General features: G+C 38.6%; 1 protein-coding gene across 1 annotated transcript; it reads left to right on the forward strand.

Annotated features, from left to right (window-relative positions):
• Positions 1-1812: 1812 nt before the first annotated feature.
• rtn4r (reticulon 4 receptor) lies at positions 1813-64453 on the forward strand. Its single transcript, XM_088434469.1, has 2 exons — positions 1813-2272; positions 62421-64453. Exons 1-2 carry the CDS (start codon positions 2251-2253, stop codon positions 63797-63799), a joined length of 1401 nt encoding a protein of 466 aa, XP_088290595.1. The 5' UTR covers positions 1813-2250; the 3' UTR covers positions 63800-64453.
• Positions 64454-144179: the final 79726 nt, after the last annotated feature.

The raw sequence follows: 144179 nt of genomic DNA on the forward strand, positions 1-144179 counted from the left end.
GGTAATGCATTAATTGTATCAAAAAAAAAAAAAAACATCAACAGAGCTGCCAACCTATAAATATTCACTGACTGAATTTGAAATAGAAATTGTCGGGTTATTATTCATTTTTCTACTTTTAAAATTCCGTCAGGACAGAAGCGGCTATGCGGAGGTGGCCCACCCCCGAACTCTCTCCGGTTGGTCAAGCCCAATCACAATCAAACAGACAAATTGCCCATCTCTGTTCATAACACAATTTTTTTTCTTTTACCATTACCTTATCAGCTCACGAGGGTTGTGAAAACGCTGGAGCGTATCCAAGCTGTCTTAGGGCAGTGGATACAGATGAGCTGGTTGCAGGCCAATTCCAAGGTACACAAAGCCAAACAAACATTCATGCACACAAACAGATCTAGGGAAAATTTAGTGTCCAATACATGTACCATGCCCGTTTTTTTCTGCCATGTGGGAAGAAACCTGAGTACCCAAAGAAAAACCATTCAGGGACAGGGAGAGCATGCAAAGTCCACACAGGAAGTTTGCCTTCCAAGAAGGCAGAAGCCAGAAGTGAACCCATGACCTTTACATGTGAGTCGGACATGCAAACTACTCTTTCACTGTGCCACCCCTTTCTTTTACATGATTCCTATTAATACTAAGTCTAATTAGTCTTTATTCGAGGCCATTATTTTGCTACAATATACATTCCTGATTAAAATTGAGCATTAATATCTTTGTGTTGGACGTTGGTAAATTGTATCATAACTCTATACTCATTTTTTTCTTTTTTTTGCACTCAATACTTACCCATGAAATTATTTGAAGATGTACCTTTTTACTAAGTAACAGTACTGTTTAGCAGAATGTTGGCTCAACTCAGCTCACCTCTGATTAAAACAGAGAACGGCGATGTTTACGTGTAGGTACAAACACGGTGTCTCTGTCCCAGGTGCTGAAATGTGTTTTTCTGTGCCAGTAGGGGGAAGTGTAGAGCCAAAGATTGTGCCGTGTGTTGCGAGCGATTCAAACTCCTCACAGCATCAGATCAGGGCCACCCATGTACAGTATGGTAATCTCTACAAATATATCATTCATACAGAGTGGGTCTGCAAGTGAACCTACAAAAAAAAAATGGATCCATGTGTAAAAGTAACCCATAAGAAAGCTCCGAATTTACAATCACTGTTGGCACGTTTTGAAAACAGCCAAGCCTTGCAGCACGGCATGATCCATGTGAGGAGGCTCCAGGTCCCACAATGCAGACCTGGCCGGCCGCCCGTCTCTTTTTTGGTCTCCTTTCGCATGCAGGTGCGTGTCTGCCTTGTGTCCGATCCACATCAATTCGCCTCACGTCACCTTCCTATGCAAGGCAGCCACCCACAGGCAAGCAAAGCCAGCCAGCCAGCCAAACTCACCCACCCACCCGCTGCACATAAAACATTCATCAGAGAGCAGGCAGCATTGCGCAGCAAGACATGTCTGTGTGAATAAGCAATTAAGTGTCACATTCACTCTTAAAATGGTCTCTACATGAAAAACAATGTCTGTGCTTCCGTTAGGGATTATGAGTCTAAAAATAACTTAAGGGCGGGTGTGAAACCAGGCAGAAAACGCAGTTAAGAAAGCAACTTTTTTCTCCCCCTCTTCACATAGAAATTGTTTTGAGATTATCGGATGGACATTTTACTAGCGTGATACGGACACATTAAACATTTATCTCTGAATTCTCTCCGTCTTCCTCCCTCTCTTTTTCTCCTCCTACCTCCCCCACGCAGCCCCGCCCCCCCCCCCCCCCCCTTTCCCCTCCCTCACCACCGCGCACACTAGCGCGCACCATCCATGCGCATCCACACACTTTTCCCTCTTTCGACTTGGGAACTACAGGATTGGACGAGACGATGTGTGCTATTAAAAACATGGATTCAATCTTGTTTTTGCGCCTTCGCTGATTCGACTTTTTCCCTTTCATTTTGTGTCTGTGTGTGCGGACCTTTAGCTCTTCGTCGGAGCTGTTCTTGCGCCGGCTGCTTGTCTCGAGTGCGCCGATCCAAAAGTGGATGTTTATCCCTGACTCCTTCCCTTCAAGTCGCCCTCATGACTGAGCTGAGGTGCAGGCACGGACCGGGCTGCCCACTCGGGAAGAGCCGCGGCTAAAGTTTGCAAGGCTTGCAGACTGGCCGTCCGGATTCCAAATTACCTCCTCATTGGGTGGATATCTGCTGGGATTTACGCAGCTTCCATAACATTAATACAACCTCGGCCCAAATCATGAAGACCATTATTGCTGATGGTGAGTATATAGAAGCAGGGCTGTGTATAAAGTTTGCACATAAATCGGACATGATGGATTACTGCGCATTGAGCAAACCACTGTGCTATACTCGGATTTATGGAGGATGATTAGAAACCTCCATGTTTTTTTCTATCTGTAATGCATGCAGTGTGTGTGCGTGTGTGTATTTGATAACCAGGGCGCGCACCTGGAAGCTGTCGCCCCTTCCCCCGTCTCCCCCTATGATGAAGTTTGCAGACAGTCCACTTGGCGGCTCAGTAGCACCACGCACTGCATGATCCCCCCAGCACCCCACCACTCTTAATAATTGCCGATTTTTGTGGCGTGGTCTCAGTGTAGAGTGGACCCAATAAAGTGACAGGAAATTGGGTCTGGCGAGCTTTTGCCGGGGCTGGACTTTTGAGCAATTCTAATGAGCACATGGCTTGCTCTTCAGTCCACTCCCGATGGAAATGGCTAAAAATCTCTTGGCAGCCAGACGCACGGGTCAGTGAAGAATGTTGCATGCTAGGAGGAGGATGCACCTTATCATGCTGTAAACAATGAGAAGATAACGTACAATAGTTTTCAGCATCAAAATCCATTTTTGTTTTGAGGGAATACAATTACGTTTTTTGAGATTGTCAAACTAAAACTGTAAAAGCCATAACATTTTGAATTTACCCAAACCACGTTAGCCTCAATAAAGGTCTTTAGCTTTTTGCTAACATACACTGCAAATGCAACATATTGGTTAGCGAAGAGCAGTGTTTTAACAAATGGTGGAGCAACACACGTAGGCCAACAATGTTTTCTTTATCTACTTGACTATGCTTTATACTAAGTGTCTATGATCAAATATATCCGTGTCTGGATTATATTGCTGCCAGGTGTCCAAAGAGAACAGCAAAAGCTACAGCACAATGTTTATTGAACTGAAGCAAATATAATAATAATAATAATAATAATAATAATAATAATAATAATAATAATAATAATAATAATAATAATAATAATGTTTAGATTTTATTCAATTCTCAATAATTCTACTGTATGCATTTTTAAAATAAAAATTAGCAGTGCTTGTTTCCAACTACATATATATATATATATATATATATATATATATATATATATATATACACACAATACAATATTTAGAGTTACAAGTGTGGTCCCCAAACATTATAATTAGAACTTCACCAATGTATATACGAATATCTACACTGCTCCACCCTGATTCACAAACACACACACACACACACACACACACGCACACACACACGCCACACACAAACACACACAGACATGGCTTATGCAACATGCTCACACTCCTCCTCAGCTGCTCATTATGTGGCTAAAACTGCAGGATTACGGGAAGAAAGCTGCAGATTATGGCAGGTCCATCTTTGCATTTCCCATCCAGATAAATCAAAGCGGCACACCTACTTGTGCATTCTCTTTGATAAGTCACACCATGTCATACATATGCATGTGCAGACCCCTTTGCTGGCGCCGAATCCCACAGACCCCTTTTTTAATCACTTTGCAGGTGAGATGTACAGTAGAGCATGGACAGGGTAGTGGGGCTCACGTGAACAAGGTGATACATGAGAATGAGTTTGTAAGTGAAAAAATTAATAAGATAAAGGAAAAAAATATCTTGATGAGAAATAAGAAATTTGAGCTGGGTAGTTCAGTGTAAGTTGCGGTCTGCAGCAGCACCTATCTGTGGGTCCCATGCAATAAAGTACATCATTACTGATTAACCTTAACCACACGCTGAGGGTATTACAGTCTTGTTCTCTCTCTCTCTCTCTCTCTCTCTCTCTCTCTCGCACTCTCTCTCTCTCTCACACTCTCTCTCTCTCCTTCTCACTCTCTCTCTCTCTCTTTCTCTCTCTCTCTCTCTCTCTCTCTCTCTCTCTCTGTGTGTGAGTGTGTGTGCACTTGTACCTAAAAACTTGATGAGGCGGCAGCTGACAGTTCATTACTTGAAAATTTGGGAATATGGGGCATAAGTTATGAGATCGTATTATAGCACTAATGAAAAACTATTGGGGGAAAAAAGTTCAGTTCATGAGAAAGTCTTGTTTATACATACATATATACAGTCTATACACACACATACATTTTTTATATACACCGTACAACATTAAGTATGGGATATTGTGAGAGACATTGGATATCATGCATACATCATTTGTTTCACTTCAGAGCTTTGGGGATAGGGAGGTAATTGTAATCGAGTGATAGACACTGCTCATTTTGTGTTTTCCATGAAATGATCTCATTATCTCACTGTGTGCAAAAATCAATTGCCCTAATTTATCGTGAACTCTGTATACAGTATACAGCATGCACGTGTGAAAAAAAAGAACTTGTTTTCCATGTTTTCCTCTTATTTTTGTCAGAGTCAGATTGTGGTAAGACTTAAATTCCATTTTTTCCCCAACCTAATAAGAATCTTATCAATGCCTGAGTGGCAAAGCTCTCGCTCTTGGCTAGTTTTATTCACTGGCAAACAAAAAACCTTCAAAGCCCAAATGCATGGCTAAAACTATTATGGTGGAACAAAATGCTTCAGTTTCAGCAGTTATAAAGCTATGCAAAAGTCAGACTTATTGTTTTTCTTTAATGAGTTAACTGTTTTTTTTTGTGGCAGTGCCAAAAACACTGGCCTATTTTTAGGAAATAGGCCACAGGATGCAGCATCTGAGGTGGAGAGATAATTGTCAGGGACTTATCATGCCGCAAAGAAAACGAGGACACGCGCAGAAAGAATAACAATGGCTGATTTGCATAGTAGCATTAGGTGGGATCAAACATGGTGCCTTAAACTGACAATGAAAGGCGACATCTTCTGCAACCCTGAGCGGAAATGTGAAATTGATCCATCTTTGTGTTTGGGTGGGCGTGCATATAAAGAGCAGAAAAGGAGGTTTGTTTACGCGTTTGTGTTTGTTCATTCAAACGGTAGACTGAAAGATGGAATGCTTGAAGGTTGTGGGATTTGGTCTTATGGTTCACACCGTTCATGCATGCCAAAAAGCTCCCGCTAAGTGAGGGAATGCAAAATATTTTATGTTTTCCTTTCACGTCAATGAGGAGTGATTGCTTTTACTTCAAGTTGAGGTCCAATTCTTCTCTCACGTCACATTGGAGACTTAGAACAAAATAATTGAACAGACAAGGCATTCACTGCAGCATTTAGCTGGAGATGTATAGAATTTCTATATTGGAGCCAGATGACTGTTATATGTCTGTAGCTGGGTGTGTAGTCAATCAATGCCACTGACTTATTGATCGCGATGCCAAGTGCTGAGATTTCTAGTTTTAATGTCAGGCTTTTTGGACTGAATCTATATTCAGTCCATGTCCCAGGTGCTGAAGTCTGATTTACTCGGCTTCGTCCAGGCCTCTTCAGGTTTCCTGACAACTAATTATGCTTTAGCAATGCATCGAGGTCACGGCTAACGTCTGCTTTCTAGTCCGATAGGGCACGGGGGGATCGGATTCGTACATGTCCATCTGCTGCCACCGTTTTTATTTGTGTGTGCGGAGAGCATGGGTCAGTTTTATTTGAGCCTGTCACTATTTGTGTTAACAGTACTGTATATGAGTTCTTGACATCGGCAAATATGGTCAAATATAGTCACGTATGATGACATTTTACTTCCTTCTCTCAAATATACAAGATCCTTTTATTGGAACAAAAATGTTTGATGGTTCAATGGGTTCCACGATATTTCTAGTCATCATTTATTGGCTCATAAAACTAGATAAATAAATGCAAAATATATTTAAGTTTTGATTTGTCCCCAAAAAACTTTGGAACTTATTTACGAATGTTTCTATGTGAAAAAGAACAAAGGCTAAACCTAGATTGCATCTACCACATAATCCTGGACAGTCCATTTTGCGTGTTGTAGGAGGACTACATTATATGAAAATAGTGGAATGTAACTGGCGTAGCGCAGGCGAAAGGCGAGAGGGCAAGTAGAATTTCCTCACTAATGTATATTAGGGCCTGGTCAAGATGGATTTTTTTTCGGTATTTGCTAGTTCTGATGATCATTTAATAAATATGCATAGTTACCAATGACTGAAATACTAGGGTTGTGCCAGAAAAATTGATTCACGTAAGAATCGAGATTCCGATTTACTACAATTAAAATCGATTTAAAACATCACAATATCGATATTGAAAATAAAAAGAAACTGATACGCTTCCTCTCCACTTCCGTAGTTTCATTTTATTTATTTTTTGTTGTCCGCTTCCGTACTACATTGGAGGTATGCTGTGCAATGACGTCACCACACAGGCCATTCTGGAAAGTCAAGGCTACTCTTACGACGCACAAAATCAAACAGCGAAGGACGGATACCTTCTCCCTCCCAAGTCTGAGCGACTCGATCCCGTTTGCTTTTTCCTTGTGTCCGTAATTGGAGACCAAACAGGTTGGCTGGCTTTGTGGCACATTTGTCACGTGTGTGCCAAGCTGAGTGCGAGAGGGGAAAAAAACTGAGCACGCAGAGTCGCAAGTTGAGCGGGAGAGGGACTGCTATTAAGAGTGAGCAATGAGAGATTTTTTTTTTTATGTTCTCAAAATCTTTCATTGCTTGCTCAAAATATTATTGCTCACTCAATTCATTTTTCTGTGCTCAAAATCCAATATTGTTTGCTCATAGTGTCTCAAATATAATTGAATACAGCAACACCATGACTATCCTGGCTCTCTCAAGCGCGCACCTGAAATAAATAACCTACCCAAGAGCAAATATTCATACGGCATAGAAAGCAAATGATCTATAATCAACACAACATAAATCTTCAGCATGTTCACAAAATAAAACAAAACAAGATAAAATACAAGACAATGTTTGCAAACACATAAACATACATTTTAAATGAATGAAAATACTGTCTATACTGCATTTATGTTACGATTGTGATGGATAACTCTTCTGATTTGCTCAGAGATGAACTGGCACATGTTTCATGCTTTGCCCCTTCTCTTAATTTAGCTTAGCTGCTCACTTGAAAAAGTTTATGTTCAAATCTTGTTTGCAAACAAAAATACTGAGATATATTAATATGTGTCATTTGAGCAACAGTTTTTCATATATTATTTTGATACCACACCTTTCTGTGAAATGGCAATGCATCAAGTTCTACTTTTTTCAATTATTATTTTAGTTCAATCGTATTTTATACTATAAAAGCTATACGATTTATAGCTAGCTTCAAATAAGAGCAGTTGTCCACATGTTCCTTGCAAAAAAAAAAAAAAGCAATGTTTCCTTTTGTTATTTGTTCTTGCAAAGTAAACCGAAGATAAATGGTGATTCTTTGCTCAGCTATAGATTTAAATTTGAATAGAATCGTGACACGGTCAAAGATTTAAATTCCTAGAAAACACACAGTCTCTTTTTTTGGTCACTTACCTCAAAAAGATATAATATACAGGCAGAATATTTGACTGTTTTACATGAATTCGGCGTTTAGTATTTAACTTAACATAGTAGAAACAAACATCAGCAACATTTTTAGCCTATTTTTTATGGTGGGAGAGGATGTATGAATATCGTTGTAATCTGTTAAACCCAGTAAAAAAATTGCCTAAAAACGCTCATTATTGCTGATTTTAAAAAAGCTAAACTTTGCCAATGAAATCTTGATGTCCATCAAAAACCAAAATGTATTAAAGGGAGTGTGGATCCCGGGCGCGGCTGACCTTCCCTCACGAATCTAAACCTATTTGTGAACTAAGGTATTTCAGGACATACGAGAAAGAATGGATTAAAAATCAAAAGCCTAAATCAGGAAAGTTATGGCAAATGACATACAAATGATTTGGTGTGCACTAATATCGTGCTTTCTATACCATATGGTGTTCTCGCAAGTAGGACCATGTTGTTGTTCAGCAATGGCATTTTGAAGCTTCTGAATGATTGATGAGCTGACTTAGAGGCAGTCACAAGAAGGAGTCATGTCATAATTCTGGATGAGAAAGAAACAAATAATCAATGCTCTCTATCAATGCTCTTAATTGTTTTATGCCTGTTGAAACTTCTGTTCAGAGTGAATGCTTAAATTAGCACCCACATGTTGAGGTCCTAATAAATCAAGCCCTAGATTCATTTTTGCTCAGCCTATCACAAGTTTTCTTTGCTTGGTATTTTGTAGCAAGGGTAAAATTAACATTTAAGATGAACTTTAAATGCTGAAAGGTCCTTTATGAGTATCTCTAAAACACTTTTTCTTCATCCATTAGACTGTTGAATTAACCAGAAATATCTGCTTCTTAAACTTTTAAACTAAAAAATTGTGTTCCTTGGCAACACCTAACCAACATTTCTGAGAAAGATAAATAAATGACTGCAAGCCAACAAAATCTGATTACACCTACAAATTCCGGAATCTTTGAAACTGGTGGAGTTGAATTTGACCTTGCTTGCACAACTTTGTAACATTCTGAACAAGCAAAGTAAAATTGCATCCATGAGAATCAATGTGATGTGAATTCAAACCAAATAAAACTAAATGAACATAATGACCGCTGTAAAAGACTTCAAAATCTTGTTTGATGTTCAATTACAACATTTTAATGATATGCTAACACAAGACCTCATTGATTTAGTCCATTGTAGATTCCTTCCACGTCTAAAAGGTATTGTTCTCATAATGAAACGAAAAAAAATCGAGGATGAAGATGTCAGTGCTTTGTGCAACAGAGGCTTGGCGCTATTAACGTCTCAGTCACATTGATGGACTGCGGCAGGCGGAGGTGGAGCTGAGATGTTCACTGCATCCGGATGAGCATAGTCCATCGGGGAATTCTGTTAATTGGCTGCACCTTTTATGTAGTGCTGGTGCACTACACACGTGTACACGCCGAGCGAGGGTGTCAAAGTCATTTTTATTCCGAGCCACATCAGCATTATGGCCGTCCTCAGTGGGCCAGTTCAATATCTGAAACTGGGTAAATGTCCTCACACACAGTATCTTTCATTTATTCTTGCGTTCGATTAAGGCTGTCTTTACAAACAAACTGATGAATATTGTGACTAGATTTGACAAAATAAAAATGAAAAACAATATGAAGACTGCTGTTGGATAAGAAATTCCTGTGATCTTCAAGAGAAGAAGCGAGAAAAAGAAATGGGTGGACAATCAGAATTTCAGTCATTTATCACAATGAAAGAGACTGAAATATTGCACACTAACATGCAAATGTCTGGTGACATTTTTTTGGCAGATGCATTTTTCAAAAATTGCTACACTGCAGTAAGCTAAAAATTATTGTAATGAGATTGCAATCTTGGACTTTCATGCTTTTCAATGTGGCTAATTTAATTTTCTTTGGATTGTGCTTTTCTTTGGTCTTAAAAGTGTAGCTGTAGATATTCAATAGTGCTTCAAACTAGATATATATATATATTTGAATGATCCCCAAGTACATATTAGCCAAGTAAGACAGTGATCCATGCTTAGTTTTTCTTGTGGAAACTATTTCTCCCTGCATATTTTTATTTATCATATATTGTTGTTGGTCTGAAAAAATGTTTTAATCCACAAGATCTGCTGAAATGCTATTGTACTGTAGTTGCCTAGCAGACGATGCCCCTTTCCATCTCCTTTGTGTTCATCTGAAATTCATAGAGACATCGCAACATCCGTTTTCAGACATATTGTTTTGGCTTTGATTACTTTCCGTCTGAAAACCAACGACGCATTTTTCTGCATTTTCAGCGGTGAGAAATTCAATACGTCCCATATTTACACCTGCTGAAAGCACTCTACTTCTAAGTTGCAGTACAGGTACTCTGACACGATTTTGTCGACCTGCAATTGGCCCCCTGTCCAGGTACTGTGAGAATTGGCTTTTGGGATTGGAAAAGCTTCAAAAACAAAAATCATCGCTGAGACAAGCAGGGCATGTGCAAGGGTGTCATTTGGGCTCATACATACCAGAAATCACAAATTCCTCATTTCTTTTTTCACACAAGTGTACGAATTAGTATATCCATATTTGCTTTGTTCCAGGGAAAGCAAAGCTAATCCTTCCTGAGTTGATGAACTGTTTGTGGGAAAAAAAGGCAGTCTTTCTTCTGGCTCTTGACTGACTTGAGGTTGGCGCTCTCCGTGATTTAATGTGATGCATCTTCACCGTGGAAGGGCGGAAGGAGGATTTTTTAGCTTCTATATACAAAAATCTACTGTGACACTGTATCATAATCCATTTAAAGGTGCTTGCGCATGACAGAGCGGGTCAAGCCTCTCAGTGTGCCTCGGTGCAGCCTTTCAAAGTGCAAGCGGAAAATGTGCAGCCGCGACAGAGATGAGGTACGCATTACTCTCTGAGCCTGCACGCAACACCCAAGCAAAGCACCCTCTGCTGTGAGAACAGGCTTCCTCCCGTATTGCCAGCATGGTGGCGGTTTTTAACACGTGAAAACAAATCACCCATTTGTCATGTCATTCTGTTGTGTTGCTTCACTTTCAGTCCACTTTCTCCTTCTGTTGCGTGCTTATTGGGAGTCCAGCTGCAAATGTGCACCGTGCAGCCTCTGCGCTGATGACACTGATTACACCACCATGGAGAAGGCTGACTGATGGCCTGGTAAATTGTTAATCAGACAGAAGCACAAGCGACTCTTAAATTAGACGCGTGAATGGAGCCCTTGTCAAAGGAGGCCCGAGCAGATTTTAGCTAGCAACGGTGCCACGTTGATAGATATATAAATGGACTGATGGAGAGAAAGCAGGCAAAGCAAAAGATGAATGAAATTGCTTTTTTTTCTGGTCATTGGGCAGGATTGGCAGATGCTAAAGCCGTTGCGGACTCTAGGGGGCGCTAAAAAGGCTGGAGTTTGACTACTGATGTATAGTAAAAATTCCTCTACGACAAAAAAAAATGATTTAGTTGTCGAAGAGCTTTACTGTAATTCTATTATTACTGATAACGTCATAAGAGGCTGGTGGATGCATGGATGATCCAAATGTTAAGTAAAAAAGAAAGAGAAGTAAGTTGAGTCCAATACAAACAATTACACACAACGGAAATAATTCAAAATCGAGCACTCACAACCAGGCAGCGCGACGACTAACACACTGTGCGTCACTTGCATTGAATCAGTTCTTGAGAGCCACCCAAGTTGCTGTATGTTTCGAGATGTGTGATGATAAGAGCTGCTCTCTAAATTGTATATGAAAATAAAATGACCCCATGATGAAAAACATTTAAAAGAACTTTTTTTTTGCAAGACTATCTCATTAAAGGGAATGTAACATCATACGTTGTTAAACTAACACGTTATTTTGAAAAAGTTTGACATCCTTGTTTGTTGTGAAGAAATATGAAACAAACGCATTTGAGTCATATAAATAAAAACATCTGTATTATGTCTCTTCTATTTATTTACAACAAATTTGCTTATTTTGATTTTCTCAACAATTTTTCAACATTTTCATGTAATTCAAATGCAAAGAAATATAATGCTCCTCATTTCCTGTGACTAATGCAACATGTGAAACTTAATGAACTGCAATACGACTGAATAGTGAAATAAAGTGACAAAAGAAAAAAAAAACATTGTTTGATTACTGAGTAAAAGACAGATCAAATCTTTTGTGGATGAATGACTCTTTCACATGTGGAAGATGCAACTATTTACAATGACTGGACTACTTACCTTGAACATGCCCCAGTTCACATAGATTTAACATTATAGCAGTGCCTGTTATTACAAAAAAATGATAAAATGCTGAAAAAATGAACATGTTGGATTTACATAAACATTTATGTAAAGTGACGAGTGTCATTAAAATATATTCTGTTGATTAGGTCGAAATATTTAGATGTCATCACAGCTAGTCCCTTGCCTTATGTTTGACAGTAACAAAAGACATTATGAACATATCCCATTTTATATTAAAAACTGTGTGATTTTTTGCAAGTCATCAATGAAGGGAGGCAGGATGTAACATCTTGGCTAGAGCGCCAAAATGCTAGGCCACTGCATGGTTGCTAGAATTCAGTAATATACTTCCATTAGCTCTCCAATGCCCAATGAAACCCTGCTAGTCATGCTCATCTTTTGCTTTTCTGGGAGGATGGCTTTACTGCCCCACAAATCAAACCGGAGGAAGGACAATGGCAGAAGGACGGCATTCATGTCGAATGGGCGCAAAGATGATTGGAGAAATGATTGACAGATTAATGAATTGATTTACACAAAGGCAGATACAGTAGATAATACGTGGCTCGATGGGTAGATGGACAGATGAGGGATTCATGACTAGATGACAGCTACACAACAGTAGAAGAAAAAATATTCATTTAACTCAGTGTAACACATGAACAAATATTACAAACAAATAACAGACCAACATATATGTTTTACAAAGCTGATATAGAAACTTATATACAGTACATTCATTACAAAAAGTGGGGAAAATTATTAAAAATAAAAAGCCCTGAGAGCCCTTTGTACTGAGGGCAGGGGGCCACAGTATATGGTTGTTGGGCTCTTTCAAATCCTTTCTTTTCATAATGCATATTTTACTGATGCATTGAGATACTGTATGTATTATGAATAATGTATTGTAAAATTGTATTAAGAACACAATTTCCTTTTATAAGGTCCATCTTGTTTGGTCCAACTGTTCTCTCAGAAGCACTAATGAAAATGATGATCCCCTACATCATTGAAGTTTTCAATCCCCATATTAGACCCTTCTTCTTGTTCTTGATTTCATTATCAAGGGCCATTTTTATGGTAATGGAATGCCTTTAATGTGAAGGGCAAACATTACAAATGTGATTCCCGAGGTTGCATAATTTAGAGTGATTTTTAAAGATTATTCGATAGTGTTGAGGGCCTTGGAAGCACTTTGAGTGGAAGGAAGGAAACAATAGTTTGAAAAGAAAACAAATCATTTTGGCTCCAAGTTGTTGAATTTACCCAATACGGTATCACATTCTGTTGATGTCACCAATGTGGCGTCAGTTACATTTTGCAAACTGTGTGACCTCGTGTTAATATCTGGTGAAGACAAGTTAGGAAAATGTATTTTCACTAATCCTCGGTGGCTATGGCTAATTAGTCTATGCAGATTGGATGCCGGGCGGAGCAGTGGTTAGCACATCCGCTCATAGTTCAGGGAGTTCAGATCCATTTCGCACCGGCCTACCTGTGAGGTGTCTTCATGTTGTCCCCAAACCTGTCTGGGTTCCTCCCAGGCACTCGGGCTTCCTCTCACTCTCCAAAAACATGCATGACAGGTGTATTGGACATACTAAATATTTCTTAGGTGTTGCTGATGTTTGATTCTACTATGTAAAGTTCTTAGGTGTGTTGACAACAAGTCAAGGGTGTCCCCTGCCTACTGCTCGAAGTCAGCTGGGATAGGCACCAGCAAGCCTGCGACCCTAGTGATGATAAGCGGCTCTTTATAATGGATGGATGGATGAAAGGTTGAAGACATTTCCGGTCCATCCATTTCCTTTCTTCCTGGCCACTGCTATTGCATCATTCCAATTTGATGTGGAATGAGAAACTGACTTGACCTGGAACATTTCTCTCAGCTCAGCTGAGAACTCCCTCAAAGTAAAATAAATAAAAGCAAAAGTCAAGACAGTGAGTGTGCCAAAAAGGGGAAAAAAAAAACACTTCCTTACAGCAAGGTGAGTGTAATTGGTAACTTGTGTCCCTGGAGAGATGAATCGCTTAAAAACAAACAAGGGGTCATTCACGGGAAATAGCTTGTCACTTCCTGGCTCAGGAGGAATTGATCTGTTGATCTTTTAACAGGAGTTCAGCCAATTTCTGCCGGTACATGTAACTTTCTTTCAAACACAAATCGATACCAGGTTGTTGCAAATGCATGATACGTCCCTGCGAGAATGCGGCGACCGGACTGGCCTCCTCGGGACCTCGACGTAGTGGAATCCGTCACACCTAGGAGCTTTGACGTGAATCGAGTTCCGCTTTCCGTAATCTCTGTTTTTATTAAGATGCAAATCTGACACCGCTCTTCTTATGTAGACTTCTTATGTAGCGACTCATCTTGGCAAGTACATTCCTGGCGACATTTCAGTCGTCGGTTCTTCCTCTCACCTGTGAGATCTCTCACTGGCTAAATCTGTCATTTCCTACATGACACACAGGCCTGTCACTCATCTTCTTGTCGACATCGGTAAGCGTAAACGCCGATTCCCTTGTGTAGATAGCAGGCCATGGCAAATCAAGTGTACCCGTACCTTGCCTACCATGACGTCCATTTAATAGTTTCTGTAATCGGTTAGACTTGAGGAAAGAGAGGATAGGAGGAAGAAGGAAAAGAGTTTAGTATGGATAAGGTGGCAGACAGAAGAGGGATGGAAATGGGTTTTAGTTTATGGTATCAGGATCAAGGCTGAATACCATGAAAGGGAGCTGATCAACCAAACAACAACTTTAGCAGATACTTGACTGTTTTGAACACTTGACTGTTTTGAACTTATTTAATAGGTTTGTATGTCAATCAATCAATCAATCAAATTTTATTTATATAGCCCTAAATCACCGAAGTCTCAAAGGGCTTCACAGAATGAAAAGAGGTCGTACAGAGACATCTTTTCAGTATAGGGTATACAACAGCATCCCCTGTCAAAGCTCCCAGAAGGGGAAGGAAAAACTCAAAAACCCCAAATTAGGGGAAAATCAGAAACCTCCAGAAGGGACCACAGGTGGGAGGAGCCCCCTTCCAGGCCCACAGGTTGAAGTGGATGCTGCATGTACCAGACACAGAAACAACATAAATTACAGTAAAAAAGGAGGTTTACACTACTTTTTCCTCACAGTACACATTTTTGGATATCCCTTGGAGGTAAATTTGGGGTGAAAATTCAGTGAATTGAAACCTAATTCACAAGAAAATGCAAACAATTAGGCTTCGAAAAGCCTCTCTGAGTGCATTGTGTTTGCATGGCTTAGTAAAACAGATCACGCATGACAGAAATATAAAGCCTGCTCATGTTTTTTTATACTTTTGCTAATTTGCCATGGAGTGGATAGTCAGGATATTTGGAATTAATTGGGTTGAATTAGGCAGTAGTAGAAAGGTCCACATACAATTTCGGGACAGATTGAACTTGGGTTTTTGACACTATTAACAACAACGTACAACGACTTTTTTGAATGGACAACATTTTGTCTGGTACCTTTCCACACTTCATGGGGAAAAGCAGGAAGGCTTTTTGCCATGTTCACTTGTAGGTGGCCTTTTTAAATTCATTAGTTATTTACTGATTTCTCCACAACAAATAGATGAAATTGAAATTGCAAGCTAATATCATATTCCTAATTGAAAAATATATCAATTGAGCTTGTTTGTGAAAAACGGACCATCCTAGCTGGAGTTGCCCTTTGAAGTCTTTTTTTGGTTGTTTAATTGTTTTGTTTCATCTGTATTTGTATCATAACAACTGACATGCCCAAGGCCAAACCCTTATGGACTGAGTAACGGCTGCTTAATTTTTCCATATTTGTCTCCATCTGTCCAAAATATGTTTTGTTTGTGAGCCAGAAATAGACACGGCATATTTATCCCTTTGTTTCCTTCCCAAATTGGTTGTTATTTGTCTGAATTGTTTCCATCATTTAACTGTTCGGCACAGACCCAACAAATTTGTCTACATTTTTAATGTGATGAACAAATCATATTCACTTCCTTGAATGTCTCTCAAACTTTGTATGATTCTTTTATTTGGTTGATTGTCTGGATGAAATCTTAAAGTTATTCTGAGGTTTTCTGAGGAGTTCTTTATCATTTGTTAACATACTAAGCTGGACCATACCTAACAAGGTGTCACATAGTACTGGGGGTGAAACCAGATAAACTCATTCAATGGCAGTGACATCCATTTTAACTGGACATTTATCTAAGTCAAAAATCATTTTAACATCTTACAGTGATTGGGTTAAATTTATGTAACCCTGCTGAAAAGAGAAGTGAATGCAGTATTCACAGCAGGATATCTCATTTATGAGTGTTCATCTTAAACCGGTGGTTCCCAAACTATGGCCCGCCGGCTGGATACGGCCCACTTTTGCATTTTGCCTGGCCCCTTGAACAATAATAGTAGAGACAAATTAGATTTTTGTTTCTTTTCTGACCATGCAATATTTTTCCATGTCATGATCACAGAAAGGGGTATTAATATTTGGTGATTAGGAGCAATAATGTTCCTTTTTTTTTATTTTTCTTCTTGTTAAGTTGACAGAAAGGGGTATTAATATTTGTGTGACATTGTTATTGTTATTTCTTTTCACATTTTTCCCTGTCAAGAACCCAGAAAGGGGTATTAATAATTGGCTTTGTGTGGCATTGATATTGTAATTCATTTTCATTTTTTTTACAATCAAGATCCTTGAAAGGGGTACTAATATTTGGTTATGTGTGGAATTCTGGAAAAAAAATAAACATTCACATTCAGACATCTCTGCGATTGTCACACATTTTGTTACAAACTGGCCCTGCCTCCCATCTGACAAGAAAAATAGTAACATGGCCTTTGGATAAAACAAAGGCTTGGGGACCCCTGTAACCATAAGGTCAAATGGTGCATGGAATCCCAAAGTCATTTTTATTCATTTTCCTACTGCTCAGATGTGCCAAGTACAGACGTTGGTAGGAAAAGGAAAGTTGTAGGCTAGGACAGCTCCCATATATATCACCATAGTTCAAACAGTACTGTGCTAATTTAGAGAAATATTCTACATCTTTGGGGGTTTCAGCGCCCCCTGCAGAGCAGTCAAGAATGATTTCTTCCCAAGCATATCTGTCACTGGATTTATAAAATGTATTCATGTAAAAGTGTGGAAATACTGAGATTCTTTCGACTCCCTTTTGGCATTCAATGCAGGAGTGCTGCTGTAGAATTCCCATGGGCTGCTTCAGGTGTTCAGTATCAGGGCACTGGAAAAAAATAATTGAGCTGATGAGGAATATGGAAAGAAAGGAAAAAGAATGTGTCAGTGTTGCATGACAATGTTGCCCCCGAAAATTGTCTCTTTTTCTCATGCCCGTATGCGTAAAGCTCCCAAATCATTACCGCAATGATTCCAGTGAAAGAGATGAGTAGAGCACTCAAATTCTGAGCTGTAAACAAATTTTGATGAAGGTTCCTTTGCGACGCCAGCGTGAGAAAACCAGTTCTTGATGGTCTCACTGTGACGTCCCGGGACCAGCGCCAGAAATTGAGTTGTTGACAGACATTAGAGCTTTGACAGATCAGCCTTTTTCTCCCCATCAGAGGTGCTGAGGTTTAGCGACATGTTTTTTTAATGAGTCAAACAACCGGTGGCGTATTTCCATTCATTGCATTTTTCAACTCATTTGTCCGCTGCAAATTTACGGCCGTTTTCTATAAATCATTTGGCGGTTTACCTGTGAGAAAATGACAGGTTATATTTTCTCCCCCCGTTTCGAAGACATTAGAATGTTAAGTTTGGGGCCTGAGCGTAATGAGCGTCCCTCCGTGCCTTTAAAGGGCGTTGCATGAATATATTGCACATTATAAAGATAAATCTGAGACTGGAGGAAGGAGGCGCTCTCTCCACCATCTCAGCTCATTGCCTCAGATGGTACAAACTTCAGTTGTAAAGGGGCATGACATGGACAAGCACGCACACACACACACACACCCAAATGGCTCCAACCCCCTGCTGCTTGCTGACTCGCATGGTTTAGCAAGCAGACTGAGGAGACACTTCACAGCACACATAGTTAACTTTGGAGAAAAGTGCCTGGAGATTGGTGCAGCTTCCCTTCTGATTTGACGACACTGGCTTCCACTACATAACATCATTCCAGTTGAATACTGTATCAGACACACATATCTAGAAGAGACGTCATCCTTGTGTGAGAGGTTGACATATGAAGGCTAGGTGTTAATTCATTCACTGTTAGCCAAGTCAAAATGGATTTTTGACTTCTATGCCTGTCAATGGCAGTGAATTAGTTAAAATACAAGATGGTTATTATTTTAGTCATGTGCACGGTGAAAAAAAATCAATTTAATGCAGACTGTCTTCTTGCCCATGCTTTTTGCACTTTAGTCACATAACTGGATTTTCTAATCTATGTCAGTCTTGGACACGCTGTTTTGCGTCAAACTGTCTAAAACTACAAACTCCAAAGAGTGCTGAGATATATTTCCACTAGAGTTGATTGAAATTTTACTGCAACTAAAGTAAATGCCAAAAAGTCCTCGTAGGTTAATGTCAGGCAGACAACAGAAGCAAAATATCAGCATTAGACTAAGAAGCTGGAATTGGTCAGGAACAAAACAGTCAGGAGCAAAACAGTCTCATTTGTTTTACTGTTTATCGCACCAGATTTGGTTTACATTGTAATTTACTATATATGCATATACTATATATATATATATATATATATATATATATATATATATATATATATATATATATATATATATATATATATATATATATATATATATATATATATATATGATAAAACTTTACCTTGTTGAAGGTATCAACCAGTTTTCCACACTGTTTATTTATTTTATTCATTTATTTTTATACTGTTCACAAAAATATTTTTAACATTTATATCACGAGCGAAGCAGTGGTTGTGGTTTAAACCAAGTAGTTTAAAATATTTAGATGTCCTTCCACATGTTTTTACTTCAGCTGTTTCCGGCTGTGTTACCATCTTGTGTAATGTACTCATGAATTCATATTTTTAATTTTGGCAATATCTTCTTGTGACATAATGTAATTTTCTATTCCTTAATAAAAATAAAATAAATAAATAAAATGGTCTGTTTCCCATCAATTCTGATTAGCTGCAAATGTTATTGTTGCCACATTGATTTCTGATCATGTATCTATTTTTTTTTTTTAATATAAATTAGGTAGTGTAAGGCGGTGGGGGGGTCTTAAAACGGCTGGCACAATGAAAAACGACTTCCTGTCTGTGGGCCCTTCATAAAGGCTAATCAATGACACCAATCACCAGCCATTAAGGCATTAAACTGTCTGGAAAACTTGCCTGAGTTATGAACCCCTCTGGCCGATAACCACATTCCGCAACGGAGGTAGTCTTCCATTAAAAGCGAGCGGCGATGTCGGTGAAGATGTATGCATTCGGAAACTCTAGGAGGTCGCTTGTGGTCCAGCGTTTCCCGTCAATGGATTCCATCTGCACACAAGCCCGTAATAGAAACCTTTTATTTCAAAAGCGTAGTGCATTAGGAACCATCTGCATTAGTTGCACCCGACCTGAGTGCACTGCAAGTCACCCCTGAACATCAAGCATTACTCAGCAGAGAGAGTGAACGCTGAGCATTATCGAGGATGAGCAGACGACATCTTGTACTGGCATGATACCGGTAGAGGAATCATTGAGCAATCATTGTCCACATGGGTTTAATGTGTTTCTGGAGCTGCTCCAGAGGGGGTTCCTCTCTCTGACCTGACGGTCATAGAAACCATTATTCGGTTCACACATAGTTAACCCCTCTCGGTGAACCCACGGTCAGTCCTTTATTTTTCACAGTTTACTGTGTATTTTAGTTGAAAAATGGTTTGGAACACAGCAGCTCCGCAGGCTTTTTTTTTTTTAATGAATATCAGTCAATAAACTCAACCTCGCACAGAATCCTACCAGGCACCTACAAGCACAGATCATGAGAATACTCGTTGATCGATCTGAGTCATTCCCTCATACTTTATCCTTGGGCATCTTAGATTACTACAATCTTCCAAATCCATTTACCTCAAGCTTCACAACGATTCGATTGGCCTGATTAATCTGTAAGCTTTTGGGAAATGCAGCATAGGTGGGTAAAATACAGGATTGGTTGAGATAAAGGTGTAGTGCAAATACAAGCTTATAAAAGCACGAACGCCATCTTATTTGACTTACAGAACACAGAATCATTTAATTTTGTAATATTTTGTAATATTAAAACAACAAAATGTCACCCCAATATCAGTATCATGTCCAATCTGTAAGTTAATAAAATGCCATTTGTTATGCTATTTTAGTAGAAATCACCCAACCAGGGGAAAAAAACCCAACAACTTTAAAACAGAATAATCAAACTGCTGTACTCATGTTATCCTCCTACCAATTTTTCCCATGTCTTAGAGCCTTGAGTGATGCAATAAATACAGTGATGCACTGACTGAACAACGGAGACGAAAATATTTATGGCTGACAGCTCTATTTGTAACAAAGCACTACACAACCATTTTCAACAAAGCCACATTATTCAAGTAGACATGACCTATAGTCGCATCTTTTTACGTTTAAAAAAAGAAATACAGTAGCTCTACTTTCAATTTTGAGGCATTCAATCCCCCACGACTTCCAAGAATCGAGGGGGAAAAAGTAACACTTCTCAGGTAGTTGAGCATTTCAAGAGCCTTGATTGATTTGCTCTCAGGCCATTTCCAACATTTGAAATTGGTTCTGCGTGAAAATAGACAACTTTTGGACGTGAAAGACACAAAACGAGCCTTTATAGACAGATATTTATTGTCATTACACCTGCACAAGTAAATGGCAATGAAATTGACTCAACAGGATCAAACTGTCCAAGACACATAGAACATCATTGACAAAAGAGCAATACAGAAGCAGCCACACCTGTCTGCATCGCAGCCACAGGAGTGAAGGAAAAGGGGGGGCATTGTCCATTTATCAGTCTGAAAGGGCACTTGTAGGGCCAGCTTCTCCACGATGATAACCGTTTAACTAGCGGATTCTACAACAGCATCCAAGCTGCGTTTGGGGTTCGTCTGGGAAACTTTGCGATGAATAAAAAATACACCAAATAAGGAGGATCTCTCATCAAAATTCCAGTAATGTAGTTCTTCTCTAATCCTCTTCAGACAAGAGCGATAGACACACCATCCTCCACTTCAATCTTATATCCAGCGGTGGATATTCCAGAGGGACATGAAGGCTCACCTTAGTCTGGTCTTGTCATTGAGAATTCTGGAGGGACGTGCCTTGAATAGTTATTGTAGGAATTTATTGCAACCATGTGATATTTCTCTAAAAAATAAACGCGTGTGCCTGCCGATCCACAAACACACATTCCACAACTGGATTGAAAATATATGAATGGTAAATGTTTGGTTTTCTCGTATATAGTGCTTTTCTCCCTTAGGTACTCAAAGCACATTGACTGACTACTCATGTATCTACTAATGACGCAGCATCAGGAGCAACTGGGGGTTCAGTGTCGTGCTCAAGAACACTTCAACGGCATCGGTTTGATCAGGCTCATAGCCTCGATTCTGAAAAATACGTTCAAAGCACCGATATTTTTGAGTGAATAACAAATCTCTCCCCAAAATATTCAAAAGCATTCATTGTTTAATTCTTTACACATCTTTCGACGTCCGTCAATATTATCATATACCATAAATTGCGTCATTTTCACTTCCATTCTTCAAAATGGCGCAGGCTCTCTGTCTTCTCAAGCTCACTTGCCCCATGACAAGTGTTTTCTTTCTTCGCCACGAGAAGAGGCGGCTCAAATTGCTTCTTTTTCTTCCCACTTATCCTTGTCCATGGAGAACTTTTGTTCGTGCTCCTCGCCGATATATTTTCCACCGAATCATCATTTCTTCAGTTGCTTTCTCTTCCTTTTTTGCATAATTGAGTCCCTCCAAAAGAGATCGTCTGTCAATAGTGCAGCAATGTAATTATGCTCTCCACGTATCAGGGAAGCGAATGGATACCGCCTGATACACGATACCCTCTTTATTACTGAATAGGCTCATCAAGCCCACTGGGTGCCGCCGGCTCATAAACTCTCTCCCTGTTGCGCCACCTTCCAAACTAGATAGACGACAGGCGTGCATATATTAGGCCTGTGTTATGGTATTGACTCTTCAAGTACTTAGCAGGAAAATCAGCCCCATTTACAGCTAATTAATGTCATTAAAGGGGGCACATGCTAATGCGTTTATGCGCAGATAACAGAAACACAAGAGGCAGTGGCAGCAGGGCTCATTTTACCAGCAGGGCAAGATGAGAGTAATTACCTGGGTATTAAGGCTGCGATGTTATGTGTTTTCCAGCTCATCAAGGACGAGATTCAGGTGCCGGGTACTGATATGGGGTTTTGTTTTATTGTGGGAACCGATGGCAACTGAAAAAATGTATTGATAATCGGGCGTAGCCAAAACGAAACGAAACTCCTACTTATTTCCGAGACTGAATGTGAGCGTCACTACAATCACAGCGTGGATTTACATGTACAAATTCCTTCGGTATTTGCATGAAGGTTTTCTTGCAATTAACCGGGAACTTTGAAAAAAGCGAGAGGTTTTTGCTCGATAACATTGTCGCCATTGTAAATGAGGCTTTTGCAAGTTAATAATCCTGGACCGTACACATGCACACATAGTATTGCCAAACAGCTATTATTCCTATAAGCAAAGCATTTTACAATCCAAATTTGAAACACCACATGCACTGGATTAAAGAAACTAAAACAAACAAAAAATAACTAGTTTGTCCCTCATATCTCACATTGGTGGGAAAAAAAAAATATTATCATGATAATGATTCCCGTTAACTTTATTGGTTGCAGGAAGATGAATGTTGTAGCTGCTATGTTTTTTTTTTCTTTTAAAGGAATACTTTACTTATTTGACCATTTTTAGCAGTAAACAATTGATATTTTGTCTTTACATTGATAACTTAATTACTTTCCTTATACCACAAATACATAAAAAAACATGTTATCTTACATGCTGTCAACTGAAAATTAAATTACACACAGAGCCCAGGTAACAACATGTGATTGTGACATGACCAACCAAGAAAAGTGGTTAGCTGTATTGACATTTTTAGTAGAGAGCAAGTGCCAAAAATGTGTTTTAATATATATTGATGGTACATGAAAAAAAAAAGCTGTCAAATTCATTATCAACAAAATACTGTATTAACATTTTTGCCGCTGAAAATAAGTAAAGCATTGCTTTCAAGGAGAAAACGCAAAAGTTTAGGGGAAGTCTGTAGCGCTGGATAGCTTTGTTTTTTTGTGACACATTTCGTACAAAATATTATAACTCAAAGTGTAACAAAAATACAAACTTTTAAAAGTATAGAAAATAATTAAAAAGGATAATTTAAAAGAAGCGCATATTTAAACCTGGATTTAGAAGCGTTTACGCTTTTTTGGTACGTTGTGAATCATCGTTCATGCTATTCACTCTGATAATAAAGTATACCAGGGAATTGACTATTATACTAATGTACTGCAAAATAATGCTTTATATGGGGGTTTATATGTGGGTTCACTGTTCAAGGCAGATTACGGTTTTAGAAAAAGCTGAGGCATGGGAATGTAAATGGTAATCAAAAAGATAAAACTGCTTGATACGTATTTGCAACCAGAAGCTGTGCTGGGCCGAGGTCTTTGTGCACCTACGGTGAGTGTGCACGATTCTCTTCCCACTGTGCTGACAAGCCGAGGAAGGGGAAGGGAAGACACGCTGTTGCCAGATTGACTCTCATCTTCAAAGCAAAGTTTCTCCAGTTGCGCTTTTATCTCGCTATACTCTTATGTATGCTCGTCGAAAACAAGATGCAAAATCAACTTTAAGCAAGTTGATTAATAAGAATAAACATCTGGCTGTAAATCACATTACTGCAGGTTAGAGAACACTTCACTGCCGCAGGCTAAATAATATCTGCGGATGATTGCATGATGTATGACTGGCAATCTGACCGGATTTCATTTCAATCACAATCGTATCTATCATTAACATTCAGCTCGCCTTGACTATACTTGCATGCATTTGCGGAAATAACACACTTGAGGGTAAGTTATGTGATTGCATCAGGCAGTAAACCCTAACGAGACTCCATCATTTCAGTATTTCCTGGGAGGAGCTGATTTGGATTATTACCAGTAGTCATTCCCAGGTTCCCTCGCTATTCCATTGGCATGCCAAATAATGCTCCAAACGAGTACTTCAAATAACTGCTTTCATGATGTTTTTTTTTTTTTTTCCACCCCGCAACACATTCCAGTTGTGCAGCTGTTCCTTTCTTCGTTTGTGAAAAAATAGCTTCTGGTGAGGTGACGCGGGATGCCAACTATAGTGTAGAAATTTAAAAAAATAATTGCGCCATATGCAACTTGCTCTAAATTTGATCACTTGAGGATTGGAATAAACTCCATATGGGCAAGCCATCAAAGGCTGTTTTCATCAGTAGGGAAATAGGAATAGCCCAAACAAAACACCCCGTCACTCTGTGTCACCCCTGACCAATTTATATTTCATCAGCACCCCATTTCTTTGAAAGTTTCTACGCTCTACTCAGTTTGCGCACAAACTTAGTCGATTGCAATCGTGCCCCCTTTTCCAGAAGTAAACATACTTTAGCTCTGCTCGGTGAGCAGCTTTGTGTTTGAGATCGAGTGTCAAAACTCCGAAGACGTTAACAGTTACTCTTTCCCCATGCGACGCCGCTGTCAGCAGCAGAGCAGATAAAAGCAGGAACAAAAATACCTCAGGTGATGATGATGATGATGATGGTGATGTCGGGCTGGTGAGGCACAGACATTCAAATTCAAGGAAGTGCCGTTGCGTGGGTTGGCAAAAACTTTGCAGCAACTCGCTATAAGGTTCGCCACACACAGAGCAATGTCACAGTGTGTCTGCTTGTGTGACTACTTCACATGAATGGCATATATATATATATATATATATATATATATATATATATATATATATATATATATATATATATATATATATATATATATATATATATAAAATCAGTGGTGGGTCTAACTAAAGATACTAAATACTACTAAATATGTATATTTCATATTGTTTGTATATAAAATTATATTCCACATTCAGTTCTTTTCGTGTCATATTATATTAATTTGGTTTCGATTTTTCTGGTGCTGTAGTTTGCTATTGGCGTTTTGAGCCAATTATAATTCAGCTAACTTGTGTTGCCAGGCTGTATGAAATCCGCCTGCTGTCCAAAGCTCTAGAGCTTTTGCTTCCAAAATTGCGGGCCACCTGTGATGACACAGGTGCAAAGACACATTTGAACGAGCCCCTGTATTTATTAGACAGCTGCAATAGCCAATCGAGTATCACGTTGAACATGATGTGATTGAACGGTCACTGCAGGAAGGCTGGCAAGCTACATAGTAGCGAATCCATGCTAATGTTAACGTGAATGTTCCACTTTTTGTCACTGAAATGATCATCCGGCTGTTTTTTTTTTTTTTTATTGTAATGTTTATTGTTGTCAGGCGCAAATAAGCCTGGGAAGGAAGGAGTGTTTCTTGAGCATGAGCATGAGTTGCTGACAACAGTTTGGGATGATGCACTTGTTAATGTTTTTTTTTTTTTCAATAAAAGAAGTGTTTCGCACAGAATTACAACGGGGTGAATCCTTTAACACAAGCCAGAGCATTACAGTATTATAGACAGTGGACTAATGGGTTCGGTCCTATTCATATTTTATCATGCTTCACAAAATCATCTTGCGGGCCGGATTAAACCTCCTTGCGGGCTGGATCCTCTGTTTTACTCAGATACACAGACAGACACACACACACACACACACACACACACACACACACCCACACATACATAATATACTGTATATATACAGTATATATATATATATATATATATATATATATATATATATATATATATATATATATATATACACAGTATATACATATATATATATATATACTGTATATATATATATATATATATATATATATATATATATATATATACTGTATATATATATATATATATATATATATATATATATATATATATATATATATATATATATATATATATATATATATATATATATATATATCACTGTTATCATCAATAGCGGTTTTTCAATCCACTGCTGGATGTTGGCCTCTTCATCATAACACTATTGACGCCCTTTGCATTTTGCTGCCTGTAAATTCCTGTGTGATTTACATTTTCTTCCACCCATCTAGAATTAGGCCTTCATCTTCAGGCCATTGTTTTGTGTGGTACCCTCACCCAAGTCCACCACCCCTCTTTATATATGTGTGGATGGATAGATATTCCGTTTATATTTTCAAAGACCAAAATAGGGCTTTGGTTATCAGGTCAGTATGCATGCCCTTAGTCAAAATCAATGAGAAGATTTACAGTAAGATATCGGCGTCAGCAAAGTTTTGTTGAATATGATGCTGTGTGTGTGGGGCTCAAACAACCTTATCACTGGACGAGCGGAGGAGACCCAGCGAGCCCTTGAGGTTGACGGCTAACAAATATTTGAGTCTCCTTGGCCCTCAATGGTGCTTAAGACAGACGGAAGAGAATCTTGCATACTAATGTTGCTCTTGCATCCTTGTGCCCCCTCTTCTGTTTTGCATGAGGGGCTCTTTTGACGTTTCCGATTCTCAGTCTTCCTGGAGCAATTCCCCCTATACCATATTCAGCTTTGGATGTAACTTTTTTTGGCTTGAAGTATCCATGAATCATCATGCCCAAGAAATTGCGCCATCAATCTGTCATTACGTTTGCTACCCACCTGCACAACTGTGTCACACTGATGCAGTCTATGCCACATAGCGGTAATTTACCGATGGTATAATGTCGGTAATAAGAGAGCCGCCATATTGACTTGGCTGATCAGCTTAGAAATGCTGTTACTAAAATGATAAATGGGGGTGTGACTGAGTAATATGTGTCATTAGCGGCGCTGCGAACAGCCAAAGAGGTGTTTAAACCTTCTGTTGGTGAGAAAGTGATGAAAACTCATCAAATCATGATTCACACCGGTGTCTTCACACGATGGGGATAGTACAGTTATAAGGTAAAACATGGAGGATGCATTTTGGGCACCTTGAGAAAATCTCACACCCCTTGAACTTTTTCACAATTTGCAACCTTGCACAAATCCACACAAAACTTCACAAATCCAAGTGTATGAGATTTTTCCATTACGGACCAACAAAAAGTAGCACATAATTGTGAAGTGGGCTGAAAGTGTTTCAAGGGAGCATTTATATTCAGCCCCTCATTGATTGATAATCCCCCAAAAATGTGGTGTTATTAACTTCCAGGTTCACCTTTTAGATATTTGTGAGAAATAATACACAAAGGAGGAGAACAGGCTTTTTTTTCCTTCCTCAGTCTCTCCGCCCTCTCTCTTTTCATTCGTTCAAGAGGTCCCTAGGTACAAGTCATTGCTGCCCTGAAGGATTGGGGAAGACATTTGGCAACAATGTAAACAAGTATTTGATGATGATGATGAATGCAATTTAGAGTCCATGCTGCTATCCTCTTCCTCAGGAACATCAAGCTCGGACACGTTCTGCTTTTGCCCTTTCGTCGGGTCACAAAGCCATGTCTTTCTTGCTACTGCTTGAGATGCGTCAATTCCTCTTCTTCACAACCAACAGTAACAGAAAACATTCATCCTAATCTACCAACAATACTGATCACATAACAAACATTCTAACTGACTGCATCAAACATACTAAGTGATTGCATCACAAATATGGGATAACCTACATGCAATTATTCTAACATTAATTTTAACTAACACTCCTCATCCTCATTGTAGAACATTGCTTTGACCATATCATTGTTTTGTTTATCAGTTGCTATGCAGTTGCTATAATCATGTATTTGTAACCTAAACTTCTTTATTGTGACTGCTTTGTTCAGGGATGTATCACTTGCCATGCAGGTGCTATGGTTATTTAGTTTGCTTTATTATGTTAGATAAGATTGATATCTGACAGTATTTGAAGTTCCAGGATCTCAGCGACACGTCAAGCCAAGCTTTTAAGCTGTCTTCCTAGTTACTTCCTAGTTTCTTTCTGAGGCTAATTTTGGATGATTGCCATGGTTATGTTGGATTTTTGTGCATAAAGCCTTTCTACTTTTACTCATCTGTGTCCTGTCTGCTTTTGGGCCCAAATTCTACTTCTCATGTGACACTGATGCTGTGGGATTGCTTTTCTACAGCACAGATAGTGAAGCTGGTCGGGGTTGATGGGTAGGAAATTTTGCAAACTGTAGACTGTGTCATTTTCATTCCACTTCATAATTTTGCGGCACTTTGTGTTGGTTGATCTCATAAAATCTCAAAATACTGATGCTCGTGGTTTTGAGGTGTCGAAAAGAGCAAAGAGGGATACGAGATACTTTTTCAAGGCACATTTTTTGACACATTGCTATGAGCCTGACTAAAAAATGACCCGCGTGGTAAAATAATGAAACAGATGTCAATCATACAATTTTTATACTCACTACAAAGTTTCACAGAACTTATTTTAATGGTTAAACAAGGGCATGAGCTAAATTATTCATCAGCTAATCTTTTAGTTAGCAGACTCTTTGTTTTGCTTTGCCCTTTTACTGCACTTTGTGACTGCAAATGCATCCTATTTCTGATATTAGGACCAGCAGCTCTTGTTATGAGTCAGTGCGGTTCTCTGGGCTTCCTGTATGGAGTTGGCATATTCTCCCCTGAGCCTGCATGGGTTCTCCAGCTTCTTCCCACACTCCAAAATTTTTGTAGTTTTGGACATACTCAATTGTCCTTAGGTGTGATTAGGTGTGTGACTGGTTCTTCATCCCTGTGTGGCCTGCAATTGACTGGCAACCAACTGAGGATGTCCCCGACCGACTGCCCAAAGTCAGCCTGCAACCCTTGTGGATGGATGTTGCTTGCTGAAGTCTGGGACAATTAAAGAACTGAAAAGTTCTTATTCAAGTATATTGTTTATCTCCATTAATGTCTGGTTTAGATGAAACTGCTTTTATGGCCACATACCTACACATCACTGCTTATTTATGAATGTCAAACTTCATCTGATAACTTCTGATCATTAAAAAAATAATAATTAAAAAAAAAAAAACTCTTCACCATGAGACTCTTCAATGTATCGTATAAATATTCAATACCCTAAATGAAGCATTTTAGAATTTTGCTCGGGTGAGTTTGAAGGGGAAAATAATTTAACGCTTTTAAAGGACTGATATTCCGGAGAGATTTCCACCCGAAACCCTTTGATTTTTACCAAAACCAGAACTAATGTGTTGACATCACATTGAAATTCAAAGCGGTAACAAAAGATTGAAACTGACATGCTTTAAGCAGGAAAATGAAATGTTTTACTGCAGGGTTCATTGTTGGACAGAAAATGTCCAAATAGCATTTAAAAAGAGAGGTCAAAAAAATTACACTCTGTCACGTTGTTCACAGTTAGAATACAAAGCCATGAAACAAGTCACATTTTCCCTGCAATATGAAGGTGGAATGCTGCTAAACACAGAAAACATGTTGAGAATTTGGATGACATGGGTGCTTAACGTGAGCTGCGGCACAACATCTGCTCTCAAGTCGCAGTGGGGAGCGGGCTGCTAGAGCCGGTTTGGCTTCATCCTGTTTGCCTTCCTGCTTTATTTGCAACGGCAGCAATGAGACTTGACTGAACAGGGCAACAGGAAGTTAGAATTAACAGATGGAGGGATGTTTTTGAAAATCTTGATTTCATTCAGGTCTAATATATTTGGCAGCAGATTATTTCCAAACACAAGCTCATAAATGTATTATTCTGCCAAGGAATTGCAGGTTTTCATTTGTTTGCGAACCATCTACTGAGAAAATAATCATTAGAATGTTTGCCAGAGGTGGGCTTTGGGCCAATGGGAATTCAATTAGGTGGTGAGGATCCAATTTTGTCGACATCTGGAGACTGATGGGACATTTCTTGGATGATTGTTCATCCATTCCTGTTCTATAATAGCTTATCCTTATTATTGTGAGCTATAGCTTATCTCAGCTCATGAAAACAAAACCAAAATCTCCAATTCTAAATGGCAACAAAAAGAAGAATTTCAATTAATGTATGAAATCAGAACATCCCTCAGGTGTTTATACTCAACCGAAACAATAATATGCATAATCAACTTCTCTTGGTATTATATATGCAAGTAGTATATATGCACATGTACCCAGGGCTGTAGCACACGTCAAGTCCAGTTTTCTGTAGGTGGGGGGCACCCAGGACTGGTTGCCAGCCAGTCACTGGACACACAGTGACAAACAACCATCCACACACCCAATCACAACTAAGGACAATTTAGAGTGTACACATGCCGTGCATGCTTTAGGAATGTGGAAGGAAGTGTCTGGAGGGAACCCACGCAGGCTTGGGGAGAACATGCAAACCCCACAGTGGCTGGAGGATTTAAACTCGGGACTCTGAACTATGAGGCGGACGACTATTCCACTGATCCGCCCACCTTCAAATTTATTTCATGTATTTTGCAAAAAAGGACTAAAGCAACTCTACAGGATATTGAATCAAAGAATTGAATTGTTTCATCATAAGTTCTATTCAAGTGTTGAGTTTTCGAAAGTATTACAGTATAGAGAGTAATTTCGATTACTTAAAAAATCATTTTTTGCCTTTTGTGTTGGTAAGGGGGGAACTGGTACAATTAATTTGATGTAATCATGCAATAAATTATTACTTCAATTGAAGAAAATTGTCACTTGGAGACAACCTTAGAAACAAATCTAGGTAATGAGTGCTGTACAGTTTAATGTTGTGGCCCTAATTAGAATTACACAGAGTGCCTTTATTACTGTATTGCAGGTGAAAATAATAACAATAATAATAGAAAAAGGAACTGTGCTTCATTTGGTGCATATTAAATATATATGAATAATAAATAGAACACACTGAGCAAAATAGAAATCTTAGTTTCACAGGATTGGATTCAAGTGGAATAGATGCAGTATATTTTCAAATTTCAAAAGATATCAGTGGGGCAGGCTTTGTGATAGTTCACCAGAGCGTCTCTATTGCTCACGCCAGACCTGATCACAGCGTAAATTCTATTTTTGTAAAAAGAAAAAAAAAAACCTCCACCATTGTATTTTGTTTTATTGTTCTGGTGTGCTGTGACTTCCGTATATTTTATTAACAGTACTGAAAGACAACCGGGAGAGGCGAGTGACGACATGAATGAAAACACTGAAATATTTACTAGCGTAACGACCTCTTGACCTCGATGCATAATACATCGTCAGGTTCGTCATTTTGGAGCCAGTGTGGACCTCATGTTTTATCTGAGCAGTCCACGTGATTGATGCGGTTTCATCTTACGGGATGTCACTCTCTCCTGATGAGCAGATACTTTATCGACCTCTGTCCCAATGAGTGGATCTTGTCTCACCACTGGCGAGGAACTCTAAGCTCTTTCAGAGAATAGACTCCAAATGGTACGTCAGGCTAAGATCTTCAAAGTGTCGATTTCAGTGCAAGGTCCAATCAGATAAGCTCCCCTGGTGGGACATTAGGCTCGCGGAGGCGGCGAGAAGCAACACACTGTCACTTTCTGCATGAACCGACTAGCTGAGGAACAATTTGTTGATTTTTTTTTTTTTTTTCTACACCCAGATGCTCTGTTGCTGCTGACAATAATGTTTCAGCTCACGGCGTTTAAAAAGCGCCTTGGGTCTCTTAGTTCATTTAGAATTATGAGGAGATTTGTCGCTGTTGATTGCTTATCCTGGTGGTGTGCTGTGATATTCAGTTGAGAGGGAAATACATTAAAAACTGTAATCCACAAAGTCTTCGCCCCCTGCCGATAAGAAGATGACTTTGCAGTTCCACTCCTAAGCCTGCGAGCTGGATCGGAAGGAGACTGTACACTCCTGCGTAATAGACTGCTTTGCTCCTCAAGCAAAAGGCCAGCTACTTATCTTGTCAATGCAGGATTTTTCCTCTGACTGATTTGATGTTGAAACCTAAGACCCGCACCTCATGTCCATTTCTGGGTTAGCTAAGCATCAATGGAGACTAATCCTCTCGACACAAAATTTTGTTTGGGACTTTAGTTTTCCACTGACCCTTTTTCCGTGTATCCTGCGTTGTGCTAGGGAGCTTTGCTTAAGACAACCAATTTGTTCCACTAAGTGAGGCAGATATGCTGAGATAATAGGTAGCAGAGATATGAGGGGCATGTCAGCATTGTTTTCCATGCTCTATTTCACCTTAATCAAAAGACAAGCAAACTAAAGATGAAAATAACAAGTTGACTGATTAGAAGTCATGGCATGTACCCATTGTTCTAATGTACCAAAGGCTGACAGCATTATTTGGATTTCGGATTGAAACTAGCTTGAACCTGTTTGAAAGCTTGCATGCCATACTTATTTTGCGTACATCTGTGATTTACACAAAATCAACATGGACTTTTAAGACGAGAGGCATACCATAACCAACTGCGACGACTTTGAAGTCTGACATCATGAACTAATTATAGATAGCATAAACAACAACATTACTAATATTTTCCAAATTAATCCTTTCCCAGGCATTTTTTATGTCATGCACTGTACTCTATATAGTGTAGTGTTTTGTTGACATGTTCTATTATTGCACCGACCTTTAAATAACCATCAGAAAGTTGATACGGTGCATATTGTTGAACACAATAGAAAGCACTGCCATGCATGATATTTCACAAGACGTTTTACACGCAGCAGTACTTAAAGTCCCAGAAAAACTAAAAAGAAATCTATTTTGAGTCTAAGATTGGGCCACATTTGGAAGATTAAAAAACATCTGATTCTTATAAGGTACAAGACTTCAAAATCATGAAGAATAAAAGAGAATGAAGCCATTCTAACATTCAATCAAGCCTCTCTAACGATACAGGCTCAGTTTTTTTTGTGTGGGGTGGCCAGGGTGACACACCACCTCAGTGGGGGGGCGGGCTGTGCATGTGTACATCATGCTTTTTCATACTCTGTACAGTACGGTCAGGATTTCATGAACAAAATCATATATACGTTTGAAATATGCAGGTAACATAAAACATGTGTTAGAGTGTCAAGAGTCTAAGAATACGCATGTACAAATGGATAAAAGTAAAATCACGGATTTCAAATTATTCACCTCAATCAGGGGGTGGCAAGAAAGGAGCTCCACCCCTGCAAGTTTGCAGGCTTGTCTGTTGAATTCACTGATATGATATTCAGCTCTCAGTCAAATATCATTACCATGACCTGGAAATATATTTTACCTAGTTTACTGCAGCATCTTTCTTGTTCCTACATTTAACTACTATTAGTCTTCGTGGGGATTTTCTATGCTGCGGCAATGAGGGATAGTAAATCGATAAGGCCTGAAGTCCCTGTCCGCATGCAGACTGTCGTCTGACTTGACTGATAAAGTTTAGAGATTAGAGTGCCTCATTGTCCCACAATGAGGTCCTCTATAGCAGTGTTTTTGTGCCGCGAGATATTGTCAGGTGTGCCGTGGGAAATTATCCTGTGTGCTTGTGCGGTCTAGCACCTGGCAGCGTACTCATGTAGTACTCTTCCATACCGTGCACAGCAAGCTCGCTCCACTCCCCTCCCCTCTCCTCGCACGATTAAAAAAAAGTGGACAAAACTACAACAGCGACAGAAAGCCCCGTCCATACGTTTGTGATGTGGTTTTTAAAGCAGCCAGCCCCAGCCACACCCTGCCGGTCCGCAAAATAAATCAATATAAATCTGAGGCGTAGTGACAAGGATGATGTGGTTTTTAGAGCAGACAGGACCCCTCCCGGTCCGCAGTCTAAATTTAAGGCTTTGACCGTGCCGCGGTGATCAAAAGGTTGGGAACCACTGCTCTGTAGCAACCATTCTGAAGGCAAGTATTTTTGGTGTGTCGTGAAAGCTAACTAGCTAGCTGCATATTCCAATTTCTGTGGAAAATGTTCCTAAATATTATTGGAGGGGCAACTAAGGACCCTTTATGGACAAATATTATTATTACAATGTCCAATTAAAATGCAGGCTCACAATCACTATACAGTACCATTCCGTTTGGACTAATACCTTCACTGTTCCTTCGCACCTTATTGCAAGAAGCTGACAGGTTTGAGTTTGAGTTTGTACTATTATCGACCAGGATTATATCCTCACGTACCTGCAGAATAAATATCCTTTTTTTATGAGCTGTACTGTATATTACTGTTGAACATAAAACAATCGAGGCGGTTGACCCTTTTACTCAGCTACGAAACACTTTTGATATACTAACACTATTGATGACTGTGCTACGCTGATGACAACTAAACTGCTGAAATGCAGTGGCCAACTTATGTGACACGTTCTCAAAGAAATCCTCTTGGTATGACAGATCGTGATTTAGGCAGAGCTATATCTTATCAACTGACATTCAGTGGCCTTTTTTGTTGTAAACGCTTATGTCATTTCTTCAGTGAAAGCAAACTGCCTTTTAAGTGATTTCTTGGTTCAGCTTGTCTGGTGCTGGTATTTTATAATACTGCAACATTGCATATCATTTAATCATAAGTGCTCCCGGCAAATACAAAACAGAAAAGTGGTTGAGTGATGTTGTTAATGGGTCAAACTGTTTTCTTCTTTCAAACTATGAATATTTCTTTTATGTTGGTGCTGACTCTGCCATCGTCACAACTTCTATCCACTTAATCTATCTACTTACCTACCGTATAGACCAGGGGCCCGCAACCCGTGGCTCTGGAGCTCTTTAGCACCGCCCTGGTGGCTCGTTAAAATGGATGAGGGGGGTATATATATATATATATATATATATATATATATATATATATATATATATATATATATATATATATATATACTTTTTTTGTTTTAACATTGTTTCACACATTCTTAATGTTTTCCAGTGCCGGTAAAATTAGTACAGTAAATATTAAATGTCAACATTTCTGTCAACGCAGATGTCTGTCATAGCCGGTGATGCAAATTTCTTCCAGTGGCTGTTGCAAAAAACAAAAAAAACAAAAAAAAAGTGGCTGTTTGATGGTCCACGGTTCCATCTATCGATCCATTTTTATAGCCGCTTATCCTCACGAGGGTCACAGGCTTGCTGGTGCCTTTCCCAGTTGATCCCAAAGGGGAAAAAAAAAGAAACCTATAGAAGAGACAACTCAACAGGTCTTGGACTGTCTCATTTGCTTTCATTGCCAATGCACATTTGCTTTGTAATGAGCTGTCCAATTACAAAAACATCTTACGCTCCCGATTTTGAGAAACACTCCAGTTATTCCGAAAACAGACATCACATTAAACGGGGTAAGAACACAATCCTGTCATAAGCTTGTATTTAGTAACTGATTTTATGACGTGATTTCTGATTTTTGCTACAGTATATATTTGGAATGATACAAAGGGATATTAAAATGTTTTCTTACTCAGGTCGAGGATAGCATTCCATTTTGTTGTTGTTGTTTTGAATCCTCAAAAGAAAAATATTCTGGTTCCTTTATTGTATTTCTATTATTTCATCAATGCAATGAAATATTAGCATTATAATGGAAGTTAAACATAGAGCATCATCTTACAGCAGTCATGTGATGCGTGATTCTCTCCAGGACGCATGCACTACAAGAAAAATAAACATTTAATCATTATTTTATTTTACTTTTTATTGTTTCCTTTATTTAATATAGCTCTTTCAACATTTTGGGTTACTGACATCTGGTGTACACCAACAAACTCGCTACTCATCCATTTTTCCATCAGCCAGTCAGTTATGAAAAGCTTTCCTCTGCATTTATCTATATTTTCTGAAGAAATCATTTCAACGAGATCAAATCCTAATACAGAGAACAAATTTTACTTTCATTCCTTAAAAATAAGAATAATTAACCAGAATAAAAGGAGTACTGGATGAAACATGTGAAGCCATCAAGGATAAAAGAAATTCATTTCAAAATGGAAGTACAAAGTCATTTTGAGTCAAAGATGAATAGTAATCATCAAATCTGTACATTAATAATAAACGTAATTAATAATAAACGTAAAAGAGCCTTGCACAGTTAAAGAAAAGAGGAAAACAGGCTGGATATTAGCAAAGCTCTGCTTTTATTTTTAAAAACTTTTTGGAATCATTTTTCACAACGCATTAAAATGTGTGTGTAATTGTTTGATTTATGTAATTGGATCCTACTAGTAAGGCAAATACAGATTCATATATTTGACATAGCATAATTCTGGTTAACATGGCAATTAATTAAACCATAAATAACAAATGAATAATTGTCATTTTTCTTCTCATAAAAACACTTACAAAAAGTTATGAATTATTAGGATGTGAATATTTGACTGTTTTTTTTAACCTTTAGTATTTGTTTAACTTTATAAAAGAGGTAAATCTTTAAAACTATCACTTTTGTTACATATACCAAAAACTGTCATCATTAAACACTCTTAGTCATGAATTGTCCTACTCCAGTCCATGATGGCTTGTGTCCTGCATATTTTAAAAGTCTTCCTACATTATTTTCCATGTACAATCAATACCATCAAAACAATGTTGCCTCTTACTTGCCACTGAAATAAAAATACATGCTAAAAACAGGGGTGACGACCAATCATGGCTCAACTCTTTTCTGGATTTGGTCATGTGATGTTTGTAAACTGAATTCTGATTGGTTGTTACTTGAGTCCTGTGCACATGTGATGTGAATTGCAGAACATCAAGTGACAAAATGTGATTTTAAAAGCATTAACTGCAAATGAAAAATTATTGAATTTCAAATATACACAATATTTCGCATACAGTTTGATTTGACCACTCAACTATTTTTTTTATACATTTTATGATGTGTAATATTTGTTGGGCCCACTCCGAGTGTTGATGCCGATTTCAATTAAAATTCTGATAACTGATTAATTGGACGGTTAAATTAAAACATATGACGAATAAAAAGGGCTTTTTTGTCTCATACTGCTTCCAATTATAAAAAAAGGAATTACAGTCTGAATATTTTGACTCTCTTACTTTCATCTATCCTTTTTCTGAAGCCGTTTATCCTCACTAGGGTCGCTGGCTTGCTGGCACTTTACCCTGAACTGGTTACCTGCCAATTGCAGGGCACACAGGGACAGACAATCACTTATGCACCCAATCACACCTAAGGACAATTTAGAGTGTCCAATACACCTAGCATGCATGTTTTTAAAAAGTGGGAGGAAGCCGGAGCGCCTGGTGATAACCCAGGCAGGCATGGGGAGAACATGCAAACTCCACACAGCAAGGCTTGCGCAAGCTAGAATTAAACTCGGGACTTTGAACTGTGAGGCGGACATGCTAAACTTTCTTTCACTGTGCCACCTAACTGCTATGTAAAGACAGCAAGCAGTCATGGACATACCAAGCCCTTCACCTAAAGCCAGCTGGGATTGGCTCCAGTTCACCCATGATCCTTTTCAGGTTAAGTGATGGAAAACGAACGGATGCATGATGCTACGATGTGTAAAAAGCCATTAGGGATTGTGGCAGACGCCACGGGCCAGCCGTCCTCATGCATGTTTAGCATAATTTATTTGATGTGTTTTGCTGTGTGTACTCGCTTCACGGCGGAATTCTCCTGTGAGCTAACATGCTTAGTTCATGTTTGTTTAACCCGCACACTTTAATATTAATCCAACAATAATATTCCAGCAAGCAACTTATCATTCTAATGGAGGCATCTAAAGACTTTGTGGTTTCGAAATGCTTCGCATCCTAAAATTTTGCTACCCCTCCTTCTTCCTCTTCAACTTTTGCTTAAAATATACTCAGCACATTTAGCTTCAGCCTCATTGGCCACATTTTCCAAAGCGTCGTTTGGCTTTCTCCCGCTGCTTCACTTTGTGTGGGCTTATTGCACTGTCTGCCTAAATTTGCATCATTCCTCAGTGTGCAATGTCAGCTCAGGCCCCGCTGATCAAATCCTAACAAGCCAACGGCGGATCTCATCCCGCATTTAGCCGCCATACTTCCATGTCGCTGCCTCCGTGTTTCCCACAATTCATTGCTGGTGCGGGAATGGTGCCCGGGCCGCGAGTCTGCTGGTCTGTCTGTTGTTTGCTGCCGGGGATCAGTGAACAGATGGTGTGTTACGTTTCCCCCGCAGAGAATGAGTACAGCATCATGCGAGATGTGGTTTAGTGCGCACGACTTCCTCAGTGGATCTCGGTGCACAGATGAATACCACAACAGTTTTTTTTTTTCATACTTATATATTTTTAGGTTTTTTAGACTGATATGTACATTGGAAACACTTTAATTTATTTTCAATGGGGTTATTACTGTTCTCAATCAGTCACAATTCTGATTAATTAAGATCTGTAATTAATTGATTCAATTATTCTGTTTTTGATCCCACTCAACGAGTTCTGAGAAAAAAAAAAAGTCTGATTTATTCTTTAATTTAAATACAATGCAGTTTAGTGGCAGATCAGTTATATTGGTCTGATATTTTGATAAACAACCAAAAGTTGGCTTCAGTCATTTATTTTCATTAAGAGTCCCTAGCTACTATGTATATTGTGGCATATTAGTATCCAAACTCACATAATTCTTCCCACTTCGTGTGTAAAAGATTTCTCTCCATACAGCTGTTGAATTAAAAAAAGTGCCTCAACACATAAACACATAACTGCAGCTTAAGATAATTTATAAGCACGCCAAGCCACTAGGTAGAAGTAGACTTTTTTTTTTGCAGTTATTTTGAAAAATGTAACAACAAATTTTGCGAGGAAAAAAAAGTTAAGCACAAAACCAAAGGTAAGGGAAAAAAGAAGCCTGATAGTGGATAAAGGAAGCAGAGTTGCATTTTATCTTTCCCCACTACGATCATAATCTTGTCCAAAGTGGAGCTGTGTGATTTTGTGTCAGAAGCAGAGCAGGTGAGCAACATACCCACAGTCAAGCAAGGCGAGAGATGCTTGCTTGAGGTATGTGTGTGAGTGAGGTCTTATGATTGTTATAGTTGGCAAATCTCCACTTTGGCTGGAATTTTTAGACTATTACGTCATAAATGGGAAAACAAATGGGGCCGTGTGGAAGACTGGGTAGAATGCAGATCCTTACCTCACAATTTCAAGAAATCTGGCTATGTGTAGACTAGGTCTGAGACTAGTCTACAGTGCTGGCTGCAACCTTTAGTTCCGACCATCTGATGGGGTTCTGCTATCTTATTTGTCAATGGCAAAATCATTTGAAATTAATATTGACCCAAAACATTGATCTTTATGACAATCGCTGACTTGCTCATACGCAAAGTGTTGTGGAGTTTAGTTTGACAAAGAACTTTGCTTTATGGCAGGCTACATCAGCGTCTTTTTTGCTATCGTCAGATGTGGGTACAGTCACAGCTGATTGCTTCTCATTTATGTGGCGAACTAAACTTGAGTTGCTTCTGTGGTATACAAACTCTTTTTTGCAAAGCATATCACACACATATCACATCAAAGGTGCCACAAGTTTAATTTTTCATTAATTGGACAGACAACGCTAACATGCACTCCATTTTCACTTCTTCCTTTTGCTCCTCGAATCGCACTTCCACCCACAAAAAACCCCATCAAATCAAACTTAACTCAATTAAGTGGACACTCAATCAGTGTCCACTTTGGGGTGTGATTGACCTTTGTTTTCCTGCTCGCAACACCTCAAGCACAAGAAGCCTAATACATAAAAAATGTGGAATTATCATACAGTAAGGGTAAAGTCAGAAATCGAAATTTGGATTATAAAGCAACTTAAAAATGTCGTTAAATGAGTGCAAATAATGTGTTATTTTGATACCCTATTCTACACCATCCTCAGTCGATACAATGATTTATTATTACAATTTCACTTAGCTAGACAAAGTGTACCAAGTTGGGAGCATTTGGGGTTGGAGTGATAAACTTTTATTGGTTGTTATGAATTGTGCTCGTCCTAAAGTAAGATCATTGCCAAGCTGCCCCATTTCATGCCTTTAAAAAAAAAAAAAAGGTCAGATTTTATTGAGGCTCTTATTTTCAGAGCACGGCTTCTTGTTCCACTTTGTACTAAATATCTGTTGTGTCCCTTTCATGTATTATTTATACTGAATGTTATGGCATAGCATTGACTACAACAAAGTTCTGATTTGGGTCAACATCAGAATAAATGGGAAACTCTGTCTTCAGCATCGACGGCATCTTGGATTTCTCCATTTGCTACAAACAGAAGGTTCCATTAATCCGGGCCAAACTAGTTTGCCAGTTAAAGGGCTGCTGTAGAAATCAAAGCAGAAAATAAACGGAGGGAGAGCCAGCATGTAGCACGTGAGCCTTTGGAAACCGCAAGAGTTTTAAATATTTCAACACAATGTACTTGTGTACCTATGAAAAGTAAATAGAGAGGTTTCAAAAACTGACGAGCACATCAAGGCAGTTTCCCTCTGGCACTTTTGAAATGTGTTCTCAGCTGCTGAACTGGCTGTCGCAAAAAAGGCTTTTACAACTTGACATGATCATATTTCTCATTCGAAGACTTTCTTTATTGTTTAATCCAGACAGTTCCATTTTTAAAATTTAAGGGGGGAATTCTAGATTATACTGAGGAAAATACATTATTACAATAACAAAATTAAAGCAAATGAAATACAATTTTAACATTAGTTTCGAGTATTACGTTTTCTTAATAGCATTTGCTATACATCGACATCTATAGAGTAACTTCCCAAGCCCACCCAAGCAGAGTCGATATGATGAGAATATGACCGCTCTTGTTAAAATATTAATAAACAGGGCAACTCCATTTGACTGGAACTGCCAACCAATATTGTTTATACAGATGCAGTAAGAGCTGCAAAGACTACCGCTCAAACTTGCTTGGACCATCTTGCATGAATACAAACATTTGTGACCATTAAAAAGGGTATACAAAACACCTGATCAAATACCAGGTAATTTTGAAAATGTGGTCATGTGGTTATACAAGTGTACACAGTCTTACAAAGGGGATGTGGTTGTGTTCAGAATTAATCTATCCCTTTGTATCGCATGTTAAATGAGAGTTAGCACATACCTGCCACATTTCATTGTGCTTCTGAATAACTCTAAATCTATTTCAGATGTTCTAGTGGGCTTTCCTTTTCTAGTAGCCTTAAGGTTATCTGCCAACCCTTACTACTGCTAAATCCTAATTATCTACGTGCAGTGCTGGTTACTGCTAAGCTTAGTTTCTGCGCGCCGCAGAAATGAGACGCGCGGATTCTCGCCAGAACGCGTTTTGCAGCACTTTATACTCGATGCGGATTTTCCCCCGCCGTCAGCTGATATCCTCCAATAGGTGGCAGTACATAACGTCTATGGCATACAAACAACCCGACTCTATAACAGAGGTAGAGAATCTTTGTAGATTCAAATGCTGTAAGTTCTTCCGAGCTTTTATTAATGGACTCCTTATCTCTCCCCAATTTGAATGCTCTCCAAGAGTTGTTTACGGTATTTAAGTCATTGCAGTCTTTTTCTGCCGAATCATAATGGTTTCGTACCGGCGAACTTCCAGGAGAAATACTTCATCCGCCGCGCGGTAAAGACATTACGGAAGGGACGTGTTGCGGAAAATCTATCCCTCATGGAGGAAAATGGTTACTGAAATCATTTTGACGCATAGAGCCACGCAGAGCTCGTGGACGCGTCAAGGCAAAGCTTTAGCGTGAACAAACAAGACTTGAGTGTCTTTCCCAAGGACAGTTCGAGTCGGGATTCAAACCATTGATCTTTTGGAACACTCTGAGAAAGCCCACGATGTTAGGTTTGTGGCAAACACATTTTTTAGAATCTTAATATTTAATCATAATCATTTGTAATAATTAATTAAGATAGTTATTTATAACACTGGTTATAAGAAAGGTCTTGGTCAGCGTAATGGTCTAACATTTTTGAAACTCTTTTTCTTGGTCTAAATTTTTTGGGAGAGTAATGCCTGGCATTTTAGCAAGCGTATGTAAACTTGTGATATCCACTGCACTTTTCTTGAGTCACTTCATTGCATTGAGAAGCTAAGATTAAAGTGCAATTGCTCTTGCTAATGACAACAAAAGCTGCAGGATTAGTCATGGTAGATTGAGTCAGGTCCTTCGCCCCACACTGCTAATTGAGCTCTTATCTTCTGACCCAGTCCGAAGTGCCATTCAATGTAAATACCATGTCATGTTCATGAGCAAGTTCGCTAAGCTCTTCTCGTTGGACTTCAGTGAGTTCTCATAGACTGCCAGATGTCATTGCAGAGAAAATATTGTCTTTGAATACCCACTGAAGTGCTTGCTTGCTTGCTTTCTCATCAAAAGCATGTTTTTTTTTTTTTTTACCATATATATATATATATATATATATATATATATATATATATATATATATATATATATTGACCTTGAACAACTGACATTTCGCGATATTCAGATGGTGTTTACAAATGTGCTGGTACCCGTGAAGCTTTTCTCATAATCTTGCCTTGAGGCTACTTTCATTCTCATTAAAAAAAAAAAAAAAAGCGACTTCACCCTGTCTTCCTTTTGTCTCATGCATAATTTAAAGGATGAGCGCTTGATGAGAATGGTCTAAAACACATGTGCACACGTTACTATGGGCTAGTAAAGAGTGATACTCTAGCGAGCAGCTGGGGTGAGATATAGGCAGCTGCTGTTTTAATTTTTTTTTCAATGTTACAAGCTCAGCGGAATGATTGAAATCCCTGCTGTCAGGTGATATGGCAAGACGAGTGCCTCTCTAAGCAGAATAAACACTCAGGTGGGTTTGATATAGGAAAGGTCACACACCTATTAAAAATCAAACATATGTCATGTTTACTTTTCAATACAGTGTATTTAATACAGGTGACTTGCCATAATTGTTGTACTTTGCCACAGAGTAATATAGTCTAATTCATGTTCAAGAGACCAATCTTCATCGCTCATCATCTTTGAAAATTGTATCTAATTGGTATTTTTTTTCAAGGCAAAACAAAAAGTTCTATGGAAACAAAATTACAACTATTGTTTATTATTGTCCGAAAAATATGGTATTTGTTTTTCCCGGGTGCTGTGACAATTTGCTTGAACAGAAAATTGCATCTTTATACAAAAATGTGTTATAAAAACCTGTCATTTGAACTTTTAAAACTAAATATTGGTGAAACACATCACAAAAGACATAATGTTTGAAATATATCAGCCATATCAGTCCCATTGGCGGTGACATTGGCAATGCTATTCATATCGCAAGCCAACGGGCGCTTCCAAGATGGCGCTTCGGGGAGAAAAGAACAGCTGAAAGAAGTGGTTTAAAAATACCGGATAGCTTTCCTTTGGGGGACCAATGACTCATTACCCAGACGGGCAGCAAAGCAGGAAGTGCTGTCAGATGGGTCGTCCCGCAATATAGCTGTTCCCTAAATGCGCCATTGTGCATTACGCTTGAAACGCTACGATTGTTTAGAAGCTGAAAAACACAGAGGGAACTTGGACGAAAAAATGGTTGCTCCACACCTCTTTTTTGTTCCAGCACTAAATAATAGATTGGGCAAGACCTCTCCAATGTGAAGTTGGTATCTTACCAAGACATTTTGGACAGCGCTGTTTTCGACTTTGTGGGAGCGGCCTGATTCAACGTGACTGTGCCCACTGCACAGAGCAAGGTCCATTAAGGCATGCTTGGATGAGTCTGGTGAGGAAGACTTGGCTGGTCCAGATTTTTACGTCAACACCAAACAACAAAAGCGTTAACCAGGCCCTTTCGCCCAACATCCTCTCGTAAATGGATCAAGCGAATCCCAATGACACACCTCAAAGTCTTGAACAAGATGCTAGATGTTGTTTTCATTTCCTGTGCATCAGACAACATTCCCAATTCATTTGTCCATATACCGAAAGATTAAATCCAGCAAAGTCACCATTTTTCCTGAAGTGATTGCTATATGTTGCCTCCTGTCCTCCGAGGAGCAATAAAAGTAGATAACCTGGCCATACTTTGCTGGGATAGTGCGGCGACAAGGTGACTTGCCACTATTGGATCTTTACTCTTGGCTTATCTGATGCCTTCCGTGCCATGAATTGTGAAATGGGAAGCTCAAACGTCAGCTGCTATCTTGTTGGATGCAAGCCAAGTTGCTGTGAGGGAGGTGTTTCGGAGAGATGAGAGGGCAAGCCAAGGGGGTATGTGGGAACTCAGCCTTGGATCATCCCTCACTTGGGAATTAGTGTGCACGAATGATGACTTCTCCCATCAAGGCAGCTTTGAGTTCGGGTGCGACCTTTGCAGTAACAAAGGTGACTGATTTGTGGACGCCTTTGATGTAAAGAGCCACCCTTATCAGGCCAACAGAGAGGAAGACGAGGAGATAGCCAAGAGGCTTAGGGAGGGAAATGTGACAGATTCTTTAGCTAGGTGGAGACCTTCCAAAGCTCTTTGTGTCCTCACTTTTTCCATTACTTTATTCTCTGCAGGAAAAAAAAAAAATCTATTTTCCTGCAGCAAAGGCTGCGGCGGCATTCAGATGACTGGTAAATAATGCACAGGTTTTTTTTCCCCACTTTTATTCTTACAGAGGAGGGAAAACTCATTGTTAGGCAATAAGTGAAGTGGTCTTATCAAACCAGCAAGGCCACAGTTGGTTTTATTCACATTTTGCAAGGCAAAAGTTAAGCTGTATTATACTGTATTATTTTCGTTTACTAAAATAAGATGATTTATTTATATTATGACTGAACACCTAACAATAGTACAAGATGTCTAATTTGAGTGAATGAGGACATGTGACTAATGCTGTCATGTCTCGGCATGGTGAACGGAGGTGTGAAAGGAAGGTGCACAAAAAATGCAGGGACTGTGAGGGATGTGCTCAAAAAAGGATGATTTAATCAAAAATTAAGGCAGAATGGCACAGGAACAATAATGATACAAAGAACAACAGAAAGCTCAAAATGGAAACAAACATATGAGAGGCTACAGGGAATGGACAGTGGACGGGTAACGCTACTCGGGAAAGATGGCAACTCGGACGTAAGGACAGCAAGGGAAAGACAATGACATGTGACATCCACAAGACAATAACCCGACAGCTAGCAAAAGCAACACTGGAACTTAATTACACTGACACTAATTAGGGAAACGCAAAACAGCTGGACAGTCAGGAACGGCGGGGGAACTTGATTGGTAGACACACAGGGGCCCGGTAATCTAGATAGGTGGACAAAATCATACTAATGACAGACAAAACCAAAACTTTCCAAAAATAAACCCACAACACAACAAAACCGACCAAACGCGACAAGTGCAGTCAAATGATAAAAAAAATGAGGGATTGATTCATTAAAATCTATACTGTACTTGGTTAATCAAATGATTGTTTTCTCTTATATTACCTTTTTTTTTTTTTAATTTCAATACGTTGTGTTATTGTGGCAGCTCAAAAGACTGATATACAATAAAATGAAAAGTGACTACCTGTAAGTCATTCATTTTCTTGAACATATGACATTGTAACCTTTAACCTTCTGTTACCTTTGAGACTAGTCCCAACTGCTGGCTGCAACCTTTTATTTCGACAACCAGGTGGAATGGTGCTGGCTTCTTCTGTACATCTCCAAATAATGAGAACAAAATAAAACTATAGTCATCTTGTTCATTCCTGACCCGCCCACTCCTAGTTTAGTTAGTGTTGAGTTTGGCAAAGAGCTTTGGTGAGGCTCGCTACATTAGCATCGTTGTTGCTATCGTTAGCTGTGGCTGCAGTTGCAGCTGGGTGCTTTGCATTCATGTGGTCGGCTAAACTTGATCAGTTTCTGTGGGAAAGACGCTGCTTCTTACAAAGAATGAGTATCATGCTAGCGTTATCAAAGGTGTTGTTGGGGTTAGCATTCATTTGACAACTTTCACACGCTCCTCACTTTACGTCTTCTGCCCTCCCACCCATAACAGGAGCCTATCTGTTTATGCCAAACACAATAAAAGCCAATTAGTGTTCATTCCAGTGTGTGATTGGCAGTATTTATCCAACCCCCAGTAACTCAAGCACAAGAGGCCCAATACATATATACGAATCTAATCCGATCTGTTAAAAATTAAAAATGAGATTAAAGTGATTAAACAAAAAAAAAGTCCAATTAATTTGTTGATTTGACAGCCCTGATTGTCACAAATGAGTTTGAAACACGCTGATGTATTTCTGTCTCTTCTCTCCATTCACTATTTTTGATGCTTCAAGTCAACCATTCTGAATGAATTGATCTTTCATCATTCCAGTTTCGAGCCTTCCATGTATGAGCCATGCCTCAGGTCCTATCAATGACCAAATCAATAACTAAATCAATCCATAATATATATGTATATGAAACATGATATATATATATATATATATATATATATATATATATATATATATATATATATATATATATATATATATATATATATATATTCTTTTTTTTTTAAACCATGTTTTATCCTCCCATTCGTCAATGTCCTCCATCTACTCATCTGTCCAATGGATTCATAAGGAATTTGAATGTAACTTACATTTGCCAATCTAAACATTCACCAGAACATGAATATGATATGAACAAGCAAAGTTTGTTAAACTTATCTTCCCTTATACACACAAGCTATGTCACAAAAATCCAGGACTAATAAATGAGTGGAAAAAAAAAGAAAAACTAAATATATAAACATAATTAGATATAAATCAAATATAAACGTTCTGCTCTCATATGAATTTAACTTCATACTAAAGTTCATGTCAGCATGGAATGTTATTCAGATGAGGTCACAGTTCTAAGTGTGTCCTGGAGTCATGTGGTTAGCAACCCGCTGTTAGTTTGAATGCTAATGAAAGCTTATCCCTGCGAGGACGAAACAGCAATTTTTTGCTGAGTGGTTCTTTCCTTGTCAAATGGTGACCCATAAACAGCCATTCACTGAGTTAACTGCTAATATCATTCTTGCTTGCTAATGGGAAAAGCAGGCATTATTGTCCTGGTTGTGGAGTTTGCATGTTCTCCCCGAGCCTGCCTGGGTTCTCTTCAGGCACTTCGGCTTTTTTTTTTATATATAAACGTCTATCCACAAATTAAAATGCTCTGGTGGGTAAATAATTTTAAAACATTTAGAAGCTGTGGTGTAATCGACACTTTGAATGTTGCCAAGGGTGCAATTGAGCATGCTTGTGATTCAGTCCAATATACAGCAAGACCATTGTCCATTTCTTTTCTTCCAGGCCACTGATAGTCCATCATTCCCATTTGGTGTGGAATGAGAAACGGACTTATCTGGGGCATTTTATTTTTTCTCAGTTCAGCTTCTTGCAAAGTAAAATCCCTCAAAATAAGAACAATAAAAGCGAAAGTCAAGATTGAGTGTGCCCAAAAAAAGAAAAAATAACTTCCTCACAGCAGTGTGAGTGTAATTGGTAACTTCTTTCCCTGGTGAGATGAATAGCTTAAAAACAAACAAGGGGTCATTCACGGGAAATAGCTTGACACTATTCGGCTCTGGAGGATTTGATCTGTTGATCTTTTAAATGGAGTTGAGCCTATTTCTAACGATATAGGATAGGCACCAGCAAACCTCCGACCCTTGTGAGGACAAGCGGCTGTAGAAAGTAGATGGATAAATGGAACGATGAATTGGAGGAAAAGTTCCTCAAACTTAGGACTGCTGCTCATTTGAATAACATGCTGACATCGTTTTCAGCATGAAATATAAAAATGAGCAAGAGATGAAAAACCATTCACACACCCAATTACATCTAGAGACAATTTAGTGTGTCCAATACACCTGCCATGCATGTTTTTGGAATGTGGGAGGAAACCGGCGTGTCCAAACAGAAGCCACACGGTCATGGGAAGGACATGCAAACTCCACAAAGGAAGGCAGGGGCTACCTGGAATTGAACCTGGGACCTTTGAACTATGAGGTAGCCATGTTAACCGGTCTGCAACTGTGCCACCCTTTATTTATTTAATACTTGGGCAGTTTTGGTCCTCTATACTGTACAACAATAGCGACCAATAGCAGACCAGCATTGTAGTCACGCATTGCATGGAAGCAGTTTGACAGCAATAGTTAATAAGTGCAATTACCTAAACACACCAGAAGATGGAGGCAAAACAACACAGAGACAGCCAACCCCTTAGGGTCATGACAGTTGTTTTTGTCGCAAATCGGGGAAAACACGGTAAAAAAAACTCAGTATTCCACGTCGCAACATGAAAATAATGTACGCCAGGGATGCTGTAACACGGGGTCCACTGTACTTATTAATTATCTGTGCAAACTTAGTTGTTCCATAAATAATCCATTCATTCGTGAGTTTCGCTAAACGGTACAGCAAAACACTCTAAAAAGGTTAATCCATCCTCTTAGAGAAGCACAAATACTGGCCTTATGCATTTAGGATTGCGAAAGACATTTCAAGGTGACAAACGTTTTCGAAAGCCTACAACATTTTAAATGCAACATTTAAAAGAGGCTATACACTGCTAAGAATGCCTCTCCTGATAGAATGTGGAGCAGCAAAAATAGGCCTGTTGTTATCAACATAAATACTTTGATTTCAAGGAGATGAATGTGAGGGAGAGTTTAGTTTTTTATTTTTTCATGTAAACATGCCTCCAGGGCTACACACGCCTCCGCAATAAATTGAGGATTTAAGAATGAGTTAGTTGTTTATATGCATAGATGAAAGTGGAGATACAATTGGATCCGTTTTGTGTCTGTGTGTTTGTGGTCCTGCCATTGTATGGCTGATGAGTCATGGACCCTAAGAGATGAAGGATAAACAACAACAATCATTGACCATGTTGCACATTTAAATTCAACACTGATATATGTGCTGATAGTCTAAAAGAATGCAAGGAAACAAAATATACCTTCATGAAGTGACAGGGGAGTCAATGAGATTACGAAGTGGCTTCCAATGCACAGCTCTTCACATTAGCAGAAATCAAAATATTAAAAATCTCAAGGAATTTTGTTCACAGTATTTACTCTAGTGTTGCTGCATTTGGCACACGTATGGCACATTTTAGTCTCTGTAGTCTCGGTACAAGAACCCCACATGTGTTCCAACATATTTTTTGACTGATTTAACATTCGGCATTGGCGAGAAAACTGCTTCTATGCGTGAGTGCTTTCATGTGTGTCCCACTGTAAATCCCATCCATGTTTGCAAAGTTGAGTCTGGCTAAAACGACTGCATGAGACCCATTATTCTGCATAGTCAGCGGGGGAGTCCAGCAGAGTGGAATATTGCCCAAGTGAAGACACGGCGGTTGAATATATTATGACAGTAAAACGTGTGACTATCATGGTTTGTCTTGTCAAGTTTTATCTCCAACTCCCTTCTGCACTGGTTACATTTCCTCGGAAAATTGTACAGAAATATGGAGCAGCCAATGTGAAGTAAACATATTTGACTGGCAAAGGACAAGATATTGAAACATGAATGCCTACTTGTAGAAGATTTGCTGAATAACATTTTTTGCCCATCACGCTAATGGACACTGACTTGCTCATGCAGGATCGGAACAATAATAAAACTTTTATAAGTTACTAATATTTTACTCACTTAAACTGTGAAGTTATAGTCCTCACGCTTTTATTCTTAACTTGCAAATTATTTTCTCTTAATGTCACAAAATATGGATGCCCATACACATACCCCTTGTCCTTATTAAAAAAAAAGACCAAAAAAAAAAAAAAAAAAAAAAAAATATATATATATATATATATATATATATATATATATATATATATATATATATATATATATATATATATATATATATATATATATATATACAACTATACAAATTATACAATTATACAAAGATTATACAACATAATCTTTTTTTATCAGTTATCATTTATTTTATCTTTTTTTTATATTTATTTAAAAGCATATAATTGCAAGTACTCAAGTATTTTTTTCATAGTTTTAGCTTCACATTACTATCCCGTGTTGACTTCATACTGTCAGTTTAATAAATAAACAAACAAATAAAAATCAACTTTTGAGCATTATTTTGGCCAAAAAGTAAAACACTGATAATGTTTCCCCTCAGCTCTTTTTTTCAGGGGTAATGTAATTGGGAATTTATTTACAGGGCAGCATTTCCACTGCTTTGATTGTTAATGTCTGCTATATTATGCGCCTTGCATTTTTTATGAACATCTCCATTGATGCAGCTTCAAACTCATGAAGCGACTTGATCAAATAGTGAGCAATAAAAAATGAAAAAGAGAGAAATAAACGGCCATGAGATACCTCATAAAAGTCTCGGGCTATAAAATAAGGATTTGGCAGAGCAACTGAGAAACGAAAGGTCACCAAATGAAGTGTTTAAATTTCAAAAAGGTTATCTTTTCAAGCAAAACAAACATCGGAGTGCTCGTTTATCAGCTCCTCTGTAAACATAGGACAGTTTTTGGAGACGAGACAAAAATCACATTGCAGAGGGCGTTCTCATATTTTTCCCCTAGCTAAACAGAATCCTCAGAGAGGAATGCTCCGATGGGATTCAAACACCTATAGTATATAAGGCAAGAGTACTAGTCAAAACCTTGCACACACATTTAGATTCAAGGAGTGTCAAGAGAGAGAGAGAGAGAGAAAATAAATAACATAGAGCATGCAAACTAAAAAAGCAAACTAACTGCACACCTGGACAAAACAAGTGATTAGTGGGAGCTGGCAGGGCTGACAAAGACAGGTTGAGATAAAAACCCTCACAATTAGACCAGATATTAACAAGGAACAGCGCAGAAAAACATGGCATTACATTAAAACAAAACAGACTATAATCTAAACCAGTGGTCCTCAACCTTTTTAATTTTCAACCATATACCCACTCACAAGTGCAAAGCACTTTTGGATTAAAAAAAAAAAAAATGAGTGCTATATCATTTGTGTCTGATATGTTAAACATTGAAAATACCTTTGTAGTGGTATATCAAAGTGTATTTTATTTCAGAACACCAGAATATAGATTGCAGGACATCATCTGTTTTATTTCTGTTTTATCTATCGGAAAATCCAGTCACAATGGCAATCTTAACAAAGGTAAAGGCATACAGTACAATGTTTTTAAAAGCAGTCACTAAAATACAATTTGGCATTAAGTTACTTCATTGTTCTAATTCATTTGCTATTCATTCAAAAAGAAAGCCGTACTATTCCTGTCATGGCATTAAAAAGCATTATATAAATTCCAAACTATAAACCATGACTTTTCCCCCTACGTTTTGAACCCTGCGGCTTTTACTATGATGAGATTTATTAACAATTTTTTTTCTACAGTGCTTCAAGCACTCACACAATCCCATGCCATCTGACCAATGAAATTACCAAATATGTCACAGTGGACCGATGATACTGTCCAAGTTCCACCATCATATCGAATATTCATCAGCTATTTGCGGTGCACACATGAGGGAGGAGAAGGGATAAAAGAAAGTCAAACAGAAAAATAGCATACTCGAAAGGAATATGCCGCTGTGGTTATGTGAGGGCTGATTGAGAGCAAAAATATGCATCCTTTGTTGAGCTTCATGAGCATAGGGAAATGTGTAATAAATACAAACATTTCTAGTGCTACCCGGGTCTCAGCCTGTCAGCAAACGTGTCTCGTGTGACGAAAAGAGTGTTTGCGAAATGTTCCAAGACGCTGTGTATTTACAATACTTGCTATCAACATTGTTTGGCGAGGGAAAAAAGTGTTTAATGGTGTTGTTCTTGCAGTTATGTTGTCCAAAATTTCCAATAAATAAGATTTACTAATACCACCAGAAACCCTGCTAAAATGTGTCTGTTTACGGTTTGTCTTTAATTTCTGAGGGTTATATTTTTTAAGACTGAAACGATACAAAAATATATATAGCACAATTAGAACACATTGTTATTCACGATACAAACAAATAAACTAAACGTTCATACAGAGTACAAAATGAATTGTACTAACAGACACGCATATCACTTATAAGGAAATCAAAACACAACTCACAAGCGATGCTTTCGTGACAAAAGTAGCAAATGGAAGTTCCGTAAAGATTGGAAGCTGTCGAGCAGCTGTAAACAGAGAAACTAATGTCTTGTTCATTTGATGTCGTCACTGCACTGTGAGCTGGAGACATCATGTGATTAAATCAGCCTATCGTAATAAAGCTCGGAATGAACTGAAATTAAATCAATTACTCAAAAGCGGCTGAAGAGGGAGGCAAAAAAAAAAAAACAGAAACACTAGCAACTCTTACAGGCCATGACAAGTTCCATTTTTCGGGTGCAGCCTGGTACCAGTTGATCCATGGACCAGTCCCTTCACAGACCTGCAGGGGTACACATAAACCCATTTGAGAACTGAAAAATTGAGAGTAAACAATTGAGATCCAAGCAAAAACACACGTTACAAAATTTAAAGAATAGGTTAAGTTTTGCAATTGAAAGTAGAATTTCTCCTTTGCTTGATTTGAACGTTTGACTGGAAAACTATAGTTTTTGGCTTATGGAGATATGAAAGCATGCACTTGGCTCTTCTTGAAAGAAATACTTTCAAATAGTAATATAGTCAACTTGAACTAAAGTTTGAAAACACTTTGAAAAATGTGTCTTCATTATCATCTTTTCAGTCCAGTGCTTACTCATTTTGGACAAAGACAAAGCGAAGCCACTCGCAAACTTGAGGAGTCTTTAGACTGACCCTGCCAAAATCATGTTGTGACGTCCACCTTGTTCTCCACCCGCCCACTAGAATCTATCGGGCACAATCGCCTTTAGCAAAGACACACTACAATGAAATTCCAAAACGCTTCAGCACTGATTGAAGTGTGCCCTCCGGTCAGACCACCTCCACTTGTGTTATCATCATCACCGTATGAAACCGTCTCGATTTTTATTTGCGGAGATGTTAGCATTATCTTGGGCTCTAATGTGATTTTCACTGGCACTTTTGTGCTTTTAAAATGTCGTTCATCAGAGTTCATTCCGGCTCATTTGGGAACTGTGATTGCTCACGGTCCTCACTGGAAGTGGATGCTGCATAAAACGGAGTGCTTCAAAGACCAGCGCCATGCTTTCTCTATTCAACTCTTTCATATTGTATGACACCCGATTGTAAAGGTTTATAACGGTGTAAAATATAAGGTGCAAATGTATTTATGAAACTGTCTACCCTTGAAAGACGGCGATAAATACATATAGATTAAATAAAAATACCATGACGTTGTCAAACAGGTAAAGACAAATTCTCATGTCTATGACTTTAGCACTGCATAGAGCCTGATTTCTTAATTGTGCAGATTATAGCCTCAAACACAATGTGAGGCTTTGCAGCAAACACACACACACACACACACACACACACACACACACACACACACACACATACACACACCGAGACCAAAGTAGGGCATTGGACTTTTTGTTCCTCTGTGGCTCCAGCAGTCCATCTGGACACCTTCAAAAGCTCGTGCATCGCAGATAGTGTTACTACTCTGCATAGTGTATGGTTTCATTACACTGAAATAGGTAATAAAAAAACCAATACACAATTTCCATCGGCTTTAGTATGAGGGCATCTTATCTTCTGCTCCCTTAGTTGATAGTCACAATGATCATATTTTCGAAAATCATAACCTCCACTATCAAAGACAGTTTGTCAACATGAAATTCCAAATATAAGCTTGAAAAAAAAAACAAGCTCTCATCCCAAATAATACAAATTAAACTTGAAATACCTACCAAAGAATGTGCATCACCACTCAGATGAACATGGAATCTTACAGGCTGCCAATCACACTTTTTAAACAATTTCTCAACACTCTTCTAAAAGTGGAGATTATAACAACAATTCTTGGAGCCAATCTATAAATGGCATTGTGATTATCGGAGTCTGGAACAGATTTTTTTAAATTTCCTGTCTTTGAAATCCAAACAAAAAAGACTGAAATTGACCAGAATATATATATATATATATATATATATATAATTTTCCTATAGGGTTATGTATAGTAGTTTATCCCTTGGTGTAGCAGTTACTATGCAGTTGCTATGGTCCTTTTGTCTGCTTTAATTTGTCTACACTTTGCTTTATTATGTCATATTGCATACAGCATTCAAGCGCGAGGTTCTCAGTGATGAAAATCAAACCATCAATCTCAACTCAGGTTGTCTTCCTATTTTTTTTTTTTCTTTTCAAAATCTAGTTCTGAGTCGAGTTTCTGCATCTAGAATTCTGAGTTATGTTTTCTAGGTTTATTTTTTAAAGGCTCATGTTTAGCAGGTGGTAACGTTGCATTTCTGTGGATAGAGTTAATACTTTTCTACCTGGCATGGTAAAAGTTTAGACATTCCAAAATTGTATTTCCGAAACAAAAGTGTTTAGTACGCTGGCAGCATCACACAGCAGTATCATGCTGTTATCACTAACAAATTAAAGTAGAAGCAGCATCTTCAGGTCGGTTTGGAGCCCGAGCCTGATAAAAACATTGGCTAACTTAGGAGGTCAGGAAATCACTCAGGGACTTGATGATAATTTGATGGTATTTGCTGAAAGGGGAGAACTCTTCACTTCCACTTTCCCATTCAATTTTTCACCAGTCAAGGGGGTATTCAATCCGACAGCACTTTGATTGCAAGCTCATTCTTTTGCTGTCAGGACATTGCCATCTCAATGCCTCTACTTAACTACATCCATTTTACCCATGTGACAAGATCTGCCTGTCAGTATTATCCTGAAGTAGTTCTTGCGCTTTCTTCTTTATTGATTTTCATCTTTTCCATTGGAACACTTCTTCTCTGTATGTGCATGTGGTCCCCCTGTTGACACGAACATGCACACACACACACGCACTCATGGTCCTGCCAACCAGCGCTTCCCTCAGATATTCATGAGCCATCTGCTTGGGCCAGTGCTGTGTCACATGTGTGTCAAACAGGACCTCATCTGTCCCCTCCCCTCATCTCCAATCCGGCCATCTAATCGTGTCCTCATCTGCATTCCAAGAGTGCCATTAATGCCCCCGCAATATTCCATTGTGCCCCACTGCTCAATCATGTCCTACATAACCCGTTTGATCTGACGCGTGCAACTTCATTTAAGAGCAGCGTCTGCTTCATCGATGTCGTGAGGACACGCAAAGTCAATGTATATCTGCGAGTGTGTGTCTATAAGTGTATTGACAGGATCATATGAAGACACATCATATCGAAATATATCAAATACTTGTCAACGTACATTCTTCACAATGATTGGTTTGATGCCAAAACTAGCTAGTAAATCGTTAAAAAAATGTTTAATCTGTCTTTATCCCCAATTACAAAAACAGATGAAGTTCTTTGTGACGAGGGAAAATACGTCATAAAGAGTACACCATGTCTTTCACACCCCTTTCTTAAGGAATATGACCTTCTTAACAACCTGTACACTTTCTGGAATAGTCCATTTCTGAGACATTTTCACAGCTTTACGGGCAAAGAAGAGTTCAAAGGAAACTCGCTTCAAATATATTTCCAATTCTTCCATGACCGCCATGCTTAATCCTCCCTCAAATGTCAAAAACGGTGAATTTTCAGAGATTAATTTTATGTAAAGTATTGCTTTTCTTCTTGGGAAAAAAAAAAAAAAAAATCACTGTTCATAACTTGACAACTAACCCTGAACAAGGAAAAGCAGGCAGCTTAAAGCTTAAATCAATTCATAACTAATATTAGTACATATGATACAAAATAATAACACCAAATAGTGTACCCTTGCTATAATGTGGTTCGTCTTTTGTGGCCTCGCCATTTCACAGATCTTTTTAAGCACAATTTTTGTACCTACATTAAAGTATACAAAAGTATAAACCTCAGAAGTGTCTCGACAAACAGTGAGAAGATGTCTGCCAAAAGTGTGTTCAGCCTTAAAGGCCCATAGACGTCAAACCCCAGTCCATGGAGACAGTGCCTCGCATGTTTTTTTAATGTTTTTCTCTCCTATACATCTAAGCTTGCGATCATATCATGAATAAACAAACAAAAAAATACAATAGAAAATACAGAATTACAAAGAGAAATGAAAAACAAACACACACATGTACTATATGTATGCAATAATAACCAAATACACAGTATCATACATGAAAAACAACTACAGAAACATGTATATACAGTATTAAATGAAGACACAGTATATAATAAATGAAAGCAAGTAAACAAAAACATATACAGTAAAAAATGAGAGGACATACAGGAAAATAAACTAAAAAAATAAAAAAATAAAAAACAAATGAAAAAACAACAACGACTTCACAGAGTTGGCTTCTCACATTTATTTTTTGGGAATGTATCCCCAAGCAATAAACAGAAGAACATTGTGCTACCTCGACCCTCTGACTGATTGTTTTCTGCCCGCTCTTTGGGACGGAGGGCCAAATGTATTGATTTGACCCCTGACAACTTTGTAAACATGCCAAAATAACCAAACCTACCCTGTGCACAGGGAAATAAAAAGAGCATGAAGTAAATTAGAGGAAGCACAATTAATTTGCTTCTGCTTTTGGCTTGTCCAAATACTGTAGGTGTTGTAACATGATTTATTTCACGGTGGCAAAAATAAACTCATTCTTGACATCATTCAAAGATGTGAAGGCCATTCAAAGATCTTTTATTTACTGGGCTGGTAGTGAGAAGTTCACCATGGGCACCTCCATAGATAAACTAATAAAATGAATCCATTTTTTAGCGGGCTAGTAGTGAATGAGTTGAGAAAGGCATCAATGTTTTATTCTTTCAGGGTCTAACATTATTGCATGACAGTTATTTGGCCAAAAAGAATTAAAGTTTGGTTGTAAGTGTTTTAATTAGCCGATTCCTACTTTGTTGAGGCGTAATGATAGCATGCTAGGTTTATTTACAATGAGCACCAGAAGACGTCGAGCCCCTGTTGATATGCCAAAGTAAACAAACGAGCGCAGATAAAGTGGTTCATGGAAACCAATAATTGATGAAAATGAAGGCGGTGAAGCTCTGATAAAATGCTTGTCTTATCAAGGTATAAATGTAAATCTTTAAATGGTAATTATGACCCTTACAACTCGGGGGTAAAGCGTCATTTAAAGTAGTCTGTGATCATCCAAGGAGAAATTAGGGCTTCCATTGCCTTTATCTGAAATGGTTTCTCAAAGTTATGCAAATGATGAAAAAAAATATGCGCGCTTGAATGGATTCACACAGATACATAACCTTAGAGGAAGGGATCACAACTTTATTAAATACGGGGTTGCCTCAGAGCAACACAATAACTTACGATTGCAGAAAAAGGCCAGGAGGTCCCGGCGGAGAGGAACGTGTTTCATCTCTGACAGATATGTCGCTTCCACTCGGGGGCCGGGGTGATGAGACTGTCATGTTAGCCACCACTTGCCCATTCCCCGGTGTGTCTGAGTAAAGCTTACCATGATGGACTGGCAGCTCTCTATACCATCCTGGCTTGACCTTTGTCCACTTTGGGGGGAGGAAAAGTGCTGGTTGTGTTTGTTTTTGCACTGGGACAAATCTGTGTTCTAAACTTATATGTAAAAAGGGTCGGCTCACTGCACCCGCTCGGACATGCGCATTCCTGTGGGCATCTCTGTTTTCGGCTTTGTCTACACGCACAGGGTTACTTTTAGACTTGTTTTCACCTCACACCAGGGTCAAGTGAGAAGAATGCCGCATATGATATGCAAGGATGGGAATTGGGAGATTTTGACGATAACGATTCCCTTTAGGATTCGGTTTAATGATTCAATTCTTTATCGGTTCTCTTATTGATTCTGTTATGGAAATATTAGGAGAAAAGCCAGGTAGATTAGCATGCACTCTGTGCATAAATAACTGTGATTAACCGTTCTTAGGTTAATTCTCTTTGATTTTGTTTCGAAATGCAGTGCTATTGTTTGCTTTAGCAGTTAGATTATTTTATGTCTATAAGTTATTTCAATTACAAAGCATAGAAAAATACTTGCTCGTAAAATATTGAAAGTCTTTTCTTCTTTGTGAAATGACACCAGGAAAAAACACATACAATACAGTACAGTGAATATTCACAGTATAGCATTAGAAGATTTTCACCTATTTCCGTTTTGGTGTTTGTTTACTTTGTCTTCCATTTTTTATGGAAAGTGGACCCATTTACAAATCTAACGTTTCTGTACACAAATCTAACAAATCTGTTCGTGTGATCACTCTTCTTTTGACTATTAATACAGGAAATTTAGAATTACCTTTAGAGGAGCGTCAGTTTTTCACAAAAATCCACAACTCATTTTCTGGCTCTTTCCCTATGGCCACAAACGGCAATAGTCCACTGTATATTAAAGGAGGTTTCCCAGGCTGTCATATTTGAAACCTGCATACTGAAATCTTATCCTTATCTTCATGACACTACCCACTCTTTTATGCTGCAGGGCTGGTGTCAGTGTGAGTTTAAGTGTTTCCATGCATACAGTAACACGCCTGCAGCATATTTTGTGTGCAATTTATGCAGTACTCCACAGAAAAGATGAAATTCACATAGATCATCCAGCTTCAGACACTTTTTCGATTAGGTAGATTTATGTTACACTTACAGATAGTCTGGACAGGGACAACCATCTATTTACAGGCAGTAATGAATTGTACACACCCTGTATGCTTTTATACTACGCATTTCAAAAAGAGCCATTTCTCGTGTTTGTTAGATCATATCGCGTCGATAGTGGCTTGGTAGGATCACGTAGCTGCCTGTCGTACAGCTGGCAAGGAATCAATTACCTCGCGATTGACAGATGACCAGCTCCAAGACTGATCTGGCCCTCACTCAATTCAGCTTGCATAAGCGCCAACCTCGGCGGCGACGCCGAACAGGATCAGCGGCATACGGCATAAGATGAATTGCGTGCTGTGACCCCAAAGTTAAGTGATGTTTGTTTTGATTGAGAAATTGTTCTGCCAATCAAATAAAGTATCGGTGAAGTATAGTCATAGCCTGCAACTCTGTCCTCAACTGCCAAGGTCCAATTGTAAATAGTGTTAAGGGTGCAAAGCTATGTACTTTAAGCTGAAGGGCCTACAGTGCCAGTCAAGAGGAAACAAAAGAGGCTCGTCTGCGCACGTTGAGTGATGATTGCTGTTGTACAAAGCTATAGCTCTCTGAAGATATGCCACTGGCAGGGTTTGAAACAGGGAGCCGGTTCTCAGAAGCATGTTTTGACACAGCAGATAGGGTGAGATTAAGTGTTGAAAACAAAACTGGCAGAAGACGATAAGGAATACATTTTGTTTACACCCCTCCATAACCTTACCGTTGTATTTTTAGACTGAGCATCAAAAACAGCAGTAAAACAGACAGGTACAAAAAAAAAAAAAAAAAATCTCTGCCCTTAGTGCCTCCATATACATAGCGGTAGAGTGGTAAAGTTCAGTGTGGTTTCTTGATTTGGACTGGCTAACCCTGACCAGGAAATTGGACTGGTCACATGGGCCCCCTAAAACGCTTCTCTGGGATTCTATGAGCCACTGATTTTATTTTGGGTCAACCAAGTTGTGCATGGTCTTGCACATTTATTCTCAAAGATATGGTGGAGAACAATAGGGGTATTCATTTTAGACCCACCATAAATTTCAATAATATGCAATCAAGCATGTTCTACCACATCAACATATTTTTTTTTTACTATAAAATTGTAGATCAAGTGATTGGAATAATAAATATAAAATATTACATAGGTTGTGTCCATCCTTCAGGTACTTGAATGATAAGACTTTGCGAATGTCGTATAGTAGTAGAGCACCTGTGTGTGCATACCTCAAAATCATTGCATTTTCTTTGTTCACCGCTAGATGGCACTAAATTTTACACAATGTCACTTTAAAGACCTTCTAGTTCTCCATGAGACTTTTAGATTGCTCAGGTCACAGGGTGGTGTGGGTTTAATGATTGATTTCAGAACCAGAAAGAGACAAAATGAACTAGCATTCTGTTTGAGTCCCTAAATAGTGGAACACAGTCCCCAAACAGCTTAGATTTGCGCAAACTTTTAGCAGTGGAGATTGAGATAAAATGGGCTTATGGGAATTTGAGGCGCTTACGCATCCAGTCTTTACTCGCATGTATTCTGAATATACCAAATCATGTTTTTGGATTCATTCAATGTCTAATTTTATGTTAATCAATGAAGTGGCAAAGGTATTTCTACCACTACTTTCCAGCGGCATGCCACAACATTGCTACGATAAGAGTTGACGATTTCGGGACCCACGGACGTTTTGAACTCTCAAAATCTGGCTCCTCCAAGTGCTCAAACAAAAATATAACATCAATTATGGACATATACATACTGGATAAGTGACTGCGGCGGCATAATTGTGGTTGAGTTGACGTCGTTGTGGGCCTAATGCTGTCACTCAAACAGATGCTAACAGAGAAAGGACAATATGCAATGAGAAGAGGAAAGCTGACTTTGACATGTGACGCGTGGGTAGAAATAGCCTGTTAATGAATAGACAGCGGAGAGGGGTTGCAGAAAAAAGGAGACGGCGGAGGAGATACACGGAGCGTGCTGTGCGGTAAAATATTGCTATTGTTAGGCACTGCTGGGAGAAAAAGTGCTGCGATGCAGAAAGAATGGAAAGTCTTGACAGCTTTCCGGTGGCAGTCTGACGGCTGAGCAGGGCGATTGGAGGGAAATTGCAGCAGAGGCCCTCAGCAGGGCCACACCGGGGCTCGCTTTAACAAGTGCACAAATGAGCTGCACCCGCTATACATTGCAGGGAAATGAGAAGAGATGGACACAAGGCTGAGTAAGGCTCATGCGGTTTTTTTTTTTCTTCAGGTCTCAGCACCTGTCAGGGCTGCAAGGTTTGGATTCAAACGCATGCATGGGAGTATATAATAGAACATCTCAGCTCCTTAGACGGGACCTGGATGGGATTTAGAGATTTGGATTTTGTTTCTGCAGCTTTGTGTTGATACTAACGCATGCTTCTGCCACATATGGACCGTGTGAGCAGCATAAGATCACAACCGTTATAGCTCAGCCGTTTTAAACGCTGTGAGAGACCAAATGATTATTCACATAGTAATCCAGTCCGTCTCACTTTCATCACATATGCCTCCATGCCGTAAGCTTAGCTGAATCACACTGATACACAAGCAGGCATAATTAATGCCTGCAAATACAGAATATTCCTCATTTTAAACATAAATGCCTTGAGGGCAAGCTAAGCTCTATGGCCGTATAGCAAATCTCTTGGCCAGCAAGGGTTGCAGCTGCAATATGCTTTGAAACTAACAACACTTGGAGTCTTCATTTCACCTCGTTGCTGACCATGAAAAGTGATCTTTCTAGGAAAAACACAGTTAATCATGTCTTCTACAGAATTGTGGAGCCGTCAATATGGAGAAGGCATTTTGGACAGCCCAACCCCTTTGAATATACTTGCTAATACATCCTTACATACCTGCAAGTACGTTCGAATGTACTTGTAGACTAAATGATAAAATGATATCATTGTTCTAAAAAGGTTTTAGTTTTAGTTCATAATCAGTCTGCTGCCTTGTGGAAACAAAACTGTAACCTAAACAAAAAAAAAAAATAGTTTTTTTTTTTTTCGCGCATGAAAAACTCAATGCTTCATTGCACTATAGGAAAAAAAAACAGTTTTTTTTTGTTTTTTTTTGCATTTAGCCTACACATACGTCCAAAGGTATTTGAAAATATATTTGAATGTTTAAACATAATATGTAAACATATTTTCCTATACGTTTGAACATACCAATATACTGAAATTTATTTGAAATTCCCAACATATTTTCATATACCTTGCCCTGCAATTGGCTGGCAACCAGTTCAGGGTGTCCCCCTCACACTGCCCCAAGTCAGAAAGAGCAAGCCAGCAACCCAAGTGACGATAAGCGGCTAGAGAAAATGGATGGATGGGTTTTCATATGCGTTTGAAAATTCAAACATATTTTCATATGTGTGTTTGAACATACTTGTAGGCTAAAAGGTAAAAATAATAATAATAATAAGTAAATAATGCAAGTTCAACTCAACATCCCACGGCAATATGGGGAGAAAAATGTTGTTTTTAGTATTTACCCTACAAGTGTGTTTGAACGTATTTACATGTAAGTTTAAACATGTATGCAAGTACGTTTGAATCATTGTTGGGAATTGTAAAATCAAGTCTTCTCTTCACTGTGAAGGATGGGACTAGACTACTACTAACACTTTGTGTTTTTTTTGTCATTTCAGGGGGGCGGCTCCTGGTACTGATCATGTGGCTGAACCTCGCACCTCAAAGCGACAGCTGTCCTGCTAAATGCGTGTGCTACAGTGAACCCCGGCCCACCGTGGCGTGCCAGCAACAAGGACTCTTTTCCATCCCTACTGAGATCCCTGTGCGGAGCCAGCGAATCTTCCTCCAGAGCAACAAGCTGACGGTTGTGAGATCCACAAGCTTCAGCTCTTGCCAAAATCTGACCGTCCTGTGGCTCTACTCGAACAACATCAGTCATATAGAGGCCGGTGCCTTCTTTGGCTTGGAGAAACTGGAGGAACTGGACATTGGGGACAATGGCAACCTTCGCACAATCAGCCCGACAGCTTTCCGAGGCTTAACTAAGCTGCACACGCTCCACCTGCACAGGTGCGGCTTGTCAGAGCTACCTGTGGGTGTTTTCCGAGGAATGTTCTCCCTACAGTACCTTTACTTGCAGGATAACAACATTTTAAGCCTTCATGATGACACTTTTCTGGACCTAGCCAACCTTACCTATCTCTATCTGCACAATAACAAGATCAAGATCGTGACTGACAACATGTTCCGTGGTTTGATCAATCTCGACCGCCTGCTGCTACACCAGAACAATGTCATTTTTGTCCAACCAAGGGCTTTTAGTGATCTGGCTAAGCTGAAATCCCTGTTTTTGTTTTTCAACAACCTCACCGTCTTGACCGGGGAAACGATGGATCCCCTTAGCACCCTCCAGTACTTGCGCTTAAACGGTAACCAGTGGATTTGTGACTGCCGAGCCAGGACCTTGTGGGAATGGTTCAAACGTTTCAAGGGTTCCAGCTCCGAGTTGGAATGTGATGTTCCAGAATTCCTGGCAGGAAAGGACCTGAAACGACTAAAGAGCAAAGACTTAGAGGGATGTGTGGAAACGCCTCGAATCCAGACCAATCTCTTCACCTCTAAGGCCCAGTCCGGGAAGTTCCCCTCCACTGAAAACCCTCACGGGGACACGATTCCTCGGTGTTGTCTCGGCGATAACGATAAATCCGCCATCCTGTCCGGCAAGAGTCGCCAAATTACCAACAACCCCTTAAAGGAAAAAGAGAACATGTCCAAGAAATTTAAGGACCCAGAGAGAACAAAAAATGAGACCCAGAACAAGCAGAACGACGGACCTCTTGGAACCTTATCCAACACCTTGGACAAGTCTCTGGAAAATATGAACCCAAGCCTCATTGACACTCTAGAATCTTCTACAGCCTCAAACAAAAAGAAAAAGAAGTGCTCCAAAAAGCCCAGATCAGACACCCACTGCATTAAAGGTCGGGGCGCTACGGTGCGAGCGCTGCACTTTCTCCTCATTCCCACGATCTGGATCTCTCTAGCCATGTCTTAGGACTCCTGATGTGAATCTAAACGCTGGACTGAAGATTGTGGATGCTCATGACAATGATAAGAGATGACACAGGGGCATCTATATCCAGCAGTGACTGAAAAGAGAGTTGCTTCGTTCACCCTGAGAACAAACGAGGATGAAGATAAGAGTGCGTTTGACAAAATGGATGCCTTTACAGAACACTTCAGATTTGATGTACATAATGAATCGGTGCCCAAACTTGTTTGTTCTCTATGTACTGAACTGTATGTGTCGAAGCTACATTTTGGAGATGTCCTCCCTCGTTTCCCCCATAAAAGCTTCTACTGCTTAGAAAGACCACCAAGAGACGGAGTTGTAAAAAAGTACAAGCAATCCGACACAGCAAGCACATGACGAATGTTGGGTCAATTGAATGAAAACAGAGGAACCCTTGCCCCCCCCATTATTTATTGAAAGTGATGCATCTGTTGGGTAATGTAATGTAATGTTAACAAAACTGTTGTTTTATCTTCCCCCATTTTCAGTTTTATTTTCATGAGAGAAAGGCTATATGGGTAGCATTTGCCAAAAGAATGCTGTCAATTTGTTTATTGCAAAGGAACCATAGATATGCATTTTATTTTACTTGTGTACAAGTATGAATATATTATGAATAAAAGTTCTTATTTCATAGATATTCTTCACAGTGTGTTCTTTTTGAGGATTTTTCCGCAGTACCATTTTGACATTTCACGTTGCCTTGTACGCCAACACTGCCGTAACACAATTACCGTGAATATTATTTATTATTATTACCAGAAATCCGTTTATTCAAATAAAGGTCGATGCCATATACTCTCATTTGTTCTGCCTTTAGCCACGATAAGAAGAAATACATTATTAGTGTACTTTAATGGGGTGTGTGCCATTTGCTTTAAAATTAATGTCTTTATCATCAATTACATCCCATACACCCTAACATATTGATGACTTCGTCAATGAATGATGTGAGCTTATGATTCATATGAATGATAGGTCCTCTAGCTAGAGTCTAGCTGTCATTGATTTCTGCAATAATTTGTAATTTTAAACAAGGTCATCAACGATCCAAGTAGCATAATTAGAAGCTGTTAGTGGCTGCTGCCTTAGGGTGCATCATAGGACCTAGCATCTCATTAAAAGTCCTTCTTCATTAAGCAAACTATATTATTAAACTGCTTATGATAATTGGGATGCAATATTTCTTTAAATGCAGTTCACATCATGACCTTGGGTTTAGAATTAATCAAACATCGATAAAGTATGCTTAAAAAAATAATGCAGATTTACAAAAATACTGTGTCAGATGTGGGCTTTCTAATTGAACCCAGGTACATATATAAATAAATGTAGCACCACAGGTAGTGAGAAAATTTCCGGTTAAAAAAAAAAAAAGAGTGTTGAGAACTGCGATGAAAAACGAATTTAAAAAAATGAAACCATACAACCGGCAAAATACACATCGGTATGGCTCCGAGGCATGCAGTAGTAAATACACAACTGAAGAGAAAAACACTCACTGTTCATGCATGTGACGTGATGAAACACAAGTAGGATAATTAGTACTGTTCACAATCGCACTAAATTATTGATAGGAACTTTAAGGATACATGAATGGAAACAACTTATGTGAAGCACATTCCTTCATCAATATTACAAGAAACTAGAGCTGTTAAAGATGAAGCATTAAATTTAGAAATTAATTAGAGTTTTACGAAGCATTTAAGGTACAGCCTGTAAAATTCTGCGAGTTATGCAGTTTAAAAACCCAGTATAAAAGTCAATAACGTGCAAATAAATATGTTCTTTTTCATCAACATTTTTTTTTTTGTGTATGTAATTGTATGTCTAGTAATTGCTAGTTATATTACATGGGGAGCGTCACTCAGATGAAAGCGGCCAAGTTTCTTTGAGCTACGGAATGCTGAAGGAGAAAAATTTCGTGAATGTAATCATATTTGGATGTCAGTTTGTGCCTAGTGTTCAGTCAAGCAAGTTTCTGGTTTGTAAAACATCATATTAAAGGATTAAAGAAAGCTACTTTAGCTTTAACCATTTTTTAAAATGATTTGATTTCATGTAAATATCTTTTCCAAGTTTCATGGAAAATTTTTGAAAATCAAGATGATGATTATTTATGAGATATTTTGTGGTTAATTAATTATACAAATCAAAATGTTAATCTTTGCCAATGAACAGTAAGGGTTGTCTGTCACAGTGACAAATCAAGTTTTTACACAAACTCACAGGCTATGAGTGAAATTCTTTAAAAAAAAACTGCAATCAGTAACAAATATCCATCCGTCCATCGATCCATTCATCCATTCTCACTAGGTTCGGGGGTCTGCTGGTGCCTATCCCAGCTGATTATGGCCAGTGGGTGAGGCACACCTTATATATATATATATATATATATATATATATATATATATATATATATATATATATATATATATATATATATATATATATATATATATATATTCTTTAATGTGTGGTACTGCATAAGGTTTAACAAGCCAATTATGCTGGCCACGATGTAGAAAATACAAAGCCACGGCCGTCCAGTGCTGCTGTAATCTTCTGTATTATTATAAATCAAATCAATTCGACAAACGTGAAATGATTGGACAGAGTGTCTCCATAAGTCCCTGCAGCCTTTCAAGAAAGACACCCAAAGTAAACTTGAGAGAATATTATTGACTAAAGTGAGAAAATCAACAAGGCCCCTCCAATAGAATATAACTCTCCTTCACTGACGGACACCACCAAGCTGTAAGCAGTTACAGTTTGCAGTTAGGGCCTGGCTGGATCTAAATAATTAGGTGTCAATAGCAAGAGTCAAAGTAAATCCACTGCTTGTTAATGGAGAACAGCTGACCGTGTTATATCCTTACATGAACTATACTGTATGGCCTGACATTTTACATAAAATGCAATTATAAAATCTGTCGGGATTGCCGAACGCATCACTTTTTCTGGGCTGACCCACTTGCATAAATCACACTAATATACCTCAGTCTTTTCAACACAGCATATGCACAATCGCAAGGTCTGTGAATATGAGACTTACCCAGAGACATTTTGACTAAAAGCAGTTATCGTTTGGCCAAGCATGAATGACATTTGGCAAGAAAATGGATATGTCCCTAACTCCTCTTACTTGCTGGTTTTTGTTAAATGACTTTAACATTTAAGATTTTTTTTATTCCCTTGTGTCTCAATCTTGCAGTATTTATATCAGTTTATGGTTAGTCCTTCGACCGTCTGTGCGCTCATCTTTTAATTTTTACTTTTTTTTGCAGAGGGGATGGGGGAGGGTAATATCTGCACAGCAACGAGTAACATGTTATTTGATGGACCCTACAACTACCCTACCCCCAGGCTTCCACTAAAAATTCATGGAATGAGATCCATTCATTGTGTATTTGTGCTATACTTTGCTACAGTATAATAATGAGTTTGAAATAATGAAAAAAAAAACCATCTCACATTTCCTCAATGGGGTGACGAAAAGATGTTGCCAATCCCAGTTGACTTTGGGTGAGAGGTTGGTGTCAGAGTTAACAATAAGAGAGACCAGAGATAAAGAACACATCCTGAGTGAGAACTTGTCTTTTATTAAGAAGAAGAGTTTTATCCATTTCAGACCAAACCGTTCTGCAGACTCTAGTTTCTCTCCATTGGCTGGTATTTCTTTTTCAAGCAGGGTGGGGCCCAGGAGACCCAGCCTGTGTCCACGATTCTGCTCTTTTCATCCAAAGTCATCTTGTGGCTTTCTATTCGGCTTCAGTTGATAGTCATCTGTTTTTCCTCTCTAACAAGAGTGACCACCCTGCAAATCCCCTAAAGCCTACATCCAGAGGCTCACAGACACTTTTCCAGGCTTGACTCCGACACTCTTCCACCAGCTCTTAGTCCTTGGCAAGCTTCCTCTCATGAGCCCTGTTGATATATTTTTCCAAGGGCACAGTAATCTCCAGAATGACCAGATGTAATCTGAGACAATGACCACATCTGGGCAACGCCTGGTTCAGGTAACCCTGGAAGTGAAGTTCAGTTGCCTGCCTAGGTCCATCTTTTTTTGTCAGGCAGTGGCGGAGTTGTGGAGATCAAACTTTGCCCGTGGTTGTATGTTGGGCTTCTCTCCAGCTCTGTAAAATGGGATGATAGTCTTTGGCTTGTGGTGGCCTTTGCTGATGTTAACGGTGATGGCAATGTTGTCAGCGACTGCATTAAGCACTTGGTTGGGACGCCGGTTATAGTGCCCGTATCCACCAGGCGGCTGGTGCAGGATGGTGTCTCCATCTCACTCTAGAAATGGAGATGTATTGTCTACAGAGCCTGGACCTGGATTTCTCCCCTTCAGAACTTTCTACCCTTTACTGCAAGCTCCTTTCTGCCTCATTTCCACCATCATGGTACCTCATACTTCATTCAAACCAGCTCCTGGATCGGATGATGATGATGGTCCTTGCCTCGGGCCTTGTCAATTCTAATTGTCGAAAAAAAAGCCACCGCCTCCACACCCTGTTGCTATGGACCCCAACAAATGCCTTCTCCTTCAGCCATAACTCAGGCACATTTTCTACCCATTTGCATCTACAGTAGATATTAGATGATGCCACATTGCCAACATGAACTCTTCTGTGAGATCACTGAAAAAGGGGGCCTGTCCACTATTTTCCCTCTCTTGAGCACCAAAGATCTTGACTTTGCTGACTTGAAACTCATCCAAGCCCCAGTATAACTTACCTTTCACATAAAATCAACTAGGACTCGTTATTGTGGTCCGGAGGTGTTTATACACCTCCAACCAGTACAACATCAGTTTGGTTTAATATTCCACTTTTCAATTTTTTTTCTTTTTGTTAGACCACACTTGCTGGAGTGGTGTTGTAGATGCAATATACAGTACATATTAGTCTTGGAAGGAACTCTAAATGAAGGCCAGTGACTGAATAAGGAAAAAAAAAAAAAGCTGTTGGTTTTAATCGTTTCACTGCGGTATATGAGTGTTGGAACATTCAAACTCGTATTCCCAGTTCTACACCTGGAAGCTACCCCATTCAAACAATTTCATCAGCTTGCCAGGGTGAGGCTCCACTGGAGCAATTGAGGTTAATGGGCTTGCTCAATTGAGGTTATAATGCAGCAGGAGCAAGTGTTACTCTTTACCTTCCCCGACTCTTGATGCCAGTCAGGGGAGTCAATCTGTGATCTCCCAGAGCTTGCCTGTTCAAGGGTATTTGAAGGTTAAATTAATCAAATAAAAAATCTCATTGCTGAAGACAGTATACCACGTTTTGACAATTTATTATTTATTCAATTCATTTGATGTGCATGTCTTACTCAAGTGTTTTTGTATGAAAAAGATAATATGTGTTGTGTTTTTTTCCTTGATGTATCAGCTGCTTCTTGACACCTTAGTTATACAATGTTTGTCACGAGTCATGATTCAGAGTCAGGTTTCCAGTTGCCAGAGTCTAGTTTCCTATGCCCTCTGTAATTTTTACTGTAGAGATTTTCCTGTAGATAAAATCTGCTTTCTGCTTCTGGGTCTAAATTTTGCTCCTCATGTGACAATGCTATTGCTTAAAAACAATAGTCCACTGTATGAAGTGATGTGTGTACAATGTCAAAAACACTGGTTGGGATTTGGAACAGATTTTGGATTTAAAAAACAATAACGATAACCGACCACAAATGGCCAAATGTAGCTATCTATTTATACTTATTTATTTACTGAAGTTGACCCTTACCAAAATATCAAAATACTTTTGTTGTATATGCTAAGAAACCGGCAGCTAGGTGGCGAAATGGTTTGCACATCCACCTCACAGTTCAAGGACCCAAGTTCAAATCCGACCTCGCTCCGTGTATTTCTGTGTGGAGTTTGCATGTTTTACCCAAGCCCGCGTGGGTTTTCTCCTACACTCCAAAAACATGCTTGGCAGGTATATCGGACATTAAACGTAAATTGCCCTTAGATGTGATGGGGTACATGAATTGTTTCTTTGTCTCTGCGTGCCCTGCTATTGGCTGACAACCAGTTCGGCGTGGATAAAATGAATGGATAATCCATGGAAACGTATTGCTCTAACAGAGTTGGAGAATCTAAATGTTCTAAAATTTTGCGAAACAACATTTTTTGCCATAGCATGTGGCTTGACTTCCCAAAGCTAACTATTTGAAAAGCACTCACGTCATACCATCCAGTCAAGATGATTGACTGATTTTTAATGATCAATTAGATTATTTATTATTATACCCATCCTTTACAACAACAAAAAAACAGAGGTCCTCATAAGACAGAACATTACTTCATAATAGTCTCATTCCAAATTACATAACCACTGCTTCTTCATTGACTGGCTAGTAGAAATCAAATCACTTGATTTTACTACCTCGCAGGGAGCTTTAAGCGGACCCAAATTGTGAAAAGCAGGAGTATTTTATTTTCCTTCTTCTACAGTTGTGTATTTACTTACACAATAATTGTTGACCATCATATTGAAAAAAAATGAATAAAGCAGGCAGTCTCATTGCTACTTTTCTCAGTACCTATTTATGCTTTTCCAGTGGAATATGCAGGTACTATATCAAGCTGGTAATATATAGTTAACATTAACTACCCTGGTCACCCTTTTAGGGTGTGTCATCTCCAAAATTTGAGCGACTCTGTAATACATTAGCCCCCTGCAGCAGTCCGTTTTCTTGCTGCCCTCGAATAGTATCAACCTCCCTAATGTGACCAACAGCCATGTGGCTGGCGAGATGTAAAAGCAAACCGTTATACTGCTGTGTTCAAAAGCACAGTTTTTTTTACAGAGCTTTTTTGAAGTGCGATAGCATCTTCCCAAACTAAGGTGAGTGGAGCTGTGTAGTGGAGAAGCATATAGTAATTTGACACAGTACGATACCATTCTGGTTCAGGGCAAAAGTGAGGTGAGCAGTGTGATACTGAAGGGGATAATCTTGTGAACCTTTTATGAGGACTGAGCCACCCATTATTTTCCCAACCCTGTAGGATTTGTTAATACAGAATGGCAGTTTGCTGCCAATCCTGATTCACCCAAATTAATACCGTACATATGTTCACAGCCATGCCTCTGCTAAGGGAGAGGTTCCCTCTGAACGAGGCAACTAGACGCCGCGGAGCATTTGCAGATTAGGCTGATAGCCAATAGGATTGGTCTTGTCCACCCCGTGAAAGCATTGTGCAAATGACTTCATCTAATGATCCAATTTAATATGATTAAGAAGAACAAAGCTAGCCATATACAAATGCTCTCTGTAGTGCTCACAAGCCCACAGCTTTAATAAAGCGGGCCTACCACATTACCGCAGTTACGTGTTCACTCACGCAATGATCATTGCTGATGTTTGATTATCCTCAAAAGACCAACAACGCACGCAGAGTCTCGTAATCTTTTCCAAACCCAGTGCGGACTACGGGATAGCATGACTCACAGACAGACATGGAAATGAATTTGGTAAAAAATAGAAAAACAGTAGTCTGAGAAGATAATTCTCTCTAATGCAACACACGGAAGAACATTTTGTTGTTATGCACCTTTATTTTATGACATTTACTGCTGCTTTTAATAGCATTTTATCCTTTGGCATCATAAAATAGGCATCAAATATTTCAATTAGATCTTCACCCATGCTTGATTATTTTTTAATTTAAATGCATATTTTTGGGGTTGACTTTTCAAACCAGGAAGTGAAACGTCTCCTTGATTGAAGCCGCACCTCTCACCATGTGGTTGCCAGTGACGGCCCACACACCACATGGAAGCTGTTATACCTGCAAAAGGGGAGACTAACTTCAATTTTGACTGTTACGCACAAGTGTGTCAAGATTTTTCACCATTTATTGTACTTTTGCCTTTAATAAGACACCAATAAAACACCTCTTAAACCCAAACAAACATGCACTTAACATTTGTCAAGCCACATCAAATCAGTTTTATGTAAAGTTGAATTAGCAAGACCTGTGTGGGAATTCCTGCCATATCCTGTTTATGCTATGCCCCCAGAGTGCCTGCATGCTGTCAAAATATTTCCCATCCACAATCCTGCCATCGTTTCATCAAAGCAATTATCCTACTGCCTACGCTCAGTGGGTCTATCAGTCTCTGGTCCATTAAATGTCACGCCATCTCTTCTCATCTTCGCTGTCAGACAGGGTGATGATTCAACCCACCTGCTTCCCATCATGGCCCTACTCAGTCTGCTTCAGTATTCCTATTGGAGGAATGAACCTCATCCAAACCAAAACCTCCTGTGATTCTCGATGTTCCAAGAAAAGTTGGAGCTCTGTTCAATATTTTCCTGTACTGGTTTGCATGATTTGGTGAACAATTTCGTGATAAATTTGAAGAAACTATCTCGATGCTTAAGTGTTCTACACCAGGATGAAGAAGAAATTGACTTTTTAATGTTCTTATAGAGATCAATTTAAATTATCTTGATGAAAAATGTTTGTTCCGTATTTAATTACTACCGTATGGGAACACCATCATTTATGTGAGACAAATAGGTAAGGACACCATAAAAATGATTTTTCAATTTGGCAAACATACACAGTGTTCTATAAAGCTTGATAAATATATAGACGTGATGAAATTCAACATTTATTTTGGCTGTTGTTGGATTGCATCAAGGTCATTAAAACGTTGCGCAGGGGGCTTTTTCCTCCTAATCATAACACAAACTAAAGTAATGCAAGAGCCACTGATGTTGCACAATGTGGGGAGTGAGAAAACACAATTTTTGAGGGGAACTTGTTTACAATCCTCTCAACAGCAAGACATCAATTTTGGAGCAACACTACCCGAATCACAACTCTGAGCCCAAATCTCCAAACTGTACACCAACCCTTACATGTAACCCAGAACCTTATCTTCACCTAGAACCCAACCTTATTCAAATACATGCTATAAAACAACACATTGTATATATCTAACGTAACATGAACACATTGGATAATGTAAAGATGTAAGAGGTATGCAAGGGTAACACAGTGGACGTGACAGGATTGAACAGTTAAGTGTTAGGCAGCTCAAAAATGCAGCCATTATTCTATCCTGTCAGTTATTCATCTTAAATGCTAACTAATGTTATGTGTGTAGCGTGTTCGTCACTCAACAGTTTAGCAAGTTCAGTTAGTGTTCAACTGAGTAATCTATTTCGCTAAATACCGTAATTCATTTTTGGGTAAATTACAGTATTTTCTATGTTACCGTGTATAAGACGCAAGAACGGTTTGAGAACATTGTAAAAACCATAAAATTTCCTCTTTAATTTCTTGATCCAATCCAATCAACTTTATTTATGTAGCACAAATTTAACAAAGGCAATGTTTTCAAAGTGCTGGACAGGAAAATTAAAACACGATAAAAAGGTAAAATAAAATCACAATAAAACAGTAAAATAAATGAAGTAATATTAAATCAAAGTCAACAATCTGCCAGGTATCGAAAGCCATGGAGAAAAGGTGGGTTTTAAGGAGGTGTTTTAAAAACAGATAACATGCAGCGGCAGTTCATTCCACAGTTTTGGAGCTGCGACGGCGAATCCTCAATCACATCTGATCTTATGTCTGAGGGCTCACATTAGTTTGGTGTAGTGATAAATGTCAATGATAACAAGAGTTGATTCCAACATTTTCAGGTCCAAGTTTAATAGGACGCACCCATACATTTGACCTTTATTTTGGGGAAAATAAGTTAAGTCTTATTTTGGGAATCACAGTAAGATTTGTTTTGGTTTTGGGGTTGAGTGAAACAATTACAAATTATTATTATTATTTTTTAATGTTATTAATCATTTATTTTATTAATGTCCGAAATGACTTTAAATGTTTTTGTAATTATTTGAAGTTACTCGTACCAAATGCACTGTACAAATAAAGTTGCCTTGGCCTGTGACAATTCCACGAGAAAAGAAGGCCTTCCTGTTAGTCAAGTCTGTTATTGTTCAGAAACCATTTCAGCACGTCACCCTTCGCTCTCCAAGGCAAAAACAGTTAACCCAAAGCCCACACTTCTCCGAACACTAACCATGAAAACATGTTTATCAAGAGTCGAATTCCGCCTCTCCCAAGGAGCAAATGTTATTAATGTTCCAGTAAAATAGGTGACCTTCCTGACAGTCAGGTTATTGTTGTTCAGAAACTCTTTAAACATGTGGCCCTTTGCTCCCAAAGGCATTTGACGGAAACACAACATTTACACCAACCACAATCCCTGACCGCTACACTCACCCAAACCTCTTGAACACCAAAAGTGACAAATACATGACCTTAGCAAAGGCAAAGCAGGTTTCACAACAGGTTGACCTAAACTCCGGAAAGCGGTTGGCATGAAGGAACATGATGCATTAATGCACTCTCTGCAGAACTGTAAAGTCATCTTTAAAAGCACAACATGCTCTTAACCGGCAGTGCTTGGCAAGCCAACGTTTGTAGATGTACCTTCAGGTCTTCGGGGGCCTGATGTCCGATTCTTCACTTCAATGGGTCCAATTTTTACTCTCTAATGGAGGATAACATGTTCCAGTACTAAGTAGGCAAGAAATATGGAGCTTCCATTCACCATAACACTTCATGGCTTTGAAATCACAATAAAGTAAAAAATATTAATAGGTGGGTGCTATTGGTTTCCAACGAATTATGCTGTGAATAAATTAAAATGCCATTTTATGAGTAACATTTTTTTCTCTTGATTACTTTTGATAATCAGTGTTGGTAATAATTGAGTCTTTCATAAGGAGATCTAAATCTCCTGTACTTCTCCACTGCCTTGACACATGCTGACTCTGTCCTGCTGCTCTCTCCTCATTATATGATAGATCCTGGGATTTATTTGAACCCAAACCCTCATTTTTCACTTAAGTATTCCCCTGAATTCACCCCACTAGCAATTTTTGACCACGAAGCCAAAAAAAGAATGAAAGACGGTTGTTTTATATTTGCTGGAAGAAAACAACCCAATTTTTCTTAGCAATCTGTTCATGATTAAAATGATTCCCAAACTGCCCACACAAGCATACACAGGGCCACAAAGATCTGCAGTCAGACATGTGCTTGTTCGTGTGCTCTATTTTCGACCAAATTAATCACACTAACATAATTATGAGACCTTTGTTTGTGGGGTCAATACAAAACAAGGGCAGCCAGACCTTTACTGAGGCTTAATTGTTTGTTTGTTTCATGTTTTCTTCGGTTCCTTTATTCATGTCTTGTCTACTCATCAGTTTTTGTCTCCACCTGTATTTCTTAGCGTGTGTCCTTGTGTCAACTAATCAAACAAGAACATCAATGTCAAAGAAGGGGATAAAAGGACATAATCCATCTACTCATTTTCTATATCCGCAGTTGGTTCATGGGTTGTGTACCTTGCACCGAAAAGATGTCTCTGTATGACTTATTTTTTCAAAAGAAGTCTCGACATGACCTCTATTCACCTGTGAAGCCCTTTGACACTTCCGTAATTCAGGGCTATACAAATAAAATTTGATTGATTGATGGAATTTATAAAATATAACAATCGTAATCGATTCATGTTCAATCTGAGTAGATTGTTTTAAAAAAAATTGGAGTTAGCGGGTCAATTACTGGATTATTCGAGAGAATAATCAACGTTAAAAAGATTCGACAGTCACAGTCCAAGTAATATATTGCCTACACAGAATGGAATATACTGTATTTATCTATTTATCTAATTGTAACTGAATCCCCGAGTCCCTGAATTCACCATCAGAGCAAATAAAAGTATTACATTGGATTAAATTATTTAAATGATTCATAATAACTTAGATAGGAATTGGGTGCCTATTTTTATTTAAATCATATTCAAATTTAATGTGCTGTACCTGTAGTAAATACACCAGTTGTTGGGCTTAAAACAGGACCACTTATCATCCAGCACTGATTATCGTAAATTGCATTCCAAATATTAATTAGCCAAACATGAGTGTAAGAAGCGTCTGCCCAATCCGTTGCTTTTATTTTTCCCAGGAGGCCCATACCACCAATGTTCCTTTTTAATCTGCAACAAATTAGTACTTTCACATTTATCACCTTTAAACATGTTGCTTATCTGTACATGTTTCAAAGTGAGGCTTTGCTTTACGATCACCTTACATGATGCAAAGAATATGGAAAATTTAAGTTGATCCAATATAAAAACATGCCATGTAATTTATGAACTACCGCTGGGTAATGATTTTACCCAGATAGGGCACTGAGAAATCTGCGGAAAGGGAAATTGATTGAAATTGACGTTCCAATTGTGCAAATGACCCATGTTGCCGCTTATGTAACATTCAAGTGTGGCCAGCGTCGGGGGTAAAAGAGGACAATTGCCATCTATCGGCGATTATAGCAGGATCCAGGGAAACTGTCAGCATTTATAATCCCCTCCTATGTTCCCTTTATCTGAGTCACAAGCTTCTCGGTGTGAGATTAGCAACATCTGGCAGGTCATCGACTCTCAAGCTGTTCTGGTGAACGAGGCAGCAAAGGGATGGACGCTATCCTGATGGAATATCCCACGCAATACAAGCTCAAACGCATAGTGCAATGTGATCCACCACTTAATGGCCCACTAGTGTGCAGATGTGATTAAAACATATAATCTGAGAGGTTTGCATGTGCCGATATGCAGCGGAACACTTGACAGTCGCTTTCTCTGCAATTAGGACCTGATGTCGAGAGGTAGACGCCGAAGTTTGATGATCTTTTATTGAAGTGTCTTCGCTAACTAGTATATTCTCCCTGCGAATGTTTTTGTATCGGAACAGTCATTACTGTCTTTGGATCAAACAGCCTGTTGAAATCAAAACCATCTGAAACACACACTTTTTGGAAAACGACCAGTCTGTGCGCCGTTGGGAGATTTGAGCCCTGTTAAAAAGTTTTTTGCCCTTTTGAGAAGGTGAAAAGTTCAGGTTATTTAAGAGCAACTCATGTTCTTAATGGTCCAACCAGTCTCCGAACGACTATCAAATGGTTCAAACAAATGGATATGGATACAGTCCCAAAATGAAATGCATTTTCTGTGAAAAATTTCAATTCACTGTGATTGTTAGAAAAAATTACACTTCTAACAGGGTTTCTGTTAAATAAAACCTTATATTATCATGTTTTGGTGTGAAGCTAAGAAGCAGATCTTGTTATTTTCTCCTTGATATTGTGCTATCGTTTTTTGCAAGATTTTTTTTCAGGCTGTAGAACAGGTTTTTGATTGACGAATGGCAAATGGGCGGGACTTGGTTTTAGCACAAACAATTGAAGTGCTGACAAAGTTTGAAGCCTCATGTACATCAACAGTTGTAGAACTTTTGAAATTATTCATATTTGTCCATTTTGTTCAAAACAACACTTCTCTGTGGTGTGTCAAACTTACGAGACATTTATTTCAATTTTAAACTGTTTTCAAGACACAAATTATGATTACTTCAATGGTAAGGCGATGCAACAGTAACATTTTGTGGACTAATTTAATCAGGACATTTCCATAGTTAAGAAGTGATTGCATCCTTTACTCGAGACTTGCAAGTCTCACAACTATTATGACCTTTACTACAGTATACATAAGTGTGCTTAAACAGTAGATATTAAAATTATGCATACAACATACAGTGGTGACGGAAAAGGTCAATAATTTCAAAATGCCTGTATTTTCATTGCGCATTAACATTGTAACATCATACAGTTCCCCTTTTTCCAACCCTTATCTATACTGGTAATGGCATTCATCACTTTAATGAGAGAAAATAACAGTTATTAGATATTCAGACACCAAGTACAGCTTTGGGCAATTAATCACATTGCAAGAGTGAAATCTGACTGTTTTAATTTAATTTTCATCTTGCGCCATCGGGGATTAAAAGAGACGGATGCTCAAAAAATAATAAGAAGAAAAAGTGTGCTCGACTACATTGAGCACCTGAGAGGTATTGTTAGATTTTTACACTATGACCTGACAAAGCTTGCTTTTGTTCGTGTATATACCCACATATTTAGTACATTTAAAATATTTAATTTCTCCAACACTAAATATAACTCCTGAGAGTTGCAACCTTTTAAATAATTGCACCTGGCAAGGCTTCATGCAAATTTTAGTGTTCGCTCGCACTTTGCCGGTACTGCAGTGCAGATGCAAGCAGAACTTTCAGAGAAGGCAAAGACAGAGAGAGGAAGGGAGGGAGGGAGGGATTAATAAACATACAGTGAATCACCCATCCTGGCATCTATTATACACTCATTTCTTCCCAATCATCTTGCCCAAATCTACCAGCTGGCGGTGCACAGAAAAAGGAAGCTTGTTTTGATGTTTGAGGCAGTTTATTGGTCAGGGATTTAGTGTATCTGAATTCATTGCGGACACTCTCTGATCCAAGCGGTTTAAGGGCTGGTGGCAAACCAAGATTGATTGTCAGGAAAACATGCTGGTATTAGACCTATTTGATACTGAGCCATTCCATGTAGGCAGCAAACGGACCGTAAAGTAGACTGATCATGAATGAGAAACATGCCATAGGTCATAGGGTTTCTGTCCAGCATAGCCGACAAATTTTCTATCAAAATTCTTCGTGACTGCAGGATATGATATGAGGACGGTCTACGTTTGTTGTATTTGGTCAATTTCAAAGTATTTCTGGTGTATTGTTATACAGATTTGGTGAAGGGTCACCATTTGAAAATAAAACCCTGCCGTGCACTCTCACTAACTGCAGACGTGGCCAAAAAAAAACAAAAAAACTTTTGTACCATATGTTTATTTGTTAGCTTAAAAAAAAAACAAAAAAAAACGAAAGACTGCTCCGACTGCTGGAAAAAAAAGAAAAAACTTGAATATATATAGAATATCTGGTGACCTGTCATTTTGTTATTATTTTGCTACCTTGGTTGTCAAAGTATCTGCTGTAAACACGTCTATGCACTCAACAGAAACGGCAACCATTGTTCAAGCCTACCTTTTTTTTTTAATCGTTTGCGCATGTTGTTTTCAACAATATCCCACAGTCTAACACTGGAAACAAAGCGCCAGAAATCTTTTGTAAATCTTTTAGAAACCTTTGGTAGGACTGCAATTTCCCATGATTCACTTAGAAGAAAGAAGTTGTTTAATAAAATAAATAGGAAGGAATTTATAGCTGAGACAACAAAAAGACATGTCACATTACAAGTCGCACTGTTGATTTTCATAAAGAAAATAATTGGGAAATATGCATTTTAAATAAATCACAACCACATTATCCAGCAATTCTTTGAAATCAGGCAATGTATGGGGAAGGTTGTGCTTCTCTAAATCCATTAGTCATCGCTGTTAGTTTTTTTCCCCCTGCCTTAAAGACCCCTAGGAATTCAGTCAATCTGGATCTCAACAGTGATCTTAAAAATCTATGAGTACAGTAACATGTATGTATTTGTACATTTTGCATCACTTCCTGCATTCAGGATATGCTGGGCAACCAGTGGTCCAATGAAAAAAATCCAATGTGAACACTAAGTGCTTTGATCCTAACCGAAATAAATATATGCTAAAAATCCTTCTCAAACGGTATACAACTGTAGCTTAATTGGGCCTTGAAGTATTTTTACCTAATGTTGAATTAAATAATGTTCCATTGAATGCAATCTTGCAAATCCTTCTTGTAAATTTCACATGAGAACCAACTTGTTAAATTATATTAATTACCTACCATAACATCAATAAAATGTCATCTCAGTGAGTCATTTAATTAGCAAGGATGTGGAAACGCTCCAAGAAGCAGAGACTCCTTTTAAGTGGTGATTAGTGCACTCATCCATGCATTTGGACCAAATGGTGGCAATATGTTGGGTGCAATGTCATTAATGGTGCACTTGATCGATACCAGTGACCTAGCAATTGGGCTTATGAACCAGAGGCTTGCATTTCAGGCCATTACAGAAAGTCCATAACGAGACCTCATCAAGTGGGTTGTGAATGTTAGTCCACACTTATTTACACATGCGCACAGCATGCAGTAAGTTGTAGTCATAAGTACCTTTCTTTGCCCCCTGAATATTTTACAGCTTAAAAGGCTTCAATTGCATCTGACCGATGCTACTGCATATGAACTAATGTGTGTTAAAGAGGCACTCATAGAGCCCTGAAAAAAAAAAAAATCCTAATTCAGTTCCGCTAGCATTTGTAAACCTTCATAGATAATGTTAAAATGCACCCATTGCATCACAGAAATTTTGTCAGATTCATGCATTATTCACCGTGAAATTAAGGTCAAGATTGCACTTTTCTCCACTGAGAAATCACTTTGGTTACCATCTTAACAAAAAGGAGGGGAAAAGCCTCTTGGAAATCATATTAGCAGAGACTCTCAAGTGGAAGCTTCAAGGTCAATTTCATCCTACCAGTGGTTAACTTCTTTTTGTAAATGCATGACTTAAGAATAGTAAAATGTTACCTGCATAGGTAATAATGGCCCACATGTACGTATTCGCAGTAGAACTGCTTTCAAGAAATGAATGTCGCCCCACTTCACTAATCCCTAAGCCCCTCACTACCAAGCAGGAGCACTATTCTCAAACATGACCATTCGTAATTGGCTGTGATTTTGAAAGTGTGCAACTGTGTAGTAATCAAACAGCTTCAACTAAATAGCAGGGCTAGCAATGCTCACTTAGCATTGGCACTGAAATTACACTGATGTTAGTCACAACTATTGTTAGTGTTATTTTAAACACTAAATTTGACGGGGGAGAGGTCTTCAAACGTGCAATCAATTAAAAATCAAAAATAGGTTACAAACCTAAAAATTTGACAAAAATGTTGCAAATTTACCATCTCCTCTGAACCCTTTCAATTGTGTTCTCTCTACTATTGTATTAATTGTAACGAGGGCTGGATCCCTTTTTTTTAATTTTCTGCAGCTTAATATTATCCTAGTTTAAGCAAAGCTTAAGGAGCCCATAGCCCTTCGTTTCAGCGCAAAGTGGAGGCGCGATGCCCGCCATGACAACTTTTCATTTCTGATTAATCATTTTACCTTTAAATAATCTGAAGAGGGTTTGTATCAGTTTGAATGAACCGGGCATTTATTGCGCTTCTTGTGAACCTGTCACACTTTGGCCATTTTCTTAGCATTTTCTTTCTACAGGTTTGCTAATATGCAATATATATATATGCAATATATAATATGCAAACCTCTATCAAAACAATAAATGCTTCGTGCACTCTCATAAAATCAAAGACAAAGTGGCTGTTTTCATAGACGACAGCTTAAGTTGCATCAGACTGAATTTGAATTTCACAATGACTGCTGCAAGCTCTGTTGCAATTCCATGGAGGGTTTTTGTGGAAGAATTTAGCTGCAAAGGAAGGTCATCAGAGAGGCATTCACCCCACAAGCCCGTCTTGGAATAGAACACATTAAAGAAGAATGAGCCTGCACTCAGAGAAGAGATTTGCTGTTGTTGTTACCGGTGGACTCGAATATCACAGCTTGTCGATTTAACCACAAATGTGACAAAATTAATTTGAGATGTACAATAGTACTTTCAATAACACAATGCTTCATTAGAAGTGCAATTTTTTGTGTTCTCGATGTTACTTATGCACATGACACGAACTAGAAAAACATGCACATAAAACAATCAAATGAGACAGACAGACAGACAGACAGACAGACAGATAGATAGATAGATAGATAGATAGATAGATAGATAGATAGATAGATAGATAGATAGATAGATAGATAGATAGATAGATAGACAGGCCCCCAAACAAAGGACGTAGCTCGAGTCCAAGAAAAAAAAAAATCCCTACATGCGTCAAAAAAAAAAAAAAAAGACACTACAACATATCTCAAAAACATGACTGGGGAGGGTCGATGGGGCCATGACACGGCCCTGCCGGGAGCGGCCAAGAGCGGCAGTCACGTCACGCAGGTAGAATTCAGAAACGACACGTGTTGAATTATGATGGGTAATGTGGTGTGTATGTATGTGTCTGTGTAAGAGTGTCCTTCAGGTGATACACCAAATATTGTCCCAGTTGTAAAAGATGCAGTCTGTTGATCAGTCCAAGGGACTTGGAAGGGGGCGTAGACTCGTATTGTCTGGAAAAATTCTATCCATGACAGGAAAGAGGAGTCCAGATAACAGTTTGTACAGTGCTACGCTTTCCCGAACACCTCCAAAGAAGACCGGCAGCTTGTTGTCTAATCCAGCTTCGCCCATCTGGGAGACTTTGTGAAGAAACAGATGTCTGCCCGCTTCATTAAGGAGGATATCTATTATAAAAATTCTAATAATGTAGGTGTTCCCTACGTCCTCTTCAGACAAGATCAATAGACACACCACCTTCACTGAGATGTTGTATAGCGGTGGCTATCCAAAAGGAAAGGGAAGGCTTCCCGCAGCGTTTTCTCGTGGAGAAAAGTTCATCAATTGAGTTAAGAGCCCAGCTGACCAATTCCATGATTACATTTTGGAAAAGAATATTGCAGGTGACTACAATGATAGTTGACACAGCAGACAGCACATGACAAAGACAGCAAAGCAAGAATTAAGGGGAGGGAGAGGAGCAGAGCAGAGCAGAAAAGCATCCACCTCCGTCGAGAGCCAGCAGAAAATATACAAGCATACTGTCCCCGTATGGCAGCACCATCATTTACAATATTTTTAATCTACCTGTCCTTGAATTATTTTTGGGTGCTCGATTACTGATATTGCTTTTGTTTATAGAAACTAACTAACTCATTTTTCATTAGGCGCTTTTTACATGTAAATAACCTGATGTGTTCTAATCCCCCTCAAAACACCCCTAAACCCTTTAATTTAATCATATTATTAGAGCAGTTAACGATAGTCATGCAGTTCATTTGTTTGCCTTGAGACAGCGATGGTGTGCTGGTTCACAGAAATTTGTATAGTTCGTTTAATTTCTATGTCTTAACCGCACATTTCCAGTGATCCCGGCATCATTTATAAGCACGCAGGAGCAATAATATTTATTTTGGGGTAATTTTGATTATGTAAGTCAAGTGTAGTTTAAACTATGTGAAGCGCTTTCTGTGTTATTTTGTTCAGCCCTCTCACTAAGGTGGAGTAATACACGCCAGCACTCTAGTTAGCAAATGATTCAAGAGAAAGTGTTCACCAGTTGGTTTACTGCAGCCCAAAGTTTTTTGTATCTGTTTTATGTGAACATGTAAAATGCTAGCCATAGCTAATGTGAATTTTCCGACTTCTTTAAATTTGACGGTGTGAACTATTGGTGAATGTGTGGATGATGCGTTTAAAGATGAAAAGTGCAAAAGTTTCAACAACAAAGCAAAGAACTCGTGTCGCTCGTTTGTGGCATCCTAATAAATTATAAAAGTTCACCAACAACCGCAATAAGTACACATTTGAATTACCAGCTCCAGCATCCGAGGGGAGACATCGCTGGTTGTGATGACGTTCCCCAAAGAAGAGCGGATGTCTGCAATATAGTGGGGTAACACCGTAACATGATCTCCTTTGATGAGGCATCAGTGCAAGACTTTTAGTCCGCGTCGGCCACTGCAGTGGTGAGTCACCGGGTCCTGCATCATTCACGGCAAAAGAGGCTCCATCAAGCTGGAGTCCAGCCTCTCCACCTTGAGTGTCAATGGGAGTGTAAACAGAGCTGCTGTCAGCTCATTACTGGAGCCTCAGCTGTTTTGGCCGTGGCCGGCGGTTGCCGTGCAGCCGGGGTAAATAGCTTGGCCTTCCGCTCGACTCCCGCAATTCATTACGCTGCGCGCCAACGCGCAGGGGAAGCCGTCAGGAGCTAGCACCCTCATTACCCATTAAATCCTTTGACAAGAGCTTTAACGTGTTGAAAGATAGCGTTATCGATTCGGGCTGGGTGAGTTGAGATGTGTCAATGCGTACTGCTTTTATGAAAAAAGTTAAAAAAAAACTCGACATAATGTTAATAACTTTGCATCAAAAATGCTGCTATTATTGAACATTTGCCATGAAAAGAGAACTACTCCCCACATTGGACAATATGAGGAAAAAAAAAATCATTTGAAAGTACTTTCTTTGTTCACAGAAAACGTGCATCGATGTGAAACTTTTAATGAGATTTCACACATATTCTATTTTGCTCTTCTTGGTCCACATCTGACATTTAATCTGGTGATGTAAAAACACAGACGCTAAAAATAGCCAAGCGCCCCAGTCAACCATGACAATGTAAAAGCATGCAGAAGGCCTTATTAAGTCATTTATTGAACTTTAAATATTGGAATGAATTTTCTTTTTTTCAAGAACTATCAGACGCCATTAATACCCCTTCAATATATGTTGTTCATGTTGGAAATGGCTGACCTTTATTTTGATCATTTATTTACATGCAATTAAAATCTACATGACAATGACTAATTATACATGATTTACTTCCACTGTGATGCAAAGGAAATGTGTACTTGTTACCGTAATAATTGAAAAATAACATCTGACATTAAATAACGCATGTTTTGAAATGGACACAATTAAAAAAAGAGACCAACAGCAACGCAATGGTCATAATTGGGAAACAAAATACAACAACATTAATAAGGTATAGCACAAATTGAAGAAGATGAAAATAAAATTATACCACTGACTGCTCCTGCTTTCTCCTACACGCAATCAAAACAAAACGCACACACACACAAAACAAAAATCACGTTAGATTAATTGAAGACCATCGACTGTAGGCATACATGTGAGCACGGTAATAAGCAACACATGTGAAGGACGAGCTCCTCAATACCACCACAGTACAGTAAAGAATTTCTCCTTGTTCGCGCTACATAACCTTTTCCTTGAATTTCATTGTGCTCACATTCACACGTTAAATGAACTCCATCTTCATGCGTGTGGGAGAGCTGTGTTTACTCTGTGTTGAGCAATCCTCGAGGTATGTCTCTTTATATCACTGGAAATCCATTTCCTTTTCAAAGCGTGCCTCTCGTGGGAGGGAGGACAACCTTTTGCGGCCTTGTGATTCATAATCCGCCAATGCCTTGCTCAGAAATACGGCTGACAAATTCTCAAAGATTCGAGAGTGCATTTTTCTTTTCCCAAACCTAATGCGGCATTTTAGGTGATGCCCTATCAGCACACAGAGTACTTGATTTAAATGTCAGTGAAAAAAGACTTTTCTAAAAAATAATAACCATAATTAATAATCATAATAAAATGAAACATAATCTGATCTCTACACCTTTTTGATATTCAATAAAAGGCGGACACTGTGGCATATGTTGCCCATAGGTGCCAATGTGCGTGGGTGTGTGTGTGTAGGGGGGCGGGGGGGTTCACACAACGTGTCAAACATTTTACATCAGGTCATTTTACGTGGCCTGTGAAAGCAACTGTGTATTTGACAACATCCATGATCCTGGCTAAAATATGTACCATAAATTAAAATTGACATATGTAATACTTAACTGTATAAAGAAAATGCTCTTTTTGTTTTTCCAGTAACTTGTACGTTAATTCAAATCATTAACCTATAACTCATCAGCGGCGCAATGTTTTGCCCATATCATTGGCTCCGGTCTGAAAAATCGAGTCACATTTTAGTGCATTAATCCTAACCTGTTCTTGTAACATAGTTCTTGTAGGGTTTGTTTTTACAAATGGAAGACATTTCTAAAGCTCTCTTTCACGATCAAATGTTAACGACTGAATATTCTTGCAAGTTTTGAGGTTTGTTTTGCATAGTCTCAATGAACGGGCCCATTTTTTTTTTTTTTTTAGTTTCAAAACATAAGGTGCACTAGGTTAAAAGGTGTATACATTATGGTGCATTAAGGGAAATAAGTCAAACTTTATTCAAATTTAATACAACATTCATACAGAAGGTGCATCTACTTGTGAGGTGCAATTTGGGGGCAAATTAAAGGATTGTGTCTGTCTTCTAGTTGAAAACTATTGTGATAATACAATGAGATGATAGAAAATTTGGTTTCACCATCATAAGAGAGCGATGAAGGAAGCCCTAACTACAAAGTGGCCCCACTACATGAATGCGTTTGAAGCCCATGGTTTATACTGCATATGTCTTATCATCGAGTTTTAGCCAGCCCAGTGTGTCCCCCGATTCTTGTCTATAGTCAGCTGGGACATTACCAAAATTAGAAGCACTAGCAGAGAACTTATTGATGTAAATGTCACAATCAACTTGCAATGAGTTTTTAAATTGTTTTCAACAAAAAAGATTTTGTTGTGATAGTTTAAAGTCCTCAATCTAAGTGTAAATGTGGGAAGATTCAGCGTAATACCACTGGGGTTTTCTCAAAAGATATTTGATAAATAAGTTATTTTTGTGGGAGAATGGTTGGCCCAAGCCAGTTTTTATGCTCTCAAGAGGAGGCTCAATCACAAAGTACACAAAAATGGATGCATGCATTTTAACAACTTTTGTGAGAGAACCAGTTCCTTTTTCACGGTTTTGACTTAGATGCTAGAATTATGTCTGTGTATTTGTTACTTCAATATTTTTCAAAGTGGTGCTTCCTGCCTTTCGGGACTTTGTGGTAGGCGTAGCAACTTGACAAAGAAAAGAATAATGCATTTAGACATGTATCTAAGCAGTGGCAGCAGCAAAAATTGATTGATTTTTTTGTTGTAATTGTTGTTGCCATGGTTAGAAAATAGATTGCGCAAGGGATGAGCACAAAAATCCAGCAAATTAAAGACGAGTGCAGACATTGGAAATTACTTGATAGTGTAATAAACACCAGCAATGTGCATGATGAAAAGAAGACATTTTGGGACCTGCTCTAAAATCTGTGACCAGAAATTTCACAAAGGCCTGAGAGCTATTGCTCTTGATAGTTTTGATTAATGTGCAATTTTACCAAGGGCAGTTCTCACTTTTAAACTTAAGTAAAGGTCACAAATGAAGACATTCTAGAGTGTCTTTGGAAAGATTCAGTGTAGTATAGATTTGTTATTTATTTTTGGGTGTTAGTGAGGCCGCAGCTGTTCTGAGCTCGGTCGTCTTAACGCAATCACCGGCTCTCCAATATTTTCCCCTTTTTTTTTCAAGTTGACCATGAGAAAGGGCTGCACTTCGCTTGTGAGTACTGGCTGAATTATGTAACAAATAAAAAAAGGGAGACCGTTTGCTGTTCAATAGTTTCTAACTGCTTGTATACTGTGGCATATACTCTAGGCAAGCAACACTCACATTGCATAACATGACATAACTTGTGAGGCATGCTAGTTTTCTAATTGGCTGTGGCTCTGTTTCAAGTAATCTGTTTTCTGAGTTTGGTCATGTAATGTTCTCAGGATGAACTGTGATTAGTTGTTGGGGGAGGTGGGGGGGGCAAGCTAATACTGTCATTCCCCAAATATAACACACGGCTGTATATAGGGCGCACCCTTAACTTTGGTGTCCAATTCTGGTATATTCTATGTTACCATGTATAACATGCACCAACACTTAGGCAAGTAAAAACTATTGCAAAACATAATAAAGCTCATCAACCTAAACACTTCATATTTTCTTGTGTTCATATCTGTAAATTATATATTTGTTGCGGGTTGAGTTAAGTGTGTTTCAGATTTCCCTCATTGTGAGTGGTTGGTGAACATTTAACCTCCTCGCGACACAGTTGGAGTTAATTTTGCCATAATTACCCAAAATTGTGCAGCATATCCGTTCCATTGAGTTTATGATTGAAGACCACAATTAATACAAATGAAATACCATTCCGTGTTCTCTATCCAGTGCACACAGGATCCATACCTTGCCACTCTTAGTTAAATTAGCTGGAGACATCAAAACATTTACATGATACTCCTCATTTTAGTGATATTCCTGTGTGTGAAACGGGATGAACTCGGACGATGGTTAAGTCTGCTCACTTCTTTTATTGAAAATAATGCCGTAACAACATTAGCTAACACGAGCTGCTATTATAGGACTTTTATAGGACGCGCCCATACTTTTAGCCTATATTTGGGGAAAAAAATGCATTGTATATTTTATGAATTATGGTAATCAACCAATTGATTCAACCAACTGTCTGCTGAAGATAAGGTGTTGCTGTAAGCAGGCAGTTAAAAGAAATTTTGAAAAATAAAATATAAACTTCCAACTACCATTGTTTTATATAAATATCTGATGTTATGATCCGTGGTTTATCGTGTGGTTCATATTTGTGACTTTTTTTTTTCTCTCAAATGTTGCTGCTGTGGCTTAAATAGCTGTGTGGCTTATAGTCCGAAAATTTATGGATTTTACCTGGAACTAAATGTTCCTGGACTCACAGTTTATAATTTTTTGTTTTTATTTTGTTTAAACTTCTGATAATAAATTTTTAAAACCAGCTGCTTGTGGTTTTTAGTCTGGCACAAGACCCAACCATGAGACTACATCAAACAAAGGTCTTTGAATCACTTGCGTCGTTGTCATTAATGCTCAAGTTGTTCATGATCCACAGAGTAGTCATCAGCTGAAGCTGAAAAATGTAACAAACCTATTTTAACACAACAATGATTACTAAGTGTTATATACATGAGCATTAACTTAAGTACATTAAGTTACAACAACAAATGTAATCAGTAAAGACACACACACACACATATATATATATATATATATATATATATACACACATATACACACACACACACACATTCTTATTTTCGTGATCACGTTGACCCTTGACACCGCCACCATCGCTTGACATCTATCCAGCATGGGGAGTTTTGGGGCACTGTTTTGATTGGGAGATGTTCATATTGTATAGCAGAAGTGGCTCATATGTCACAGATCATTAGCTGACACAGCTGGGGGGCATAAATATGTCAGCATGATTCTTTACATCCATCACTCTGGATGTTCCTGTCATCACCTCTTGGGTCAGAGAAGACCCTTCTCGCTCCTTCGAGGGTGGGGACAATTAGAGCGACGATGCATGAGAGGTCAGCTGATGTATGTGAGTGTACAACCACAAAACATTGTTAGCGTTACTCATGAGAGATGTATGTCACCAGTATTTCCTCAGACACCAGCTCCCTTAAAACCTCGGTCTCCAACTGCCGGTCCGCAAACCGGTACCGGTACCAGGCTGCATGGGCTGCACCCGAAATAATGAACCTTTCATGGGCTGTAAGAGTTATTAGTGTTTGTGGGTTATAATTTGCCTCCCTCTCCAGGCGCTTTTGACTAATTTATCTAATTTTAGTTGATTCCAAGCTGTCTTACGATAGGCTGATTTAATCACATGACACCTCTGGCTCACAGACCAGCGACAACACACTAGTTTCCGTGTTTACAGCCGCTCGACAGCTCCCGGTGTTCTCTGAACTTCCACTTGGAGTTTGTGCCTGCCTAGAATCGCTTGTGAGTTGTGTTTTGATATTATTTTATGCAAAATGCTTGTTTGTCAGTACCATTCATGTTGTATGAAGGTTTAGATTTAGTATTGTGAAGAACAGTGTGTTGTAATTGTACTATAACATTAGTTTTACAAAATATATCTTTCAAAGATTGAAGACAACAGTAAACTGCTCAAATTTACTCCTGCCTCTTCATTTCTCTTGAAGACTGTTCGCTGTCAATCATTTTGTGCTCTGACACACACTGAGAATAGAATAAAACTATTTCCAATGTATGTATTCTTCAAGTATGAAAGCTATTTTTTTAACTTTTCCTTTTGAAAACTTTGACAACGGATTCTCTTGGATTCGTTTCAGTCAATTGAGTGCTAAAATTTCACTCACAACAAAGTAAAATGAGTTCAAAACAAGTTTAAAAAAAAGATAGGTGACAAGACCGTCTAATGTTGAGTCCATGTTTTATGTGCTTTATATTTGCCTTATAAAGAGGTTGTGGACCCCTGTCTTAAAACACCCAGGCAGAATAGCCAGAAGGAGGAAATGATTTAAATACACTGTCAGGGTAATACATTTTCGATCATGTAAATAAAGAATGATGTTCGTGCTTTTTGTATGGATTATTCCAGCAATTTGTGTCGTTTCAGTTGCATCTAGTGACCAGTGAGCCCTCAGCGTTGATTTTTGAGCTCAACCAGCAGCAGCCACAAGTTGCTGCACTGATGTAGCGTCAAATTGTAATCACTAATCATGCCTTTGGGATGAGGAAAGTGTCCCAGATTCCAAGGGCCTGTGGCTGACGGATCAATGTGACATTATATTAGTGCGAGCCGGAGCTGCAGTCACATCTAATGCGCTACATGGGGAATGAAGAGGCTCAACTGCACGTCTAAAAATAATTGTTAGTTTAAACAAGAAAGTCACTCGCATTATGAGAGCACGAAAGAATAGTTTATTCAAAAGAGGTCTGAGCTAGGATTGCAAGATACTATAAAATAATTTACAAGCAACGGCCTGGGCTAACCTCAAGCATTTTGAGGCAGCTGTCATTTCAAACATTTGCATTCTTCCTTTGACATTGAAGAATTGTCTTTGCACGCTGGGTTGAACTTTGTGAAGGCTGTATTCAATAATTAAAAAAATAAAATAAAAATAGGAGATGGAACTCTATGAGAAGGAAAAAAAACTTAAGAGTTGGGTCTGAACCTGGATAGTTTCAGCCAGTCATGAAGTGATTGAATGATGACTTGTGAATACAATTTGTGCATGCTTTAATATAGGTTATTAATGTTAAGTTGTAACTAGGTCCAACAAAGTTTTGATCCACATTGGCTACCTTTACATGCAGACAATATTCAAGTTAAGGTGGGGCTATGTCAAAGTTTAGGTTTTTGAAACATTTGGAATATGTCTGTTGAGTTGGTAGTCCCCGAGCAAGGGTCGTATGACCATTAGGGACTCGGAGCGGAGACGCATGCAGTGGGTGGGGGTGTGCGCCGTGGTTTCGGAGATGCAACACATTATGTGATAACCCCGTGTTAGTATGCAACAGCAGCTATTAAGAGAGAAATGTGGATTTAATGTATTACACTGACTATTACTCTATCCTCATTGACATAGCCAACCGTGGCTGGGTGGTCAATGTTTGCGCTGCGTTTCACGGTCATGGTTTCATGAACTGAGATGCATACTGCATATGCATACATGAAGTATAGAGTATTTACTTTCATTTTTTAGTAGGATGACGGAGGCCATGATGAGGGGAGAGAGCAACAGACGGATGATTGAGTGATGGCGCAACAGAAAGACGATTAGAATTTTCGTCTTGAAAAACAGGCGGACCGATGACGACGAAAGGGGGGCGCGGGCATTGACTGATGCAACAGCAAAATAATAAAAGATTAAATAAAAGGGGAAGATTTTTCGGCACCATTTTATCTCGTTTTGGTGATGTATCTCTTGAAGGTCATGGTATAAATGCAAAGGCATAGATTTTTAAGACAACCATTTTGGTCATTGTCACATACAGAAAGGAAACTGTATGAGGATTTTTGTTTGAACACGATAATAATCCCTAAGCGTCCAAATAAGACTTGTTAGGAATAATAGTTATCGACAGTCCTTTACATCCAACGGAGTGCACTTGAAAGCATAATCGGCTATATCTTTTATTTCACATTTCAAAGGGAAAAAGTCGATGCTCATCAAAAAGTGAAGGATCAGTGATCTGCTTCAGTCAGCAAATCAACTTTTATCTTTAAAGGTTCCAAGGATTTTTTTGAAACACTGTACAACAATCAGTGACCATTTAGTCCTACGTATTATTTATTAAATTCCCTACAAAGCGGCCACATCGGACCAGGAGTGCAACAATCATTGGTGATGTGAAATTAAATTGCAGTCTCTCTATACAGATAGTATCATCCCTGCTGGGTTCATTTATACTTTTAAGACATCTCAGCAGTCTTTGAAACTTTACTGTGATTGAAATATTAAAGCATTTTAAATGTGTTTCACAAATATGATTTGATGATTGATATTCTAAGTACCGTATTTTCCGCACTGTAAGGCGCACCTAAAAGTCATATTTATTTTTCAAAAGCTGATGGCGCGCCTTATAATCAGGTGCGCCTTATATATGGATCAATATTGAGATTGGGATTCATATATGGGGAATGAACTGATAAAGTAAGCTTTACCTGTTTCTTTTGTGTGTTCACAGTTGAACAAGGTTGCTCATGTTGACATTGAGTTATTATGCTATTGAGAGTTTAGAGTTACTATTTGAGTTATTATTGTTATTACTTTGAGTATTACTATATTGTGATTGTAAACGTTTTAAAATATGTCATTAATTGAGGGTGCGCCTTATAATTCGGTGCACCTTATTGTGTGGAAAATACGGTATATTGGATAGTCATTTATACAATACCCAGTGCCAGGTTATACACCACAAAACCTTTCCATACAAAAACAAAAAACATAGATTGCAAGTCATGTTTATTTATTTATAAAATTATTGCGTATTTGAAAACTGACAGACAGTCGCCACATATATCATTTCCTGAAAATGTTTCAGAGATGTGACAAAGGTATATTTTAGCTCAGATATTTGGGACTATAACAGCTTTGTCACATGAATTCTAACATACAGTATGAGCTAGTCCCTTTCAACCCCAAATGAGTTTGAGTAAGAGATGGGGAAACCACGGTAAAAAGTCCAGCACCCTGGAAGAAAACGCGTGTTTTAGGCTACTAATATTGAGATGCGACAAGGTTTGCTTTTGCAGGTTGGACCTGATCTGCGCTAGTTGCTACTGCTGAACTCCAGAGAGTATGCAGAACAACAAAACAGTTTAATTAGTAAGTTTACACCTTGTCTTTGGTAGGAATAACTCGAGGAGACTCCAAGATGCTGCAAAGTCATTAAAGCACGCTGCAAAAACCCTGGTTTGTCGAAGATAAATGAAATGAATAAAACACGCAATTAAGTGTAAATGCAGAACTCTTAATTGTTGACCACTGAAAACAGTTAACTGTTTTAAAATATTTTTTGACCTGATGGGATGCTTTGTTTTCTAAAACTATTGACAGAAACCAGACTCCTGGGAACTGTTACAAATTGTGAAGTGAAATCAATATTCCTTTGAAGTAGCACTATTCAAAAAGTAGACGAACCATTGTTTATAATGTCTTGAAGTTTGTTTTTTTTTTAATTTTAATCAAAGCTTTTATATAAGGTGACGTACTCATGACCCTTTTATATTGAGCAGAACGTTAGGATCTGAGTTAATGATCAACAAAAAGTCTCACAGTAAACATGTTTTTGTTTTCTTCTAAACAACCAATACAGGACTATAGTTGATGCAGTATGACAATAATAGGGTGGGTTTTTTTTTTCTTTCTCTGGTTAATCAATGTTGTACCCTGAGATGCTATTGGATTAAAACACACATGAAATAAACTGGGTCATGAAAGTACTCAAATAAGTCTTCACAGATTGAGGCTATGACATGGATGCTATGACATTTAAACTTTTTTTTTTTTTTTTTTTGGTTGTGTTTTTTGTTTTGTTTTATTTTGATGAGGTATTTACCGCTTCTCAGCAGGGTTGTTCATGGAATTAAGCCAGCATTATCTATCAATACCCGACAGGATGCAGGAGCTTAGCAAAAACCGGAGGGGGTCAAGGGCATGCTCCCCTAGGGGGTGTTTTGCTCATTATTTAACTGGAGCTTCGTGCAGTGTTTTGCAAGTCGTCTGAGGTTATATGAAGATAACCAAATGAAAGCAGGAAAATCAAAATGAACCTTTTCTGAATTGCATGGATTCTTCACTTCTGAGTCATTGCTTTTTTTCTATAAAAACAGGTGGTTTTTAATTCCTCAGAAATGCCATCACAAAATATCACACATGACTCAATTCACAACTGTGCATATATTTTGGTTTAATTTAAATGACTTGATTTTACACGTTCATTTCATACATCAGATTCCCCGAGGAATGAACTTTGGCTGCTGATTGTCTCTTTATTTGCATTTATTTTGTACAGGCGTTCACGCGGCTGACCGTTATATCGCGCGAATGACATATCAACATAAACACTACAAACTGACAGGTTGAGTGTACAGTAGTTTGCACCCGCTGTCCGCTCTTTAGTTTTACTGTGCAACGCTTTTTACATGCCTATTGAAGCAGTAGTTTAAACAAAATAGCCCATAGCATTTAAAGATGAGAAAAAAAAGAAATTACAATAAAATAAAGGAAAGTTTCCCCACCCTGATGTTTTCCCCCATTTTCCAATGACCTGAAAATGAAGTGATCGGGCCTGATTTCTCATTGGTGATTAGAATTTGGACATTCCTAGCTGATACTTGTAGATACTTGCTGAACATTGTAGAAACCCTACTCATTGACAAAACAGCAGCTTCACTTTAGACTCTGAAGTACCCACTGCAATTAGACCCTCTTGACCAATAATAACCTGTACATGGATCCATCAGTTAGACCAGAGACAGTCATGTCGAAATAGAAATGGGCTAGGTCTGCTGAGACTACAGGCCTCGACAGTTCATTTTAGGATTGCATACTCAGAATGGGCTCTGTCCATCTAAAACTTGAGGCAAAAGCTGCAGGAGAGGTGCGTAGCAATCTCTTAATCCATTCTCGTATACAGGCCCGTCTGGTGTTGATAGAGTTATGATTTAAACCAAATAACTGAGATATAAAGAGTGGTCTAATATTTAGGGAAATGTACAAACATGAGCAATATGACTTCAGGCTGGGCTAAAAAATGAGAAAATTAGTAGCCTCGTCCTCTCAAAGCAAATCTGGTGTTTTATGTTTTATGGAACATATCCTAAATAATGTTGCAAATGAGTCGAAGCCCATCCCAGTTGACCCTAGGCTGGCACATATTTAAACAAATACTTTAACTTGTCTATAGGTGGAAATTTGAGTTTGAGATTTCAAAAAACCTCATCTGTCACATTACCACTCTGTCTGGACCACCCTCACACTTTCTGTTATTGCAGAGACAGGTGTTTCCTTGACGACGGGGCGGAGTCACCAGCCGCGCACCTGATGTCCATCAGTCATCACCGGACTAATTAAAGGGGCAGGATGTAAGCTTTAGACTGTTTTTCATTAAAAATGAATACATTAAATGAATGTATATTTCAAAAAGTCGCAAATTAAGTTTTATTAGTATGACAACATCCAGAATTGTCAGAATGTATTCCACATTGACTGCAATAATAATATTTGTATTAAGGTCTATAGGTGCCCTTCTGTTTGTTAGCATTGTGCTTGATATTTATACGTGAAAACTTTAAGTCTACCTCTTAAAAAATACACATACGGTTTTTGCATCAATAAGTTTTGGTAGGATGAAGCTTCCACTGTAGCCCGCGCACGGGATGCCATTGACTCAATGCTGACGGCGCCTCGTAAGCACGGGGAATTGCGTTGATTACATGTTTGGGTTTGTTTGACCATTTAAGATTCAAGGCATTTTTTGAGTTAACAAAGTCTAAGTGATTGCTTGCATCATCTTGTTCCGTTTTTGCTCGTCCTTTTTCACGGGGGACCAGACATCATTAAAGACAGGTGTAATCTTGCCAAACATCAATTAATTTCTACTACAGGAGAGCCTCCAAAGTGCTCTCATAGGACGTGCCTAATTTGGGTATGAAGAGCACACGCGCCATGGACTATTGATAGCTGTGCTACATCGGCTCCCGTCCCCTGCACGCACATCACCATTGGGGCCTGAGCGCCGAAATTATCAAAACAGTTTGATACTGGGCTCCAAAAAGGCCACTGCACACAAGTCGCCAACGGTGAAATACTGAGCGCCAATGGTGAAATACTGAGCACCAACGGCGCTTTGTGTGTGCCGGGCTTTAATTAGAATCTCGTTTGCATTGTGGCACAAACTCATATGATCCATCCATCCATTAAGTGAAACACAAGGTGGGTGTACTGGAACATGTGGCAGCTGTTTTGCAGCAGTAGGTGAAGTACACGGGGTACAACCCGAACTCGTGACCAGTCAATCACAAGGCACATGAATACTAAATAACTATGCACACCTAAAAACAACTTATAATGTCCAATATACCTACCATGCACGTGGAACATGTGTGAAAACCCATGTAGACACAGGAAGGACTCACAAATAGTGTGTGCATGAAGCTATCGCTACAGAAATCTTTATAAAATCAAATGATTGTCTTGGTTAACGAAGTTGTTATAATTTTGATAACAGAGTTTCCCCTTTTGCGCTCAAGCAAACTTGGGTCAAGCAGTAAAGCGCATGGGTGGGGCTGAGACACGGGCAAGCCAGCGTAAATGTCCTTCCTGGCCAACATCCATAACGGCCCACAGTGAGTGCACTTAGATTGAGACTATACATCAACACACACGGGCCAGATCAATGAAAGTGACATGCACATCTATGGCTATGGCAAGGTGGGAGAGATGGCAACACCTTTTAAATTGTGATTCATTAAGCCATTAATGATGCATTTTACAACGTGTCAACTTGGCCGTGATTGACGACTTTTCATCCAGGCACAATATACCAATGGCGGCATTATTTCCCAGATCCCAGGCTCCCTCAGCCAAATGTCTCTATCACAGCAGGGGGGGAAGGGATTACAGGAAAGAACAGGACCATGAAGGACTAACTGCTGTTGGACCGCTTTTTTCCTTCTCCTATTCACAGCATATTATGTTAAAACTGAAAATGATATTTACGCAGCCAGAATCTTAAAAAGGAAATTACTATGGCTTCCTAACAGCTGTAGTCTAGGAGTCTGGAACCTGTGGTATCACTTTAAAGCACCCAATTTTTTTTTTTTTTTTTATCATTTTGAATTAAATAACAAAAAGATAGCAACATGACTCAGGTGGTTGAGTGGTCCTCTCCCAAATGGAAGGTTGTGTGTTCGATCCAAAGCTCTCGTGACCTTGTCGATGTGTCCTTGATCGAGATACAGAATCCTCAGTTGCTCCTGATGCTGTGTCATCAGTGGCAATGAGCAGACAGTACCCTTAGCTTTGACTACCTTCAAGATAGGAAAGCGCTGTGGGTGAATGTCAGTTTGATATAATCGGGTTTTTATTTGGACAATTAAAGGAGGAGTTTTAGTTTCAAAACTGCGTGTAAGATTTTATGTAGGCTCAGTCAACCAAATGCAATAGGACAGTTTTTTTTTTTATTTATCTATTTTTTAACAGAAAAATTTCCTGATGTATTACAGGTCAGACTGTTGACTAACTCCCAGTTAGGCAATATTTTCAATGAGTGGGAAAACAAATGACTATGGGTAAAAGTAGGAAAATAAGCATTCATGCTAGAGTTCCTTAGGGTTTTTTCAAGGTTGCAAATGTTCAGTCAAGACAGTCAACATTCAACATTCCAGATGCTCACCAATAGTTCAAAATTCCTTTGTGACAAGAAAAGTACAGACAAATGGGTGTCAAACATAGGGCAACCATTTACAACTTCATTGAACTCTGATGACAAGGCAACATTCACTGCTTTCACAAACACTGCTGAGTGAGATAGGCGGTTCAGTTGCTTTGCCATTTTAAAAATTAAGAATTCCAAAAGTTGCTCAAAAGTGAAAGCAAGGTTTTGCACAAGATGCAGTTAATGCTAATTACTTTTGATTTGATAATATTACTTTCAATGCTCAATCACCTTTAAAAGCACATTTTGCCACTTGCTGTTGAAGGACGACATCACGTGTTCAGGTAATGACCAATCATGGCTCAGCTTGCAAACATCACTTGGCCAAACCAGGAAAACAGGTGAATCGTGATTGATTGTTACCCTACCACATGTCATTTTTACTCAGCAATAAGAGGTTGAATGTGTTTTTAAAGGTATTAATTGTGTGTCCATTTTTTTTAACCCTTAATGTGGTCATAAAGGTTCCCTAGTGTTAACTTTGCAATAAAAAAAAGAAAAAAAATCAAATTTGCAAATGGCTCAAAATTGATAGGGTTTGGGTGGGGGGCAAGTTTGGTTTGATTAATACGTTGGGGGGGTAAAAAAAATAAAACAAAAAAACACAGTTACTCAAAATTGGATGTCAGGTTTTCTTTTCCTTTTTTAATGATCTGGTATTAAAAGAGTTAAGGTCATGTTAAATATTTAAAGGTATTCATTATTGTTCAACATTTTGGACAGTTTTTATTTTGGATAAATCATTTGATATTGTGTTGTCGTTCAGGTTAGGTTTACAGAGGTTGAGCCTCACCATGTTTAAGATTTAAAACATGATGGACTGTCTACTTTTCATGGCAAGGCAAAGCGGCTGACATTTGGTGTGAAGCACACCTGATAGGGCACAATCTCACGAGAAGACGAATCTACCAAAGCTGACCTGTATCGAGCCGTGAATGACGCTTTTTAATTGGAAACAAGAGCAAGAAAGAAGAGGGGAACGTATAAATTGATTGTAGATTTGCTGAAGGGGAGTTGGACAAACACCTTGCAAATGCCAAGGAAGCTCATAAGCTTCTTGAACGCGGTTGTCTGCGCGCATTTTGGAGTTGTTTTCATCTGACAGGGGGGAAATGGCACGTCAACGAGAGGCTTGTGATTACAGCACTACAGACAGCAAAGTCCTTCGTTACACAAATTGCCAGTAGTTATCTAACATACGGATCGATACTGCAACACGGCCTCTTTTCGCAGGAAATAGCCCTGCTTTTTAATCAAACTCTGGGTTTGATCTTTGGACTTTACACTCTCATAAATCCTGCAACATCCTTCCGGTCGCACTAATGGGTCTAATTCCTGCACAGTGAATGGCAAAAAGGGTTGAATTAATTATTTATTTGTTGAATAAATAAAAAATACAGTAGAATCACTTAGGCGGAACAAAATACGCACAGGGAAACAGGGCAATCTCTGAGTGGGATTTTATTTTTCCCATAAGAAAATTACAGAAGTAGTAAAACAGTGCATCCTCGGTTTACGACAGAGTTCCTTTCCTTTGGCGGCAGTGTTCTCTGAATATGTACTAAATTGGATGCACTAGATCAGTTACCTGAGCAAAGCAGTACAAATGTCATAATCACAGAATGTAATTTTCGTATATGTATGAAGAACACCGTGATTATACATTGAAAAAGACTTCTAGATAATTGTACACTTCTAGATTTTCTACACTTTAGATTATACTGTAAATCTAAAATAAAAAAATGAAAATCTGTATGGCAGTGACTGAGGTGTCTGCTTGTGTCACATGTATTTATTTATTTTTCCTAAGACGTTGGCAACAGCTGTTAGCTTTCTGAATTAGTACATTGTATTATATTATTTGAAGGCTTATGATTACAAAACTTTGAAAACTAATTCATCACTGTATGTAGAATCAAATAGCAAGGACTCCCAAAGTCAAAGTGTTGCCAGAGTAAAACATGTTGTAGCATTTTGCACAATGTTTTAAGGGGGCATATTGAGCATTTACTTTTGGTTGGTTGCATACCATTCGTAGGGTTTCTGGTGAGAATGTATATACCAAGTAAAAACCAATGCTTGTTTTGCTAGTGGGATCTGCTATAAGTGGAAGAAGGAGAAAGAAGAAGAAGAATTCTTCCTCTTTGAACTCTCAAGCTCCCATGGGGTACATTGAGCTCTTTTACATTTTCTTGTGCAGGGTGAAGAATGCAGGGCGTTTTTATGCCGTACCAACAAGGTTAAATTTGTCAGTCTTTCAGAATGCTTAGGCTGCCCATACAGCATCATGCATATTATATACGCTATGTTGCTTTTATGTTTTCATCAATACATGGATGTGAGGGAAGTACTTTGGGCCAGAAAATATGCACCGCACATCTTGATACAATGCTCAGTAGTTCACACAAGGGAGAGCTCTATGGTCAATGTTGCCTTTAAACTAGTTTAACCCATTAAAGCATAGGTGTGGAACTCCAGTCCTCAAGGGCCGTCATCCTGCATGTTTTTCAGTTTTCTCCTGGTTTTCTCTCAAACACACCTGATTCAAATGATTAGCTCATTAGCAAGCACTGCAGGTGCTTGAGAATGATCCCGATCATTTGAATCAGGTGTGCCTGAGAGAGAGGGTTCGAAAATATGCAGGATATCTGCCCTCGAGGACTGGAGTTCCACGCCTGTGCATACAAGTCATTGCCGGGTGATTTGTTGGTGAACCCACAATTAGATCTTTATCATAATTTAGTTTTTCATCTACAACATTATTAAATAAAATGTCATTTTTAACAACACAGCAATCTGAAGAGAGACACACAAAGTAAAATTTAAACGTATACTGTTCTTCTGTAGCTGGAATAAATGAATTGCTTTTCCATTTATTTTAATAGGAAACAAATGCCTGGTTTGCAATTTTTTTTTTCATTTTGGGAAAGGGGACATGGAACCGAACCCAAAAGATGTTCTACAGTATTCAAAATTAACAACACACAGAAAAAAAAGAGAAGTCTCTAACTTAGTTTTGGGAAAAATTAATTTTACTTCTCTTCATTTTAAGGTGAAATATTACCACAGTTATCAAGAGTGTCAGTTAATACATTTTGCCTGTGGCGCTTGCTATAAAATTAAAACAGCCCGGTAATTTCTAATCATTTAACATGATTGTGATAGGTCAAACACAGATTTTTAACTTATTCAAACCTTTCCAAAAGGAAGTTAGCAGGTGGTTTAAAAACAACAACAACATCCAAATGGCACTTTGCATTGATTAAATTACACAGACACCCTTGAACCGTTCCCAAATTCTGTAAAAGCTTTAAACAAAAAATGAACTGAAATCTCACCACCCACTGCACATTCCGTTTATGAATATGTAAGCATGCTTCTTTGTAAGCATGTCGGCATACACATGAATTAGGCAACCTGTTCAAAAATGTTTTGAATGCATAAATTCACAGATTCACAAATTCACAGATTTGTGTTTGAGTTTTTTATTACTTGAACTTCTGAGAATTTGTTTTTTTTTAACTTTCCACAGCTGTGCCCCTCTCCACAAAATATGTCTTGATATGGTTGACGAGCACGATGTACCCTGCCTCTCGCCCAAAATCAGACGATGAAAAATAGCAATAAAACAAAATATAGTGATTAACGTTTTCTACAAGCGTTTGAGCTCAAAATGAATGTAGCCCATCCGCCACACAGTTCAGGGCTGGCAACCAGTTCAGGGTGTCCCGCCGATGTCCGAGACAGCTGGGATAGGCACCAGCATGCCTGTGACCCTAACGAGGATAAGCGGCTACAGAAAATGGATGGATGGATGAATTTACTTTCAAAATGCACGGTGAAATCTGGGCACTCTTTATATTTTAATAATTCAACAGGACCAATTTGGACAGGTTTTTTGGCTTCCTCTGGCCTTTTGATGGCGCATGATTGATCACCCGAGTCTTGCCATTTGCCCAAACGGGAGACAAGCAAAAAGAGCTGCAGTCAGGGGTATCAGTTGCCTTTCACAGGCTGACCTTCAAGGCTGTGTGGCACCAGACAGCTTTGCCTCTGGCATGTTGCTACGGTGCTTTAACCTGAGCGGAATAACACCTTGATAGAAATGAGAGCTAGTTGAACATCTGTCCGTGCTGAGGAGCATGGAGGAGTGAGAATTTAGGGATTAGAAAAACACTTACTTGAGGTCAATTAGTTTGGAGGGGCTGTGTTTGATAGTTTTAACTGGAAGGCGGCAATTGACCAAAAAAAACTTGTGGACGCGTACGGTGCTTATTTTAACCAGCTTCAAAGCACCTATCCAAAAATCATTTCAGACTTTAGTGTGGGTGGTAGCAACGTCAGCTTTCTTTGACATGTGGGATACTTAATCATCGTTCAATAATTGGAGCCATTTGTAAAATCCCTGAAAATAAAATTTAAAAGTTTGTTTCTAAATACATTGTACATGTTTGAAGTCAACTATTGAAAACGTGACAATTTTGAAAACTATGCAAATCAGGATAATATAATTTCAACTTTTTTTCACCATTTAAGACATCCTGCTGTTGTGGCTAAAATGGTGCCAGGTGAGCTGGTACCTCCCACATATATTATAATTTAACTGCTTTCAATTATCTTAGCCTGAAAATACATTTTCAAAACAATTTACAGAGCAGCTCTATGTCATTCAAATGTCTAAGCATTGTAAGTAAACTAACAGGAATCAAAATTCTGGCATAGGTGGAATGCTTGTACCTCTTAAATTATTACATTTCAAGAGAGCCCAAAAACGTCACGCTTGTTCAACCATTACTTTTGCTTCTTCAAAGAGAGCAAGCCATTTTCAACACTTTAGATGGTCGGTGAGTTGTAAAATTGACACTCAAACGTGTGGACTGACCAATAGTGTAGATGTGTTATAGGATGTGACATAAGAAATTCTAGCTCAAATACAGGCTGAACAACTGAATGGTCAACTTTACCTGGTGTCTGTCATATAGGCCCGCAAACGCCTGCAATCCTGATAGCTTGCTAGCTAACAGGGTGACCAGCCTGCGTTAAGTAGATATTTTACAATCCTATTTAATTGTTTCCAGTGATACCATTGCAGTAAGTAGCTGACATATTTTTTCATTAAGACTGCTAAATGTTCATAAAGATTTTATGTGAGTGTCATAGCTATTTAAGATTAGATGGTTAGACCTTGGTTTATGGTGTTTGTAGGAGTAGCATTAAGAATATTCATTGACTCATTCATCTATTGCGTTTGTCTACATTTGTGTCACGTTGAGGTCAAATTTGGGCAAATCGCATGGCACACACCGCGGTAGTCACCAGTATGTTACAAGACATAAGCACCATGTACACAACAGCTTTTCCTGGCCCCTTGTTTGATCATTTTCTACGAGACTTTTTATGTCGTGTAGTTACAAATAAGGAGTTTTCGGCCACCAAAAATGTTCGACTGAATGTGGGAGAAAAAAATGCTTTCGGTCGTAAGAAAACCAAACAAAAAATAATAATAAATCAGAAAAAGGATGTTGTGATGATGGAAAAGCCGCTGCCATCAAATGTCTGAGTGAATTTCACATTAGCACACAGAAAGGAAAGGGGTGCGGCTTGATTGGCAACTACTGTACGCATTTCAGCAGGTCGAGTAGAAAGAGCCTCTTTCCGTTTCTTGTCTGGGACTACAGACGAGCCAAAGAAAAAAAGAGAAAGACTTAGGAAGAAATAAAAAACATGTCGGGCCGCAAGTTGAGGAGTCCAACTTCAAAATAAACAAACTGTACAATACATGAATGACAAAGTAATATCTATAGTAGGCTTTTTATTTTGTGCTGGCTTTGTACGTAGCTCTGTTATCGGCGATGCTGGTGTGAGTTTTCGGGACTGTTTTATTGTCATCATGTGGCAGAGCTGCCAACATCAGCACGCCATCAGAGATCAAAAATCATATTCAACCGTTGATTAATGACACTAATAAAACACCAATCAATTATATTGACCATTGCCATTGTATGATAAGTCACAAATCTCCAGCATTAACGCCAGCTACTAACTGTGTATGTGGTGCAGTCCATCACAGTCGGACATATTAAACTCAGCCAGAAAAAAGTCAATGCATTACACATTAATAACTGCAATTATTTAAATAACTAAGTGAAAGTATGCTGACATTTACGTAATTACAATAAATGGTCGATCGAGTCACCTACAGTATGTTTACAATACTGAATCAAATTGAATTGGCCTCCATTCTAGTTTTTGGTATGTTAGTGAATCACAATAAAGAATGACCTTTATTAAACATATTATAACCTCCATAGTTACAAGGAAATCACTTTCCATTTTTCTTCATTCAAATTTGCTCCTCAAAAAAAAAATGTAATTTACACTGGTTTTTATTTAGTAAATGATTGAGGTGGGTTTATTGTATCATAAGACTCTTTCTGAAATGGAACAACGAGCGAACCTTGCCATTGTACTTTTCAAACAGTTTGTTTTTCCAATCCCACATGAACCACCGCATGGGCTATATGAATTTAAATTTGAGTTTTCAAACAAAATCATTGTTTTATTTACTCTGCACAATGCAAACAGGATAGCTGAAAATCCTGTCAGGCCGGAGGCATTTACAACAGTGCAATCAATAGTGTGCACCATCTTTCTCCGCATCACCTGATATTTTTATTCTTTGTGTGTGCTTCACGCAGAGACTTTGGGGGCAAGCATACAATGTAATTGGTTCTCTTGGGACGAGGGGGACATCGTGCTTGGCAGTAAGTGACTCACGCCTTTCTCAAAGGTCCACAGTGCAACGGTGCTGGGAATTCTTCCCACAATGCATCAGTGCTTTCAGCAATGTGATGTAACTGACCTTTTTCGGCCAGCAGTAGTGGAAGATGTGCAACTCTCGTCTTTCTTTTTTGGAGGGAGGGTGTTAGATTGCAGCAACTTTTTCAAAAATGTGGTGGGGAAAGTTTGGCTATGGATGGCAGTTTTCAGCCATTAAACCACTGCCATTTTAGGTCATTTAATCAGGGCAAATGCATACTTTCCATCCCATCGAAATACTTGAAAAGCATTACCCAATTTCAGTGGCAGTTTTCAGGAATTTATCGACCCTGATGTGTGCAGTGGCTATCATTGCCATGCTGAGTTTTTTTTTTTTTTTTCAACTTGGTCAGAGTGTATTCATGCTCTGAGATTCAATGATGAGCTCAATATTCCAGGAACTAAATCTCAAATTAGCCTTATTTATAAAACAGGATCCCTGTCCTTATAGTAGAGAAAGTAGACCTATAATCAATTTTTTTTTTGCCCAGCAATTAAACTTCAAAGGTCTCGCTTGTTCGTAATTGAGCCATCAATTACAACTTTGCCCAGCGATAATGGCTTTTTCAGTGCAAAGAATTACTTTTTTTTTTCCAAACAAACAGAAATAGGGAGAAACTCAATGCAACACTGTACCTGCATCTGCTATCTCAAGATTCTACACAAATTCTACACAATGCAGTAATCTTAACAAATTATCACTCTGACAGTAAAACAATAATTAAATAAGCAACATTGCCTCCAGGCAGGCAGTGTTTCCAAGCGTCACTTTAATTATGCCTTCCAAGCGCCCCAAAGGGGTCATTTGATTCAGTAACGTGTGACTGTGGCGTAACTGATACTTGTCTCCAACCCCCAAATTTTGAAGAGCAGATGGACATGCCATTTGACAAATCACACATTTTTTTTATTGACAGCCCTTTTCTAATGTTAAAGTATTTCTAAGAAGGATTGTCATGGTTACTAGATCACCAAATAATAACAACATACGGTATTTATTTTGTATATATATATATATATATATATATATATATATATATATATATATATATATATATATATATATATATATATACCACAACTTGATAGGGAAAAATATTTCAGATCCAGATGCTATATTTGTCAACAGAACACAAGTTTAATTTTGCATTCTCAAAATTCTCATTTTTTCATGCTGTTGAAAGTCACTGCAAATTCTCCCGACACCTTTAAAGCATATTAATATAGTTGGGTTCACACAAGGAATAACGTTAGCTAACTTAGGACTTCATTTACCGCCGTCATTCTTCGCTGCTTGATCTCTGCTGCAGGCAAATAACCTTCGCATATCCATCTCGGAGTTACACTTTAAGTCATCAAAATAATATTTTTTACATGTTGTTGTCAGTGATCATACCGAGTTAATGCATTGATTCTCGTCTCCTGCTGAGCCCTCACCGAAGGAATATCAGCTACGTGAATAAATTACCATTAATTAGCCATGTGCCCATTGGTGGAATTCTTACCGGAGCAGCTACGGAGTAGCATGTGTCCTACTGAAAGCCAGACAATGCTTCAAAATAAAATGTGGAATTTCAAGTGACGTATGAATCAAACGTAATTGGGCCGATTATTTGTTTTTAAGTGACTTAGTTTTGAAGCATGGTCATGACGATAATTTGGTTATCTTCTTGATCATTACCTCACAGCATGACGCTCAACGGCGAACAGCATTTATTTAAACAAAGATCCCAATTTCCGAAAACATGCATGTACTCTACAGTAAATTGCCTTGTGTATATAGTTGTTAAATGTGTGCACTGCAATAGGCTGGCAAACAGTTCAGGATGTAGCCACCTATTGCGTGACTGGGATAGGCTGCAACATGTCTGAGACCCTAGTGAGGACAAGCATCTAAGAAAATGGAGTGACGAATGCATATACGGTATATCCGTCCATCCATTCTCTACTGCTTAATCCGGAGTCACTGGGACAGCAGCTTCAGCAAGGAAGCCCAGAATTCCCTCTCCCCAGCTAATTCGTCGAGCTCCTCCGAGGTCATCCCGCGCCAGATGAGAGACACAGCCTATACAGAGCGTCCTGGTTCGTCCCTGGGGCATCCTCCCAGGTAGACATGCCTGGAAGACCTCACCAGTGAGGCATCCTAAAGCCTCTATTCAGTCCCTCCTGGATGACCAAGATGCTCGCCATATCACTCAGGAAGAGCCCATACACCCTGTGGAGGAAACTCATTTTGGCTCTTTCTATCTTCTATTCTTTTGGGGCACGACCCACAGGTCGTGACCATAAGCGACTGGAAAATCGAGAGCTTTGCCTTATGCTCCTTCTTCACCATAAAACACCGATACAGAAGAACTATTTTCTTAGTAGCGTGTATTTTTTTTAATTCATTATTGTTCCAGAAACACTGAACTTGGGAAGTTCCACTGTCTATCAAAACCATATTGCGGTGTAGAGGTGTCGCAGAGGATAGTAGATAACATAATTTGAAACTTTTCACCCATGTATGCTGTATGAATTGACTGTCTAGAAGTCGCTTCGAATGTCCTGTTGTCTGGCAGTCACTACAACACGAGTCGTCAGATCGCCTCCATTTCCTGCTTGACAGGCGCTGCCGTGCCTTAATTGGTCTTCTTGGAGATATTGCCTCCGGGGAAGAACATCAGTCATCACATGAAATATGTAAAATGAGACTTGACTCTGGCTGGGATAATTCTGTCCTTCCTAAAATTTGGAGGCCCCAAAGGCAACCATTTCCAACAAACTGAATATAAAAGTGACCTTGCTTTTCCTTGCGCTTTTTGTAATCCTGTGGCCTGTGGCCACTACGGATGCATAGCAACATAAAGCGCATTCCATTAAGCTAATCAGTATCAGGTGGGCAGGTCAGTATTTATCGTTTCCTATGGTGGCGGCGTAGCAGGAATTTGAGTTTGGAATGGTTTGTAGACTATCACTATTCGAGGTTTATACCGCAATACAATTACAATTACAGTTTGTTTCCACAAATTTTAGCAATGTAATACAAAGTCTTGCTGCTACTTTTTCTTGGAAGAAGATGCTTCTTTGGTACTTAACAGAATCCCTGTGATTATGAACATAATAAGTCCATGAAGTACCTTGGATTTTCAAAGATGTTTTAAAAAGGTAGTTGATAAGATGGCGTAACCTCTGTAGGCATTGCAAACACAGTGTTTAGCACCGCACTACCTTTAAGAACTTTTCACCAAAATGTGAGTCCGCTCAGAGTTTTGTTGAAGCTGCAGGTCACGTTCATTTCACACTTAAAGGTGTTGAATCACACTTTGAGCCCAAATGAGCAATACCACTATGTGAAAAAAAAAAAAAAAAATCTTCCTCTGGCATTTATCAGTGAACCAATTAATGTGCTCATCTCTTCCATTACACATATTCATCTTATCTGTCAATCTTCCCTGGCAGTGCTGTCAGAAGTCTTTGCATGTGTGATGGCTGAGATTAATTTAGCCAATTTCATTTGATTTAGCGAAAAAGCAAAAAAACTTTGTATCACTGAAATGATGTACTGCAGAAACAGTATTTATAGACAGCAATGGGAACCCTGGATGGATGGATGAGCGAGCGACGGACAGACAGCTTTTGTTATCATTGCACCTGCACAAGTACAAGGAATGACATTTTGCTTAGCAAGGCCCGACTTAAGTCTTAAGGCCACCAACGGGGGAGAGGAAGATTGTTGAATCTTGAGAACTTCTTGTCCTCCGGGGGAATAAGTCCAAATAGCGAATATTTTGGAAGCAGCCAGATAAGTGTGATCAAACTCTGAATGTGTCACGGGGGACCCCGAGCCTAAACAGGATGCGACCGACAACCGAGGGGTTGGGTTCAAAGAGTTTATTACAACAGAAAGCGCACGTCTGGCGTGGAAAATAAGGGTGTCCAAAAAGGGAACGGGAAAGTACAAACAAAAGTCACAAAGTACGAAATAAGGGAGAGACGAGAACGTCTAGGAGGGATCAGTCCAACTGAGGAGTAAGGCAACGAGGGGGCGGAGGCTACAGGAGAACGACTAGGAACAAAGTAACAACAAAAAACATTAAGCGAGCAAGAATACAACTAGAGAAAAGTACCAAACAAAAGATCACAAGCGAGAGGGACGCGAGGCATGTGAGTTCACTGGGCGCAGGGAGTATGGCAAAGGAATAACCCAGCGTCACTCTCCTGTAGCGACCAGCCTTAAAAAGACCCTCATGGGTAATGGGGAACAGGTGCGCAAGGCTGGTGACCCAGCCCCCTCATGGCACAGTTGAACACTGCCTAGGCACAGAGCAAACACACACACATGACAGAATGGGCTTCAATTAGCTGAATTAGCGACATAGCCTTCAATGTGCGCCTCCAACTTCTCCAGGACGACAATCGTTCTTCTCGAGGATTCAAGAATCACATCAAATGTGCGGTTCAGGTCACACGTATTATTGAATCTGAGCGCTTGTCATGTGCGCAATGCCTTCGCAAAGGGTACGCAGCCTGTCCTCCGATCCAGCTGTACTCACTCGGGCAATTTGTCGATGCAGCAGAAATGTTCCTGCTCTGATAGAAAGGATCCCTGTGATCAAGAATCCAATGTTGTAGATGTCCTCCACGTCCTCTATGGACAAAACCAACAGACAAACCACCCTCCATTTGTTCCGTGGATCATCACACAAATTAGTGTGCATTACTTGTTGGTTTGTGGTTTGTCAGTTTTGCTGGAAAGAAATGATCAAAGTCCTTACCACGAGAAAACGTACTCGGTAGGGTTACCTGTGAAGAGTTTTGTTTTTCTCCCAGGTTCTAGGCTCGTCACCAGTCTCTTGACTAGGCCTTTTCTGTTTCCCAAAGGCATCTTATTCATTTTGCTTCTCTCTGAGTAAAATTTTGGTGCTCAGGTGATCGAAATTCACCCTCTAGAATCCAGCCAATTTTTCAAAATAAAATATCTTTCAGACGTGGATAATATATAAAACAAATTATTTCAGGTGCAGCTCATGTAGGCCAGTACCAGTTGGTCCATGGGCGTGGACTGGGACTTGGATTTTTTTGTTAATCAGGTGTTTTTGCCATCTCATCTTTCAATCATGGAATTTATTGAGTACATTGATTTGTACGTCAGCTCTGTTCCTGTACCTGGACCGCAACACTGCGTAGAACAGCGAGACTGTTGTGAATAAAATGTCAGTTAGCGCTATTACCTATTATGCGCTATTATGTTGTATTCCAATCACTGCTATTTTCATGAAGTGCCATCTTTTTCGTCAAAATGGTATCCCCCCCCCCCAGACTAAATTGGTTAATTTTGGAGACTCGTCGGCTAAATACGCAAGACTCGACTTGGTTTCATCTTATGGAACTTGTGCGCCTTACCAGCAGCAACCCAGTCAATGATTACATTTCATCTTGCGTCCTGCTGTTTACAAGTCTGTTTGGTGTAGCTTCCACTTATTTTCTCCACTGTCAAGGCTGGGTAAAGTAACAAAATATTTACTGAGGTTTAAGTTATGTTTTCTAATCTTACTAAATTTGACAGGAAAAGTAGTTCCCTAAGAAATAACAACGGAAGGCAAAGCACCTGAATAAATGTCTACTTGAATTCTATCAGTAAGAAATTACTGAGCGTCCATGTTTGATTTCTGTTGTGACACTGGGAACCAAAAAAATATAACACTGTAGTGTAAAAATTCGAACAATTTTAAGGAAATTCCATAAATTTAAAGGACAAATAATAATTCTAGGTACTCTTAATTAACTCATGGTCTGGGACTTGAGATTAGATTTAGGCTGAATCCCAATACTACCACTTATGTCTTATCACCTACCCCTCGATTTGCATGTTCACAAGAACCAAGACGTGTCCCAATTCTCCATGAAAGTAAGGGGTAAGGCTACAGATAAGCATTGCATGGCCCTAAAGCACAGAGACAGACCATGACCTCCCAAGATGCTGCACAGCCCTTTGGCGATACGGAATGGCTGAAGCAATGGCGAATGAGAAGAAGCGGAAACACTTCAATATAGTTAGTTTCATTGTTAAAATATGTTTCATCGAATCCAGTAGTCTATTTTGTGTTGATACAGACATGTGCGAATGCTTGCTGTGAAGCTGCTGCACAAAAATAACAACGGCACAAAAGATAAACGGTTTGTTTGTTGAAAATGATGAAGTCACACTTATTACAACAGCGCAAGTTTGTTTAAAATTGTTTCGATGACCGGCTGTCAAAATTAGTGGGGCGGGCCCCCCTGGTGGTGCACGGATGATTCCCAGGGAAAATGCTTACTTTTTGTGTAATTGCAATAAAATAAGAATTGTCATCTTTTTTTTTTTTTTCCATTTCAGGCACTTTGATGCACAAAAATGTGCTCTTTCCCAAGAGGGGGTTGGCAAAACATAATTGAGAAGCACAGCTTTTTGTCAAACTAATCCGTGGTGCAAAGTGATTAGGGATCGATAAATGGACCTCAATTGGACTTTCAATTCATCATAATTAACTACAAGCAATCTTTAGTTGCTCAATCTCTATTGACTAATGACACCATACCATCCTAATTTCGCACTTGACAAAATCTCTACATACATGTATTATTTTTCTATCCCGAATAAAAAAAGAAGTAAAATGAGACGAAGTGTTCCCCCCTCGATCAGACAAAAGCTACTTCATGTCTGGCAGTGTTGGTTTTAAATTGGATATTGCCCATAACACCTATATTGGACTATAAGGGTAGAGAGTGATTCCTTGTCTTTTTGAAGATGACTGATAATGACATAGGGGAATAGTGTGCACGGTGATGCTGTCAGCTGCCTGTCTTGCATGAAGATGCGCTCTTCATTCTGCAGGTGTTTATTTGGTACAGTCTATTAAAATAGAGATGCTGTCAAACAACAAATTCACATCCGAGGCTGTCACTCACAATGCTGCTGCATGCTAACAGCTGTGCAAAACTCATTTCAGTGTGTGATCTACCTCACGTTTACACCTCATTTTGCACCTAATTAGAGCAATGCATTTAAAGCTTGCATCCTCCAGGTGGCCAGACCAGCAATGCCCGTTATGTTGTTATAATTTTAAGTGATTTATTACGTGTGTTATGTTTTTGATGTTGATGGAATGGAGCAAACATGAGGTGAGCGCAGCTTGGCGCATTCACTTAATTTGGATACAGTTGAAATGATGTCTGTGTCACAGAGGGAAGACGGCAGTACACTCCCTGCATTGTGGAATTCCATGACACTCATTCAAAATGCTGCAGAAGCTAACCGGCACTGGAAAAAGGTCATTAAATAGAAATGAAGATGGAGCCATGGGTCCATCTGCGACATGGTTTAATCCATCCTCTGAGCAGGTTTCAATCCCTCCGGGAGCTTTTTAGAAGCGGTGCTGTCCGTTCGTTCTTGCTTATTTGGCCATTTTTCCTTGATGCTTGTGCTTCTGCCACAGATCACAAACCTGCACAGTAAAATGTTGCAATATTTTTTTGTCTGACTTAATGGTAGCAGCTATTGTTATGCCATACTATGAGATGCTATGACCTACAAATTCGAAGGAGAGAAGGAGAAAAATGCTGTTATTTTATCAAAATGTTTTCAACCATTTCTGCCACTCTCAAAAGTGGAAACAGTAAATTGTATTGGCGATTCGAGCAGTCAAGAATTAACAGCAGGCAACAACACCACGCATGCAGCGGGCTAGCCGCGATAGAAGGAAGCCACAGCCTGAGGCAAATTCTTGTTGTATCCCGATGTCTTTGCTGGCGTTTTCTTTTCTGTTTGGTGGGAGAACTCAAATGTGTAGAATAACTCTTCATCCTAATTCCCAAAGTTGTTGTCGTGCCACCCCAACCAGAAACTCACTTGGCTGCACAAAAGACATCTGTCTTGTCGTGTTTTCAAAACAAATAATGGTCTAAATATTACACGTTGTCAAGAATGTTCGCAACCTCGAATGAACCCTGATGAGCAGGCAATAGCCGCCCCTCAGTGGAATATGGTCTTTCAGAGTCTTTCACAATGTCTTAAAAATGTCTTAAGAACAATCGCGACCTTGAATAAACCCTTATGCATCCTTCAAGTGAATGCGTATTTGATAGCTTCATCAACACTTGCAAATGTGAACATCTCAGTGGAATAGGGGTAGGATAGAGGCTTTCAATTAAAATGATTTCCGTCTATCTGGACCTCAACACTGAACGACGTTTTTGATTCTTTTGGAAAATAATCGACAGATCTATTGTCTATCCTACCCTGGTTGAGACCACCTCCTGTTTGACTAAGTGGCGAAAAAAAAAAAAACAGAAAAGGAAACAGTACAGCCTGTTTTTTTTCTGTGTACAGCCAAAATAATTGTTTCAATAATCAATCAATCATTTAACCAGATGAAAAATGTGTTTTTATTTCAAGCCACTGATAAAAAAAAAAAAAACATAGGAAAATGATTCAAATTGACATTGCAAAAACATTTCACTTAAGTTTGTTGCTGTTTTGCGCAATAACGGCAGAATATTGGCAAAAATATTGATGAGTACAAGCAAATAGTCGTCTCTGTTTTTCTTGAATTCAGCAATGATAAAAATCAAAGACAAAATGTCTGTTTTCATACAGGACTATAGAAATCTGTAAATATTTCCAGTCCAGAGCCGGAAAACCCAAACAATCTCTAAACAATCGATTGTCGCTGAATTCATTTTTGATTAACTGTTGCGCCTCTATTTGTTTTCCTTTTGGCTGTTTCACAAGCCATGTCTTAACTTGAAATACTATATATACTATATATACATACATATAAAACTTTAAAGTCAATTGACTTTCATAGTATTTTCATTGGTAAACTTTTTGCCATCATCTCAACTGCAGGGTGCAATGCAGATAATATAATTTTGATGTCTTGTAGCAAGCCGCATCTGTGACGAGCATCACTTAATCAGATAGAGACCAAATTTAAATGAGAAAAATGACCGCAACCTTGGAAGCCAAAGTCATTTTCTAGAGTGTCTGTAGTGTATTGATTAGTGTTTGCCAGAGCGCCCGTGCATTATTATAACGCAGGCTAGGTGCATTTGAAGTCATCATTCTCCACATTACGCAGGTAGAGCTCTCAATTGGGTTGGATGGGAGGAATTTGCACAGAAATGAACAAGCACTGGCCCGCTTTTCAGGGATGGAGCGTCTTTGACTTAAATATAGATAAATATTGTAGTCTTTCTGAGATACTCTTTTCTCTCTTTGCAGGCATCTTAGATATTTACCTTACATTGCAACATTAATGGCACTCATTTATCTGAATTACACAGCATGCTGTAGCTTTGGACTGTGATTCATGTGCACCAAAGTTTGCAAATACGGTATAGTAACTATTGCATCATTACAGCAAATTTAAACATACTGACAGCAGGGTACATTTTTTTTTTTTTTCCTGATGGCCCGAATCCTCATACATCATCATCTGTAATGCATGTAAGTATGATAAGTGTAAAGATCACGCAGAATGCTTGTAGTTCACATTCTTCAATTTTTTAATTGAGAGTATTTAAGAATGTAGTTTTTGTCCATATTTGTCTGTGTGTGTGTTTGTGTGTGTATATTATTTATATGACGATTAACTGACAACTGATTGTTTATCCAATTATTCAACAGTTATTGGATACATGTATGAGTGTGAATGGTTGTTTGACTCCATGTGCCCTGCGGTTAGCTGGCAACCAGTCCTGGGTGTCCCCCACCTACCGCCTGAGAACTATTGGATCATTGGATTGCTTTCTTAATTGAAAACGGTCAAAATGCTCTTGATTTGAGTTATTCAACAGTATCTGATTTCTGTGAAAGCAGACTGACTGTTCAAAATGACACGCACACACATTTCTTTCATTTGTTGGTAGTATTATATTTGGCAGCATTATTCGCCTTTGACTACTTGAAAACATCTTCATTCATATGGACCATGAATGTGACTCACCCATTGTGCCAAGCTTCAATTTCAATGTTCAGCAGGATGAGTGAGTCACTGAATGCTGTTTGAATATTTTTCACAATAAGTCAACATTGCACTGAGGGCTAACCCATTACGTGTGGAGTTTACCATTGTCAGTTTCTTTTCACTGAGACCAGTTATGATGTCTTCCTTAATTTCATCACAGGCGTCTCCACTGAAGAGGAACCGAATAAATAGAGTGTAGTCTCCTTTTATGTGCTTTATATTATGTGTACATAACCACAACATCTGGAAACACCAAAACGGATACATTTTTTACCACTTTTAGTCGGAAAAAAGCACACATGATTGCCATTGGTATTTTGTCATGTGTTGGACATGTCCACATATCAATGAAGAAAACTATTGCTGTGAAACAGCATGTGTGTCCATGTTCCAAGGTAGGCGTGTTTTCTCTAATCGCTTCATTTCCCCCTCCTGTGGGCGAAAGTGAATAACAAGCCTGTCGATCAGTTCCAGGGAACATCTGGTAGAAACACCTTGAAGCCCTGTGCTGTTATCTGCCATGGTACAGTAGTAGCTCTGATTGAGCACCTGTCCAGTGGGCTCTGTTCATCTCCAAACGATCACTTTCACCTTCCCCGCTGCATCACATTGTGGACCAGAAGGTAATGATGCACTTGGGTAGCTGCCAAGCCACTTTCTCTCCTCTTCCACATCTGAGGCTGTCTTGCTCGCCCTCTCTTGGTTTCTTTTCATCCAAATAAGGGCTGTAGCGATAAGGAATTGTTCCCACAAGAGAGCAAGTTGGCCTCGTGATCCACCTTCTAGCAAGAGGTCGCTGAGACTCGATGTCTTTTGTTTGCTAGTCACACCAATAACAAGAAGACAAGTACTGTGTCTTGCTTAAAAGTAGCGCTCAGAATCTTAACTTTTGGTGTCATACACACTTTAGTTCATTGGCTGCAATGGGCCAAATCTATTCTCAAGTGTGCCGGACTGGTAAAATAATGGTAGCTACTGTATATGGTTTGAAAACAAGTACTGTCAATTATAGATTTTTTCTTTTCCTTTTTTTTTTTTTTCATTTTGGACTGGGGTGGCGATTGAAGGATTTAGCATGGCGAAGCTAGATGCTAATGCTAGCAAGCGATCAGCAAGATATTTCTCACAAGTGTGGCAACCGATGGCCTCCGCTTCTAAGATGCAGTGCCCATCTAGGCACTGCTTATAAAAGTAAGAATTTTGTCTTGATCATACACAGCGCATTAATGGATTTGGCCCAGGTCATGTTTTTTTAAATATTCACTACTTATGTGGATCTGATAAAACTTTCCTCCAGGCCGGATTTGGCCCATGGGTCTTACATTTGATAGGGGTCTCACGCTCATTTTTGATAATCCATGCCAAAACTGTAAGTGTGTTTGACACCCTGACATAAACTGACCTCTGTCACAATCTTGTTTTGTGGCTTTTTTTGGTGGCGTTTTCCTTTTCCCGGAGCAGTCTCCATGTAAATGGTTAGTAGGCGAAGTCTCGCGACATCGCACCTGCAACTAATTATCATCACAAAAGTTGGAAATGGAAGGAAAACACCAGGGGCATCTCTGGATTATCGTTTTTAAAAGGAAATTTTATTTCCAATCCTATCAAGAGAGCTGATCTGGAAGGGTCATTCAGATTCTAAAAATGTTTAGAAAAGGTGCCTGGACACAACATTTGTGCCACTTACAGCAAAGGTTATTCCTAGACAAACTAGTAAAGGATACTACTCACTTTTTTTTTTTTTTAACAGCAGCAATATTTAAAGCGACACGGCGATGTTGTGGTTGACATATCACGCAAAGGCACTTAAGTTTTAAACTTTAGAGTTCAAATTTAGATTTCATTTAAAAGTACAAAATTGTATTTACAAAGATATATCAACAATACAGTCAAACATTTTAAAATTCAAAATTAAAAACTTTATAATCTTAAAAGTTCTAAGAGGTTTTACCACACGTTTCAGCATAATCTTTTGCCTTCTTCAGAACGTCCACAACACTCAATCAACAACAGTTGATTTTAAATTATATACAGAATGAGGGTCGTTCAAGAATGAAAAATATCATCAAGGGATCATGAACAGAATCAACAATAAAAATTGTTTTTGTGTGATGATGTCAATCAGGAAAAGTGGAGTCTAAATCTTTTTGAAACAATGCTGTCCTTTCTTTCCCATGTTGGAAAAGAGGCACCTGTTTATTTTGACTTGACCCGATAATATCATCCAACAGAGATGAAGGGAAGGTGGCAAACACTTTGCAGATTTGACCTCGGAGAAGCCCCAAATTCTTGTTCTTTTTCATCATGTTCCATGCCAAACCATGTTTTATTCCGTATCGCATAGTTAGCTTATTTCACAACGTTTTGTCATTTGCTTTTCCATCATGCTTGTGCAGTCCTTTTGCTTCAATAAAACACTTTACAATCTGCTTAATGATGTTTCTTTACTTTGGAATCCACCATCAGCATTGTTACGCTTCGTGACAACTTCTTGCATTTTTTTCTCGCATTATCATATGCTATGCAATGTTCGGAACTGTCAAGGTTCTCGAAGCTCATGCATACTATACCATCTTCAATGACTATTTAAGGGTCACATCACAACTGCATTTATCGAGCAAAACAACCAAATCCTGTTGCCGATAAGCATTTACTGTCTCTTCTAATGTTCCATTGGGATGCAAGAACACTGTCCTTCCTCAGCAATGGCTCAGACAAAAAGTAAAGAAAAAAACATCCTTGGGCTTCAAAAGGGTGTGTGGAGAGCTTTATGTATCCTGGATGCTTAGCATTGTCTCCAAAGAAGTCTCTCTCTCTCTTTTTAGTGAGAGAATCTCTCTCGCTCTCACTCTCGCTCTCTCTCTCTCTCTCTCTCTCTCTCATGGAAATCCTCAGCAAGTATGTGAAGGGAATTTAAAAACCCATGAGTGCAAACTTGCAATTTGCAGCCTACAGGCTTCTCTTCTGTTAGCTTGACAATGCATCCTCATGTTGTTTTAATTATAGTAGCACCTGTGAATGTTAAGGAGTTTTCCCAAGGTTGGTGCATTCAGAGAAAGAAAGTTTCCCTTCTTGAAGATGTTTTCTGTTCAAGGCAAGACCATTGATTTTAAATTATATCTAAATCAATAGTTCTGATCACAGTTGTCCTATTTTGTGGATACATTGTGTCAATGTTGCACTGTGGGTGCAATCTACAAACCAATGGAGATTATGGTTTCGGTCAAACTAATGTCATAAACGTGTTTTGAATGATATCTAACGCAGGTTGCCTAAGGCAGGGATCCCCAACCTTTTTATCACCACTGACGAGAGGCGAATGGGGAATATAAAATATGAACTCACCATTAAAGGCAAACTAGTGGGAACCCTTAACTTGTTTCTCTCCACACTTATGGGATGTCAGGAGGCTTAAACAAAATTTTAAGTTTGTCATTTGCAAGCTCATCTTGCACAGCCATGCTAGAATCACTTGGTTTGGTCACAAATAGGTTGAGGATCCATTCCTTGTCTGTTCGTGGGTCCTTTTGGCTAGGACGTAGCACTTAAAGTTCTTATCGCGAGAAATTATTATTTCAAGTACGACTCCTGGTACTGTATGTTAAAAGCTTTCTTTTTTTTTTTTTTTTTCAAAGTTGTAGACTCATCTCTTCACTTTGGCTGAACCTTTTCCCCTTCTCAAAAGAATCTGTTTCTTGCTCATTCTTCTTCTTTGTGAGAGAAATGTTGGTGCTCAAGTGACCAAAACGAATTCAAGAAAAGGTCCGCACTGCAGCCCGAAATGACACAATTCCGATTTTTCTTGCCCCGAGTCCACAGTCATATGTCACCTAGTTGCGCTTAAAACAGAAGAGTGGGCAAGGGCAAGGTTGTGTAAAACTACATGTGGTTTAACTTTAATAAAGTCAAGAGTATAAAAATCTGTCTTAAAGGGACAGTGTGTAATATTTAGACTTTTCATCAATATCATATCAATGAAGTGGCAATGAATGAACCAAGAGAAAAATCGTACTCAACAGTCATATACAAAAAAATAAACATTTTTCTCTTTCTGTCCGCAGAGAGGACTGAATTACTAGAATAAGTGCGGAAAAGGCAACACAATGATATACGTCTGTGTTGAACTTACTTATTTGTCACGGTCATCGCATTCTAACTACACAGATAGCGCTCATGTATGTTAGGTGAAAGGTTTTGTGTCCAAACAAAACCCAGAGGTAGGCCATTTTATTGCTGCAGACACCTTTTTCAGAGTCTTTGGTGGATATATTGTGATAAATGGTAAGTTTTTTTTCTCAATGCGCGGGTCGACTGACCTTTACAACAAAGTCTCCTGCTCTTTTTTAGATGTAAAGCCAATGAAAATACAATTCGGTCTAATATTGTTTAAAACACACACGCAAAAATGTGTTGTGATTGATGGGTGTCAAGTGTTTCTAATGTGTGTACAAAATGATTGAGCCGTAGGTGTTTGGTCATTGCACACCTCAAGGAATAACACACCACAAAACAATGTGACAAATATGTTTTTCTTCATTTGTTCTTTTGATTGACACCAGCAGCAAGGGACTGCCTGTTTTTTTAAATAAGCTTCTTCAAAGTTCATTATTATTATCCTACTTTGTAATACAGTGACACTGCATGCTGCTTACTCATTAAATGACAGTTTATTTATCTCCCTTTATTTGGCTCCCCATTCAGGGGATTCATAACACAAATTCAGGTTACAAGAGAACCAAGAAAAAATTTAATACATGGTTAGATAATGAGATTGATAATTAGCTTGATTCTCCAAAGAGTGAGTAATTTCCTAGCTTTATACATGGCTATGAATAATAATGTATCATTGACCGTAACGAAATTACTTGAAAACGTAAGATGAATTATCACATCACTATAGGATTAAGCAGAATAGTTGTTTGGTATTCCATCCATCCATCCATCCATCCATCCAGTCATCCATCCATCCACCCACCTGAATGAGTCTTTATGTAATTTATTCACTTAGCAACAAAGACTTATTGATGTGTTATGTTAGGGCTCTGGCCGCAGTTTCCACCTGTGTAATGCAAATTTGATCAGGGCAGGGATCCGACACGGATAGCATGCAAATCAGCTTATTGAACGGTCATAACGTACGCGGTAATCCTGACCCTCTTCCACTATGTAGCTTCAATTTTTTCCTTCAGTCGGCTCTCCGGCTCTGAGCTGTTTAGCAGCGAGTAGGAGGAAATTCAAAGAGAAAGCCCTGAAGTTGTGCAGACAGCAGTTCTGTGTTTTGGGTGTGTACAGCAGAAACAGAGAGAACCTTTGACCATCTGCTGTAGCTTTCATGCATCAGGCTGGAAAATACATAAACAATAGAGAAATCTACACTAGGCTATATAGATTAATGCAGGGGTACCAAGCTACCAAATCCCTGGTCGGAAAAGCAGTACCTATATGAACATCATTAAGTTTCCGCGTATATTTTGTATTATGCCTACAATATTAGAGCTAACTATATTTGTTATTACTGTTGATTAGAAATAGTAGCTTAGCATAAAATCTCAATATATAAATCGAGGAATGAATTTTTCAGGAAGGAATATCCTTAATGTATTACTTGGACATGAAATGATACTTAGAAAAATCAGCATGGTGATGATTGTAAGTATGTAAAGTGGAACGCTGCTCTGAATTAAAAAAAGAAAAAAAAACCTTCAATCAAAGTTTAGAAAACACTTAAAGGTTTCTTCTTAGTCACAAAAACATCCGTGAACTGCCAAGTTGTTTTTTTTATTTAACCTTAATTGATCCAGGTAAGGCTATCGAGAAACAATTCTCATTTTCACTGGTAATCTGGCAAAGTAAAACAAAAGAAACATGTTGAAGGTCAAGGATCATGACAAACTTTAGACTTGTAGGAACCTTTGAAAAGTTACACAGCAATATAAACGCACTTCTCTTTTGCCTTGAAAGTGACCTTTTGGTTGGGAAGCTCCGCTAATGATGCATTAACTCCACAATATGGAATGAATAATTCCATAATTCCATTGGTTTTATTTCCGCTTGGCTTCTCTCACAATAGTGAGAGATGTTTGATTTGAGGAGGGGTCAGATTTGCCTTTTTAACCACTTTGCAAGAACTTTCTCTGGGTAGATCAAAACATTTTAAATGTAGCTGATATTAACTGATTAGCATTAAAAACTAATGAATGAACACAAGTCAGCCTACACTACACACCCGATCTGGAACTCCAATATGGTGAACAGTTAAATCCATCAATTGTGTGGTGACCTTTGCTTTTGCAGAATCTAGAGTGCAATTCGAAAAGACAAAAAAATATATATATACTTTCACAATTTACAAAATCCAGTGTAAAGCTAAAAACAATGAAAGCAATAAAAAAAATGCATACACAATCCATAACACTTTTATCAAATCCCTACCCATGATTAATTTTCCTGCACTGGATAATTCTGGTGGACATCTGCTAAATGTATGCAGAGGGTAAGTCTGAAACTGAAACTCCCATTAAAAAGTGAAAAACCTCACTCCTCTATAACTTTGCACACTTATTCCTAGGCAGTCTAATTTATGCAATTTTAACAATCAACCCCACTTTTTTAAGCATGTAATTTTTGAAGAAACATTTTTTTTTTCTTCTTCAAAGCATGCGAACGCCTTTGTCAACATCATTGATATGAAAATAAAAGGAAATACATTGGTGTGTGTACAATATCCATACACTGAAAAAAGGAAGTCGAGACTTCCCTGCTAAAGTTGCTGCACCCTAGGATGAAGAGTCAAAATAATCAACATAAAGTGTCCGACCTGTTCTCAAAAAGAAATAATTATAAACAAATATTTGTCCACAGAAAAATATTTAACATCAAGTTTCCTCTTTCTGAATTACATTAGATATCTGTTCACAAAAATATTTATTTAATTTAATTATTAATAAATATTTGCCCACAAAACAAAGTGCCAGACCTGTTCTCAAAAAGAAATAATTATAAATAAATATTTGTCCACAGAAAAATATTGATCATAAAGAGTTCTATTTTGGGATTACATTAGATATGAAGCATCAACTTGACAGGTAACAGGAGGTGGCATGTGACAAGTTATTTAAAACACTTCTAGCATATTGGCATAAAATTTGTTTTATGAACTTATACTCCCCTGAAACATTTCAATACAGTAATATATTTCAAAATATTTTTGCATCATGTTTGTTTTATTTAAAATCTCGAGTACCCCTCGGAGTTCCGTCAAGTACCTCCAGGAATACCAGTCCCCCCATTTGAGAAGCGCTGCTCCAGAAGACGTATTAAGCAGAACTGGATATAATACTTTAAACACATGGGCTGCAGAAGGTGGGTATGGTCAGAGGGTGTTCGAAAAGCTGTGCCTTACAGCAAAACAGGACTGGCATAAAATGGCATAAGATGTCTGTAGTGAGTCTGCAACCTCAGTCGCCCATCAGCTGTGTCTCCTCAAATATTAATGACATGTTTCCCTGGTCAAGCTCCCCAGGCGTGAAAGTCTAGACACCACATTTGTAGCTTTTGTCGGTGATCAATTATTAGAAAGATTTTAAGAAAGCCTCCTGCAGCGCACCACCTCCTTCAAAATCACGGTGTCTGTTTGGTTTCAATTCGCCAAATGCATTTCCTTACCTTTGGACCAGAAACGCTTTTCAGTTCAAGGCTTTAACTTTTGATTTGCAGATCTCTTTCATCTACTTTGGTTTGTAGATTCAAACAAAGGTGAACAGGAAAGGAAAACAGATGAACTCCACATTCAAATTGATATATTTTCTTCAGCAGTAAGGGTAATGCTTCAATTTGAAAGGATTTATTTGGCCTGTGTCAAATTGTCGTCCTCGAACCCAATGATAATCCCTTAAAAGCTGTATATTTACCGGAGAGCTGATTTTTTTGCCCATGCACACACACGTTTGTGAGGAAATTCATTCACATCATACACTTTCAAGCCCCTAACCCTAACCTTAACCATCAGAAATGATTGCCTTAACCTAACCCTTACCCTAACCTCAACCCTGACCCAATTCAAAAGCAGACATGCCACAGGAAAGTGTGAAAGGTCTCATAAAAATTGCCTTAAAACGGAGATTGTGATCCTTTTAACCCCCTAATCTTTGCAACACTTTCAGCTTGGAACTTGAAAGATTACTCATATTTTATAAGTTTATTAAATTAATTTGGATAGGTGTGAGGGTGTATTAAAATTGGCATTATATAACTTGTACTCGTTTTATAAAAGACGTTAAATGTTTCTTACAAAATGTAATTTGACTCATATGCAAAAAAAAAAACCAAACAAATCTGATCTTTACACATTACAATAAGCTCATGAGACAGTTGCCTCTTGTTTCAGTTGCATTGGTACAAAAATATTTAAAAATCCAATATGTGGCAGCAGTGAGTCAAAAGTGTGTGTATTCTTGCGAAATGAAAATAATTGTTTTTGGTAAATTTGTGATATACTGCCTCTAGAGGCCTTTAGAATGTCCTCACTTCTCAAAAATGTTCCCACTCTGTTGGTGATATACCTGTGGCGGTCGTCACAAGTATCGCCGTACAAACATACGCAGACACACGCAACACCTTTAATTTAGATTTACCACTGTGTCCATGCTTGTGGTTAATCCCATTCACAAGCATTGATGATGAAACCTAACAGTCCTCTGGGTGTCATCAGGGGGCACTGTGCATCGATTAGTCGCCGCCCTTTCGCCTTTCCTACGAGGCTGCGAGTCCCACTGGGAGGCGGCCATTACACCGCAGCTGGCTACAGGGAACACTCAAGGACAATGAAAGAAAACACACTCGGCACTACCACTTAAGTGGGAGTGTAGCGGCCTGGATTTGTGCTACAAAATGCAAACTGTTCAGGAGAAGTAAATTTTGATTTTTCCCTCAGGTAGACGCTTCAGAATGTGTCGCTGCAAAAGCAGCCGATTAGAGGATCTTTTCTCCGTGCTTCTATTTAACAAAGGTCAAAAGGATATAGCCCTAGTGAGATAAAGTTTAAAAAACAGACCGTGGTTCTGAATATTTTGTTCTTCTTAATGTGTTCCATTGTTATTTTGTTTTTTGAGCACAAAGGGTCTTTTTCGCAAACATGGCAGATGTCCATTTACTGGACCATGACGCTATGCTAATGTGTTTTTACATTTATGTCTTTGTTTTAAGAACTCCTGTAGACTAATGCACTTTGCTCAAGACAAATTTCCCACTCGATGAAGAATAGTTTTAAAGAATGGATGGGAATTTTGCAAGGTCTCAATCATAACAGGATTCGGAGTTTCCAGATTTAAAGCGCTTAAAATGGTGCATCATTTGCAACAGTTTCCCAAGATGACTCCATAAGTGATTATGGCTTACTGCAATGAAAGAGACACAAAAGTAAAGTAGAACCGTTGTCAAGGTTGCTTCAAGAGCATTGTCTTTCAAGTGCTATCATTAGTCGCGCAGAGAGCAATTTGATTTAAATAACGCCAATTCACAACGGAAGTCATCTCGAGGCACTTTTATATATGGAGCAGGTCTAAAACTAACAGACCAGCTGACGAGTTCAAGCGCAAAAGCCGACATGCACCATTTAAGAAATACAAAAATAGACGCAAGCTTAGGGGCAGGCTGTCCATGGTGGCATTCGTTGTTGTATTTCCAAATCCTGCAAAACCAAACTCATCTGTGATGCTGCCATATGCACATAAAACTAGGGGGTGGATTGGGAACCGACTGGGCTGATTTGGGGAGCTGATTGCAATTTGATGAATATTATTAGAGATTTTTTTTTTTTTTTTTTTTAATCTGGTTGTCGATAAGATTATTCTGAAGCTGCGTTCACTTCAAAGAACTTTGCTTTTTAGGAAATTCTGCTGACCCAAGAAATGCTCTGCACCTTTTGTTTTGTTTGAAACTAACAACAAACAAAAAAAAGACAATTCAACATGTCGGTTATTTTGCAATTTTGAGAGCTAAGACGTATGTCTGCAATCTGTTTAAATGTTATTGGAACAAAACAAAAAAAACTCAACAACGACGCAAATCGGAAAATATTTTCAATAGATGTATGCTCCAAGTCAGGGATCGCCAATGTTTTTCAAACTGAGAGTGTTAGGATCTAGTATTGTCGGGTGCAGAGGTTGACTAAGATGCAGACAGGCAAGGAGTGCTTGAAAAATACTAAATTGAAAAGATGGAAAAAAAAAACTAAATCTAGATAAAAGACTACTAAAGTACCAAACCAAAAATAAACTTTATACAAAAGAACATGGGAAGGACTTACGAGGACAAAAAGGAACTGTGATGACTAAGAGACATTTTAACACAGGGATAATGTCCCCACAACAACTGAAAGGAGACAGGAAATTAAGTACACTCAAAACTAACGAGGCGACACAAAACACTTGGACAGGAAACAATTGGCAGAGGGAGATGATTGGTCAACACAGGGGGGCAGGTTAACACAGACAGGTGGACGCAATCTCATTGACGAGCCACTGACACGAGCGAACAGAAACATGAGCAAAAGATCAAACAACTCCGAATGTGCAAAGACAAATCAAAGCCCAACAAAAACCCAGAACTTAAATGAACAGAAAACCCAGACGGTAACCAAAACACAGAAGAACACAAAAGAGAGCTACTTCTTACAAATGGCCAGCAGTTCACGCGAGGACTTCGATCATGCTAATGTATCTCACAATAATTAAGGAACAGCTGTAGTAAATATGTAAATCAAGTGTAATATGTCATGTAAATGTAATATTTGTATAATAGTTTGTCGAATTCCGAGAAAATCACAATGTTCTATCACTTGTGATCAATTTGCAGAACATGCCTGCAGACCTTGGTGACCCCTACTCTAAGTCATTTCAACATAGTTAAGAGTTGTAGTCTGCAAGGTTTTTTTTTTCTTTTGCCTCTGATTTATCACCATGCAAATTTTATCAACCTCCTTAATTATTAACTATGTAACTATATGTTACCAGATGTCATGGTCATTAATCGCATCGAACTAAATGAAACAAAGCTTTGAAGTTAGAGTTACAGGTTCATTTCAAATCCATCCATCTTATGAATCACTTATCTTTATATCAACTTAAAATGGTCAAAGTAAATATTTATAGCTTTAACCTGGAGCTATCTGTCTTTTCAATGTGAAATCTTAAACTGAATCCCACAAGTGCAACTGGGATGAGGTACTGGAGGCAAGGAAAACTCCCTCTGAAGAATCAACATAAAATGAACTCAGTGTGTGGTGGACATCTACCTCAACCGGTTGTATAGCGACAAAACTCGGGCGATATAAAAAGCACGAGTTATGAGATGCATCTTGCCTAAGGAAGCGATGACATTCATTGGATTATATTGAATATAGGTACATTTCCAAACGTAACAGGACGTTGCATAACAAATTATGGGACATACCAAGCCTCTCGGACAAAATGGAGACGATAATAATGTGACATGAGTGTGAGACACCAGGAGGAACCACCGACACTTAGCATGCTGCCAAAGTTTTTGTCAAATTGACAACAAAAATTCTATTTGAGGCAATAAAGTTTGTGCAATATAGCTGTAGCATTGGGACCTCTGCTTGACTCCAAGTGGTCTTCTTGTCGTATTTATGTATTTATTTGGTGACTTGTTCCATTAGGATGGTTGCAATACAAAACCACAAAAAATGAATCCAAGCTCTTGAATCCAGGTTTTAAGTTAGAATCTCATACTTGCCTTCTATGCCATGCCTTCAATCACTCCAAGAAGAATTCTTCCTGGATCCCCAACAGCTTGTTCATCGTGGCCATCTTGATGGCATCCATGTGATCAAAAGGGGTCCTCTCAATCCTTTGGACCTCGGAAAAGAGTGGAACAACTTCCCGTTTTGTTTGACGGCAGAAGGCTTACTTGTTGTTCCGTCTCATTTACTCATCAGATATCTGGCTCCCTGCCCTAACTGGCTGTCCACCACAGGTGACCCAGTAATCACCCCTCTGCAAACGTAGCGATGAGCTGAGCACTCCCTGTACTATCAAGTCTCAAATTATCATTAATAGGCAGGGTCAAGATGGGGTGCACGTGAGTGGCATGCTAAAGGGAACGTGTCTCGCCGGCACACAACATGGCAGAAAGCTAATTTAGCTGCGGAAAGATGATCTCAGAAGCCTTGTCATAGGCGGAGGGAAAATGTTGGGGAAAAAATAGCGCCGTGGGGATGCGGAAAGATGGGAAGGCGTCCCGCTCGAGCACCGTATTGATCATCTTTCTGCAGTGTTGACATAACACATAACTCTGCAGAGCAGCTTCACCTGCTATGCACGGCGGCGGCTCATCGGAGACCTCCGTGTTTGCTGCCCCTTGGCAACAAAACAACAACAAACTAGATTGGTATGGAGACATTGCCTATTTGCGAATGACACAGGTTTGTTGTTGTTTTTTTTAAATGAGGCACATTTTTCTTTTCGAGTTATATCAGTGCTGCTACAGCTGAGAGCAGAAGAACACAGATTGAACACTGGCTGGCAAATTCAAGCATGGCAGGGCTCCTGCTCCAGCTTAATAATAAATGACTGCTTTTTATATGCTGGCTAATTAGAGGAGATGACGCTGTATGCTCACACCATGGTCCCCACCTTTATATTGTTCCACTCCATAGCTGAATCTACCCATACATGAGAGATTATAAGCACATAAGTAATGAGGATTAGATAGTGGCGATAAAACCACAATGCGTGTCGTAATGGTATTAAGAAGAATAACTCTTTCCCTTGCACATTACCTACTGGCCTTGCCATGATTTGATTGATGATTTTCTACAAGGTCCATAGTGTACCGTGAAGCATCATTTCTAATACATGTTCAGCTGCTACGAAATGTCCAAATATACTGTTAAGTAAATCACTGCTTTCATGAAATAGATTTTTCATCATGCTTAACGTAAAGATACAGGGCAAGCAAATGGACTGACAGGCACGTTAATCCTTTTGCCGTACCTTCTCTTGGAGACTGTGTTTTCTGGTTGTCCTCATAGTGCTATGGGTCACTTGTGTCTTCTTGCTGTGGTTTCCAGCCACAAGGTGAAAAGGTAGGGTGACCAAATGTCCTAGTTTAACCAGGGCAGTCTTGGTTTTGATCTTTGTGCCCAAACGGATTCACTAGACCCTTGGTTTTGCAATACTTGTATATATATATGTTGCGTCTCTATTTCTTGATGTTTTTAGACCAATCAGACAGCCAATTGTTTGTGCCATGCGTATCAATCACAACAGTTGTCAGAGTGATTCATATGACAAACCAATTAAAAAGTGTTTTAAATCATTTTCTTTCAAATTCACGGCATCACAGAAATATAATTCCTGCTTCTGTGTTAAAGACTCATGGGAAATGGCATCAGGTTGTAGCAAGCAGAATGTTTCTGGTGGCGCATTTCCAACTGCGATGTATGTTGAATAACTGTGTGATAAAGCAAATGAAAGTGAGTACTGTACTCACACAGTTGGCTGGAGGTGCGCTCAAGACCACTCACACAGTAGGACATCTCACACATCTATAGAAATATCGTATTTTCCGCACTATAAGGCGCACCCACCGGATTATAAGGCGCACATTTAATTATGACTTATTATAAAATTTATTCTAAAACAGATTATAAGGCGCACCTTCAATTGATGACACATTTTAAAACTTTTTTTTGGTCACAATATAGCAATACTCAAAGTAATGACAATAATAATTCAAATAATAACTCCAACCTCTCAATAGCATAATAACTCAATGTTAAAAATTATTAGGCTTTTAGGTGCGCGTTATAGTGCGGAAATTACGGTACTCATGCGATGCACCCAACAGTAATCACAAGCCAATCTCTCAACAGGGAAATAATGGAGACCTTTGTTCATTTGTTAGCATGTTCAGAAGGGCATTATTATTGTAGCTCAGACCAAGAACAAATATTCTTAAGTTGAATCAACAGCCACATTGCTAACCCTATTTTGGCTATGTAGTACACGTCAAATTAAAGCTCAGTGGGTGAAGATTGAAAATGCCTTCCCTAATCCCTTTACAAAGCATAACTGACATTACAAAGTGATTTGATTGTAGGTATATGGCAGTTTTTAATCACTAAATACTATATTCTGAAGCCGTCCTCTGGTTTGATCACACACCCTTTGCATCTACACGTTTCTCTGAAGCTGTGATGTTTCACGGCCGTCTCACAGTGTGTTAGCGTTCTCTTTTGGTGAAGGGTTTAGGCTTCTGTTGACTTGCGTGTCAAAATCGTCTCCTTGAACTCAACAAATTTGGCTTGCCATTAAATGTAGCATACAGGAAATTGTGCAATGGTGTAGTATGCCATCTAGCTATTATAATGTCATATCTGTTAGCCCTAACAGTGGAAATAGTAAGTACACCCCGCAATGTCTTAAGCTTCGTAGTTTTGGAACCACATGGACAGCGTGATTAAGCCTAGTTTTTAATCAAATGATGGTTGCCAACTTCCTAAAAATGACAAGTTCATTTTACCGCAAATATTAACAATGAAAATATGTTGTGAGTATTCACTAAGAAGTTTCAAAAGAAGTCTTGTTAGGCAAGCAAAATATCCTAGATCTATCTTGATATGGCAGCAGTGCGTTCTACATAGGCAATCAGGAAAACAATTTGTATTTCCAACCGTTGGTACATTCAGCTTCAGTTTTGTCTCAGTACACCAAATGTTACTTCCGTGCAACGAGTCAATAGAAGTTGTCAAACTTTTTCAGATCACCCGAGGCTCCTCTTTAATTGTTAATTGAATTCGATTCTCTTTGATACCCCGGCACAAAGTACCATGCCTCTTTTTAAAGGCAGCTAAGTTCATGTCGTTTTGAAGTTTAATGGTCTAATTTGATCAGACAGTTCTCAAAATCGAAACTGTCGTTGACGTGTACATGGATTCTATGAGGGTGCTACAGCCAGACCAGCCAGGATGACTTGTTCATAACCACCGACATGAAAGAAAATCATGTTTCAAACGGTGTTCTCTGGTACAAAATAAGGATAAAAGAGCTTGGACCGAACCAGTCTGATCAGCAAATTTGTCATCTGACAAGTGATCCAGGAAGAAGAGTACTAGGGTGTTGGATGTCCATCATAAAATTACACTAAATCTGCATCTTAAAAAGGGAAATAACGGTAATTTGCAGTAACATTCTTTAAGTATTTGTTTTTTTAGACCTATGCTATAGGTATTCATAATTCAAAGTAACCGTTTCAAATTTTGACAACTGAAATGGCATTGGAGTCTGGAGACTAGACTTTGAATCTGCAGATTTGTCTTAAATGACACAGGTCTTACAGTTCTATTACGTTGATTTTTACATCTTTAGTTTGAATTTAACTATAAATATAGTGAGTTTCGCTTCTATGTTTAGCAAATACAGTTTTTATATTAACCCAGAAAAAACAGGATTTGCTTTTGCAGAGAAAAGTTTACTTGCACATACATGGCAGAAGTTGGTGTAGTGGTGCTCTCATTGTCAAAGTCTGTGTGGGAGTTATAAACTTTTTAAATTGCTGTTAACAGCATTGTTTTTTTAAAACATTTTTATAAATAATCATAATTACGTTCATGATTAATGTTATTTACAAAAAAAATCAATGTTGTATTCCTTTTACTTCTGGCTAAAATATTTATGTTATTTGTGCTCTTGTTTGAACATTCTAATAAATTTACATTCATTTTTATTTATTTATCAGATTTTTTTTTCCAGCATCAAATGGTTCAGTTTGTCGAAAAATATTCAAATTTAAATATGGATTGACATATTTGGTTTTCTATCTTAGGCACTTTGACTTTTGCTTCCTGTTTCAGACTAAGCTGTGTCGATTGAGATTCAAGAGTTTTATTGTCATATGTATAGTAATATCACACAATGAAATTCTTATTCTGTTCCCTTCCCCGAGCAGACTACAGTCCATAATCAAGCAAATAATAAGGTAGGCAATAAAACAAACCAACAAAAAATACAACTGAATTAGAGCAATAAGGGCAGTAATAGTGATACATATATTATAAACACTTTAAAAAGTACATTTAATATTTGTTGAAAGTTGAAACAATATTTTTAGATAATTCTTTTATTTATAGTTGATGCGGTGTGTTCTGAGGGGTTAGTGTTAGTTTTTTCCTTTTCCCGGGGAAAAGGGGCTTTGCAAAAAAAGATTGAAAAGCACTACCCTAGTGGGGTACGATGAAGGGGCTCCAAATCATTTGTACTGTAACGTTACAAACCAGTATGTTATAAATCTATTAATTCATCTCTGGTGGATCTAATGTGTTATTCAATAACTCATCCTTCTCCTGCCACTTAAGCGCTGGGGCAGCCCTGTCCAACATCAGTCATTTCCAGCATGTTGTTGAAGCCTAGTAGTCAAATGAATGGCAGAGTGGCTTCCCAGAGAGATTAGGTCACATTCGAGACGGACAGAAATCGGAGGTCAACCGGACTGCATCCAATTAGCTGCCTGTGAAGGGAAGCCGTGACGGGACACACGCTGCAGCGACATCTTATTCCTCGAGGAGGGATGGAAAAGTCAAAAAATAATAGAAGAACAAACAAGTCACGACTCTGGGAGAACACCCAGCAGATACTCATTAGAAGAGAATCTCTCCTGCGCCATCCTCCCTTCTTTGCTCGACTGAATAGGATGAGAGCGAAAGAGAGAGAGAGAGAGAGAGAGAGAGAATCTTTATTCAGGCTCATTTGGCCAGTGCAAGCAATTTTTATTACTTTGCACAATACACAGTGAGCACTATTGACAGCTCATTTGATTTTTATTCATTCCAAGTGTTTGAAGATCTGCCTGAGGTGACAGTGCATCCTTTTTCAAATGAGAGCAGCGACACTTTGAGAAAAAAAACAACACTGTGGCGGTGTTTGGCTCTTTCCTTTATATTTAAATGATGTCAACTATTCATTCATGAACTTTAATACAGCTTCTGCATGGTTTATTAACAATAGTAGTGCGACTGCTGTGTGCTGTTGTTTTATAAAACAAACATTTTAATCCCATGAATTGAAGGCTAAGGTTAAACCACTCACATATTTTATACCCACTGAAAGTCAAGGTTTGAATATGATTGAGAGAGCGAAATAGAAGAAAATCACAATCACCAGCTCCTAGCAATTACTCAGACAGAGCAATAGAACGCCCCTCCCAAGAAACTAAACACTTCTTGGTGGTTCAAACAGTAAACAAGTGGTGGGAAACGAGGCTAAGGGGAAACCTTTGATGTGATGTTTAAAATAGGCACAGTGACGTGCCTGTTTGGTGCCGCGAGAGCATCAGCCTCTCGCGCAGGAAGCTCTGTAGTCCTGGCACGAAGCTCTAGTGGCCCTGGACCAGAGCCTTGCCACAGGACCTACTTGGTAACCGACGAATGATCCCGAAACAAGCAGCCTCTAAGACAACGCACACACGCTGGCACACCTGTGTTGACTGTTCAATCATCACCAGCTGGCCTTAGCAAAGGATTTAGCTAAGGTTAAACAGAGGACACAAGGTCTAAATTCAAAGGTGGTGGCAAGGGCTCCAGACTACCCCTAAATGGCATTTGGCTCTAAAATATCATAATGGTGCAAGCATTTCTTCCACCCACCGTGCATACCACATTTTTCCCATTTCAATATATATATATGAAAGGTGCGCTTTTTTTTTTGGGGGGGGGGGGGGGGGGGTTGTCTATACCTCGTCCCCCTTCAGTAATCATCAGTGAATTTTATTCAAGCCAAAGCAAATTGTCAGTCTGTCACTCCATTGCATATGCAGAAACACATTTTTAAATAGACAGCGCAAATTTTTGCAGAGGAGGGCAGCAGACAGGTACTGGGTCAGTGGTCATATCAAAAAGAGTAAGAGTCAATTGTCATATTGTGATTACAATTCACTAAGAAGATTATTCTTACTGTACCTTTAACAGCTACTGAGGTAACTTGAGAATGCTAATGGGCTCTATAATGCTATCGACTTCCATCTCTTGTGGATACCTGTACAGATTTCCATGTGAGTTAACTCTTCCTGGTGAATCCCCTTGGCCTTCTCTTATTCCAGTATATACCCAATTATTTAGAAAAAAAAAGACGCACAATTGAAGAAAAAGCAAATGAGTAACTTCAGACAAAACAAAGACGGAAAAACCTGCAAAACTAAAAAAAAAAAAAATACAGAAATACACTTCAAAACGGAACAAACTTATTTAAAACACCAACATTTCATTTACACTGGCTAATAGACATATATTGTTTCTGTCATAGCATTAAATGAGATTTTCCGTCACCTACAGTAACTCTGTTAAAAGCTTGTATAATACCTTCGCAAACCATCAGGGGTACCCATAGCTTCATTTGACAACTCCTGATCTCAGGCAAAATTATATAATAGCTATTTAATCGAACCGATGAAATAAAAGTTTTCCACAATACTCTTAAATATTTTCCATGATGAATTATGATGCATCTGTAAGTGCCACTTAGCAACGCACAGTGCCTCAGTGACAATGCGGTATAATCGTCATTAATTGCTTCTAAATATCCAAATCATCATTGCCTAACATGTTAGGAATTCTACAGTCCTCCTGTAATATCTGCATTGCATCTGGACTGTCCTGCGGGTGCCTGGGCAACATTATGAGTCGTGGGACAAAGCGCCGCCGGACTCTTTGCTACATCTTCTCTCTGCATGCAGCTTAAATAATTGATGCGTTGATTGCTCTGGTATTCATGGACACAAAAAGGCTTTCCCTATTCACCGCCTGACAAACCCCTCGACTGCAAAATAGCGGGGAGGGAAGCAACGTGACACAAAGGAGCTACAGTCGCCGCCATCCAACGTCCTTGAATGTCTGATTATCCCAAATGAGCGTCATTTGATGATACAAATCCCCTGTACTTAAACTTCCTGGAACGCTCCTTTGGGAGCAGCAAACAATGTATATTTCAACTATGTGCTTTTCAGCATCAATAATCAGGCTTGCAAAGGATGTTCCCCGCGTTTGAGCAAAAACGCCACTAATAGAGAGAATATATTCACACTGCTTGGGATGCACAAACTGTGCACCTTCTCTTCGGTGACCTTGCAGATTTTCACGGAAGCATTAACGAACTGTGTTTGCCTCCACTGCTCTTATACTTATTTATTCATGTGTGCGCTCCGGCGCCGTATAAATCCCATAATTAAAGGGGATTTGTGTACAAAGAGCGGTGATGTGCTGGGGGCTCCTAATGGAGGGAATTAGTGGGGAGGAGCGCGGCGCTAGCATGAGGGCTCTTTGCGACGTCACAGACAATGCTTTATGCGACGGCTTCAATCTTTAGCACTTGCGTCAAGCCCTAATAGAGTAAATTGTCCCAATGAGAAACACGCGTGTTAGCGGCCTCATTGACTGACCATTAAACAATTAGACATCTATCTTCTGCTGTCAAAGGCCAATTATCTAACCTGATATTACGCTCCATTGTCATGTAATGGTTTGCCTTTCATGCTCCATCACAGTAAAAATCAATGTGTGTGTGTGACATTAAAGGTGCTGTCACAGTGTCACTTTTGTGACCCTTGTGCATTGAATGTAGCGTTCAAGCACCATTCATTATCTTGTTTCAAGGGGCTGAATTCATGATTTTCCCCAGCCGTGTCATTGATGATGTCAACATTTTCAAGTTTAGAATCATTCTGTTACTTCGTGGTGGACAACTGGTTAGTACAGCCACATACAGTTTATATAAATCAAATCAAGTTTATTTGTATAGCCCTGAATCTTCAAAGTCTCAAAGTTCCCCAAAAACGGGGAAAGCAAGAAACCTGCAGAAGGAATATACTTTTATTTTATACTGCATATGCTCAACTATTGTCTCTGACCATTCTTTTGGAATTCTTTGATGAGGTCTCCAGGGGAATGCACTGCCCATCACAGTAAAACCCAGTGGATTTCTTTAACCCCTGTTTCTAATGCACTAAACTTGTGTTCATGAGCATTCATTAGAACAACAAACTATGGTCCTATAAATGCATCAGCACTGGTTGGGGTTGAAAGATGTAGCTGTATCTCAGACAAAGCAAGTTTGAGATTAGAAAATGTGCATGTTTCACCCTGTTACCAGCGACCAAGCCCAAGTGAATACGCTCACCTAATATACCTAACCTTACCTAATAGACACCAATTTTGTTTATCGTTATATCCAAAGGTTAGAAAGTGCACAAAACTCAGGATTCTGGGCCGTTTTGTCCTCTAAAACTCTACCCAGTACTTCTCAAACTGCCAATCAGACAAAATGGTGTTGATTTTCTTTAAGCCCGGTATCTTACACAATTGTCCAAATTGTTGTTATCATCGCCTCCCCTCTGTCTTCAGTCAACGTGGAAGGAAGGATCAGCCATCTAAGGTCCGTCTTCAGCCTTTGCCTCTTCCTAGTTCTGTAAACACCTGACATACAGCCTAAACAAAGACTTGCTCATCTGTAATATTAGCTGAAATCAAATGAACTATCCTTGTAAAACAGTACAAGATGACCTCGCTTATGTCACCCCCCCTCCCCTTTTTTTTTTTACTAAAATGAGTGAATTCTACAAAAACGCTGATATAAGTCAACCTCTGACTTTAGTGGTTACATAGATCATGGCCGTCCAATTAAAGCACATGGTGTGTGTTATTAAAATGACAAAATAAGGGTACTTTTAGAGGCATTTAGACATTGTATATTGAGTGACAAACTGCTGTGGTTATGTGGAGGAGGGAAGTGGGGCAGAAACGAGACAAGACTGTGAGGCAATATACGCTTGCGGGCAGACGCAAATACTGAAATTAACATTGCCCGATTACATCCAAGGGATAGAAACGGAAAGGCATAACAGTACAGTTACTGTGTAAGATGTAATAATTCAAGATTTTAGTAAATATGTGTGCTTCAGTAATCTTTGTCGGAAATCGGTAAATCATGAATACTTTTCACATTTTTAAAATTCTGCTAACCACATACTCATGCACAAATACTCCAGAGGGGGTCCTACTTCGAGGATTTCACTTTTCTGTTCCCGACTCCCGGTCCTCGGCAGCCACAGTCTAGACTGTTTTAGATATTTCTCTCCAAGAACACACCTGATTTAAATGATTAGCTCATCAACATGCTTTGGAGAATCCTGATAATAACCCTGATCATTTTAATAAGGTGTGTTGAATGCCGAAAAACATCATAAACATGCTGGATTGTGGCTCTCATCGACCAGACTTGGCCAATCTAGTTAAAGGCCAAGACAAAACTTTGGGGTGGGCAAGAAGGGAGAGGAAGCTTATATTGCCCCCCCCCCCCCCCCCCCCCCCCTTATGATTTTTGGAGCATATTAGAGAGGAATAATTCAGAGTACACAACACTGAAAGCAGACTAGATAGATAGATAGATAGATAGATAGATAGATAGATAGATAGATAGATAGATAGATAGATAGATAGATAGATAGATAGATAGATAGATAGATAGATAGATAGATAGATAGATAGATAGATAGATACTTTATTCATCCCCGTAGGGAAATTCACATTTCCAGCAGTATCCTCAAGTCGAGATATAAAATATGAGAAATAAAATACACAAGATACACATAAGTCCAGTACAGAAGTATACTTAAGGTGCTTGTTAACAGTGTAAACAGAATAGTGTGAATCATCAGGATTCTTCCAAGTTTTAAATATGAGAAATCTTTAAATGAATAGCTATAATTGAGGATATTTTTGCCAACACAAACAACACAACACAAACTGGCATACGATATGAAATGAGCACCGCAAATGACAACCTGACCAGATGAGATTTGAGAGTTGTCAGTAGAGGATCAATTTGCATGAACTTCGCTAGTTGAACTATAATTTTTAGCTAACGTACTGTTTTGACTATAAAGCACTTTTACAATCCTTTCTTTTTCTCAAAAAATGACAAGTGTCTTCTAAACAGGTGGTCTTTGTATGTAGATACAGTACCAACTTTTCATAATGTAATATTTTGTTTTAAATCCTTTGCTTTTACCTTGTAAGCCAAAAAAGGATTAAAAAATCTATTGTCAACAGGGTTATATCGAGAACTGAAGTTGAGTATAGTGTGTCTTATTTGATGTACTGTATTACCATAATGTGCATACATTGGTCAGAAAAATACAGTAATTAACTTCATTACAGCATAAAATGTGATACAGAAGACACAATATTTAATTTTGGTGTCAAAGGTCTTTAATTTTTTTGTTATGATGCAATTTACGTCATCTATATCAAGGGGACCCAAACTTTGTTGCCACAATAGCAGCCATCCTGCCGTGACCTGCTTTCTTGTGTTTGTTTGTTGTTGTTTTTTTTTTGTTTTTTCATTTCTTCATGTAATGTTACATAATCAGCGCCACTCAGCACCACAAGTAAGTAGAATGTGCACTAATCAGCATTAGCAAGTTTGACCTAATGGAGAGAGGAGCCTTCATTTTTGGGGAAAAAAAAAAAAAAACGGTATAACATTTGGGGAATTGCAGGACATTTCTCCACCTGTTCCAGCCTGCCAGTGCACAATTCTTTGCCTCTTTTCACAATCTTCATTTCTTTATTTGCATTCCGCGCCATGACATTCAACCTACCACCCTGCCTTCGCGACTGCCACATTGAGTGAGCCAGATCTACATCTATCTCTGGTCTGTTGTGCGTTGGTAGCAACTAAACAGTAGTTGTGAATGTAAGGCTATTTACTTTTCTCTATGTGGCCTGCAGTTGGCGAGTTAGCAATCACGCGGCATCCTAATCAGGACAAGTGGTATTGTAAATGGGGATATCAATAATTGATGAAAATACAAGCTCGAAGAGGTAAACAATGTGCAGTTGACCGAATTATAAAGATGTTTATTCAACCATTTCTTATCAATGCATATTCCCATTAACTTCCCCCAGGAATTAAAAAGTATCGACGCCAGTAGAGACATCACTATAAATGAAACAGACTCCTCGATTCTGTTTAAATCAAACAAAGTCTTCTCTTGTGAGCAGACACCAGGCGGCATTTGTCAGCATTCGTGGAAATGCTTAGTACCATTTAGTGGCAAAGAGGCAGGCTGCATGAATTAGCCAAGAGCAGCAATGAGTTTCGCTTGACACTGATGCGACCACACACGCACGCAGCAATGTGGTATCCATCTAGGAAAGAGGGCGAAAGTGTGTCTTCGCTCATCAAGCCTCGTTCTGACCCGAGGGCAATGTTGCCGCCGTAACTCTCCAGTCGGCCAGTCAGGGCTGAACCTGCTGAACGCAGACAGAAGAGGGAGGGGAACCTCACCACAGGATGAGTCATGTCCCCTCCTCACTTGTTTTCCTGCACGCAGGGATCGCTGCAGGGAACAGCCGCGTACGAGATGGGAGTTGTTGCAGCTTTGAGGGCAGGCACTGCGCAGCCGATCTGGGTTATAAGGGCTTTGAAATGTTTCAGTAGGTTTCAGTACATGTTGGGAGTTTATTAGTTTTTCATTTTTGCAAAATGCTTCATTTTAGATTAGTTATCTTTAGTTTTAGTATTAAGGAAGGTCACATTTAGTATCGTATAACGATGTAAAGTTCGACCAAAATAAACACATTTAAAATATACCCCCAAATCCCTTGTATAAAACATTATTATCATATATTATCATATATTATCATTATTATTATTATTATTATTATTAGTAGTAGTAGTAGTACAGTATTAGTATTAGTATTAGTATTAGTATTAGTATTATTATAGTTTCATTTCTGTTTTACTCATATTGTTCACATAAATGGGGGCACATATTTCACACACTTGCACAATCTAAGTATAACAGCTGTTTCATATGTACATATTGATTTTGTTAAGATAACAATTACCATTAAATGTATACAATGCGCCCATGTACAATATACCCCCTTCAAAAAAAAAAAAAAAAAAAAAACATACATATAAAGAAAGCTATGTATTTCCTCAATGTGTATTACCTTCCCTTGATTTGCTGGTATCCCTCAATATCAGAGTGAATAATATGAATGATTTGTTTTGAAACTTTCAAAACGTACCAATTAAGTATAAATGCATTTAAATCCAGGATAAACAATCCTCATTGTATTATAGCTAGGGCTTTCAAAATATTTTTAAATCAATCTTTTTGAAGATCTTATTCTTAGACTTTGAATATTTTTTTTAATAATTTTCTTTGCTTTTAAATCTCTAACCTTTCTCTAACATTTCTTTAAATCTCTAACCTGATCCATAAATATTATTGTTATATGCACATGTTGGTTTTGATTAGGTTATAGCTGTCATGTTTTCCTTGTGTGCATTTTGTCAATGTATGTCTGATTAAGTTTTATTGTGTCTACTTATGGAGCCGGTTCCTCGAGTTAACCATTCAGTTTCCTTCAACCCTTTATCGCTTGTTCAGGCGTTACTTTTGTCGCATCAGTTGCTTTTATTTATATAAGTTTCCTGGGTTCTTTCTGCCCTTGTCAGTTCATTGTTGCTGTTCAATGTTGATGTTTCCTTGTGTTTGTTTGTTGTCTCAGTGATTGCCAAGATAGGTCTTTGTTTAGTTACTGCTGAACCTTATTCTAGACCTATAGTAATTCAGTGATTTTCATTACCTTGCTTGGTTTGCGCTTTCTACATACAATTTTATCTAAATCTAAACACATTTTAATCTTTGAACACAAATTGCTTCACTGCATATAGCTTGAAATACACACCAAACTCTAACAATAAATAAATTATTCTAAATATACGTCATATAAATTTCATATATTTTTAATGTTCAACCACTATGAACTGATAAATGTCCAAAACTATTTTCCGATAAGCCCTGTGATATCACTTGGGATTATATATATATATATATATATATATATATATATATATATATATATATATATATATATATATATATATATATATATATATATATATATAACTGTACAGTATTTCTTCTCCTGGTTCATAAAATAAGGTGTTTACATTTGTTTTTCCATTTCATGTTGCTCGAAAGCAAATGAAAGTATTAAAACACCTGAAATAAAATGAAAATTAGGCTGTGATGTATTGAGTGTTGGGGAGATGTTGCTAAATCAGCTGATTGACTCATTAGAGCTTCTTCTGTCCTCAAATATGCAAACGCCCCTTTTCCCCAAAGCACCATAGCATTTATTGCCATAAATTGAGTACTTAATGGGTCCCACAACATGACTATGCAGCCCCTTAGTATGAGGCAATATTCCCTGCATAGCCAAACAGCAAAGTTGGCTCCTGCTCAGTAGCTTTACATCCCTGTTGAAACAACCTGATGTGCAATAGTTTCTTCCTTCAGTTACTAAATTTATATAATATACATAATATCAGATGCGTGATGCTGAACTCATGTGACTAAACTAGCACTTTGGAAAATAATGAGTGAATAATTCTTTAAAATAGAGGCTTCAAACTGCCTTTCGCCACTTCCCTGTGGACTGTCAAATTCTACAGACATTTATTATATTTTGTATAAAAAAATATTAAAACCATAAATAAGGTGACAAGTAGCATCTATACATGCTGTATCACTTCAAACAATTGTTTTAAGCAAATTGAACACTAAAAATGCATCAGTGCAAGCCTAATCCTAATGCTTGATCAGCCCACTCAAAAAAAGAGACAACAGCTAATATCACTATCCCCTGTAGTATTACATTTGTGAAGCTATTCTTCATTTGTATCTGCATTTTTTTATACTCCCCCAGGTGGTCAGATCACGCATACAAGAATATGCTGCAATGAAAAAAATGAGTGTTTACTGGTAAGCCTTTAGATTCCATTTGATCATGTAATTACTAAATGTATGTATAAAACACATTATTATAGAGTGCTATTGTCTTTAGTAGAATACATGTCTTAAAATGTGTTTTTGTATATTGAGGATCCAAATGTATCTCATTGCAATTCATTTCATGAAAAGATGCTTTGAGATAGAAGTGTTTTAGTATTTAGTAAGCTTGATCACAAAGTCTCACCATACCTTAAAGGGACAATGTGTAAGATAAAGACCGTTTTTCATTAAAAAGGATTAAATTAAATGACCAAACATTTCAAACGCTTGCAAATAAATGTGTTCTTAATGACCAACAGTATGTTTTAAATATGATCATAGATCTAGTTATCTTTAATTGATATTACATGGGGGGGTCACATCCCTCCGGAGGTTGCCATGTCTGTTATCACTATGGACAATGGTAAATGAAGCACCCCCTGCTGTCTGGAATGAAAAACGGTCTAAATCTAACAATTACACATTGTCCCATTAAGAATAGAATAGAATAGAATAGAATGTCCTTTTTTGTACATGCAATCAGTAAAATTTAGTCAGTCTAAGCCACGGGTGCATTATTGTTTGTATTATTGGAAGTAGTAATTATTTTTAATATTTATTCATTTTTTTATGCATTTACTGCTGGGAGATGCTGCCCATAGCCAAAGGCCAACAGCTTAAACAGGGCTTACATTATATTGTGCCGCACAGCTGATTAAACACTCAAAATTGCAAAATCATTTTCCCAAAAGTCGGATAATGTTCATGACATGGTCAACGGGTCAGATAATATGACTATTGATGTTAGCACCATCTAAAATGAAAACGTTTTCTAGTAGCTACATTTTTTTAGTGGACTTGGTCAAATTTCCAGTGGATTTCACGTTTGCAGATTGCACCACATAACTTTGAGTGCATGTCTACGAGTGAGGAAAACAGCAGCAGCTGTTGGGCACCACAGTTGCTTGGGTGCTTGTGGGAAGGAGGTGGGGGTGAGAGAGGGGGGTTCCTATGTGGTTTGACTAACGATGTGCAACTGAAAGAGGATTTACACCAGCAGGAAAGCCTATCTGAATATAAAAAAGACTGTAAGGCACACACAGACTGTACTCAAACATGAAGTTGTGGACACATGTGCACAACATGCCATGTCATGCTGTCACTCAATTCTAAGCCATCACCAAAGCAAACTTGACCACTGATCAGCATTTAGTTGGACATTTAAAAGGGGATTTACTGTAACATTAACAGGGGTTTCTCCTTTACTATCGTCAGTAAGGCTTAAGTGCTCCAAGCCGGTAATGGTCAGTGAATCCCATTCATAATAGTGATGACACAATGAGAATGGTGAACAGTAAGTTCTAGTCCAAAAGCTGATTGAAATTGAGTCAGGGACAGGAAAAGAAAATGTGAGTGGTAAATGCAAAGGTTTAAAGCGCATTGTGAAAATTCAGCAGTGTACAAATTGCTTCAATTTTTATAAACATATCTACAGAAACATTTTCTGGGCAAATAGCTGTTTTTGTGATACTTTCTAAACCTTCTGTGATTACTTTGGCCACTTGACAGCACCCAGATGTTATAAACACAGCACTCAAACCATCATGTAAAAATGCTTCAAATCAGCTTGGTATTTCTAGCCAGTGGACACGCATGAATTCATATAAATATATTAAATGGTCCATTTGGCAGATGTCCAGTGATCATTCTCCTTTTGAATCAAGTTTAAAAATCCACATGCGTAGTCACAGTCAATATGTTTGACTTTTTTTTAATGGAATTTCAAGCTGATCGGCATGGAGATTTGATCTAAAAGCAACAATCTATATCACACAAGTTCACACCGTGTTGAACATTCCCACATCAAATCCAAAAGTACAAAAACAGCCATACTTCTTCTGTTTTCCATTTCTTTTCTATTTTATTCAGTCTTCTTTGGGACAAGTAAATGAAACGAGACTTGAGGCAGACTCCTTTGCACCCAGGACATCGTTTTATGTTATTAATATCATTTTATGACAAGCTTTTTGGATCGCTTCTCATATGCAATTAGATAGTCAATCAATGCGTCATGGTCTAGGACAGCCAGCTGCTGAGCGTTGCAGGGACCCCGTCATGGGGCAAGGTGCACTTAAAGAGTAAAAGGGAATTTCAGGACAGTGGAAGAAGTGCCAGTCTGACACTGAGTTGTTCTGATGAAGTGCCCCACTGAGTTAATAGATCTGATAGGGCTCAGGTTTCAAAGAGAAAAAGCATCCATTTAGGAAGGCGGATCAATTGTTGTTTTAAATTACTAGGAGATTAAAGGCAGGCCATTCGTATCATGTTAATCCTGCAAAAACTATCTGAAAATGTTAATGGACTCTCTTCGGGGAAGCTTCCCTGACTGCCCCAACCTGACCTTGCCTTAGAACAACAGATCATCGGTATAATTAAAATCAGCCTCTTTCGTTTCTGATTCTAGCCATCATAATCCATGCATTGTGTACCTTTGATCGGCATGGCTTTATCTTCCTTTTCACCCGTCTCGCTGTGTTTATCTAGCGCTAAACCAATCATGCCGATAAGCGGAGGTAATCAACGGTGAAATCACATCAGTCACCTCGCAGGAATATGGATAAGCACCCGACCATAAAACTGTTTGCCAGAGGGGTAGCAATGGAGGGCATGTGAGAGGGGGACGTTTACATGACAATGACCTCATGAAAAAAAATGTTTTTTTCTTTTAGAAAAGTTTCACATACGGGCTACATTTATCACACCCATGGAAAAAAAAATATCACTACTCTCAAAGAAATTGACTTTTTAATAATGTCAAGATGGTGCAGATAGTTTCATATTCTATACTAGTAACACATTCTATACTAATCAATAAAAAAAATATTTACCACGTATACTGTATACGTGCCTGCCGTGGACAATTATCTCCCCCTGGAATTCAAATGTTTTATCGATGTACACATGTCAAGAATGTTCTTCAGCGAAAAGCATGGAAGAGGGTCTCGCCAGCTTGTCTGTGAAGTTTATGATTGTAAATTATATGGATTGGAGATTAGCATAACGTCTGAGTAAAAGATAAAGATTGAGGAGTGAAGCTTGTCGTGTCACATCAATTATGGAGAAGAATCACGCCAAGAACCAATTTAGATACCTCTCAGTAAACGTATGTTTTGCGGTAGTTAGTAAAATTGGATCTTGATCGTCAGTGTTGGGAGTAATGCATTACAAAAGTAATGTAATTACTGTCATGCAATATAATATACCCCAAAAAACACTAAAATTGTACTCGTTACAAATGAGAGCAAAGTAATGCATTACGATGCATTTTTATCCTGAAAGTAGTCTGGCTGATCTTGAATGTGAATATTAACATTGAAATTGTGAAATGTGCAAAGTGTTTTTTTGCCAACATCATAAACAATGCATCACTATGCTGTGAAGCTAAGTAATAAAGGGATTAAAATACAAAAAAAGACTTTGTATCTTGCCTTTGAAGGTTTAAGCTGAAGTCAACTTTTCACTGACTGTGTAATGAGCATAATGAGTTACAATAAGACTGGCAAATCCAGATTTCCAGTTATAGCGGAAGTGAAGGTAGTAACTCTACTCTCTCGTTTTTTATAGGTTTGGTATTGTTATAGTTGTTAAACAAAATTCTGTGGACCTTGAAAAATTAGTCAAGATTTTCTAAAACTGCAGGCAACATGAGGAGGGTTTTTCAAAAAACAACAGCCAGTTAATTAGCTGATCCAAAGTCAAGTGCATCAAGCTGATGAAAAAGAGGGAATAAAACTACGTTAAAAAAGACAAAAAAAGTGTCTTTTGGTAGGATATATATATGTATATATGTATATATATATATATATATATATATATATATATATATATATATATATATATATATATATATGTCACAGTCTTTTAGAAACATGGGATACATTTTCCACAGTGTGTAATAAGGCTGGCAGGACACCAGGCTTTTCTATCTCCTCGCCAGGCTAAGCGCGTCTAAAAGTGCAGCGCCATCCAACGCCCCCTGTCCACAATATTTTTTCCAAAGGTGTAGCGGTGGGTGATCAGAGTTTAATGAGGGAAACTTTGTCATTTTTGTTATGTAAGTAAAGAGCCAAATGGTCATTTTTTTTGGAGCCAAACACAAACTTGTGACAGTGACACCTATAATACGTTTTCACAGCAATTGGGTGCAGGTTCTTTCTAAACGGACAAACCGCCCATATATACTGGAAGGGGGGAACACTTTACCATTCACTTGAGAGGGATTTTACCTGATATTGCATGAATGATTCCTGGCTCAGACTCAGAAAAGCGAGCCACCATTATTTATTAAGGTACATAAAG

Source organism: Hippichthys cyanospilos, chromosome 1, assembly GCF_059441005.1.
Source record: "Hippichthys cyanospilos isolate Australia breed blue-spotted pipefish chromosome 1, RoL_Hcya_1.0, whole genome shotgun sequence".
Taxonomy (NCBI): Eukaryota; Metazoa; Chordata; class Actinopteri; order Syngnathiformes; family Syngnathidae; genus Hippichthys; species Hippichthys cyanospilos.

What these genes read in the sequence shown, in the direction of transcription:
- rtn4r (XM_088434469.1), top strand. Translation starts at nt 2,251, where the DNA reads ATGAAGACCATTATTGCTGATG. An exon ending in GAAGACCATTATTGCTGATG is followed by an intron (nt 2,273 to 62,420) that starts GTGAGTATATAG and finishes TTGTCATTTCAG; the next exon opens with GGGGGCGGCTCCTGGTACTG.